This window comes from Acomys minous (genome assembly GCF_964271855.1).
Source record: "Acomys minous genome assembly, chromosome: 10".
Classification (NCBI taxonomy): Eukaryota; Metazoa; Chordata; class Mammalia; order Rodentia; family Muridae; genus Acomys; species Acomys minous.
In genome coordinates this window covers 86,938,810-87,082,988 of record NC_140491.1, presented here as the reverse complement: position 1 = coordinate 87,082,988, position 144,179 = coordinate 86,938,810, and the positions used below count along the sequence as shown (strand labels likewise).

At 40.8% G+C, this 144,179-nt stretch overlaps 1 long non-coding RNA gene across 1 annotated transcript; it reads right to left on the bottom strand.

The window, feature by feature from the left end:
• Window positions 1-55,938: 55,938 nt before the first annotated feature.
• LOC311607257 lies at window positions 55,939-101,027 on the bottom strand. The gene is made up of 5 exons (XR_014782576.1): window positions 100,922-101,027; window positions 98,200-98,378; window positions 70,794-71,011; window positions 67,427-67,569; window positions 55,939-55,965 (listed from the first exon to the last, which is right to left on the bottom strand). It is a non-coding gene; the product is annotated as an uncharacterized lncRNA (long non-coding RNA).
• Window positions 101,028-144,179: the final 43,152 nt, after the last annotated feature.

The following is a 144,179-nucleotide window of genomic DNA, read 5'->3' as shown; positions in this document are numbered from 1 at the left end:
TCCAATCAAACTTTCCTTTAACAATAAAACTGGGTCTTTTCCATGTGCTAGGAAGCAAGCCTGTCCTTTGGATGGACCTGGCTGATGTGGAGGCATCTATACGCAGAGGAAGGAATGCCACCCAGGATGCTATTCCATCCAAAGTCTAAGCAGAAGGGCCCTGTGGTGCTGGTTAGTATTTTAGGTGAGGCATTTTTGCTGGGTTTAGACACCGTCTATTGAGCTTCTAGAATATGCTGTGGATCATTAATGAGAAAAATAGAACTTAGTGATGACATTGAGATTGAATGTGTTTCCATCCTGAAAGAAATGGGAGAATAAAGTTGTGTTTTATATTATTAGAATAGAAAAGACAGGGAGAAATGTTTGAAGTGGGGGAAAAATAAGTGGGTTGTGTGGACATAATAACATTGTGATGAAAATTCAACTTCCAAGTGGAGATGTGTAACTATCCCAAGCGGATGGCTTACATGGGGCTCAGTGAGGGATCAAAAGTGAAGACATCGGCAGCTTATAAATAGAACTTCATAGCATCAGAATAGGACCCACAGGCATGTTTTCACCTATCACTTATTAAAGGCTTATTGTGTGCCAACAGCTCTTCTGAGTGTCTGTGTTCATTGCCTCATTTAGCTCCCACCACGGTCCAACCCAACCTGTGACATACTATCATTATTGTTGTTGGCAGGTGTGTAAGCTGTTAGCAAAAGACATCATTTAGTCTGCCCCAAGTCGTGCGGCTAGTACATTCCAAAGCAGATTTTGGACCCCGGAAGTCTGGCCCAGAGCCGTGTGCCCCACTATTGGCTGCTCCTTTGATGTATTGGTGTGTTCTTTCTCAAAAGATGTGCATGGAAAATATAACTGTAGCGGCCATGAAACACACTGAAGATTAGCTAAGTAGTAACGTGCTATGGCGTTGATTGCGTGACAAAGGGGTTTAGAATATGTATGAATTTCCAAGATAATAGGATGGTAATAGGACATAACAATAATTAGCTGCTCCTTCGTGATCAAATTACACACTGGAAAGCTGAAAGAATGTACCAGACTATGTAGATTTCCAGTCCACAGGCCTAGATTAGCTTAGTCATGGGCATTATCAAGTGCATAATGGCTAATCATCCAGATATTGTTCACACCTTGCCCTACTGCCTGGCACTTTCCTAAAATCCCACCATCATTTAGGTTTTTCTTAATCAACCTTCGTAAAGTGGCAGTAAAGAGGGCTACTGGGAAATTCATTTCATTAACTCCTTGTTTTCTAAGTAAATGGTTGCAATCTATGTTCAGCTAATTCTGCGTAATGAGCAAGAACTTCAAAACTTTGTGGCAACTGCAATTCACTCAACAGATATTTATTGAACACCAAACTGAGAATGGACTGGACTTTGCCCTGTGAACAACTTCAAGTCTTCGCCTTGATTTTGTAAGCTTTATGCCGAACATGCTAATCTGTTCCTCTTCTTTGAATAAAAAGCTTTGTTGTTTGACTTCCTGGAGTGCAAATACTGCTGCTTTTTCTAAGGCAGGATGATCTGCTATAAGGCGTTGCCTTTGTTGACTTTAGAACTGGAAATTTAAGCTGCAAGAAAAGTCTTCCAGAAAATTCTTATCCAGTTCAAGGAGTCATTTGAAACAATAAGCACCTGCAGCAGTACTGAGCAGCTGCGGTATCGAGCAGACCATAAACTGTGGACTTAAAATAAAACAAGTTTTCATTTTCCAAATGGATAAGAAAAATTTAAAAATTAATAGTGTCTCATGACGTTTGCAAACTGTATAACATTGATATTTCTGTATCTATGAATAGTTTCATTGGAACATATTTAGTCACAGATTATCCATGACTATTTTTTGCTTATTTAAAATTAGTTGAAAACTATGATACAGATTGTATGTCCTGAATTTATGAACCTTTGCAGAAAAATTCTAATCTAGGTTTTAAAAAAAAACAGACTTCACAACATATTTTGGAATATTGAATTAAATACTTATTCCATACTTCTGTCTTGAAAGTTATATTCCTTTACACTAGAGACCTTAATAAAATAAAGAGAAAATATAAGGTTATTGAAGCAAAACATCAAGAATCAGTGTAAAATATTATATTTAATAATGATGCACAGAGAGAGCCAAACTGTAGCTACCATTTGTCCATCTTTTTTTGTTTGTTTGTTTTGTTTTCTGTTTTTCAAGACAGAGTTGTTTTGTGTAGCCTTGGCTGTCCTGGACTCACTTTGTAGACTAGGCTGGCCTCGAACTCACAGAGATCCACCTGTCGCCCGCCTCTGCCTCCCGAGTGCTGGGATTAAAGGCGTGCGCCATCAAGGCCGGCTTGCCCATCTTTTTGAATGGCCAGCATTCGTCAGTATTTCCACTCTCAATAGCTGACTCTGCACACATGTATCAGTGTTATACAGTGTCTGTTGAGGGAGGTAGAGAAAGGTTTTTGTAATATTATTATTTCTAAGAAAATTTAGGCCTACAAAAGCAAGCTTTTATAACCATATATGGCTGACTACTAACAGATTTAAAACTCAGTTCTCTCTTGTCATTCCTGCAATAACCTGGCTAAGCTGGAAAAGTGGGAATGTTGGTTCTTGGGCTGGAGTGAGGAAGCGGAAGCCTGAGTACTGCTGATGTTTAGTGGAAAAGGCACTGTGCTCAGAGTCAAGATCCCAGCCTTCCTCCCCATCACCTCCCCAGAACCACATCAAGAAAGGGAAATACGAACCCTGCAGCAACTCACCTCCCAGAGATGTAAAGATCAGAGGCAAAGTCTAAAAATCATCCTCCTGAAAAAATGGGGGAAAGATTTAAGTGATTGACTTATATCATCAGCGTTTGAGTAACTGAAAGAGTTCAAATCCACAAGGGGATAAACTTCTGTATTTTTGACCAGATGTCAGTGGCTCTCGAAATGAAAGCCCTTTGCTATAGAAATCTGTGTCTTTGGCTATACAGTGCTTTAAGGCTAGTTTGAATTTCATACCAGAAGGCATGTGATGGGCAACGACATGGCTCTAATACGTTTTCTTTAGCAAGCTATGTGCCTGCTGCAGCAGAAGCCAACACTTTAAGATTATAGCACAGCTGTTAATACCATGAGTCCCAATAATACCGGTGCTCCAGATGTCACTCAATCTACGTGCTTTTAAAAAATAATTGCAAATTTACTCTACTGAATAATATAATTGATAAAAATCCGCATATCTTTGGGTTTCAATGAATTGTTTGTGTGATAGTGTTGTTCTTCATTACATGCCTGAATGCACTTATTAAGCACGGTGAAAACAATAAGCCTAGAAAAGCATAGAGACCGTGTTATTGAAGGAGCAGGAAATAACGTGTCCACCATATCAGGACCTGCAGCTTCGCCCTGAGAAGGGAGTGCTCCCAGTGGTGTGACTACATTCCAGAGGCAAGAAGTGGGCTGCATTTTTGCTCATCAGTAAGACCTGCACACCCTTGACTTCAAAGATAGTCCTACATAACAATTCTTGAATAGAAGACTTCTGTTTTTTTCACATTTTTGACACTGTTTGCCTGTGTTGTTTAAAAGCCTAAACTCATCTTCAAGCTCATTTCCCCTCAGGCTATGTATACCCTTGCCTTAACTAGCACCACATTCCTGGGGAACTTCTGGGCTTTTTCATCCTTTCCTTACGGTGACAGCAAAGATTGCACTTGCTCCGTCCAACAAAGTCTACACAAGCTGGATGCAGCTTCATCTCTGCTGGAGACTGCTTCTGAGCCCAGTGTGGCTGAGATAAAAAAAAATTTTTTTCAAACAGTAATTCCATTTTGGTTTTCAGAGTTCTCGTGATTTAAATAATGAACCGCCCATTAATACATCAGCCAAGTATGTACTGAGTGCTGGAATCATCTGGACTCTGGGGATAAAATGTGAACAGAATAGACACGGTTGCTATTCCCGCGGTGCCCACACCAACAGAACAGGGAAGGGAGAGACAAACAACAAGCAGAGCTTCTGGCATAATGAGCTTGTTACACTGCATTGTGGCCTAGGGATTCTATGATATTTGGAGAAGAAAATATAATGTAGTGAGAGAGGGGAGCAATGGTGTCATCAGAAATTATCATCATACATAGCACACTCTGGATTCCATCAGGAACAGTCTCTAATGGTGATTCTTTTCCTTCCACAAAGAAAGGTTATATTTCTTTATATTTTAAAAATATAAAAAAATATTAAAAAATGAGCATAACCATATGTTTTATGTGAGCCAAGGAGTTACAAAGAGAAGTAAGGCATCATTGGCAAGCTCTGGAAAGATGGGGAATTAGGAATCAGAGCACAGTTCTCATCGGGCTTTCTGGTGGCTTTGGAAAGATTTTTGAGTCTTGTGATTTCTGGTCCAGCAGAAATCTTGTCCATATAACAAGATAAATATTTTTAATAGAAAGAAACTTATTAGTATGAAAAATAATAACATCCTAGATTGCTCAAAGAATCACCACAGTGAAGTAAACAACTGCCTCCAAATTTGGAAAGATGGACAGGTATTACTGTTGGAGCAGAAATCAATGGGTAGAGGCCTAGACGTCTCTTCATGAGGCAAGATTGCTTTCTTCCAGAGCAGCAGCAGGCTGCCTGGCTGATGACACACCACTCTGACTTCTGGGAAATTCTTGGGCTCTCAAAATATCTCTTGTTTGGTTTTTACTTGGGCTCACTCCTCATAATTTGCTTTTTCATTACCTCAGGTCAAGGTTTAATCTGAGCACTTTAGCTACATCAGAAAAATCCATTTTGCCAAGCAATGTAAGAATCTCAAGAGTAAAAGACTACATTTATAAGTTCTGATCACATCAAGGGATTATTATAGATAACCAGACAGACAGTATGCAGACACAAAAGTGGAGGTGGTTTGTTGCAGTGATGTTTTTATGCACTGTGTGAAGTTTGTCTTTACCTATTCAAATGCTGATTTCTGTACCAGCAGAGGTCCTATTACACACTGCACTTTGATACTGCTCTGCATCGTATTTTGTAAACACTCCCTCCAACACCTTCTGATTGGTTTAGAAAAGAATGGCACCTGGCGAAGGCAAGAAAGCTAGGTGGGACTTCCAGGGAGAGATAAAAACTCTGGGAAAGAATCTAAGTCATGGAAGATTTACCATCTGTACACAAAGAAAAAAACAGTGCTGGGACTAAGATTGAGGGGTAATGGACTACCTGGGAGAACATAGATCAGTATATAGGGGATAATTCAAGTTATAAAAAGCTAGCTGGAAACAAGCCTAAGTTAAGGCCAAGCTTTCATAATAAATATAAAAGGTCTCCATGTCATTATTGGGAGGTAGCACTGCAAGAAAACTCTGTTATAATAGGCACCCAATGTTTATAGTTGTTTTAAATAACTAGACAGTGTATGTACATGAACGTGCAGACACCTTAGAAGCCTGCCTGCCTCAGGAAGTTACCTGGTGATCCAAAGCGTCAGTAGAATGCAGTAAAGCTTTGTTTTAACAGCATCATTATGACCGTGGGTTAAAGAAGTCTGTCAAGGGACACGTGCAGATGGATAGGGAACAGTGGAAAGCAACTGTATCTGTTAAGGGGAAAAAAGTAGTAACTTTAATTGGAAATGAGGAAAAAAGAAGTGGTAACTTGGTTTAAAGCAAAATATTTATGTGAGTTATAATCTTTAGTATATCTGTTGTTATGGTAATAAATGCTCTGATTTTAAAAGCCATGTTGACTAAGTAATTACATTCCTGTGTGTATTCTTATTTCAAAAAAAAAAGAAAGAAAGAAAGTTAAAAGTTAACCAGTTAGTACTACTTCAATGAGTTATACTCTGTATCATCAATTATCTAAAAGATACAGAAAGAGGGGCCAAAACGGAGGTCACATGACTTATGTGTCCTGCACATTTCAGCAAGTAACAAAGGTCCAACATATATAAATCAGGTCTCCATTTTCTTGACAGAAATCTATGAGCTATTTGCTAATATTTTAATAGAAATATTAGAATATTAGAAATATTAGAAATAATAGACCTAGAGGATAGATTTGGTTAAATGCTAAATTCAAAGAAGTTGTTTTCAAAAGGTATGACATAACCAGCTACTCAACAGAAAAAGTCCTTCCTTGGGTCTCCTTTTCCTAGGAAAAAGATCACGGAAGAGCAAAGTCCTGGGAGTCTGATGTTTTCATCTAAGAACCTATCTGTGTCTGAAGATGCTCTGAAAATTCTGGTTGTGTTAAAGTGAGAAGCTGTTAATGACTTCATTTTGTGTGCTTTATATCTTTATTTCTAAATTATATATAGTATGGCGTTCTTTTCTATTTTGCTGTGCTGTTGCACTGGTATTTTTTTATACTTTTTGCCATTTTTAAAAATATATTTATGCCATGTAGACATTGGCTCAAACTAAGAACAGTTGGATAGGATTCCTGGACTTGTTTTTGAACTGGGAATAGTTGTGACAGAGCTTGTCTTTCTAAGGCACAGAAAGTGGATCCCAATAAAGACAGGCACAAATCCATTTTCCAGCAAACCCTATCAGTAGAAACTTGCCTATTTTTTTTCTTTTGACAGCTAACTATTATGCTTTAAAAAGACCTTGGAGGAGAACCAACTACTGCCACTTTCCTAACAGGTCTAATCTCTAATTGCATTCCAAACACCTAACTTATACCCACAAGTAACTGTAGCTCTCAGCCTTCAGCACAGAAGCCTCTTTCAACAGCACCTGGAGACAACTACAAAAATCTTCAACTGGTCAAAACCAGAGGAAAATCAGACTGTGGTATACCCAACCCTAATTGATACATCTATGGTACAACTCCAACACTTGAAGGCCCAGGCTAAGAACCAGAGATCAGAACATCTGCTCTAAAAATAGTGCCTTTTTATATATAGCAGGGGAGCTACAGCCATGAAATCTCAAAAGAGGTCACTTAAACAAGACCTGTACAAGCACAGCAGTTGATGTGCCAATGTGGATATGGGAAATCTACAAGGCCCTACATACTAAGATAAAGAGCTACATGCAATTAGTGACTGCTGAGAAAGAGAGACAAGTCTTCTCCAGTGATGAGCCCTGACATGGGTTTAATAATAATGGCCCACGTAGACGCCTAGATTTGAATACTCAGTCATTAGGAAGTGGACCTACTTGACAAGGATTAGGAGGTGTGGCCTTGTTGGAGTAGGCGTGCTCTTGTTGAAGGAAGTGTGTCACTGAGGGTGGGTTTTGTGGTTTCAAGTTTTCAATCCAGTCCCTGTCTCTCTCTTTCTGTCTTCCTGCTGCCTGCTTGTTAGGAGCCGCAATCGCCATTACAAGATGGCGCCGGTTTCCTGCTTCCTGGTTCTTCACGGCTGTCTGGCCTTGAGTGCTCCTGCATGTGGCGCGAAACCATTCGCTAATGCGCTTGCGCAAAGCGTGTTTTACTACATGCTAATTAGGCACTTTGAGTGAGCCAATGAGGACTCGGCACGCCTCCCGAAACAGCATATAAGCAGCGGGTTTTGGGGGACTCGGCGTCCTTCGCATCTGCCATCAAAAAGAGCTGATCAATAAATGCTGTCAGAAGAATCTTGAGTGTGGCGTGCTCCTTATCGGCGAGGCTGTGCGCCGCACCTGCTGATCCATAGGTAGAACTCTCAGTTACCTCTCCAGCACCATGTCTGCCTGAACACTGTCAAACTTCCTGCCATGATGATAGTAGACTAAATCTCCGAATCCATAAGCCAACCCCAATTAAATATTTTCCTTTCTAAAAGTTGCTGTGGTCATGGTGTCTCCTCACAGCAATAGAACTTTGACTAAGATAAGCTCCCTGATATTTTATCCAGTCCCAATGGGTCTGACCTAAACACATAAATATGTGCACAACAAACTTGGATTTGTGTGTGTGTGTGTGTGTGTGTGTGTGTGTGTGTGTGTGTACTACAATAAAGAAGATTTGAGAATTTGAGAAGGAATGAAGGGGGCACGAGAAGAGTCACATGGGGAGAGAGAAGGTCAAAAATTATGTAAATTCAGTGCTCACATAAAGTCTCAAACAATGCCTCACCAAAATGGCTGCCTAAACATGAAATGAACATGGGGCCACCAACAGATATGCTACAATGGCGCATGGGGAAATCCCAGGAGCTGAGACAACTCTAGTCAAAGAACTGCAGATAACTAAGGAATTCTGAGAGCAAGAGAAATAGCATACACACACCCTGAAGAGTAATTGATTACCCAATACCACATGGCCAACCCTGAAAACATACATACAAGTAATATTTTACAGACTGAACAGATTGTATTTATATATTTAGAAACTTATGCATATGTGTGTATGTGCGTATATGCAAATATAAATTAATAAAAAGGGAAGTCACTAATTTGAAAAAGAAAGGAAGGGCATATGTATGGGTCTGAAGGAAGAGGAAAGGAGAAATGATATAATTGTGATACAGTCTCATTTTTAAATAATTCTCATAAAATGAATTTAAAATATCTGCTGAAGCTGGTACAGAATATCTGTTCTTTTGCAGCAAGATAATTGTTTTAGAAATGTTGAGAGTCATGATAATCACAATATGTATTTCATTATTAGTTCTGAAAAGTGTAGAAATCACAAGTTCCAAATAGTAATTGAAATTTTAAAAATTATTTTAAAAAAATAAAACTTTTTTAGGATGTTTTAGCTAGAGTTACTATTGCTGTGATAAACAACATGACTGATAAGTATATTTATTTATTTATGAATATACACTTAAAAAAATAAGCCATGAATTTGAAAGTGAACAAAAGGGGACTGGGTATAAGGGGGTTTGAAGGGGGAAAGGGAAGGGAGAAATCATGTAAGTATAATCTCATAAAAAATTAAATATTAAGAAAACAAACCACCATGATGGGAAGTAACTTGGAGGGGAAAGGATTTTGTTTTACCTTATAGCCAATCATCGACTACCGAAGGCAGTCAGGGCAGGAAATCAAGAAAGGAACCTAGAGGCAGGACCTGAAGCCAAGGCTTTGGAGGAACACGGATCTTCATCCCTCACTTAGCTTGCTCTCCTGTATGACCTAGGACCACCTGCAGCGCAGGGTGAGACACCGCCCTCAGTGAGAGAAGCCATGCCTCCAAAGTACCCGATTTCTTTAGCCTGTGATCAAAACTCCTTCCAGTTAGAAACGAATACAAGCTAATCAGTGCAGCACCTTTAATAAAAGGCAAAGCAGCCGGATCCTATACAACTGGCAAGTCAGACTCCGTGTCCCTCATTAAGATTAAACACCTGCAGATCGAGAGCCTTCAGGAAAAACATACACTATCTGTGTGGGAGAAAGTACAGGCATTTCTTCTCACCATTCCCTAAAAAAAACAAAACAAAACAAAAAAAACAAAAAAAAACAAAACAAACAAACAAACAAACAAAAACAGAATGACAACTATTTACAGAAACTCTACATTGCCATTCTGGAGGGATGGCCCTGCAGTCGAGCGTTTGTCCTTCCAGGGGACAGTAGTTCAGACCCCAGGAGTTAGGCAGCCCACAACCCCCTGTAACTCCAGTTCCGGGAGATCCAATGCTTCCTTCTTGCTGCCTTCATAACACACATGATACACAGAAAAATAAATAAATATTTTAAGAAGGATTTTATGTTGTATCAGTGGCTGCATGTCTAGAGTTAAAGGGTACAGGCATGAAGTATATAAAAGAATGTGGCAGGTCACTTGTAAGCACTATGCAGGCTGCTTGTGCACACAGAGATCTAGGGCCCCAGTCTTATCCCATAGCAAGGAATGACAAAGTTGTCTGGCAGACTCAGAGTTGGCCTCTGGCTCTTTACCTGTCACCTGGCTATGTACTCAAGGACCACTACTCTTCACTTATACAAAGTTTCTTCTTTTATAAGACTATTTAGGAGCTGTGTGATTTACCTAAAATCTCATAGCAGAGTGAGGATGGAGCAAGACTATAAAACTATCTCTCTTAGACTAATTTACAAATCCTTGCATATCAGATCAACAAAAGCAGGAATGACGTATATTCTTCGTAAGTTTAAAAAGGGAAACATGGTAAACGAACACAGTAGCCCTTCTAGGCATGTGAAAACATAACAAGGTATCTGCTATTTGATGAGGAATAGATAGATAGATAGATAGATAGATAGATAGATAGATGATAGATAGATAGATAGATAGATAGATCGTTCTTTTTTTATCCCCAAGGTTTTTCTTTAGCTTTACTAAGTTGGGCTTCCAGAATATTCTTCATTGGTTGCTCTATGACAGTTCATTAAGCAACACCATGCTTAACAGAGATAGAACCAATGATCAAATCACAAGTGCTGACAAGATGCTTGACCACCACTAAGCAAATTTGTGATTTATTTTTAAAATTTTCAGTCACAGTTCTCGGTTCAGTCTTCTGGATTCAGACACATCGCGCTGACAATTTCTCAAACCTTGTTCAAGGAGCAGATAGCCATAATGAACATCAAATATCTTGTTTTCTGCACTTGATGTTTTAGTTAAATGAAGTGTAGCATATTACCTGAGTGACAGAAAGTCTGTGAAATACCAGGTGTTTTTTTTTTTATCCCACAGTAAATGAAACAGCACCCATGTGTGTTTTATGTGCAACATTCGCCACTCGGAAGAGGAGACCTTGCTTGCTTACTCAATGCAATAAGGCTGTTTGCTTTAAAGATACCCTGGGTGATACACAGAGAACTGGACTTTGGTGCAGTGTCACAACGGGGTCTATACTAAAAGGTGACATTTAAAAATGACATCAACTATTTCCACTCACTTATGTTTACAACTTCAGTCATATAATGCAGAGTTCCTTGCCCATTCAGTGGGCTTCTTCCTTGGTGTGACTGATGCAATATGACTAGAGGCTTGAAATGGACTTGTATATCTCTGATGTCACCTTGTTCTCTGCTGTTGGCATAAGAAAAGCTTGTGCCATCACTCCTGTTGGCCCCCTTGATGTCAGAAGAAACAGACTTAAGTTCACAGATTCCTCAGTGAGCTGCTCACAACAGAGGCTTAGGTAGCTTTGGCAAACAGCCTGCTGACATCTCAGACATTTAGAGGAATGTAGTTATAGCCAGAAAAGATGCCTACTTTGTCCTTGCTGGCTCCAGAAACAAGTGTAATTGTGAACTTGTAGACATCCATGACACAGTGTGACTGCCACTAGTTGAATTATCCCTGCATAGAGGACTTTATCCTTTACAGTCTTGTATTACATATCCTGGACCACACTCAGAGATCTTCCAGTAAAAAGAGAGACATTTTTTCAGTAGCATTTATAACTCCGGCACCAGCTTTGCTAATAATGATATTTCCACACCCACAGAAGAGGTCATTTTGAGCAGCATATCCTGATCAGGGATTTATATCTGCTCTGTTGGAGAGCTTGCTCAAAGTGTTGGTGCTGTCCAGACTGTAGACTCTAAGAGTCGGACCTAGAAATGTCAGAATCCTAATACCGTCCTCCTGGCTAAGAGCCAGCAGTAAGGAATAAATCAATTAGAGGCTGCATTTATGCAGAGGCAAGGTGAGGATGTACAGGCAGGAGTTTTCGGGGAAGACTTTGAAAGAATTTGAATGTTAAGAATCATAGAATTCAGTGTGAAAGAGAGGTGAGACTCACACAGAACATAATACTGTATTAGCTGGCATAAAGATTAGAATTCATGTAGCAGAAGTAGAGCAGATTATGGATTTGTTCACTCATTAAGCAGAAATGCTTAATAGGCAATTCTTTAGCGTTTACTATGAGTTGAACTCCAGCCTGAGTTCCTTACAGACACAACAACCACAGCAACACTATGAAATACACATCGGTGCCATTACTTCAAAACACAAGCTAATTATACTTAACAAAGTGACATTGCTGGGAATATCAAGTATTTTATAGATGCTATCTCTTTTTGCTAAAGAGGTAGGGGTTTTTTTTCTGTAAATAGGTTCTGCAAATCATTTCTAATCTCCTGCATCCCACTCTAGAAATCCCTGTGCAAATTATACCATGTGAGGAAGCCTGCAAACACGGGCATTCTTCATCCACATTTCTTTGTCTTACAGACAAACTTCTATGTGCTCTAAATCCATCTTAGTACAAGAGAACCCTAGGTTTGGAAGTGAATACAACTTCTAAGCTTATCCTGTTGGAAAAATCAACTGAGAAAATCCATTGACCTTGGCTGATGCCTTAGTTTGAGCGGGACCCCTGTGCCCAAATCTGCCTATCATAATGTTCTACTTGTAGGCTTCTAGGACCCTCTGTATCCTTCTACTTTGCCATTCTCCCATGATTCTCTCATCTAGAGTCCCACTAGAATGTCCTCCCCTCTGTCTCAGTTTCCTGGTAAGTGAAGGCTTTCGTGGGACATGCCCCTTGGGCTAATATGCAGATATAAGTGAGTATATACCATTTGAGTCTTTCTGCTTCTGGGTTAACTCACTCATTAACCCCTACCCAGATCTAGCCAATGGACAGAACACTCTCCACAGTAGAGTGGAGAGTGGGATACTACTTTCTCACATACTCTGGTGCCTCACCTTTGACCATGTCCCCTGGAGGGGGAGACCTGGTGGCACTCAGAGGAAGGACAGCAGGTTACCAAGAAGAGACTTGATACCCTATGAGCATATACAGGGGGAGGTAATCCCCCTCAGGAACAGTCATAGGGGAGGGGAATAAGGGGAAAATGGGAGGGAGGGAAGAATGGGAGGATACAAGGGATGGGATAACCATTGAGATGTAACAAGAATAAATTAATAAAGGAGAAAAAAATGAAAAAAAAAGAAAATGAGCAGAGATTACAGACAAAAAAAAATCCATTGAATTTTAAGTATACTTTTACTTATATTAACTTAACCAAATATCTCTCTAATATTTTCAGAAAAGCAATTAATAGGATTTCTCCCAGTAATGCCTTGTTTGTGTTATTTATTTATTTGTTTGTTCGTTCATTGTATGTAGCTGCAGGTGTGCAGGGGTACCGTGCCATGGCTTGCGTATGGAGATAGAGGACAATTTGCAGCAGATAGTGTCTCCCTCCTATCTTGTAGGACCTTGGGATTGAACTCAGGTTGCCAGGCTTGGTGGTAAGTGGCTTTACTCAATGAGATTTCTTCATGGCCTCCTATTTATGGGTTTTATGCTCATGCAACAGATGATAAAGAGGAAATGGGTAAAAGTGCAAGTTTTATTTCACAATAATCTGAGGCAAACAGGTTGAAAGCAGAGCTAGAGAGATGGCTCAGTAGTGAAGAGCAATTGCTACTATTGCTGTAGAGTATTATGCACCTTATGAACACTGGTATGACACCATTTTCTGGCCTTTTAGGGTCATGGCACACATGTGGTGCACTTACAGACATGCAGGCAAAAAAGTCATGCATGTAAATTTTTTACATGAAAAACAACAAAAATGAACTTCTCAACTAACTATATTTGGAATCTATGGTCAGCACAATCTGGTGACATAAATTCCTATGAACTTACTATATATTTTATGGCGGAAAACTAGGAGACAGAAGGTTTCCCAATGAAAGAAATAATAAACATTTAAAATAGAAATTGTTAATCATGATTTGGTCATAACATATTGTATGCATGTATTGAATTGTCACATTGATATGCAAATGTGTAAAGTTATGTGCCAACTTAAACTAAATAAAACAGTGAGGCAACGAAATTCTTTCCGACTTAATATAAGCAAAGCTTATTAGAGAAGATTGAGCTTGTTCTATAGCTGTAGTCTGTTTGCTTCCTCTAGAGGATGCTGTGAATGGGAGTGAAAGGTCACATTGCTTACTCTCCACTCTACCCTTACCTTCATTGTCCTGTGTTCTTACAGATCCATTCCTTGCTCTTCCTCTGCTCTGCCACTGTCACAGGGAGCCTGACCCCTGCAAGGCTCTTTTCCTAGGCCTGTGTATGCTGGCTAAAGGCAAGATTTGGTCTAAAGGAGCAACTGGCAGCAGATATATATATATATATATATATATATATATATATATATATATATATATATATATATACAGGGAATGGGAGAAAGGAGGATATTTTTCTCTCTTCCTTTCTAAATTAGTATCTCTTAGAAGCAATTCTTAGAATTCATAGACGTTGTTGCAAACTCTACCAAACAAATATACCAGGTGGCCTGAGCATAGGGTTCTGGTAAATTGCCTCCTCCATTCCTTTTAATCTTTTGTATCTTGATTTCATAGCTGCTTCTTGCTGTTGCAGTTTCCTGCATTTGCCTTGTTCTTGACTTGGCTTGTGTTTGCTAACTCTTCTCATTGTTGTGACCAAACACCTGACAGAACGCAACCTGAGAGAGAGTATTGGTTTTGGTCCAAGATCCAGGCATCATAACCAGGAAGGTGGGATATCTGGACTGGTTTTTATCCATCTTTGTAGCTGGAGGCTGTTTGCTCACATTTCATTGATCGGAAAATAGAAAGAGAAACCCTAGGACTCAGCTGGCTTTCCTCTTCTCTTTTTATTAACTCCAAGACCCATTGCTTGATACCACCCACATTAAGAGCATGTCTCTCCCCTGAGGCAATCCTCTCTGGACATGCACCAATACACATGCACAAAAGTGCCTCACTGCCAACGTGAGCCGTACTTAGGCCAATTAAGTTAACACTCAGAGTTGACCATAGAGAGTTGCTATCACACTTTTAACACACTGGGCACAGACTGTGTTTTTTAAACATTACCATGAAAAAGAAAACTCAAGCCCACACTATATTACACACTTAATGGTCATGGCCACATGTGCTTTCCATGGTAAAAGCATCTGGAAATGAACTGAACAATAATTCCATCGATGTCTTACAAACTATCAGAACACTGGCGTTTTTGGAAACTTTACACAGATTAGATGACTAATACATTCCAGATTCACTGTTAAAAATATCTACAACGAATGGATGTAAAATAGCAGTTTACATCTCCATAAAAAAAAAGAACAAGTAAGATTAAAAAGAGCAGGCTGATATACTTTTGCATAATTATGAATATTCAATAACTTCTAGCTTCCTAAGGACCAGAACTAAAATACAACTACCGCACTCCTCCTGCTCGCTATAGGTGTACAATGAGTAAGTCACCGTCAGAGGCTCCGTCTTCCCTAAGCTAACATTATTGCAGGAACTAACATTGGCAGACTCCACTGTCCCAAACAACCCTGATGCTGAGTCAAGGGAGTCAGAAACACAGGGACAACATGAATCAACCAAAGCACGCAACAGCCCACAGGACGAGATCATGATTGCAGAAGCTGCTGAGAATGAACTCACCTTTCCCACATGAAATAGAAAGCACAGCATTCACAAAACTTTCTCTTAGTTATCTGAGTCTCCATTAGGTCCACGAAAGCAAAAACATTTCTATTTTACTCTCTTCATCTCCCAAATACCCTTGTTTGCTTCTCACAGGATGCTCAGTCAATATGCACTGGGCATGTAGATAGGTAAATAAATAATGCTGCCATCTCAATTTTAATGTCTCAGGTGTTTAATGGTAATATAAATTGTTGATTTATTAAGAATGTCACTTAAATTAGTCTAAATGAATGAAACTCCAATCCTATCTGAGAGGCTATTAAGAAGGCAGAATCATCACCATAAAGTCTCTTTTAAACTCAGCATGACTTCCTCTCATGGGCAAGTAGAGCTAACAGGGACATTGAGACCCTGTACCAGCCTACTATGTCATCTGCTGGATCTCAGGACACACACACACACACACACATACACACACACACCCACACATACACACACACACACACACACACACACACACACACACACACACACACTATACATATAGGTAGATAGATAGGTGGATAGATAGATAGATAGATAGATAGATAGATAGATAGATAGATAGATAGATGATAGATAAATATAATAGGGTTTAATCCTTATTTTCCTTGTATGAAAAGCTTGCAAATGACAACGTTATAAAAAACAATCTGATAGTCTCTTCCACAGACAGACATTTCCTTTGGCCTTTTATAGCAGAGTCGGGTAACCCTGTGGTGTGACTAAGCAAACTTGTCTGGAAAAGGTCGATAGGCAGAATGGGGAAGTGACCCACTCCTTGACAGTTTCAGTCTTGTCCAAGAACGAACTCAGACGTGAGCCTTAAGCAGGAGCTCCCAAGCAACATCCCCTAGCAATTAATCTAATTCCCTTCTCATAAAAAAAAAGGGGGGGGGGAAGAAACATCAGCCCCATAACCTTGACGCGACTGACACATTACCAGAACCAATAAAAACTTAATAGTTCTTGAAACAGGGCCAGATTCTAAACGTCTGCCCTTTTTCTCTTTCGTAATAACCACCCAGCTTCCACTCAGACATCTGGTAGAGGACTACCAAGCGCACTGTGCTGATGGGCCTTATTAGCTGTTTGATTAAACCCCAGTGGAGCAGAAGCAAAAACATATCTGCAAACAACACGCAAGCAGCAAAGCTAGGGGGCAGAATTTTGAAGCATTTGACAGTGTTTTGTCCGAGGGTTCGCATCCTGTCCATAGCTCATCTGCTACGCAGAGGAAGCCTCCAGTCAGAAGTGAGTGTAAGAGAACAAATCATCCAAGGATCTGCTAGTAGCGCAAACATGAAATATTCTTCTTGCTCCTCTTGCTCTTTGCCTGAAAGAGACAGGCAACCAGCAGGATGTACCAAGCTGTGCACCCTGGGAGGAAACCTCGTTCTATAATCAAACACAGAAGAAACAGACCCTGCTTCTAGAACATCAAACACCAAGAAGCTGCCTTTCTGCAGAAAATAAATAAGCAGATATCAAAGATTTATAGAAATTTTGATTAAGAAACTCTCTCAGTCTTCCCATGTGACACTACTGTCGTGTGCCGCAGCTAGAGATAAGCAATGGGATTTTATTTTTGCCTGTGTGTCTCCTGTTATTAATTTAGACACTGCAATCATAAATTGCCAAAATAATGATCATTTTATGAACCTGGTTTTTAAATCAAAAACCTCATTCATGTAAGAACATCAAAATATTTGTATTATTCAGCACTTCATTCAAAAGTGGAGTTTAAATGCCTTAGAGAAATTGAAAAATAAGTAGTTCCCAATCAAAAAGTGCTTGCTTCAGTGAAATATCAAGGGAAAAGTATTTCCTTGCTCAAGGTCATTATATCACATTTTATCAGAATAGAATGATTGCCCAGGAAAGGACAAATCGTAACAATAATTGTCCTTATTTCTTCACTTATTCATTTAGGCCTTAAGAGTTAAAGAATTAATGAATGGTAAATTAAAACCAAATCAAATATGGGCACACTTCCAATCAAATATCTAGCTAAAAACATACTAAAAACTCGAATCTGTAAAGAATAATTCCATGGAAGAGAAAAAAATCTGTTCAGCAAATGGCAGTCTCTGTAACTAGAGTCATGTGACAGGATTGGCTGTCGGCCCCCAGACCCCACCTTGATAGAATGTACCCATGTTGCCCAAAAGGTTTTCTTCTCCCTCTGCTTTCAGTTCCATCTTCACTCTAAGTCTGGGTTCCCCATGGCACAACTAGCAGATCGTCTGAAAACAAATTGGATTGTGTTTGTGGAAGATACAAGACCTCGCAGTGACATGCTTCAGACAGGATAATATCCAGTTTGAACACTTCAGGTCTGGTGACATAACATGCATGCACTAACACACACACACACACACACACACACACACACACACACACACACACACACACATACACACTTCTTCCATTTCCCTGATGTAAAGCACTGTATATTTTATTGATTTACTATCAACTAGAAGACAGGAACCCTAGCCCCCTGTCCTTGTTACCTACTGGGGTTAAATCAAAGTCCAAGGCATGAAATCTAAAATTCACAGCACACAGGACATTTTTTTTCAATTTGATATGTAGTAGAGACTAAAATTTTAAGCCACCCAATTCATAGACAATTCCTTTAAAAAATTAAGAATATCACCACTAAAGTAAATCAGGTCTACAATATTTTCAAAGACAAGTTTCAATTTATTCTTTTTACAGTTGGTGTGTTACTGAGTAGTTAGAAGTCCTCATACCAATTCTAGTTTTAAGCCAGGTGACAGTAGTGTACGCCTTTAATCCCAGCACTCAGGAGGCAGAGGCAAAGGGATCTCTGTGAGTTCAAGGACAGCTTGGTTTACATAGGGAATTCCAGAGGCTACACAGAGAAACTCTGCCTCAGAAAACAAATTCTAGTTATAATGCTATGAACTCAAATAACCTTGAAATAAATAACCTATGACCCACTCACCTAGGAAACGATATTTTTTGTTTGTAATGGAACACTCATAACAGGACCTATTTAGGGGGTTATTGTGAATGCTAACTAAGGTTATAGGTGTAAAAGCATGGCCAAACGCCCATGGATTAAAAGATCACAGGCCACGAAGAAGAACATACCACTGTTATTTTGGTAAAATGGAAATACTGTCAAACTGTCCTCTGAAATTGTATGCTTATACTGAAAGATTGCTGCTCCTCCTAGCCTTGGTGAATGCAGAAACTCATAACTGGCCAAAATACTGAGACTCTGTGAGTATTCTTCTTAAATGAGTCATCAATGCCATGCCTTCCAAGCTCAGAAAGCATCTTGAAGAAGGGACGGAAGGAATGTAAGATCTGGGTGATGACATGTCCTCTGGATGTGACATGGTGCTACACTCACAAACTAACAGCAGTTGTGGTTATCTGCACAAGAGACACACAAGGTTGGACTTGTTAACATTCCATCGTAGATGGGGAAGGGAGGTGGTTGTGAGACCCCCACCCCTAGCTAAGGTGTAGTGAGGTTTGATCATTGCTGGGTGGAGAGGACTTATTTTTCTTCACTGGTGTAGACACTTTTAAGTTACTTGTGCTCCAACAAATACCTGTGCAAAGAACTGTAACAGAATTCTGTGAGTCAAAAACAACAAAAACAAAAAAGATAAGGAAGCAAGAGAGAAACTTGTTGGGAATACAGACAGACTCAAAGCAAGGGAGAGAAATAGGGGACAGAAGAGAGCAATGAAAACATATTTTTTCAATACATTTTATATACATATAAGTCCCCCCACACCAAACACTGATATCACTGTCACTAATCACAGGTGCTGAGTAAAAGCCATCAAGTGTCTGTAACAAGTCACACTAGGCAAACTACAACCTCACTCAGCAATGTTTAGATGTCACTTTTTGATTGCATAGTTCCCAGTAGGGTCCATGACAAATGTTATTACATACTGTTGAATTTCTTAACTAACTAAAATCTAACTATGTACGCAGTAACAACTCACACACATAAAAATGCTGACTTAATAAAGAATTTCGTAAACCCTGCGTGGTTCCTTTCACATCATTGGATGCTTTTAAGTTTTGTGTTTAATTTAAATGAATGATTTCTATCTGTAGATTTCTAAAATACATTCAGAACAATGGTAGGTTCAGGAAGTAAAAATGTTTTGTTCACTGATTGTTTTGGTTGATTGTCAGTGTGATAAAAATACTCTGAAAATGAACTTAAAGGAATTGCTTATTTTTGGTTCAGTTTGATGTCACACAGTTTGATGTCACATCATATCAGGGAATTCACAGCGGCAGGAGCCTGGGGCTGCTGACCACATTGTATCCCCAGTCAAGAAGCAAAGACCAGATGGGCGTGGTGCTGCACACCTTTAATCCCAGCACTCGGGAGGCAGAGGCAGGTGGATGGCTGTGAGATCAAGGACAGCCTGATCTACAAAATGAGTCTAAGACAGCCAACACTACACAGAGAAACCCTGTCTCAAAAAACCAAAAAATAAAAGGAAGAAGAAGAAGAAGAAGAAGAAGAAGAAGAAGAAGAAGAAGAAGAAGAAGAAGAAGAAGAAAAGACGAACACATGCTAGAACTCGGCTAGCTTCTCCCCTTCTTATGCAGCCTAGGACCCTAGAGCAGAAAATGGTGCTGCTCTTAGAATCTTCCCACCTTGATTAACTGAACCAAGGTCATTCTCAGAGGCATACTGGGAAGCTAAATTGTCCCTCACAGTCATGCCTAGAGATGTTTCTCAGATGATTCCAGGACACTCTGACAATGAACACTAACCATCAGACTGATTCACAGAAAGTGGCCAACATTTATTCATCAAACAATCAGTATTTGAAGTCTGAAATTATGATTGACATTTTTAAAGCTACCTACTCTTGGTTTTATGAATAGTATTGAAATGGTTGCATGTTCACCTTAAAGTCAAGGACAAGGAAGCAATTTCTATTGTCTATGCACACAACTCAGAATCTGGGTCTTTTGGGATTAGTAATAGGACATGGTGTCATAGCTAACAAAAAAAAAAGAACATTCAGTAAAAATAAAGGGGCCACAGTAGGTGTCCAAAGCTTATTGACCAGGCTGTAACCGAAAACTTTCCAAAAAGCAGAAAATCAACCCTCAGGCAGTGTCCATAGTACATCAACAAAGCAGGAACATGCTAAAATCCTTACAAGATTGCCTGAGGAATAAGAATACACATACACACACACACACACACACACACACACACACACACACACACACACACACACATATATACATTCCAAGACTTTTTCTGAACCTCAAGTCTGGGCTTGTTTCCTAGAAATTAAGTCAGGCCTTGGGGGAAAACAGAAAGAAGACTCCTTTGAAGGAAGCTCTCCCCATTCTCCAAACTGTTATCAGAAGCTGAATTATCTGTTCTCCAGATAGTCTCTTGTTCCCAATGCTCACTAAGGGAAGTTTACTAATGAAAATTAATCTTTCATGTATCATCAGCCTAACAATCAGCTGTTCTATTGGAATTAGAACTTCAGGAGACAGGGAAAAACTGTGCCCTATGTTCCTGGTTAATAGAAAATGACCAATAGGTATTGAATAATCAGCATATGGAGACTGAATCTCAAGATCGGCAGTTCTCAGGACCTACAGTGTTAGAGCTAAATCAGCTACTGGATTGATTGCAACTCTCAGTCTCTGTTCTGATGTGGTAGTCTTGAAGGCCTTAGTTGGGGACCAGCTGATTACCTCTTGGGTATTTTCAGTGATGGTTAGTGGCCTGTAAAACCATTCAATACCTGGTGGAATTCCTTCTGTCTAGTGCTTCCTTGAACTTGTATCCACATGAACGTTTCAACCTCAGAAGAAGAAAAAAACCTCAAGAATGAAATCCATTCCTTTATCTACACAGAAGTACCAAAAATGGTAAGGTTACCAAAATATACTCTGAGATGTCTGCTGTTCTCTGGGCTTAACTCATTGGTGGCTCTAGCTGTTCCTCATATCATGATACAGTTTTGTTTCTTCTTACATTTGTTATTCCTTTATTCAGATTGTCCCAACTCACATCAGGTTCTCACGATACAATTCTAAACATGGCATGACCCAGGCAAAGTGAAAGTTTTGTCTTCCTTTGTTTATGCCCTGTAATTTTATCAAGACAGTGTAACTGCATCATGAGTAAAATATAAACCCCATAAAGCTGAGTTCTATTGGGTTTGGCACATGGTGAGAAAAAAGCTGTGATGTAGTCTTGAAATTTCTGAACAATGCTTTTTTTTCCCCTCACACTTCATCCTTGTGGCCTTGATACATGTCTGTGGCTGGTGAGTGTATGTGAAATGTCTTAAACAAAGTTTATGCCGTAACTAGCACACTAAGAGATATGTAAGTGCTTTTTGGTTGTTTTTCTCTTCCTTTCTTTCTGGTTACTTTCATTTTGCTTCAAGACAATATTAAACCAGGTCTACTACACTTACAGGACCATTACTCCTACAGTGTAAACTTTTCCTGGGGGGAGAAAAACAAACATCTATCCATCCCAGATGGGGCACCAATGACACACCAAAGAAACCATTCTGTTTGTGTCTAGCCTGGTGAACCAATGAGTTTAACACTTACAAAACAAGGGTGAGCTGTTGCCTACAGGACCATGAGCAGCCTTTAGGAAGCTATGTCACTGAAAAACTGTGTCCTCCATTCCTGAAACCATGAGTTTCTCATCTATCCTAAGGAAGGCAGTTCATGAGCTTCCACTCCTGCCTGTGCCATGATGGAGCATCACGGGACCCAAAGTTAGGCAGCTCTCCTATGGGTAATCACAGCAAATGATCCTGGGATAGCACTTCACAACTCCAATGGACAAAGTACTAAATAATCAGTTCTGCAGAAGTGGAGTTTTTGCTTTTGCAGTGACATAATATCTAGGCTTCTGAAAACCAAGTTTGTATTATTCTCTACATTTCTGCGGCCACTTTTTTGACAGAGATAACTCATAAGAAAACAGACTTACTTTGGAACATGGGATTAGAAGGGCATCAGGCTATCACAGCAGGGAAGGAAGAAAGAGTTCACAGGAGCAAGAAGGCGGGAGAGGCTTCTCAGATGTTCGTAGACAGGAAGTAGAAAGAGCTAGACTGGTCCCTGGAACAGGTATAATGATCAAGGCTCCACCTCTAGGGACCCACTGCAGTCAGGACCACCTCCTCAAGGTTTCACAGCCTTCAAAATAGTGCACACAAGCTGGACATTAAGCATTAAAAACAAACTCCTGTGACATTTCAGATTGACACCATAACAAAGTTCAGGAAAGATGCAGTACACAAAGCCGCTGGCTCCTGCCATATACCCATGTTGGGTCGTTGACTTTCAATCTCACTAGAAGTTCATCACAAAAGTCCCCTTTCCTCCTGAGTCCTTGGATCTCTGAGCACAAAGAGCAGCCTACCATACACATGGCACATGTCTCTGCAAGTTACACAGTGTGAATTGCCCCTGAAAGGTAGATCATCTTTTTCTAACCTGGAAAATGGCTGTGCTTTTGTACTCTGTGCTTTCTCTTACATAGCTCCTCTGGCTTAACTGATTTCTTTTGCTCCTGTTGGCAAATCATGAACACTATGTTGGAGAATTTTGATTAGCAACCTGATTAGATTAGTAAATGCCTAGGAGATCGGTGAATCACCTCTCTGGCTGTGTCGGAGAGAGTGCTGCCAGAGACAGAACATAAGCTCTCTGACCCAATGGCATGGTTCTGGCCTTGATAATTTCATATGATGGCTGTCTTTGTCATTGCTCTATCCACGTGAAGAGACATCATGTCCAAAAAGCAAGTTGGGAAGGGAAGTAATTTAATGTTAAATTACCATATCACTAGTCATCGTTGAAAGAAGTCAGGACAAGAAGTCAAACAGGGCAGGAACCCGGAGGCAGGAGCTGATGCAGAGGCTATTTTGGGTGCTCCGTGCTGGCTTGCTCCTTATGGCTTGCTCAGCCTACTTCTGTATAGAAGCCAGGATCACCAGCCCAGGGATGGTACCATCCACAATGGGCTGAGCCCTCCCCCATTAATCACCAATCAAGAAAGTGCCCAACATGCTTGCCTATAGCTCAGTCTTATAGAGGCATTTGATCAGCCGAGGATCCCTCCTCTCTGATGACTATAGCTTATGACGAGTTGACATGAAAATTGTCCGGTACAATGGCATTGTTAGTAGGGCTGAAGGGTAGGTGGAGCCTAGGTGGAAGAAGCTGTCAGTAGGTGCTTCTTTGTCTGGTCCCTTCCTGGATTGCCTACTTTTCTCTGCTCCCTAACCCCACCATGTGAGCTGTGCTGCTCAGTCACACACCTTCTGCCACAGGGGAAACCATCCACCAAAATAAATCTTTCCTCCTTTGGGGTCGTTAGGTCAGAGACATAAAAGCACAGCCCATCTGAATGAATAAAGTCTTACCTATTTATTTATCTCTAGATTATTTGTTTAGCTACTTCTAGTAAGTGAGTACATATATATATATATATATATGTATATATGTATATATATGCCTTTTTAAAAAATCAAATACCTTATTTAAAGGAGCCTTGGCCAGCAAAAGTCACTATTTTTATGTCTTATTTGTTTCGCTACTCCTCCCAGCACTTCATTACCAAGACACTGCAGCCCTGTGTCTCCCCTCCTGTGTGCTTTCTCGTGCTCTACTTACTAATGTAGGAAGAAGACTGGATTCTGTTGCCAGACCACTCTTTTTCTCTAACTTTTCTTTTTTTTTTTTTTTTATCTTTTTTTCTCTGGATGCCTCTGGAAATACTGCTTGTCATATATGTGCAGGCATCTGATTGCTTTTTCAGATTTCTGTTACCTCGACTATAGTTTGCCAAAGTGTTTGCTTGCTCGGGGCATGCCTCCTTGCTGGAGAGCCCTGTTGTTTCCAGTAGTGTCACATCTTACTAATGTTAGATTACAACTTGTTTTCAAGGTTTACTCCTTGTTTATCAGGAAATTTTCCTCTGAATTTCCCTTTTCTGTTTTTTTTTTTTTTTTTTTCCTTTTGGTCTGTCACATTGGAGGGTTCATATGGAGAGCTTTTTAACCAGGCAGGAATTTTTAAGAATGTTGTTAAAGTAGAACTAAAAATTCTGGGTTGCAAAGGCTTTGAACTGACAACCCTAGTGATGGATGAGTGATGGCAGGGTCTTGCTCTTTCACCTGAGCTACACTTAAGACTTTTTTTTTGGGGGGGGGGTAAGCTTTTTGTTTAGGACCAGGCTTTTGATTCAAGTATAAGAGCCATCTAGTCCCTGGCTAAATCAGTCTCCAACAGCATTCTAAGAGCCAAAAAGGGGATGAGGGTTGGCCAGAAGACCCCAGGACTGAACAGAGATTATCATTCAGATTCAATGTCACACCCTGTTCTTGGTTTGGTTTGGGATTGTTTTTTTGTTTTGTTTTGTTTTTGGTTTGGTTTTGTTTTGTTTTGTTTTGCAGAACTAGAGATTAAGCCCAGGGGACTCACCAGGACTATTCCATGTAAATGTTCTATTACTGAGCTATACAGTCAAAGCTCCTGATTTTAGATTTGTTAAGTGAGTTTCTCTTGAGTTTCTCCTGAGCTTGATGGGCCACAGAATTATTTCTAAGACAGGTTTTGAGTTAGTGGCCTTGGCACCTACCTACACTTTAAATGGAGCTTTGCCCTAGTCTCCTGATTTCAGCCCCACCTTCTAAGAATAATACACCAATTTCCTCAACTTTGAAGATTATCCAAGAAGGACTGACTGGACTTCTTCCTTCCTCCCTGCCTTCTTTCCTTTCTTCCTTTCTTCTTCCTTCCTTCCTTCCTTCCTTCCTTCCTTCCTTCCTTCCTTTCTTTTTTGTTTTTGAGACAGGGTCCCACTGTAGAGTCCTCCAGGATGGTCTGGAACTACTCATGTAGACCAGGCTAACTTGAAATTTACAAATTGCAGACTGTCTCTTCCTCCCAATGATTAGCCCTATTTTTATATCTCCTCAATGAAATGTGTACACTTGTAAGTAATTAATCAAATACCACTATTCTGGTATATTTTTACAACTGAAAAATTTTAAATAGTGTTATTTGTCACAAAGTTTCGGATGCATACTAAAAGATTAGTGCTATTTAGCAAATGTAATATCTTATATTTTATCCTGCTACCAAATGTATGGAGGGGGAGGCTAAGAGGATGTTAGCAACATTGATATTGTCATACCGTAGAAAATCAGGAGATGGTATATAAATTTGACAATAAAATTTAGTATTTTAAGTTTAAGACAAATATCACAGTTATTAGGCAAATATTTTAGGTATGTAAACAGGATTTAGGAAGCAATGGACTAATGTATTTACCTATTATGGTAAAAAAAAAAAACAAACAAACAAAAAAAACAAAAAAAACAAAAACAAAAAAACCACCAGCTTTCTACTAACAGAAACCTGAAAATAATGGCCAGAAACCTTAAAGGTGGAAATAATCAGATAGCAATTGTGTCCCAGTATCAGAAGCTGCTACAGTGGCCTGTGGAGATTGTGGGTTTTCATCATAAACCTGCTGTTATACCATTTCCTTTTTTAAAAAAAACGAGCCATTAACTTAGATTGGCATTTTTAAATATCTTAGGTGAGTAGTTTTAGTTCTAGTACAACTTTTATTTGCCTGAAAAACCAAAAATATCTTATCTACCCTGCCTACAGCTTTGGCTTACATCTTGCCTCGTGAGACTGCAGAGTCAGGGTAAGTTTTCAAGGAGAGGCGCCTATTAGACAGACTCAGCTTCTCTCTTCCTAATACGAAGAAACCTTTTCCAGAAAATGTTGAATATGAAATCAAAACTCCCAGCAGTTGATAATAATCTTACTTCTATGAAAGAGCAGCCAAGGAAAACACACTCAATTATCTATTTCCAAGGATTGCTGCAGTTACTGTCAGAGAGCTGAGCAATGCTCCCATTTTCAATAATGATTAAATAAGTAATTGTTTCATTAGTCTTAATCTTGGGGTTTACTATAATCTAGGTTTCATGAATAAGCATACTAATTTGTCTGATTAATTTCCTTCCTGCAGTAATTTCAGTTAATAAGAGTGATAAAGGCAATATACAGAAAATGTAACATTCCTGTAATTACCAGCTAAAGTTATGAATATAAAAATATGCAATTGTCAAAATGGAGAATGAAAAATAATAGAGTAGCACAGATTTAGTAATTTACATAATAATATTAAACAAACTTGATACATAATGTATGGTCAATGAATCTACGTCAAATAAAACTAGCTGACCACACACACACACACACACACACACACACACACACACACACACACACATACACACACACACAATGTTGTAGCCTTCCAGCCTGTTCAATACCATAGGCTTCTGATTGCATTTCTGTTATTAAAGAAAATAAAATTACCCAATATTCACTATACACCATTATCTTATAAATAATTGGTGTTTCCCAGAGGCAAACATCCAGATCTATGACAAAAGTCCTCTCTATAAAATATTGAAACCAATTTCCACAGCAAACACATGGAGTCAGCTCTCCTTACTTTCAAATCTCATGTTCAACGCCTGCTCTTCTGAGTTGTGTTTATCCAAGTCTCAAGGAAAGGATTGAGACGCTGAAGTCAGGATTTGCATGAATTATTTATGCTTAAAGGTTTATCCTATTAAGGATTCATAATATACCTTATTTTACAACAGAAAGAGAAATTATGGCTCAATTTGCTAAAATAATTATAATCATAATCACGTCGGCTCTTGAAGACTGTCAAACAACTCTGCAGTGCAGTGCTTCTATTTCCTTTACTAGAGTCCTTCTTTTATGAGTTAATTAAACAATTTCACAGCATTATTTGTACAACTATCCTGCGTGGCATACTGTCTGCGCAGAACACTCCCTTTAATAGCTCTATTCTTCAAACAGATGTTCATTTAAATTTTTCACAGATTTTACTTGAAGAACAATTAATGCACTTATTCTACTGTGCTGTCACCTTTCTTGGGACTGGAAGTATTTCTTTTCCTGCCATGGAGAAATCCTAACGTGGCTTTTCAGTTTTGAAAGAAGAAGAAAAAATATTTCACAGGGCAACTGTATCTGGTCGGTATGCAAACAAACCAGCAAAGAGGACACCTGCACAGAGTGCTTCTCAGTGTTACCTCGAACTATAAGAAGTCACCAGATCTGTTCTCAAAGGCAAGGAGAAATGAAACCAGGGGTGGGTGACACATTTCCTCATTTTACTTTGACTTTAAAATTTTTTCTTAAATCTCCACATATATTAGGCTTACTATATTTCCTCATTCTACTTTGACTTTAAAATTTTTTCTTAAATCTCCACATATATTAGGCTTACTATATGCTGGAGAAAATGACAGATTAAAGACAATGAAAACCGCTTTGTTAATCAAGGCAACCGAGTCAGCCATTCCTCACACTTCTTATATATTGTCATGAATCGTGTTCTTTTAGCATCTGCCATGTATATTAGGTAGGAAGGAGATACCATCCACCAAGTAGACTGAAAAGGAATATATTCTCTCTGCTTAACTCAAATCACATTGTGCAGCCTTTGAGTCCGCAGCCAGGCTCCTTCCTGAAGCTCTTAGATTTATATCCTCCCCACTTTCTCTGTCTTAAGAAGCTGTGATGAGGAGAAAAGAGAAAGCTGCACTCACCAGCAGAGAAGCTGCATCTCCTGTGCAGACAAATCACTGTCTTTCATTTTCTGAGCAATCTCACTGAAATAAATTTGTGCTTACACCTTTCTTCTGCATTTGTCCTTGGCACTGACTATAAGCTTTGACCCTCTGTCTAATGCTTTGAAAATCCAAGCTCGCTTACATGAAAGTATAGGGATGAGAAAAATTAGAGTTTCCGTCTCTTTTTCTTTCACTTTTCAACCTAGAATTTGGCATTGCTGGGATAAAAAAAAAAAAAAAAAAGAACAGGAGCCTATGATGAGGAATTTAAATAATGCTCTTAAAATGAAAATCTGAAAATGCTTAGATTAAAATTATGCAAGAGGTTAATTATTAGAACATTCCGGAACATTGTGCCATGGCCTTCCAATCTCCTGAGCTAACATGGAGAGATCAAGAAATGACTCTTAAAACATTGTTTTCTCTGGAACTTCTTACCTCTCAGAACAGCAAGTGTCTCTAAGAACCCTGTTTCAGAGCAAGCCCAGGAAAGGCCATTTTTGAGAAAGGTAAATCTCAGGAGCTTAAGGATCAGGGTTGCAATCAGAGGACCCCCCTAGCCATTGTGTGAACAGCATGTGACTGAAAGAGTGATGATGGAGAGGAATATTCATGAGATTGCTGGAAGCTGTTTTAGTCACTTCTCCATTGATGTGAAAGAATATCGTGACCAAGGTTACTTATATAAGGAAGGGTTTATTTGGGCTTACAGTTCCAGAGAGATGGGGCTTCATCCTGGAGGGGAAAACATGGCAGCAAGAAACAAGCTGGTGCAGGATGCTGAGGGAATCCATCTCCAAAATGTAAGCAGGAAGCAGAGAACAAACTGAAAAGTCTTTAAACCATCAAAGCACAGCCCCAAGGTCAGAACTCCCAGGACTTCCTAAACAGTACTGCCAACTAGAGACCAAGTATTCAAATGTCCAAGACTATGGAGGACATTTGTCGTTCAAGCCACCACAGAAGCCAAGCACCACAAAGACTTCATACTAGGGGAAGTCCATGCAACTACTATGTAAATGGTTTGAAAATGATCTAAGCTGTCTAGAGATGGGTGGTATTTTAAGTGGATTATGATATATCTATATAATAATTGCTTTGAAAAATTAAAGGTGATAATATGAATTTTATTTAATAGTATTGGGAAATGACTATAACATTATTTACTGTCCATTATTTACTGTCAGCTTTTCTTTTTCTTTAATCACTTTCTACTAGAAAATAATAATTAATTATATATTTTTACAATTTATGTTAGAAAAACTTTAGCTGATAAGCTTTAAGAATAACAAAGAGTATAGTATAAATACTGACGTCACTGCAGCACTATTCTTTGCTGGTCAAAAGAGTTGAGTCTGGCCTGAGTGGAGACCTAGCATTCCATGTGGGGAGGCCAGGTACCTGGGGCAAGGACCAACCCTTAGGAAAGTGGGTCTACCTTAAGCCATGCTAAAGAGATGGGGAAATAGCTGTGCCTTTACAGAGGGACATGTTTCTTCAGCAAAATTCTGACCTGGTGCAGTCACCCCAAAGTCAGCACAAAGCAACTGTTGGGTCAAGACTCAGAAAGGTTTAGCTTTTTCCTTTTAAGTCTTTTCTGTCTTTCTTTCTGATGCTGACTAGAGCCTAGGGGTGCTTTTTCTGTTACTTTGGGCTTCCTGACTCTTTCCCTGTGGCCGCTTTCCCTGCCACCACGCGGCTTGTCTGCCATGTGGCTTTATTATACCCTTGTCTGATTCAAATGGCACAGTTTTCCCTCTTCCCCTACTCCTGCTCTGGGAAGCTGCCAAGATCTGCAAACTTCATGCTTTGAAGTTCGTTTTGTTTTCCTTAAACTCTATTAAAATTGTTCCTTGTGAGTCTGTTCTTGAGTTCTTTTATTAATGAGACTGAAATGCCCTCAAAGAAACCCAACGTCCCTGGTAACATGTATGACTCTACCAGCACTCCCCAAACTTTCCAGCAACACAAAGTACCCTAAAGCTGTCATTCATTGATCTCTACTACCGACAAGAAGCCAAAGACAGTGGCAAATAGGAAACATTCTTGATGTTCATGAAGCTCATAATGGGGGCCATGTAAGAGTAACTATATACATACACAAACCCTGGAGGTGGTGCTAGGCATCCAGACACTTACTGAGCACCTACTGTTTGCCAGCACTTATCCACTAATTGTAGTATCAGTTGTGAAATTAAGAAGGACCAGGATAAACATCCAGATGGCCCCCCAAATAGATTTGCTACTCCACTATACTGAGAAACAGCCATTGTGCACTGCATCCACTGTGCTGAGACACGGCCATTGTGCACTGCATTTTACTAATGACACACAGTGATTCACACGAGTCATGGGAAAAAAATTTCATGAGCAACCAATGGATGGAGACTTCAAACAGCAAATTCTTCCCAAGTCATCAAGACAGTCACACAATTTCTATCCATCCTGTTATACTCTTCAATTCCAAGACATTGGTAAGCCACACACAAGAGCAGATACTTCCCAAGAAAACTGTAACCACTCCAAGGGCCTGCTGGTTGCAGCACTAGCATTCCAGGCTTCATTTGCATTCTCTAGCTGGAAGGATAAATTTACTGAAAGATATGGAAACACGATCTTATTTACTTCTGTGATTCTCTGAAAGATATACAAAGACAAATATATTTATTTTGGAAATTTATAGAATGGCCATAAGCAGGAAGGGTGGAAATACTCAAATGACTGATGTCAAGCTACTAGACAACACAAAAGCACACGGTACATGCCGTAGAAAACATAAGCATGGCGCCCCAGAAACCCACACTATACAAATGAGGATTTCTGTCCACCTCAAAATGGAAAACCTTGCTAGCCTGCATCCCATTTCCTTCCTTCTAACTGGTGCCTTGTTGCGGTCGCCTTTTCATCTACTCCCAGCCCTTCCCTGTGAAAATCGCCACAAATAAACAAAAGGCACTGTGTGGGCTCCCTTCACAAACAAACTCCTGGAAGGAATTTCTTTTCCCTGCTCTGTTTGTTTCCCTTTGCTTCCTTTGCTGTTCCAGGCAAACAGCAGATGAAACCGAACAAAGAAATACTAGAACCTGACCTGTTCACCAGAGCATCTGCAAACACTTCAGGGCTGGTGGTTTCCCAAACCTGTGACCTCTGTTTTTTTTCTCTTTCTCTCTTTAATTTTAATTTTATTAATTTATTCAGATTACAACTCATTTGTTATCCTGTCACTTGTATCCTCCCGTTCCTCCCTCCCTCCCACTTTCACCCTATTCCCCACCCAGGGTGACCTCCCCGTGTTTTAAAATTAACATGGGCCAGGGCCAAGAAGGACAGCAAGAGGGATGCCAGAAGGTGGGGAGAGTAACAGTGAATAAAGAGACTGGGATTCTGCAGACACCGGGATGCTCAGATACACCTGTGGGATGCTGAGCCCTGAGGTACCCTGAAGAACGGAAAGCACGGAGCGTGCATCCCTTTGGCATACACATACACATTTCTTTCAAAGTCCTCTCCAAAGCTAACTAACCTAAATGGCTAATGGGGTTAGGTTGTACGGTGAGGACTTTTTGAATTCTCCGTATGACAGAAGAATGGAGCCTAGTTAACACTCCTCTAATAACGTGCAAATAACAAAACTTGCTGTGGGGAAAATAAAAGACACATTTCACACTTCCTTATAAAACTGGGGTCCACAAATGTTCCTAATTAGCTAAAAATCAATTATCATGACAGCTAACGGAATGGATGTACACCACCAGTGAAAGGCTTACTCAAGCAGGTGGTGGGACATGAAGGAGCCACTAGAGTCAGAAGGTCACAACAGCAGCCTCTGTCACACACAACTGGAGACCAGAGTGGACTTGGGTGGTTCTAACATTGTGCATTAGGACCCAGGAGCTCAAATATGAGGCACCAGAATGCATGTGAAAGTCAGACCCCACTCTCCACTCAACTGTGGAGAATGTCCTGTCCATTGGCTAGATCTGGGTAGGGGTTTGAAGTTTACGGCCTGTATTGTCCTCGGATGGTACCATAGTCCCCTGAATGGGGAGACCTGGTGGCACTCAGAGGAAGGATAGCAGGCTACCAAGATACCCTATGAGCATATACAGGGGGAGGAGGTCCCCCCCAAGTCACAGTCGTAGGGGAGGGGAGTAAGGGGAAAATGGGAGGGAGGGAGGAATGGGAGGATACAAGGGAGGGGATAACCATTGAGATGTAATATGAATAAATTAATAAAATAAAATAAATTTAAAAAAGAACCCAGGAGCTCAGGATTCACGTAGGACATCAATGGTGTTCACTTGAAATCGCACGTACAAACGCACGAACATGGAGCCAGCTAGAGAGGTGTTTTGGGCTGCTTTTTAGAGAATCTCTTCTGAAGTTACTGGTTCTGGTTTTTTGAGGCCTTCGTAGACAGTGACTGTCTAATAATTCACTTCCTTTAGGGATGGGAGCAGCTTTGTGACTTAAGGTTTCAAAAAGACAGAAAAGTGCTCTGTTGTCGAGGATCCTGGATTGAGGGTCCAAATATTCTTGTTTCCTCTTTGTTCCTCCTGTGGTGTTTTATTCTAAAAGTGTTGGATGAATGAAGTGGCTTAAAAGTTAATAATCAAGTGGCCACCCCATCTCGTTGTAATTAGTTAGATGAAATATAAAATAACCCCCTTCCATTCTAGGCCAACTCTACGTTTTTAGTGGGCATCACAGGACCTTCTGCCATGACGTTAAGCATCTCCTCTTATTATAGCTGAAATCAGGGCTGTCATTAGTCCCTTCCCATGTCAGCAGATTCTCTGCCCTGCCTGAGCAGGCTGTCAGTACCTCTGTATGTTTGTTTACTTAAGGAAGTGTCTGGAGGCCTCTACTGGTGTTTAGGAAAATGTCAAGCAACACAGAACCAGTTCCTTAGCGGCATCTAAGCAGGCAAGCCTTGTTTTCCTGTGGGCACCATTCTATGTCTCAATCACACAGTTTTCACCGCTCTCTCAATGCTGCAAACACAGGCGAGAGATGGTCATTATCACTTCCAATGTCACCTCTCCTAAGCGTGCGGTGCTATTTCAGGTCACCTGTGTGTCCTCTGCTCCCGAAAATGCCATCCAGCCCAGTTCATCATTGCTGCACTCAGTTATCAGCCTGGAGATTATTTTTTTTTCACCCTCTGTCAGCTTATATCACATCTGAACTCACTGTTCTCTAGGGATTAAGGGAAACTTCTCCATCAAACCAGCTGTTGGCTTTTATTTTTTTTCCTCAGCAATGGCAAAAACAGCTTTGTTATAAATTAACAGTGTCTGCATCAGATGGAGTGGGGGTGAGGATCAGCTCCTGGTTTATGTCTGCTGTGTTCCCAGTCTAGGACAACCGACAAACACACGAAACACAGCTAGACACTGCCAGCAAGAGAAACGGGAAGCAGACAATAAAACCTGAGGCAGCCAGACACAAAGGTGACTACAAAATGACTTCCAAACCACACAAGAAGAACGGAGGTGGAAACATTAATTGTGGCCTCGCTATGTGCCATACTGTTAGTAATTTCCTCAAAAATGTCAATAATATGAGATGTCCGTGTCATACAAATTAGTTATAGCAACATTTACATTATCTAAAACTAGCATTCTTCCACTATCAGAAGACCACAAAGGAGAAAACAAAAACAGAGGAAAAAAAAAACTAGTAAATAAACACATAGGTACCTGTGTGTCTCCACATGGGTCCCAGGCACACTCTAAACCTCAGGCTTGGCCAGTTAAATCTGTGGTTAAATTGTAGAATGTCTTAATTCACCTCCCTAACAGCAGAGCGTGAGTCTAGAAGCCTTTTAGATTTTTAGAGACAGCTCCCAGAAGAGACCAACAGGAGAAAAGGAGGTAGAATGCAAGCAGAGAGGGGAAGTTCAAATTGGTTTTTTGGGACACCTGTCCATCATCTGGCCCTGTAGGATTACTGGAGGCTACATTCATTGAATGGAGTTAAGACACTGGTTGTTTCACACCCACCCACACTGGTTAGAAAGCCACCATGAATATCCTCAGCTCCTTTGCATGACGTAGCTCCATTCATCAAAGGCTTTACATTTGAGTCCTTGATTAACTACAAACCCACCGATCAGGAGAAAATGGTGGGGTTCTGAGAGAGACACTGACAAGCTCTGACAAAATACATAATTTTTGCTTTGTTCTTAAGATTCATTGAAAATCAGTCAGTGGTGTTCAAGTACCTATGAGGCAAATTTTTATGACTATGGGTAAACATAAAGACTATTGATGATCCAGAGGCCCTTCTATAGTCCAGCATGTTTTCCTTTGCAGCTGAGCTTTTATCATCTAGGCAATGTCACGAAGGATTTTCTAGAAGAGTCTTCATATTATCTTAAATGTACAATGACTTTTGTGGTTCCTCCCCCACACCTCAGCATCCTTCTGAAGGGTACCAGCCTGAACTGCACAAGAGCTCATCTGTGGATCCAAGTTCTCCTATGACTGAGTATGATCTGGGTTATGAGACTCCTCATGGTAAGCGGGAGCTTCATTCTCTATTTTAAAATAAATCATAGAAGCCGGGTGTGGTGGCTCATGCCTGTCATCCCAGAGAAGAAGATGAATCTGTAAGTTCAAGGCCAGCCAGGTCTACCAAGTGAGTCCAGGACAGCCAAGGCTACACAGATAAATACTGTCTCAAAAAAAAATCAATAAACAATAAATAAAGTAAGCAATAAAGCATGAATAATCTTACCTTCCTTGCAGAATTATTGTGAAGATTAAGGAAATATGATAAAACAGAAATTCATATATTCAAGTGTCATGAAAGGATAATTACCATATTTTCCAAAGATTCAAAAAAATTACTGAAAAACAAAACGAACCAAAAAAAAAAAAAACCCAAAGATTTAATGGGTAAATCCCACAGCTTTGTTAGTCTTTTAAAAAGGAAAGCTTCCTGATATAATTATCTTGAAAAGTCTAGTCCAGTACACACCGCTCTCATGATGGACCTGAGTTTAGTTACTGCTACCCATGTCTGGTAGCTGACATGGAGCCCAGCTCCAAGGGACCCACCACCTGCCTCTACATCCTACAAGTTCTTTCACTATTGTGGACAGACACATACACACAATACCTAACTCAAAATAAAAGGGTGAGTGTGGATTTCACTTCGGTAAGTACTCTCTTACCGAAGGTATTTAATAATATCATGTATATAAGCACTTTATATTTCATTATAGGACATATTCTAAAGGATAAAAAAGAAACGGGGGCAAACCGCCTCATAAAAGAACACTACTGTTATCACCATTATCAAAACTACTTGAAAAAAAATTTAACCCAGTAGGTAACCTAGTATTTTCAATACTGATTTTTTATTTATGTGTCTGTGTCCGTGTGTGTGTGTGTGTGTGTGTGTGTGTGTGTGTGTGTGTGTGTATGTGTGTGTTATGCCTGTGCAGGTGTCTGAGGAAGCCAGAAGCCAGTGGTGGAGTTCCTGGCGCAGGAGTTCAGGCAGTGCTGAGCTGCCTCATGTGGGTTCTGGAAACGGAATCCTCTGGAAGAGCAGCTGACACTCATAACTACTGAGCCATCTTTCCAGGCCCTAATTACAATCCTTAGACACTCCCTTACCTCCCTGCAGTCCAACCAGACAGTGATGCTCCAGGTTCCCCACCCACTGGGAAGTAGGGACAAGGACAGAGCTGTTCTTCCATCGTCTTCATGGTTGGAGCAGGCAAAACTCCATCCCCTGGGCAGAGGAGCGCAGTGAGGCAGAGAGCAGAGTCCAGCCTTTCTCTCTGGACTTGCAAATGAGGGAGCGCTGGCTGCCCTGCCCACCATGTATCAGCAGGCTCTAGAAGCTAGCTAAGCCTCGACTCCCACATCCAGCTGAAGACTTAGACAATGAAAATCAGGACTCACCACCACTGGTTGTATGCATCACCTCAATATTACTGGTATGCCTTAAGACTTGGAGGCTTAACTCCACCTAGCATCAAGAGGGAGAAATTAACATTTAAAAATACAAACAAATCCAACATCTAAAATGTCCTTTCCTCTTCCCTAGGTTTTCCATTTCCAGCATTGTCTTGGATTGTGTTTTCTTCATTGCTTCTATCTCCGTTTTTAGGTCTTGAATCCTTTTATTCATTTCTTTCTCCTGTTTGATTGTAGTTTCCTGTCTTTTGCTAATTTCTTTAAGTTATTTGTTCAGTTCTTTCATCTCCTTCTTTCTGTGTACCTGTTCCAGCTTGAGGGATTTGTTTTCCTCCTTTAAGGTCTCTATCATTTTCATAACCTCAGATTTGAAATCCTCGTCTTGTGCATTGGGTATGCTAGTGTCTCCAGGCCTTGTTGTTGTTCTGGTCGGGCTATTGGTTTCTGGTGGTATCAAATGGTCCTAGGAATTGTTGCTTATGCTCTTACACTGACCTCTTCCTATTGTGATGTCTCTGGTGTTAGCAGGTCTGGTGAGCTCTGAAGGCCAGAGGGTATGGAGGTAGGTAAAGACAGTGGGGCTTCAGTTCCACACCCTATTCACTTCTGCCGGGTTCACTGTCTCTGCTCCCTGTGTGACCCAGATAGGCCAGGCAGCTGGGGAGCAGGCAGAAAGATACGGAGCAGAGAGATGCTCCTGTGGGCCTGCTTGCCTCCTAGGGGTGGAAGAAAGTGAGTGATTCTAGTGTTTTTGCAGTCCGCGACTCTCTCTGAACCCCAGAGTCAGAAACTGCCCTCCAGCCAGGCATGTAGTACTAGTTTTTGGCGTGCACGCCCAGTTCCTGCTTGCACACTGGAACTTTCTGTGGATGGGCCATCTTACCAGAGATGAGATCCACTTATGTTCCAGACTGTGGGGTCTGATCTATGCTAGAAGCCACAGGCACTGTTATTTTTCCATGCCACAGCTCCCTCTGAGCTCCGGGATTTCAGAAGCTGCCCGCCAGCCTGGCTTGTGGTGCTAGTTTTCAGAGCATGCCGGCCCATGCCTGCAGGGACCTGGGAGTTTTCTGTGGATTAGTTGGGTGACCGGAGGCTGGACTCAACCATGCTCCACAGAGTTTGGATCCCTCTCACCTTTGGGTCACCAGTACTAGTGTTTTGTTTTTCTCAGATAAGTCATTAGATTGCTCTACAGTCACTGCTGTCCTGCTGATCAAACAAGGTATGTGTTCGGCGCCGCCATCTTGGATCCATCACCCCCAAATTAATTTTTAAACCACACTTTACTCACAGAGGACAACCAGTTTGAATAAAACCTATAGCCAAGTAAACAGTAGCTCCACATTTTTCAGGAACTGGAAGAAGAGAATTGTCAATCACAAGTTTTACATCTGAACAAAAATATCCGTCAAGTATAAGAAGGAAGTTCACTTACTCTTAGTCAAAGGAATACTAAAATAATGTATGCTAGAACATCAACCTTAAGGACTAGCTATGGGAAATCACCACAGTAGAAAGGGAACGCTGAAGGATGACTGCAGCTGACTCACAACAGCACTCAGGGTATATTCAATGTATAGGTACAGAAAATGCAAAGATAACTATAGTTTAGTAAGAAAGGAAAGTAGAGTAAATGGAATTAATACTTCTATGTTTCATTTGAAAGAATTAATTAACATTGCCATCAGTTGACCACCATAAATTAGGCATTGATTCTGAAATCTCTAGGCCAGTCACCACACATTAAATAAAGTAGTATGTGTAGACTTAAACATACTATAAATGATGATTGAACTCCGAAATATCCATCTATCTTCAAAGAAGGCAACAGAAGAAAAATCAAGAAACAAGAGACAAAAGGAAAAGGAAACAGTAAATGGCTTTAGTGTTAGTTGCACATGCATCCAAGTTTCTCAGGATGGATGGCTGTAGGTACATTTAAGATAACTAGAAGGTAATCACCAATTTCAAGAAAGTATTTGCAGGATCTTCATTTGTATATGTGTGTTTATTTGACCGACTCATACCAGCACATTCAAAATATGGAGAAGTTCTAACAATTCAATTATTAAGAAAAACAACAAAAACAGTCAAATAATTTGACAGATACTTAATAAAAAGCAAAGACCAAAACAAAAAGTTAAAGAATATTTTTAAAAAATGTGTTCAGCTTAGTTACTCATCAGGGAATAGAAAATGAAATTCTCACAGAGAGATTACCTAAGAGAGAAGATGCTGGCAGTGTCTGATAGCAATGAGCATGTCTAGCATTCAGACCTTGGTTTCAACGACTACTGTAAACTAAAAGGAATGAGGGTTCCTTAGACATATGGCTATTCTAAGACTAAAGCAGGAAATATACAAAATGATTGTAGAGTATTTAAAATGTCAGAGACTAAACAATGGTTTTACGTACTACTCCTCTCACTTATGGTGCAGAGATGGGACAGGGAGAGAGAAGGACAGACATAGAAAGAGACAGACAGACAGACAGACAGACAGAGATAAGGCAGAGATTGTAAGTCTGCCAAAGGTACACAGGTACCAACTTGATTAGAACTAAAAGAATGAATGTGCATATATGATTCCATACTGACATAAATAAATAATTGATAAATCAATTGGAAATGAGAAACAGCTTTTCATGCAGAACAATTATAGAAGGATTCTGTGGCATTCCATTCTCAAGGAAGTCAAATCTACTTCTCCACTCCCTAAGTATCTGGAGTGTACTGACTGCCTCCAAATAGTACCGCACCCAAAGTGGGTCAGTGGGTCATGAAAAGAGTAACTTTATGTCAGTAAAATCCGAACAACCATTTCAATCTGGTGATCACAGCAACATCAGTAGTTCCAAGTCATGCTCATAATGTGTGCCCTTGAAGCAGGATGAAGAAAATGGCTTTATGTTTCAGTAGACATCATCCTCCAAAACCATGGCCTCAGTCTAATCATGAAGAAAACAGGAAATTAGTTCTGAAGCCATGCATTAAGGATGGTTTCTCTTGGCAATCAGCAAGAGGACCCCAATTATGTATTATGTCAGAAATTGCACAGGGACAAAATAATCAGTGCTAAGAGCCGCCAGAGGAAATAATGGCACTGGTCCTTGAGACTTACAGGACCAGAGCAGACAAGGATCAAATGTTCATTGTCTGCCATTTGAAACTGCTTCCTGTCCCAGAGACTACCCATTAACCCTCTGGATAAACCACTCCTAAATCAACTGCCTGCCAAGATGGACCTTATACAAGAGTTCCTCCATATTATTTCTGTGCTAGCTTTTCTAATGATGTCATCCTCCTTTCAACCTTATTGACCTATTTTGTGTTGTGAACAATCTGGTACCTGTCACAATATGAGAACATTTGATGAAAGAGCTAAATATAAGAGCTTTATTCAAAACAGACAAGTTCACCCAAAGCTAGACAGGTCTGAGAACTTGCTACAACTAAGAGGAGACAAAGGAGGTGTCAATACCTGATGGAAATGCCAGATCCCAGAAAAACAAGGATATTAGATTACAGCCAAGGGAACCTAAGCAAAGAAAACTGTGCTTTATTCAGCCAAGTATGAATATTTGTTTCTTTATTGTAAGAAATGACAATTTAAGATGTTATAAGAGTCTGGGTGTTGAGTTTGTAAAAACCACTCTTTGTGATTTTTTTAAAAGAGGTCTACAGCCATTCTAAAATACACCTCATTTCTAAGACTAGCTTGACCATAAGAACTGTTAGTAAAAATGTCAAGGAATTCCAACTCAAACATTATTGATTTGGGTGGAAAATAATTGAGTGATTTAGAAGGCCACCCATCAGTATTGTTGAGTATCAGCTTATGGTATGCACCAGAGTGTCATCACTAGGAACAGTCCCCAAAGAAGTCTGACTATGTTCACCAAAGCCTTTTACCACAATATTTATAGCAGCTTAATTATTTTTTAAAACATATTTTAAAATTTATTCACTTTAGGTCCCAATTGTAACCCCCTCCTTCATCTCCTCCCAGTTCCCCCTCCTTCCCTCTTCCTCCTCCCTCTTCCCCCTCCCATTTCACCTACTCTTCAGGTAGGGAGAGCCCTCCTCCACTACTACCTGACCCCCAGCCTATCAAGTCCCATCAACACTGCCTACATTCTCTTCCTCTGTGGGCTGGCATGGCCACCATGCCAGGGGGAAGTGATCAATGAGGAGGCAATAGGGTCCATGTCAGAGAGATAACCCTACTCCCCATATTATGGGGCTCACATAGAGACTGCGCTGCCCATTGACCCCATCTGAGCAGGGGGTCTAGGTCCTCTCCATATATGGTCCTTGGTTGGTTCATCAATTTCTGTAGGTCCTCCTGGGTCCAGATTTGTTGGCTATGTTGTTCTTCTTGTGGAGCTCCTGTCCTCTTCAGGTCCTTTTATTCCCCCCAACTCTTCCGTAAGGTATCCTGTGCTCTGTCCCAAAGTTTGGCTGTGAGTCTCAGCATCTGCTTCGACTCCCTGCTGGGTGGAACAGATATTATCTGTGTAATGCAGGGTAACCACACTACAATACACAGACCTAAAGAAGCTAAATAGCAAGGAGGACCCTAGGGAGGATGCTTTAATGCTCATTCAGAAGGGAAACTAGAATAGACACCAGAAGTGGTTGACAAGAGGGAACAGGATGGAAGCCTATGATAGAGGTCCTCTGAAAGAATCCACCCAGCATCTTAATTATTAATAATAGAAGCTGCTGAAAAACTGAGTGTTAAGATGGTAGGCAACAGGTAGGCATGATCTGCTCGAGTCTCAAGTGAAGTCAGATACCAGCTATCAGAAGAGGATGTGGTTCTGAGCATCTCTAGTGTCAACAGCTAAGTAAAATAGAAAACTTTACAAAGCAAAACAGCAAAGTCTCGAGTCAGTCCCCAAGGGTTGGCACAGCCAAGGGGCTCTGTCCTCATGGTGGAAAGGAGTGCAGCAGGAGATGGGCAGAGTAGAGCCACTAAAACATAAAAATAAAAAATATTAAAGGGGAGGTGGAAAAATGACACAGGGCTTAATTGTACCTGCTGCTTTCATGGTAGACAGGAATAGCAGTGAGATGCCATTTTACCAAGGGCCCTTGCTGAATGAGTATCTTGCCCACACTGAGCATGCTGAACCACAGAGGCTGTGACTGCAAAGCCAGTGTCATGAACAACATCTCTAAATAGTAGAGAAGACATTTTTGAACAAAGCCATGCAGTATTTAGAAAAGTGGAAATCTGGTTGGCATCAGAGTCCACAGCGGAACACAGGCACAGGATGAAAGGTGCACTGCAGAATTGGGGAATACTTTCCAGGGGCAAGCCTAGCATTTGCAATCTGATTCCGGAAAGATCAGTCAGAAATCGAAGCAGCATTCTCAGCAGAACCAAGGAAAACGTGCCCAGGGGCAAGAATAAAATCAGGCCTATTAGGGACCACCCAGAAGTGTGACTGGCACCTGCAGACCTACGGGGAACTCAGAAAGATTCTGAATACAGCCAGCACTCAGTACAAAACTCCATCCAGACTCTACTCTCCTAGCTCACTCTAGATTCTGGAATATTCCTCCCATATTCACAACCCAGGGTCAGTTCAGCAGCCAGCTGTATTCTACTCTGTTTTCATTCTCTATTTTTTCTTTTCTTTTTCTCTATGATTTTCATTTTGGTAGGAGAAAGAGAGAAAGAAAAATAGATAGATGATAGATAGATGGATGGATGAAAGAAAGATTGATTGGGATTTTGAAAGTTAGCTGGTGTTTGGAGGTCTCTGCATCTGTTTCCAGAATAAAAACAAACTAAAGGAATCCATGGCCACTAAATCAGCACCACAAAGATACTTGAAAAAATCTGTGGAATAAAGAGAACAATAAAGCTAGCCTTAAGTCTACTAGAAAGAATAAACCATGCTAGAACAATAATTATGTAAGTGAATAATAGAAAGCCATCAAACACAAAAATAACAAGCACTAATCTTTAAATAATAATCGAATATGATTACTTCCAATTCTCCAGTCATAAGGTATAGGCTAGTACACTGCAATAGATAAGTAGGATCTAGGGTCAATGAGATGGGTCAGTGGGGACAGGTACTTACTGAGAAGCGTGATGACATGAGGACCTGGTGTTACAAGTTGTCCTCCATCTTTCCCATATGTGATGTGGGACATATGCATATGCACATATGCACATACTCTAAATAGATAAATGTTTTTAAAGCCAGGTTCCATCTATTTGTGCACTTCTTCATCAAAACCAGATACAACTTTAGAGTTAAAAAGGTATAGTCAAAGATATGAAGACATAAATTAACTTCAACATAATAAGAGCAAGTAGATTCGGTACCCCACTCTCACCAATAGGTGGGTCATCCCAACAAAAACCAAATAGAAACATCTGAGATAAATGACATTGTCTTAGTGAGGATTTCTATTGCTTGGATGAAACACCATGACAATAAAAGCAAGTTGGGGAGGAACTTTGGCCTACACTTTCACATCACTGTTCATCATTGAAGAAAAATAGGACAGGGACTCAAACAGGGCAGAAATCTGGAGCCAGGAGCTGAGTCAGAGGCCATGCAGGGGTGCTGAGCACTGGCTTAAATTTTTATGGCTCGCTTAGCCTGCTTTCTTATGGAACCCAGGACTATCAGTATAGGGATGGCATCACCCATACTAGGCTGGGTCTTCCCCCATCAATGACCAATTAACAAGATGCCCTACAGGCTTGTTCATAGCCCAATTTTTTTTCTTATGAAGGAATTTTTCATGAAGCTCCCTTCTCTCTAATGAGTCAAGTTGACATTAAACTTGCCAGTACAGACATCATAGATCAAATGGACCTAGAAGACATTTATAGACTATTCCATCTAAACACTGCAAAATATATATTCTTCTTAAAAGGCCATGAGACTTTCTCTAAAACAGAGTGTATAATGGGTAAAAAAGTATGTCTCAGAAAATATGAAAAAGTTGAAATGATTTCTTAGTCTATCTGAACACAATGGAATAAAGGTAGAATTCAACAGTAAGAAAAAACTAAAAAAAATATGTGTAATTCAAGGAGATTGAGCAATATGCTATTGAATGAATGAATGAATCATTAGAGAAATTAAGAAGCTATATAAAGTTTTGTAGAACTGAATGACAATGAAGACAAAGCATGCTGACTCCCACAGAACACAGTGAAAGCACTACTAAGAGGAAAGGTTATAGTTACAGTGCCTATATTTAAACAAGTTAGAAGGATCTCAAGTAAATAACTTAATATGTACCTTCAGGACTTGGAAAAACAAGCAAAACTAAAATTAATAAACAGAAAAGCTTCTTACTCTGCACCCCTTTCAACCTCTTCTTTGAGCCCATCCTCATTTCTTTGTGAACCCCATAGGCCTGAAGAATCATTCTCTACCAAGGACACACTTTCCCCCAGTTTGAGCATACTAGGCTCGAACTCAGAAGAAAACTTTTATTATCCTACCTGTCCTCCATTCCAATCTTTTCAGACTTACTCTTAGTTCTGTTACATCCCACCAGGAGTCTCTCCTTCCAGCCCACCTTCATCTCTTGAGTACGCCAGTATGTGGTCCAGACACAGAGTCTTCCTCTTTCTTTCCTGATTCTCCTTTAAGCCTTTCCTTTCAGCCCATCTCCATTCCTTTGTGATATCCATTGAACCATAGAAACACTCTAAGAGGGACCCCTTCACCAGTATCCTTGGCTGGAATCTAGAATAAGCAATAGCAACCAGACATCAAGGACAGAACATACAGCCAACAAAGACCAGGTATCTATACCAAGAAACACATCAAACATTGTAACTGTAGATGCCTAGACCCCAGCACAAAAACACAAACATGAACAGCAAAGATGGTATGCTTCCTTCAGAAGCAAGCAACCCTATACAATAGGCCTGAGAAAAAGCAATTTAGCTGAAGTACAAGACAGGGACTTCAAAATAGCAGTTATGAATATGTTCGAAGGCTTGAAAGATGCAATGAATAAATTCATTAATGAAATCTAAAAAGACACAAACCAACAGCTGAATGAAATAATAAAAACATTCAAGACATGAAAGTATAATTTAACAAAGAAATAGAATCACTAAAGAAAACACAAACTGAAATAAAAATAGAAATGAAAAACTTAGAATGTCAAACAAAACAATGAAAGGTAAGTCTCACCAACGTATTACAAGACATGGAAGAGAGAATCTGAGGTGTTGAAGACAAGGTAATAAATGAATACTTCAGTTAATTAAAATGCTACATCTTTAAAAAAAAGGCACAAAACATCCAGGAAGTCCAGGATATTATGAAAATACCAAATCTAAGAATAATAGGTATAGAGAAAGAAGGAGCTCAGGACAAAGACAAAGAAAATCTTTTTAATAAAGTCATAGAAGAAAATTTCCCCAAATCTAAACAAGGAGATACCTATCAAGGTACAAGAAGCCTAGAGAACATCAAGTAGTCAGGACCAGCAAATAAATTCACCATAACACATGATAATCAAAACACTTTGTACAGATCAAAAAATATTAAAAGCTGGAAGGAAAAAAGGCTAAGTAATTATACAGGCAAACTCATTAAAGTAACAACTGATTTTTCAATGAAGACTCTGAAAGCTAGGAGGGCCTGAACAGAGGTTTTACAAATTCTTAGAGACCACAGGTTATAGTCCAGACTACTATACCAAGCAATACTATCAATGACAATTGACATTTTAAAAAAGTATTGCATGATAAAACCACACTTAAATTTTATCTACCTATCCAGTTCTATAAAAACCTATACCCCAAAAGACACAAGGAATAATTAATCTCAAAATAGTAAATGAAAGAGGTGTGGGGTGGGGGACGGAAAGAGGCCACACCACAATAATAAAATAACAAGAATCTTCAAACCCTACTCATTGATAACTTTCAATATCAATAGTATCAATTCCTCCCAAAAAAGAAAGATTAACAGAATCGATTAGAACAAATTTCATCTTTCTGCTGCATCCAAAAATCAAGTCTTACTATTAAGGATAGACATTAAGGGAAAAGTATAGGAAAATGTGTTCCAAGTGGGAAAACTTGTTCAAAGTGGGAAAATGTGTTCCAAGTAAAAAGCTGCAATAAAAAAGCAGGGGTAGCCATTTTAATATTTGGCAAATTAGACTTCAAACCAAAACTAACCAAAAAAGATAGAGAAAGACACTATATACTATATACTTAGTAAAAGAAAAGTTTGCAAAGAGTATATTGCAACTATAAACATTTATGCACCAAACACAAAAGCATCCATGTTCATTAAAGAAAACTAAAATCATATATTGACTCACCCAGTGCTAGTGGATGACGTTAATACCCAACTCGCTCCAAAAGACAGGCATCCAGACAAAAACTAAACTGATAAATGTTGGAGCCAAATGAGGTCACAAATCAAATAGACCTAGCAGACATTTATAGACCATTTCAACCAAATACTAAAAAATATATTTTGTTCTCATTAATCTTTCATCAAAATTGAGCATATATTTGGATACAAATAAATACCATCAGATATAAGAATGTTAAGACAACACCCTGCATCCTATCTGACCACCAAGGATTAAAGCTGGATATCAACAATAGAAAGTACACAAACTCACAGAGACTCAGCAACTCACTATTGAATAAAGAGTAGGTCAATAAAGAAATCAAGGTGGACATTTAAAACATTTTATAATTGAATGAGAGTAAAATACATACCCAAACTTATGGGACAAAAATGAAGGCATTTCTAAAAGGCAAGTTCATAACACTAAGTGCCTACATAAAAAAAAACCAACTAGAGAGATATCAATAACTTAACATACCTGAGAAGCTCTAGAAAGGCAAGTAAAAATAATAACAAAAGGAGTAGATGGAAAGAAATAAAATACAGAGCTGAAATCAATTAAATAGAAACAACAAGAAAATAAAAAGAATCAATGAAATGAGAAGTTCGTTCTCTGAGAAATAAACAGGACTGATAAAAACTCTGAGCCACGTTAATCAAAAGACACAGAAAAGGATCCAAAGTAATAAAAATTAGAGATGAAAAAGAGAGCATTACAGTAGACATAGACACTAAGGACATTCAAAGAATTCTAAATACAGACTTTAAAAATCTGTATTCCTCCAAACTGGAAAATCTAAAAGAAATGGATGGATTTTTTTGATACATACAATCTACCAAGGTTAAATCGAGATGACATAAGCAATTTAAACAGACTCATAACCCCTAGTAAAATGGAAGCACTAATTCAAAGTCCGTCAAACAAACAAAATCCCAGGGCTACGTAGACTCAATAGAAAATTCCACCAGACCATCAAAGAACAGACATCAATACATATCAAGTTATTTCACAAAATAAAAACCAAACACTGCTCAGTTGTTTTTATGAGTCCGTAGTTACCCTGATACCTAAACTACATAGAGATCCAACAAAGAAAAAAAAATATAGGATAATATCCCTTATGAAAAAATATGCCAAAATTCCCAATGAAACACTTGCAAATGAATCCAAGAACACATCAAAAAAAGCATCCACCATGATCAAGTGAGCATCATCCCAGAGATGCAGGGAGGGTTCAACATATGTAAGTCAATTACTGTAATCCAGCACATTAACAGACTGAAAGGTAAAAGTGTCAGCATCATCTTATTAGATGCAAAACGGTATTTGACAAAATTCAACATCAATTCATGATAAAAATCCTGAAGATGCTAGGAAATGGACAAGCCTTGACATAATAAAGGCAATTTACACCAAGCACACTGATAATACACATTAGTAATATCTAAACAGATAGAAACTCAAAGGATTTCTACTAAATTCAGTAACAAGAAAGGATGCCCACTCTCTCCTTACCAGTCAACATAATACTTGCAGTGTTATCTAGAACAATAAGACAAATGAAGGAGATAAAGAGGATATGAATAGGACAAGAAGAAGTCAAAGTACATTTATTTTCAGATGATATAATTTTATGCATAAAAGATCCTACAGACTCTACCAAGAAACTTCTACAACTGATAAATACTTGCAGCAATTATCCAGATAAAAATTAACATACACACAATATCAATAGTTTTCTTATACACAAATGATATTTGATATGAGAAAAAAATCAGAGAACAATATCTTTTACAATACCTTAAAGAATATCTTAGAGTAATTCTAACCAAGCACGACTTATATAGTAAAAAGATTATGACATTAAAGAAGATATGAGAAGATAGAATGAATTCCCATGCTTATGGATCAGCAGAATTAATATTGTGAAAATGAGCACTCTATAAAAAGCAATCTGTGAAATTCCCTTCAAAATAATTCTTCATGGAAACTTAAAGAGCAACTTTTGGCTTCAGATATAAACAAAAAAACAAACCAAACCAAAATAAAACAAAAAACCCAGGATGGCTAAAACAATTCTGAATAATAAAAGAGATACTGGAGATAGCGCTCTTCCTGGTCTCAGATTGTACTACAGAGCTATAGGAATAAAAACAGCATGGAATTGGCATAAAAACAGACAAATTTGTCAATGGGACCAAATAAAGATCCAGGCATAATTTCATATACTTACAAAAATCTGATTTTTTATGAAGAAGCTAAACACACACACACACACACTGGAGAAAAGACAATATCTTCCACAAAGGGTGCTGATCAAAAAAGGATGGCTGCATGTAGAAGAATGAAAACAGATCCATATTTAACACCCTGTTTAAAACTAAACTCCAAAGGAATCAAAGACTTGACATAAAACCAGATTCCCCGAATCTGGTAAAAGAGAAATGGTGGGCTGGCAATTGGACTCATTTGCACAGGAAAGACTTTCTGAAAAGGACACCAATAACACAGGCACTAAGGCTAGGAATTAATAAACTGAAAACTTTCTGCATGTCAAAGGATACCATCACTTAGAAAAGCAACAACCTACAGAGCAGTTAAAGATCTTTACCCATTCTACGAGTAGAACATCGGGGCTACCCTCAAATCTCATCAGAGAAGCTGCTTCTTGTAATAGATGGGAATTAACACGGACCAGCAGCTCACTGGGTGGGAGACTGAGTGGGAGACTGCAGAACACTCAGTCTTAATAGGATGTCTTCATCAACTGCCTTCCCTCAAGCCGCAGGGATCTGTGCAAAAGAGGAGGTACAAAGACTGTAATTGCCAGACGTGATGGATGACTCCAAGGAAACAGTGTCTTATAGACACCATAGGAAAAGACCTGTAAAGGTTCAAGCCAAACAGGGTGTCAGGACTGGGAGGAGGAGGTAGACAAAGGGGTCCCATTTCTAACCAAGAAGCTACTTGCAACGGATCCCTACTGGAAAGGAAAATACAAGTGTTTCCCAATGAATATTACTAAGTTTATCAAACATACTCCTGAGCAGGACCCAATGCTAAGGAGTAGTTGGCCAACACAAAACTAACTTCATGATTTCCATCTGGGTTCTTTGGCTTTGTTATTGTGTTGCTTTGACATTTTTGTTTGTTTTATTGTTTTTTGTGTGTTTATTTTTGTTTTTGCTTTTGAGAATGTGTGTGTATTTTGTTTTCTATTTTAAAAGAGGGAGATAGAAAGAACATAATAGTTGTATGGATGGGAAGGAGAGGAGGATCTGGGAGAAGTTGGGGAGGGGAGGGGAAAAGCATGATCAAAATATGATAAAAAATTTAAATAACTAGTAAAAAGAGCAGAGCAGAAATAACTGAAATGCAAAAAAGGCAAACAAAAATACGAAGAATATGGAATTGACTCTTTGAAAAGATAATAAATATGGATAAACCTATAGCTACAGACAGGGGGTGGAGGGGAGAGAGAGAGAGAGAGAGAGAGAGAGAGAGAGAGAGAGAGAGAGAGAGAGAGAGAGAGAGAGAGAGAGAGGAGATCCAAATTAATAGCTTCAGCAATAAAATGGTAAATAGTTACAGCACATAGCAATGAAATTCAGAAAATCACTAGGCTATACCTTTAAAAATATCCATTTCTCTAAACTGGACAGTAAAATGAACAGATGAATTTCTGGATACATGTTACCTAGAAAAAGTAAACAAAGATGAGCTAAGGAAATTAAACAAATCTACAACAAGTAACAAAGTTACAGCATCATCTGTTTCATTTCCTGTTGTTGTAATGTTCTGACAAAAGCAACTGAAAGGAAAAGGGGTCGTTCGGCTCACAGTTCCAGTTTGCAGTCCTCCAGGACAGGGAGGTCACAGTTACAGGCCTGATGTGGGCAGTCACACTGCATCCCAACCAGGAACAGACAACAATGATGGTGTGCATGCCAGTGCACAGCTGTGAATAGTGTCAGCCACAGTGAGTGGGCCTCTCGCATCATTTAAGATCATCCTTCACAAATGTTACTAGACGCTTCTCACCAAAGTGATTCTAGATTGTGTCCATTTGAAAATTAACACTAACCATCCATCAGAAGCAATAGTTTAAAAAATTCTTCCAACTAAAATATGTCTAGGCCCACACAGATTCATTGATGAATTATATGCGATCTTAAAGAACTAACAGTAACGCTCTTGAACTAATCTCACAAAAGTGAAAGGAAAAGGATGCTATTAAACTCCTTTTATTTAGCTAGCATTACCACAGCACTAAACCTGGATAAAGATACAACAGAGAAAGAAAAGCTTAGGCCAATCTTCCTCATAACACAGATGCAAAATGTCTCAATAAAATGCTGACAACCAAAATTCAACAATACATTTCAAAAATTGTTCATGATGATAGAGTTGAACATTTTTTATACTAGTCATCAGTTAAACACAAACTAAATCGACTTTGAGATTCTGTCTCACCTCAGGTAGAATGGCAGTCATTAAGGGAACCATGAAAAGAAATGCTGGTTAGAATATGGACAAAAGAAAACTCTGGGCATTGCTGGTAAGAATGTGAACTAGTTTAGTCCCTGTAAAAACAATATGGTAGGCCCTCAAGAAACTAAAAGCAGATGCATCGTATGGCACAGCTAGATGTCTCCCTCATAAACTGCTGGGATTTAACCAGAAGATTCCAATCAGAGAGGGACTTGCACATCAGTGTTTATTGGAGGGCTACCTACAGTAACCAAGTTATAGAGCCATCCCAGGTGTCACTCAACAGCAGACTGGACAAAGATGATATGTTATATATACACAAAATATACATTCATTTGGGGAAGGAGAAAAACAAAACAAAGCAAACATTTTTTTCCTCTGCACTGTTTATTGCATTTCCATGAATTGTAAATACAAAGGACTCCATGTGAAAATACGGGATTAGGTAGGAATGGATAGCAATTTCCTCCATGACACCATCAACGCGACTTCATTCCCAGGCCAGTTGCAGTCAGCAAGGCTTTTTTCCATGTGTTTGAGTGATTCAAATTAATGCTGATATGTCTTGGGCTGTGGTGGAAGCTCTTTTCATACACAATCTCACGTGGTCCTAAGAACTCTTTCTTCACTTCCTAAATAAAGACTTTGAGTTATTGCCAATGAGGAAGACTTGAAGAACAAAGAAACTCTGGAAGTTGGTTGAAGAAAAGGTGACAGAAGATTTCAAGAACTGTAGGTATAGCATGTGCACAGAAATGAGAAGGTAAGAATGAGCAAAGACTCCAGTGGTGTTGGCGTCAGCCATGTGGCCAATTAGGAAAGAGAGCGCCAGGGAGAAGAAGCCAGAGTCACTCCTGAGGGCAAAGTTTCCCCTGTCTAGCCCCAGAATAGAGAATGGCAGAGCTGCTGAGTAAGAAGGAAAGTGGTCCAGGAGCAGGTTCCAGCCCCTGTCTTGGTGTGTTAAAAAATATTGATTCTGACATGGAGAGCTAGTATGATAAAACGTCATTAGCAGTTTGATCTTAGTTTTAAGTCGGTCGAATTAACTAACAAAGAAGTGGAGATTTTAACTTTTGTATGACTTTATGCATTAAAATTGGGGGAGTTCATTTTTGTTGCATTTACCAAATGTTTTGACCCATGATAAGTCAACTTCTATGCCCTCCAAATAAATTTGTTGATAGAGGCAGCATTCTTATGACAGGGATCTGGTTAAGACATAGAGTGGCATTAATAAGATATGGAGGAGGGCCAATATTCTTTCAATTCTTTTAATAAGCCTTCAAGCAAGCTGATGCTCCCTGTCCATGGGATAACATCTTGAAAACATCCTTCCCAGGCTGGACTGAGAACAGACTCCATGGAGGACCAATGCGCCATCTAGGAAGCACTAGGAGAAATGCAGGCAAGATGATGGTGGCTTGGCTTAGCAGGACTCCCCTCCTACGTGCTTCAGTGTCACATGGGAGACTGAGTAACAAGTGGAGCCACTGGGATTTCAAGATGGGTTGGTATGAGGTATGATGGGAGAAGCTTTTGGCATAAGCCTGTGAAAGCACATGCTAATGAGCTGACAGGCTGACTGTGACTTATAGAACTCTAAACCTGTTTGCACCCAGACACCTACGAGAAGGGGCTCAATTGAGGAGGAAATCCCCTTACATGGATTATACATTTTGCACATAGTAAATTGTGATAGTGCATGACTTTTGGGTCAACAAGAGTGACAATCAGAATGACCACAAAAAGACCTACCAACCACTAACTAAGCATCTATCGACAGACCAATACTACACTAATTAAGGTTCTCTGTGGCCTGCTAGGTCACCCATGGAGTCAGGAAATCAAGTGAGCTTAGTCCTGAGCTATCTAGCGATCTCTTGGGAGTTCTAATCACTAAGAATTTTCTCAGGAAGGGAATTAAGTAATGAGAGTTTACAATAAAAATATGAACGAGCCAATACTGTAATAGTGCCTTATGAATGAATAAGATCCTACTCCCTATCATGTGATACATGCTGTATTACTGTGTGGGGGGGGACAGAAAGGGGAAGCAAGAGAACATTTGTGTGTGTACACAACTAGTTTAGAAAACTAGTTTAGAAAAATAACATATGAAACACTGCACCCACATTGCTAAAACAGAAGACCTCTGAACTGGTAACCATGTTTAGCAGATAAAGGTGCTTGCTGCCAAGGCTTACAACCTGAGTTTGGCCCCTGGAATCCATTGATAGGAATAAAACAAAAACTGCAGAATGTCAAAGGAAGAGGGGGGGAAATGGGATGGAGGGCAATGCATCTTCTGAAATATGTTTCAAAGCATAGAATACATGTATTTCTACATAATTCATCTTTGTGTAATGAAAATGTGACTTGACCTTCTCAGTAAACTTATTAACATTTTCTACAATGTATAGCATACAAGTATGCATGAAAGAAATCTCTTTTAAAACAGTGTGCATTTGGAATATAAAACCCAGAGGACCCAAAATGGATGTGACTAGCTTTTATGGTACTGGAAGGTTTTATACAAGAGCCAAAGGAGGGAACCAACCAACAGTCCTACTGTTTTGTGACATCTATGAACCAGAATTACAACCAGCATTAACTGTAAGGGTGCAGCAGTGACACCCATACCTTAGCTGCAACCAACAGTTCTCTAACGGGGCTAAGATCCCCTCAATAGGGGGGAATCCTACTCAGTGCCAGAAACCCAGCCAATACCCAGGGGTAAAGAAGTCATGAATCTTAGCAAAGACACTATTACTTCCATTTTACTAAATTAGTATAATGCCCAACTTCACTCTAAATACCTTTATACACACAGGTCCTATAGCTCTCACCACTTATTAGAAAGCTTCTCTTTGCCACAGATTGACCATTACAGAAAAACTACAACTGGTCAAAAGCAAAGAAGACAGCTGATCTATCTACAATGCAACTTCTGTGCCCAAAGCTCATGGAACATTGAAAGATGGTAGAAGCTGGGGACAAGGGAATCTGATATGATGACGTTTCTTAGATATGACACGAAGCTTCACTCAAGATACCTTGCCTAAACACTACCTGGAAAAGTACAGCACCAGAAGATGTGCTAGCAGAAAGGAGAGATCTCATGGGGCAACCAAGGAATACTGAGAGTGGAAGAAATTGTCTTCCCCAGGGAAGAGCTCCCTAACTGGTTATCCAATATCAAGTGGTCAGCCCTGAAACCATATACACACAAGTAACACTAAGTAGACTCAGCACTTTATGTTTATATATTTAAGCATATAAATAAACTATTACATATATTTAATATAAAATAATAGATTACTATACATTGCATGTGATGTATTTGTTATATACTATATAGTATAACATATTAATCATATTATATATCATATACTATATATATGTAGTGTTATATGTTATATATAATAAAGACAATGCCACTAAAGACAATGCCATGATTTTAAGAAGGAGCAAGAGGGTAGATACAGGAGAGAAATTAGGGAGTGAGGAGAAAAGGGAAGTGGAAAAGTTACATAATTTTTAATTTTCAAATATTTTAAAAGGAATTTCTTTTTCAGTCCACCCTCCTCTACAGACTACACACCCAAAACCTCTGCAAAGACATCCAGCTTGTGCCTCTGACTTGTCTCTAGCAGATACAAGCTACACAAGCAATGCATATGCCAGGCAAATGGAACTTGAGAAGGTCAAAACATCACAGACATTTCTTCCTATGATAAAAATAGCACACACACTCAGTGAGCAAGCAGTATATTAGTGAGCAGTATAACTCCCCTATTTTAATATGTTTACTTCCATCAAACTACTCTTCCAACGTAAAAGAGCTCACATTACATCAACAGCAGTGTCTCCACAGATGGGGGGCTTTACAAGTTTGCAGACATCGCCTCTCTCCTCCAGCACACCTCCAATGATTACGGCTCATGATCTGCTCCGTGGATTCAGAGAGGGTCTTTCCTGTGCTCAGATCAAAGCATGACAAATTAAGTAGTTTGATCTCTGTGTGCATCTGATTGCAAACTGTGTATATAATGCCGTACTTTATAAATATAATGATCCTGTAATAGGCCTGCTGAGCCTAAGTGGGCAGCTGAATGCACACAGCCTTCGAATCTTCATGTTAATTACTTTTGCTCCCAAACTGTGTGTGGTGGGGAAAGAGCTAGATAGAGGTTAGACTCTTGCCTCAACAACTTACCAGGAGGACGTCAACAGTCACTTAACCTCGTACAGTGTCAGTTTGCTTATCTACAAAATGAGGATTAAATATTTACTTCACAGAGTTGCCTTTGTGGCTTAATGAGACATAAAGAACTTATGAAAACTACTTCCTCAGAGCTAAGCACATAATAAGGCCACAAATACGTGCTAATTAATTTCAAATTTGATCCTGAAAGGAAATGCATGTGAGGAATCAGATTACATTTCAGCGGCTGAGGGGACACCTGACACTGCCCTCCCTGAAGCTGCTCTGGTGGGAGCTGGCAGCCTTTGCTGTGAAGTAAATTGTGAGTAACGCTTTAGGCTGCCTCTAACTCTTCGAGAAATGTTCCCTTTAACTTGATCCAGTCAAGTGTCCCCTGGAAAAAGTAATCTATTGCAAGGTAACATGCAAACAGAGGGTTGGTTTTCCCTCATAACAAATTTATACCTATTTCCTATTGTTAGCTGAGTTAAAGACTATGACAGAAAAGAGAAAGTGCGGGAGAAAGTTCTGGATGCTGAAGAGGGGAGTGGACAGCAGCTCAACCCCGCAGAGAGGAAGAGAGGAAAGCATCTGCTTGCTTATCTGTCTTACTCAAGAATCATGTGAGCCCGTGTTGCATCTCTTGCAAGCATGCAACAGGGCCAGGGCCAGGCAGGCCTGTTTCAGGTATGATGCCCTTGGCAGTGCAGGCATGCCAGGAGAAGTACTGGCAGCTGTGCTGTGCCTAAGGCTGTCTGTCCCAAAGCAGCACAATCTCTGCCTGACATCACCAGTTGGCCAATCAGAGCTGCGTGCTCTTCATAACCTTGATTTAACAATGGTGATGAATGGGCCTTCGTCTGCCCTGGCAAGGGAGGAAAACGTAAAGAGAGTCAATACTCTTAGAGGACAGATTAATCATTTTCCAGAAGAGCAGGGGACAATGTAAATGGAATCTGTATAGCTGCACAATGGACTCCCATTGACCTGGGACACCACAACGTGTCCACTCAGATCCTCCATGACATCCTTTTCATATCATCATTTTTCTGACACCAAAGGTCTAAATACGCAAAGTATAAGTGAGTTCATTCAGCTTAAGTGGATGCCAAGATTGCCATTTGCAAAGCATTTCTTATTGACCAGGAGACTTGATAGGATGCTTGATGATCATGAAATAGGCACAGTGCAGCCCATCTGATGGGCTTCTTGTGTAATGTGAGCAGGCAGTGTATGCGAGTTCACGAGAGTTCTAGTGAGTCCAGTGGATGCCACTCCTACAGAGCTCTCAGTTACCCTACGATATGACTACTTTCTGGCTAAGGCATGGACCCGCGTAGTAGTGAAAACAAGTCATCTGTCTTACCCAGGAGTTTTGTGTTTTCCAAAGAGTAGCAGGTAAACGCTTAGGAAAAGTTGAGGAAAAGTAATGAGAATGTCTATTCTTTGTATAAAAATATACATCGAGGTCAACTTTATGAAGACTATTCTATACCTCCAAAGCATACTTGCCAATAGTTCACAAGTAGGTAATTCCAAGTTAGTACAGCCAGAGACACGTGTTAGACTCACTCCACTTGTGGAAAACAGAAAAATATGCAATAAAAATTAAAACATTTGTGATCTACATCTAGTCAAGATGAAAAGGCAGGAACCAGACTTGGGTGGCAGCTATAAGCAACCAAGAGTACATAAAAGAAACAGGAAAATATTGCATCTTAATGTATAAACACCCTCAAAGGAGTAGAAGCATGCAAGTAGAGCCCTTGATCTCCCTAACTTACCATGTGGTGTTTTCATGCTCCTGGAAAGGGATGGAATCCCCAAATGGTCATGCTGAGCTGATATAGAGATGAATGTGAAGAGAGACCAAAGCACTCTAATTTATAGTCCAAGATTCTGGAGTAGAAAAATCCTGCACAGAGAGAGACCTCCGGGTATCTGGAAAGACTTCTCCCCCTTGGATCGTAAACTAAATATTAATTGGCACAAACATGTAAGGAATTACCCACAGCCAGGGAAATAACCATTCAGAAGCAGTGGGGAGAAATACTCTGATGTTCACACAGGGACAGAAATGGTCTCCATACTCAGTTATACACAAATCAGTATTCTCATTACTCAGAGCGGAAGAAATCTCTGTGTGCACGGGTATGTGCATGTGAGTGAGTACATTGTGAGAGAGAAATGGAGGGGGTGCACATAGGGGTGCAGGTATGTGCATCCACATGCACATGGAGCCCAGACAAAGACATTGGATGCTCTGCTCTATAATTCTTTGCCTTCATCCCTTGAGACAGGGACTTTCACTGGGCCTGAAGTTAGACTGGTGGCCAGCAAGTCTCAACAATCCTCCTGGGTCTGTCCCCCAACAGTGCTATGATTACACATCAAAGCAGCCATGCACAGCTTTGCATGAGTGTCTGGGATTCTAACCTGTGCCTTCATGCTCACACACTGGTGCTCTTACCTACTGAGCCATCTTTCCAGTCTAGAAAGTTCTTACAATCCATGGAACTTACATAAGGCAGTCAGAAAAAATTAAACCAAAGGTTAGTTTTGCATTGCCTAACAACACTGAAAAGCAAGCTTCAAAAGGAGCAATCGTTTTTCTACTAATACATCCATGTTCCATAACAGAGTTTAAGATTTATAGAAATTAAGAGACAAAAGAAAAAACATACAATATCTGACATACAATTAAAAAATTCCAGAGCAAGCAAAGCAATTTGAAAATAACAACAGCATGAGGACCACACCCTCCCCCCATAGAAACTGACCAAGACATGACACAGATGTTAAAAGGTAAAAGAATGTCAATGAATTGTGTATAACTGCCTGCTGATGCAGTCAGTGGACATGCAGCCATCATGACTGAAACTTCGGTTCTCTTTGCTTCTCCCTCCCTCCCTAGACACTACTGAAAGGAATCCCACTGTAACAATGAGCGACTTCAGGTTTTTCCAATATCAGCCTCAAATCCCCCAGGGGTTGCCTATGCAAAACAAGAAACAACTCCTAACTAAAATCAATAAGTGAAATAAATTTTACTGGAGAGTAGATTATAAAAAAAAAAAAAAAAAAAAAGGCCACCAAACCAACATTCTGGCATAAAGAGACCAAGACTATGGCCTGGCTGGACTCACTTTTCCCCCGTGACTGGCTGCCTGAATGGTCAGTCCAGCACCTTTGCCCCACTGCATCCTGTGAGAACCTTGAGTTCTCAGTGCCTTGCGTGTGTTCTGGCAGCTTTCTGCCAGCTTGAAGTCTTTAGGAACGCACTCTCCTCCCTCAGATCAAAGCCCCCACAGTTAAGATTACATCGGAATTTACAGCAGAGCATTCTTCCTCTCATGTGGTGGGGAAAGGAAGGAGTGCCACCATCCCCTTTTAAAAGACGATTTAATCCTTCAAGACTTTGTGCTTTTTTAAGTGGACATTTGATGGGCATTTTTGAAGAGCTTCAATGAATTCCATTAAAATGAAACTTAAATTGAATGGAATCCCTTCCTCCTAAAGTGGTTCCATAATATTTATTTAACTCTCACATCAATTAGGGTCTGAGTCACTCTTTTTAGGACACACTTTGGTATGTCTTCTGTATCTTCTGTGGCCTTCATGTACTATCCTAACAATGGGCTGACGGACTCAATAATTGTGGCACTTCCTTAACAGTCAGAATCTTCCTCACCAAGTGGAGCTGGAGCTCTGGATGCTGCTATATGTATTTATCCTTGGTACTTTGCGTTTGTATTATTGAAAGTCTGCTCTGGATACTGTCCAACAACACATTGTTATTTGGGTTTAGCTAACTGAATATGAAAGTATTTCAGAACTATCACCATGGTAGGGCTTAAGTGAAAGAATTTAATTGATAGGTACACACACACAGAGGTGTATGCATGCACACACACACACACACACACACACACACACACACACACACAGGCACACAGACACAGGCACACACACATGCGCACCAGCACAGGCACACACTACAATAAAGAGAAAGCCCTAGTTTCAGAAAAGGTTGAAATTTCATCATAATCTAGAGAGCCTCCTCTGTTATGAGGACAATAGTCTGAGACCACAGGTTCAAAGGTCAAGGTAGAAGCTGGGAAGGTTTGGAACATGCATCTCAGCCCGGTGGCAGCTGCTCCTTGGCTCTCCTCCCAATAGCTTCAGCACTAAGACTGATGGCTAAGAAAACACCAGGGGGTCAGTAAGTAAGAGCTCGCAAAGGGACTACATCTGAATACCGACCAAAAGAAGGAAAGAAATCTTCCCCTGGAAGACATTAAATCAGATCTTCAAAGAAATCCTGTATGCACTCTGCATTTCTATCCACTTTTGGTCATTACTAGTCATCTCACAGGCAGAAAAGGAGAAGCTAAAAACAGCCACCTGAAATATTTCAACGCCCGCAATGTCCTGGGTAACCAGTAACACAGTGACCAAACAAATGACGCAGGGCCAAATTCCAGACACTGAAAACATAATGCATCTTAGGAAAGCAGCAGAGCTCGTACAGCCACGGCAGGGGGTGTTAATAGCACCGTGCTCATTGCCGCTGCTCATAGCTTACTTTGCAGAAATGTGCCCAGCGCAGGGTTTGGAGATAAATGATTCCAGCATCTTTGCTCGCAGTAGCATCAACCAATGCTCCTGATCTTCAACAGGTGGACAGCTAGACAAATTGGTAAAAAAAAAAAAAAAAAAAAAAAAAAAAAAAAAAAAAAAAAAACCAATACTACAGGATGAATGAGAAAAGAAGAAAAAAAATCCTTGTATATACAATGGCATGGCAAATGGTAAAACTGGCATGCTTTTGTAAACCCACCCAGACACAGAGAGTGCAAATGACATACTATTTACATGAAAGTCCATGAAGGAAAATGGAACCTACATGGAGAGAAAGCAAATCGATGGGGTGAGTAGCCGAGGAGAGGATGTAGCTATCAGCTTCAAAAGATGCACGCACACTTTGGAATGGCGGAGATCTGCTGCATATTGATTGGTGGTGGTTATAAAAAATGCACACACTTTCCAAACTCACTTAACTTCACATTTCAAATGGGTATTTTGCTTTGTTGTACGAAATTCCGATTCAATAAAATAGATTTTTTTTTAATGGAATGTGTTTACTTGACTAGGGGAGAAGACTAATATTTAAATATTTCTTTGACAGTCCATTCACAAATCATTTGGAATGGATTAATAATATGAAAAAAATATTTGGCTATATAGAGTCACTTGTGCTCTTTAATGTAAAACGTGTCTATTTCCTCCGAAAGTTGATGGAACATTCTCCTTGCAAGGCCTAAGGTGGTCCAGTGTTAGGTTTTTGTAAAAGAGGGTGAAAGAGGCAGAACTTGCAGAGTTGGTGACTAGGCAGAGTCTGGCCTGTTTTTGATGCAAGACATTATTAATCAACAATCACATGTTGCACAGTGAGTCAGCTTCTCCATTTCTGCTTAGGAGGACTCTTTGATCAAACCATGGGAAATGCTGGGTAGCAGTGAAAACAACTCAGCATCCCATCTCCAACGGATGCATGAAAACAAGTGCATCCATAGCAGCTCTGTGGACACTGCACCCAGCCCTCCCACAGGTCATCTTCCTCTGTATAGGAAAACATCCAAACAATGGACAGTGAGAGACAAGCTCCTCCTAGCTCCAAAGAAGAAGCAGTGGAGCAGAACCCACAAACAGTACCTTCTCATAGAAAACATGAAGACAATGGAAATTTTCATCCCTTCACTCTTCCCTTGGATAACACTGGAATTGATTATATGGCAGGCACAGATAAGCAGCCTAAACATTCCTGGATCATAAGATTTTTGTTATGATCAGAGTTAACTAGTAACCAATATTAGCTGAATGCCCTGCACTCTACTGCATATTTTACATCTATTGAGTTTTTGGTGTGCTTGGCAACCATAAGAGGTGTATTTGATACTTTAAATATATTGGGGCTTGACTATAGAGAGTGAGGTGAAACAACTGTCCCAGAGTTGTATAGCTAACAGTTGGTGAAAAAATTCAAACTCAGCTCCCCACTCTGGGCATTTATTTTGATTTTTATAGTGTTGTTTGTTTGTTTGCTTGCTTGCTTGTTTGAAGACAGTGTCTCTCTACTTAACCCAGGATGCACTTGACATGACTATAATGGCCAGGTTTGCCTCAAACTGCATTAGATGCTCTTGCAGTAGTTTGCTACAGACCTCTGGGAGGACGACAGGTAACTGGAGTTGAGTCTGCTGTCTAAAGCTTTTGTTTTAACTTCAAAGAAAATTCTGGGACATCATTATGAGCTAACTTATCTGACTGAATCCTAAATGATTTTTATGTAAGAAATACTGAAACTAGGAACCCTATTATTCCAGAACCTTACTGCCCAAAATCCAGTCAAAATACCTAAAACCATGCAACTGAGCATCTCTCACCAAGAGGGCTCTTCTGAAAATGGTGTGAAAAAGCTGTATCTTTCCACCTTATTAGTGGTCCATTATCACCCGCATGATAATCAGGCTCTGTTGTCAATGGTAAGTAAAGTAATAACTTCATTTGACTTCACAAGCGAAGTAAAGAGCAACTTTATTCACAGGCTGTCTTATTTCCCTCACTTACGATATATCAAGAAACATTACACACGACATAGGCCTCCTATGTCCCGCAGTCACAAGCATGTGCCCCAACAAGCCCCGCCAAATAATCTCCCCTCTGCTGCCCTCTTACTCTGCTTACCTGCTTCAAATTAGAAACAGGCCTTTGTTTTCTAGTGTGCTAGTGACTGAGTCCACCTGGGCAACCCACAATTCTCTTCCTGTTTTAAGCCCCATGACGTTGATAATATGTACATAGTTCCTTCATAGAAGAACTCAAATTAACATTGACTGAATTTTCACAGTGCAAGGATCTTGGGGTAACTGTGTTAGAAATCTATCACAATTGTATAACAGGTAATCAGTAGGGCAGGCTGAAAAAAACCTTTATGTATCTTTCAAAAAATTTCTTGTGAATATATACTTATCTTTTTTGGAGGGTTGGTTTTTTGAGACAGGGTTTCTCTGTGTAGCCTTGACTGTCATGAACTTACTGTGTAGACCAAGCTGGCTTGGATCTTGCAGAGATCCGCCTGCCTCTGTCTCCCAAGTGCTGGGATTACAGGCATGTGCCACCATGCTCAGCCACTTATCTCAGAGTAAAAAGAATTTGAATGCATAAAAGAAAAAAACAGACACCCAAGGCTACACAGAGAGACCCTGTCTCGAAAAAGAAAAAAACAATATAAGTGCATTTTTATCAAAATATTTTCCACTAGGATAAGGCTGAGTCTAAGGAAGATCTTCGGGTGAAAGATAAATTGCTGCAGTTGGAGGCATGAAATTTTCAGGAATAAAGAATACTTGAATGGGTAAATATAGGAGGCAAATCAAAGTTGACTTTGACTTTATAACATCATAAAGATGTTTTCAGACTTAAAATACCTACAGAGTAAAATGCACATCAAGAGCGAAATAAAAAGAAGAAAGAGACTGAGTAGAGCTGGGTATATTAATAGCCTCACTGTCAGGAAGTTTTAAAGTCCTAAATTATAGCCAAGGGTGGGAATTATAATTTTGAGCACAATTATTAAATAAATAGTGAAAGTGTATGTGATTAGCAATCAATAAAGTGACAGAAATAGAAAATAATCAAAGAAAACATGAGATGAAAGAATAAACCTAGGATCATTATCAAGGTGCGGCACAACCAAAGCTGAAATATTTCAAATACGTTTAGTGTGAGCATGCCAAGTATTCTCATCAAAAGAGAAAGTCTGTAAGAGTGAACGAGACAAAGTATATGCTGGTTAGAAGGTTGAATGACTTTCTCACCACCTCTTCCCCAGAGAGAGAGAGAGAGAGAGAGAGAGAGAGAGGGAGAAAGAGAAGGAGAGAGGGGGGAGAGAGAGAGAGAGAGGGGAGGGAGGGAGGGAGGGACAGAGAGAGACAGAGATAGAGACAGAGACAGAGACAGAGACAGAGACAGAGACAGAGACAGAGACAGAGACAGAGACAGAGACAGAGACAGAGACAGACAGACAGAGAGAGAACAAGCAATATGGTTGTGTTAAAATGATTAAAGTAGAAGGAGAGCAGTATCGGGGTCTGGACAGTCCCCTCAGTACTTTCGAACACTTACTACTCTCCCACAGGCCCTGAGTCTGTTCCAAGCACTTGCATCAGGAGGCTCACACTGCCTGTAACCCAACTTCTGTAGAACTCAAAGGCCTCTTCTGTCCTCACACAAAAGTGGCATACACTCACACAGACATATGCACACATACTTTTCAAAAAGAGAATGGTAATCACAAGATGCCTGCTATGGTGATTAAAATAATCACTTTTCCTGAAACTGTGGCCACTCTTTTATGCTTTGCTTTTGTTTGGTATGGTTTGATAGGTTTTGGAACATGGCCTTATTCTGTAACCTGAGCTCAGCTGGATGCTGCCTTGGTCTCCCATGTATAGGACAGAAGCATTTTAATATGGACTGTGCTGTGACTTTCCCAGGGAAGTCTATTTCTATTTGGCCCATAAAGGAAAGGCTACAACAGATCTAAACAGTCCATCCAAGTCCAGCTTAGTAAATCATTTCGTGGACTGGGGCCACTTACAGGAGCATGGATAGATCTAACTATAGCAATTACTTATTAGCTAACTGACTAATTCAGATAATGAGTTTGATGTAACTGACATATGAATGTACACATAGAAAGCATATATATATATTTGTAGATGAAGCATTTACAAAGACTGTTAAGTTTAACAAACTGGGCATGCAGGGATTTCTGTAAGCTACAACTGGGAGGCTAAAGCAAGAGAATTTACAAGTTTTAAGGCCAATCAAGGATGAATAAAGAGGGAGTTGGAAGCCACACTCCACTGAGACACTGTCTCAGTTAGAAAGGAATGCCAGCCTTTGTGTATGAACACCACTGCCAGAGTTCAGAAATTGCAAAGGATTGGCACCCAGCAGAGAGGAGCTCTCTTATCACACATGAACTCAAGGTGAAATCGATTTCAAAAGATAACTAGGAAATCGGCAAAGTGTTTGAAAAGCAAATATTCCATGTTGAAAGAATACAAGGGTCAAAGAAAATATTCTAGTAGAAATTAGGAAGTATTTTTTTAGGTGAAAATAACTAAATTACAGCACACCAGACTCCACAGGGCACAGAACAAAGTTGAGGTTGTAGCAAATCTTAGCTTTATGTGGTTCATCCGGAAAGAGACTCAGTCTGCGATCCAGTGGGAAAGCTGAGGAAGTTATAAACAAGGGTGGCATTGCCCTGCCCTCTCCAGTTGCCAGTATTTTAAATCTTTGGGTTTTTAAAAAGAATACCTTTCCAAAGCCAGGTATCTGTTAAAGAGCTGATGTTGCTGGATTTAAAATGATGCAATTCACCGTATTCAATCTGAGGGTTTAATCCAAACTTCTGATGGTTTTGAGATTCACGATGCTGCCCTGTGAACTCACAATACATTTTTGTCTTAAGGGCCTTCATATGTAAATATTTTGTACCTCAGTAAGCTATTTGTAAGTATTAATGCATGTTTTTAAAGCTCTTAAAACTGCTGGTTGATAAGAGCGTTATAAATGTAAAGTGTGTGGGGTTTTTTTTTCCAAAACGTTGACAATGTTCAAAATAAAGGAGAAATGAGAGAAACTGAAAAGTGAACTGAACCACACAATTGGAGTGTTTGCTTCCTGACTTCAGTCTTAAAGCAACCTAGACTTCCTGGAATAAAGATAAGGGTGGATGTAAAACTGATGTCCCAATATATTCTGAAACCAAGGTAAATGGCTGAAGAGACAAAGGAAGTTCTTAAATAAAACAAGCAACCATGTTTTGAAAAATTCATAATAATGATATAGTGGATATCAACCTGGCAATTTTTATTCTTCCTTCACAATTAGTTCATTTTGCTATCAACTAATACCATGGTATAATAGCCACTGTGTCTCACGGTGCGTCTACCTAAACTCTAGTCTAAAGAAGCCAAGGAATGCTTTGTGAGCATCTAATTTAGGGGATAACATTAGGGAGATTGGGTCCCTTCTTTAGAAAAACCTTTCTGATCACAAACATCATCCAGCTCCACAAACTGAAATAAGTGGGAGGGAAAGCTTTCTGGTCCAAGTAAAGGCCTTGTATAGATCTGGAGATAAGGCAAGGCGAAAGACCCAAGGGAAGAAGGGTCCCTGGGAAGGATGCTTGAATAAATGCATCAGTGAAGAGGCTAAGGTGAAGCAGTAGGAAATTACCCAACACACAACCTTCAGAGGCCATGTCAAAGTGTGGTTCTCTTCCCACTGAGAAAAGGAAGCTAGGAAAAAGTTGAACAGGGAGATGACATGGCAAACCAGCATTTCAGAGCCCGCACTCTACCTCTCATGGCCTGGGAAGTCTAGACTCTAGTATATGAGTTATGAGCTAGTGCATCACTGGAGGTGAGTCCATGGCAGCCTGCTATGACGTTCGACAAATCCCATTCCTCCTAAGCCAGTTTTTTCCCTCAGTATAACCCCTAAATTTTTTTTCTAGCTTCTCTTGTTCATGGAGCAGCCTCCTTGATGAATGCATCTTCTTTCTCCTGGGTCACCACTGCTTTCTACAGAGGGGTTCACGTTCCATCTCCCTGCGTCCTTAAGACTTTACCATATCCTTGTTTCTCAACAGTACACACATGCTAGTCTGTCTCTGTCTCTCTCCTCTGTCTCTGTCTCGCTCCTCTGTCTCTGTCTCTGTCTCTGTCTCTGTCTCTGTCTCTCTCGGTCTCTGTCTCTCTGTCTCTCTCTGTCTCTGTCTCTCTCTGTTTCTCTGTCTCTGTCTCTGTCTCTCTCTGTTTCTGCCTCTCTGTTTCTCTCTGTGTCTCTGTCTCTCTCTGGCTCTCTGGCTGTCTCTGGCTCTGGCTCTGGCTTTCTTTCTGTCTCTGTCTCTGTCTGTCTCTGTCTCTCTGTCTCTCTCTCTCTCTCTCTGTCTCTCTCTGTCTCTCTCTGTCTCTCTCTGTCTCTCTCTCTCTCTCTCTTTCTCTCTCTCTCTCTCTTTCTCTCTCTCTCTCTGCCACAGTTGCCGAAGCAAGAAAAAGTGGCTTGCATTTATCTGTATTATCTCTAGAAAAAGCATAGGCAAGATTGTGTACAAAGTTTTTCCCTAAGTGAGTTCTGCTGAAAAAAAAAAAAAAGAATCCACAGCTTATGGGTGGTTATTTGGAGAAATCCCACTTCTCAAGTTCTACTTAAGGCCCAAAGACACTGTGTTGATATAAAGAGTATTTTAGAATGGCATTTAATGATAAAAATCCAAGTCATTCCCATTTGGCTTCCACAGTTCCTGAGTGTAGACAGAGGTTTCAGTAGTGAAGCATGCCTTGTTTGACTTCTGCACATGCTTGTGCAGACCAAATACTGCCCAGTGCCCACAAACTCAGCTTGCCTGGTCCTATTAGAACAGTTTTCAAGGCATCAGCAAAGCATGCCTTGGCTCATGTGTAACAGCGTTCCTGGTGTGGTTACCCTACTGAACTGTTGACCAGTGGTCTTATGAAGCAAAGGGGTTTCAGAAATCTGTCTTCTGAAGACATGGCTTGCTGAACACGATCATCTGTGTTCATTGTGTGTCCATGAAATTCTGTGTCATCTGGAAACTGGATGAGTTAACTGGAAACGCACTTTCAGCTGTTGGGGTATATATATTTATACATAATGAGGTATCTTATGTAGGGACCCTAGTCTAAACAGGAAACTTAGTTCTATGTATCATATATGCCTTATACACATAACCTGAAGGAAATTTTGTATAATAGTTTGGTTCATTCCTTTGTGTGTATGGGTGGGGTGGGAAGGTATACATGTGTGTGATATACATGCCAATGGATACTTGAGCCTGGCGAGGGCACAGGAAGATATCTGATGCTTTTCTCTGTAACTTTTTTCCTTGAGACAGGGTCTCTCATTATACCTGAAGCTAACCCACCTGTCTTCACTTCCCTGAGTGGTAGAGTTACAGAGTTGGACAGCCACCTTCAGCTTTTTTTTAATGTGAGTGCTGGAATCCAGAATTAGTTCCCTGTGCAAGTGCTCTACCCTCAGGGCTAACCCTCCAGCTCCTCCCTGCACTCAGCCTTGCTGCATTACAGGTCAGGACTCAAAGAACTTCACACTTGAAGCACTTTGCACATCAGATTTTGAGGCCAGGGTGACTCAGTCTGTTAATATCAGTAACCAATAAATCAATGGCATACTTTGTAAACTTGAGCTTTGGAGCCAGTGAAGAGGCTAAATTTTATGATATTTAAGGTGAAAATTAAACCAAATGTGGTAACAGCGATCTACAACCCCAGGGCTAAAGCCTAGAGCCTGTGTGTATAGGTGCAGATCTAGGCTTTAATGACAGCAGCTAACATATTTTGAATACATTAGGGAAAGCACAAAGCCCTCTAAAGTTATACATTTTGCTCATTTTTACAGCTGTCCTATACATTCCTTGTATTGTTATATAATAACCATGAAGTTAAAAAGATGGTAGGTCACTCTATATCTCAGACAAGGACACGGCATCAATGATGGGGTTAGGAATCCAACCATGGTGTGTCTGGTTACCTAAGACCTTAGTATCCAGTTTTAAGCAGGACTAAGCACACCCTCTCCTAAGGTGGCCTGACAAAGCAGTCCAGCAAGGGATAAGGAATCCAGTGGCAGGCAACAGAGTCAGAGACTGCTCCTACTCCCATTGTTAGGGGACCGACATGTTAACCACATTGCACATCTGTGTAGCAAGCAGTGTAATCCATAATCTTCTAGTCTCATACACACGTTATATACACCCAGACATGTGTATCTGAGCATACATGTACATACATACATATGTGTAGTGTGTCTAGGTCCAACCCACGCATGCTCTTTTGTTTGTCATTTAGCCTCTTTGAGCCCCCATGGGCCCAGGTTAGTAGGTCTTTTTGTGGTGTCCTTGACCCCTCCGGCTCCCTCAGTCCTTCCTCCCACTCTTCCACAAAACTCCCCAAGCTAGGCCTATTGTATGATGGTAATAACATTCAATACTGGAGATAGGCAAACCTAAAATTTGTTCATTGCTTTATGTGTATGTATGTGTACATGGGCGTGCATGTTCATGTGTGTGCAGGTCAAAGGTTGACCCTGAGTATAGTTCCTCAGATGCCAACTGCTTTGATTGGTTTGTGTTTGTGCATCTGTGTGTGCAGGTGCATGACCCCATACTTGTGCGACCATGTGTACATACCTATGTGTTCATGTGTGGAGGCCAGAGGTCACTGTCAGGTGTCTTCCTCTGTCATACTATATCTTACTTTTTTGATGCAGCGGCCAAGGTGAGCTCCTCTGAATCATCCAGAGCACGGATTGATTGCAGCATCACAATTTTCTTCTTCTCATTCACCAATCCACAGAAGCATCCCTGTGTTCTGGCTCGGCAGTTTCAGGACCACTCCCCCTGCAAGGAAGAACTCTTCACTTGGTGTACGTAATACCTCAAAAACCACTGGAGACACAGCAAAGTACTGCACCTCAAAGTCCTTCCTGCACCTCAGAGAAACAGACTTGAATCCTCATCTAGTAGATGTGTGGCCATCAATAACTTAGTTCCTCCCCCACCCCCCACCCCCGCCCACAAGCCTTTGGTTTCCAATAGTACCTAGGTTGTAAGATGTTTTTCTGATAAGAAGAATTAAAATTGTAGTGCTTTATGCAATTTCTGGCATAGAGCGAAAGGACACAACCTTTCTTCACACCTGCTATTTGTCCTATGCACCTAGTGTTGATTACTTTTCTGTTGCTGTTATAAAACATCATGATCAAGTGCATTGTGACAAAAACACTTTACTTTGGCTTATGGTTCCAGAGGGAGCCATGGTAGAAAGAAAGAGAGAGATAACATCTTGGTCATACAGGAAGCCAACAGTGACTGGGAACTACTATAAGGCATAAACTCTCAAAGCCTAATCCCTAGGATGCACTTCCCCTCCAGCAAGGCTTCACATCCTAAAAGGTCCATAAGCTTCACAAAGAGCAGCAGTAACTGGGGATTAGGTCCATGCACTTACGGGGACATTTCTCATTCAAATCACAACATTCCACTTCCTGGCCCCAGTAGGTTCATGGCCATATCATAATAGAAATGTATTTCGCCCAACTTTAAAAGCCCCATAGTCTTAAGCAGTTTCAGTACTGTTTCTTTCTTCTTTCTTTCTTTCTTTCTTTCTTTCTTTTTTTCTTTCTTTTTTTTTTGAAGATGGAGTTTCTCTATGTAGCCTTGCCTGTCTAGGACTCACTTTGTAGACCACGCCAGCCTCAAACCCATAACTATCCACCTGCCTCTGCCTCCTCCAGTGCTGGTTACAGGAAATGGCCAGCTCAGGCTCCATATCCCCCGACTGCTAGGAGTCTTAGGGTCACCCTCATAGATTTCTGGGAGTTTCCACTGCCCTATGTTTCTAGCTCCTCTCACAGAGATGCCTCCCGATTCCAGTTGTCACTCCAAGTATTCTTTCCTTCCACCCTCCACTTACGCTCCTCAGGTGTGCTCCTCCTCAACAGGCGCCATACTGCATTTTTAAATTGATTGCTAGGTTTGTTAATGTCTAGTTTCTTGATCTCTTTGTGTATCTATGGTGTGTGTGTGTCCCTCCTGTTCCCAGCCCACCCCACTCCTATCGATTTCCCTCTCCTAATCCACTCACAATGTCTATTCTATTTCCCCTTCTCAGTGAGATCCACACCCTCCCCCCACTTCTTTGGGTCTGTGGATTATAGCATGGTTATCCTTTACTTTACAGCTAATATCCACTTATAAGTGAGTAAATGCTTTGCTTTCTCTCTGGGTCTGGGTTACCTTGCTCTTTTCTAGTTGCATCCATTTGCCAAAAATGTTCATGATGCTATTTTTTTAATGGCTGAGTAATAGTCCTTGTGTAAATGTACCACGTTTTCTTTATCCATTCTTCAGTTGAGGTTCATCTAGGTCATTTCTGGTTTCTGTCAATTACGAATAAAGCTGCTATAAACATACTTGAGCATGTGTTCTTGTGGGATGTGCCCAGCAGTGGTATAGCTGGGTCTTGAGGTAGATTAATTCCAATTTTCTGAGAAAAGGCCACATTGATTTGCAAAGTGGCTATACAAATTTGCACTTCCACCAGCAATGGAGGAGTGTTCCTCCTTTCTCCATATCCTCTCCAGCATGAGCTGTCATTAGTGTCTTTGATCTTAGCCATTCTGACAGGCGTAAGATTGGATCTCAGAGTTGTTTTGATTTGCATTTCCCAGAAGACTAAAGATGTTGAACCGTTTCTTTAAGTGCTTCTCAGCCACTTGAGATTCCTGTGTTGAGAATTTTCTGTTTAGAACTGTCTTGCTTTGTTTGTTTGTTTGGTTGGTTGGTTGGTTGGTTTGATTTGGGTTTTGTTTTGTTTTTTGTTTTTTTGTTTTTTGTTTTTGTTTGTTTTTTGAGACATGGTTTCTCTATGTAGCCTTGGCTATGCTAGACTAGCATTGTAGATCAGGCTTACAGAGATCTGCCTGCCTCTGCCTCCCGAGTGCTGATTACAGGTGTGCTCCTCCTCAACAGGCTCCATACTGCATTTTAAAATTGATTGCTAGATTTGTTGATGTCTAGTTTCTTGATTTCTTTGTGTATGTATGTGGTGTGTGTGTGTGTGTGTGTGTGTGTGTGTGTGTGTGTGTGTGTGTCTGCATTTTTGAGAAAAGTTTTCTCTGTATAGCCTTAGCTGTCCTGGAATTCACTCTGTAGATCAGGCTGGCCTCAAACTCAGAGATATTCTTGCCTCTGCCTCCCAAAGGCTGTGATTAAAGGCATGTGCCACCACACCCCATCTTGTTTCTTGAGTTCTTTATATAGATTAGATATCAGCCCTCCATCAGATGTGGGGTTGGTGAAGATCTTTTCCCATTTCTGTAGTCTGCTGACTTGTCCAATGCATTCATGACTCTTCCCCAATTTCTCTTTTATTAGATTCAGTGTTTTTGGTTTTATGTTGAAGTTTCTTTGATCCACTTGGACTCAAGTTTTGTGCAGGGTGATAGATATGGATCTATTTGCACTCTGCAAGGCAACATCCAGTTAGACTAGCACCATTTGTTGAAGTTGCTTTCTTTTTTTCACCGACTGTATATTTCTGGCTTTTCTTTCAAAAATTGGGTGTCCATAGGTATGAGGATTTACCTCTGGGTCTTTCTTAATCAATCTGTCTGTTTCTATGCAAACACCATGCAGTTTTTATTACTATTGCTCTATGGTACATTTTGAAATTAGGTCTACTGGTAGCTCTGGAAGTTCTTTTATTGTACAGGGTTGTTTTAGTTATCTTGGGGTTTTTGTTTTACCATATGAAGTCGAGTATTGTTCTTTCAAGGTCTGTAAGAATTGTGTTGGAATTTTGATGAGAAATATGTTGATTCTGTAGATTGCTCAGCACTGTTCCTAAGTCCAAAGTATCTGCTGAGATTCAAAGCAATTGCTTTGCCTTGACCTCCTTACAATCAAGAAGGAAATTACATTATTTCTAACATACAATGGCACAGCAGACACCTCTGTATTCCAAAAGAGAAAACTTGGGGAATAGTGAGGAAATATTAAAATAAAACAAAATCAGAATTCAGCAGAGCAAACAACAAATCCCAATTCTTTATGTACAGCACCTGGGACATTAGATTTAATGGACTTAGAGCATTCCACTCCTCCAGCGCTGCTGCCTGCAGCTCACAGATCTCTCATTGGCTGATTCCACACTCTGCATAAAACTCTCATTAGCAGATGTCTCACAGCTCTGGCACCTCCAACATTTGTCATCAATTCTTCATTTTCGTGCAAGAGTCGCTCACAGCACAGGTTGCCTGGCTCCAGTGTCTCCCTGAAACTGCAGAGGAAGAATCTATGACCTTCTCAATCTCCAATGGTTTCATTCCCACAAAGCTAGTACTGTGTAAAAGCCCCCACTAAGTCTAGCTGCCAACTAGAGATGGGTAACCACACACTCCCGAATCACATTTGCAATAGCTTTTGTATGTTCAAGTAATTTCTTTCTAAAAACAAGCAACCCTTTAAGCTTTCTTCATTCACAAGTTGGAAGCTTATTTAGGTGGGATTTTTCCCTAATCCCGTTGTTCTTGGGGAAAGCAGGTGGCCTCACCTTAATGGTCCTGATCTCATTAATGATTACAACTGCTTTTCCAGCAGATGAATGCTCTGTAACACTAAGCTTCCTAGTGTTCTTTTTCTCTCTAAACCACACATTTTGTTTCTCTTTTCACCCCATTTTCTCTTTCTTTTATTATACAGCTGAATAAATGCAACCAGTAACAACTATCGCACACGTTCAACACTGTTGTCTTGAAATTCCCTCTGGCAAGGAAATTTGTTCACTATTTTCATATTGTAACCTCAGCAAGTTCTCAGAACACAGGCAGAAAAAAAAAAGATAGCTACTTCTCCAAATAGCACATGAACAGACTCTAGCTCAGTTGCTGGTGAATTTTTTGCTCCCCCTTATTCCTCAGGATCTAGGCCTCTCTCTCCATACTGCTGGGACTCCTGCTAGGATGTCCCATTCAGTTGTGCTTAGAGCATTCAATCACATTTCAACGTCTTCCACATCCTCCAGAAAACATCATGGTCAGGCTCTTCCCAGTGATAACCCATTCTCTGGTACCAATGCCTGTATTAGTTGCTTTGCGTTGCTGTAATAAAATATCATGTCCAAAAGCAACTATTCAAGAAATAGTTTATCTTTGTTTATGGTTCCAAGGAGAGTCCACTCATTAATGGTGGAAAGTCATGGCAGCAAGCAGCCAAAACAGGAACTCTGAGAGATCACATCTTCATCACACAGAGAGCCCAGAGACAGTGAACTAGAAGTAGTGTGTGGCTATGAATCATGCCCCTAGTGACATGCTTCCCCTAGCAAGAATACACGCACTGAATGTTTCGTGACATCCTCTAGCAGTGTCACCAACTGGAGACCAAGTGTTCAGGTGCATGTACCCTGGTGAACATTTCTCCTGTAAGTCATTACATCCCCTCTCATCTTTAAGTACGCTGCCCAGTTGATTAAGTAAGCAGCCTTGTGATTGCTCATTGTTTTAGTTTGAACATCAGCACAAGCATGTTATTTAAGATCTGATGTCAGGAAATGCACATCAATAGATACGAAAGGCTAGAACAGGCAGAAATCCAGCATAGCATTTGTCAATAAGCACCAATCAGTCTTGATACCTGAAGCCCAATCTTACTGGGTAGCTCTAAATGTTGAAGCCATCCTACAGAGGACCAAAGTCCACATTTGTGCCTTCAGGGTTGCACTCAGGGGTATCATCTCCCTTGTCCCTACAACCCTGTCCTGCATGTTTGCAGAGCATGTCCCATTAGCCAAAGAGAATAGTCAGGCAGAAGAGCCGAATGTGTAGAAACTAGCCATGCACTAAAAAGTCGTGTGTTACGAGATGTGAGAGGACCTTCGAATTTCCAACCTTCTTGCTTATGCTACCATAACTGCGACTCTGGTTTTTAATCTTTTCAGAAACCCGTTTGGGCGTTTCCCCTCGTCCAGTGTTCTACTTGTGATATTTTCAAGGTTGGAATTTGTCTGGCTCTTTTGGCATTATACACGACAATCTGCCTTGGTTTCTGCCATTTATAATGTAAGCTTGAACTTTTGAGTACAAGATTAACTATTTATCATTTTCCTATTACAGAACTTTGCCCATAGTTAGTGCTCAATTAATATTGGTTGGATTAAATTGTTCTTTAAATAGAAAGTGATTGGGCACAAAATGCACTTATCTTCTCCACAGTGCAGTTTTTATATACCTCCTGTCTCTTGGAAACTATTTGACAAATCATCTCTTTGCCTTCTTTAATGTGTTTTGGTTTTATACAACCTTTAAGTGCTTTAGAGTTCCAAAAGACAAATATATCTTCATGTAATTTAAATGGCAATCAGTGTCTCTTTCTTCCATATGAATATACAGAAAGCTGATGGTCACAGCAGGTAACTGATGAGGCTAATCTTTCAATGTCCTGATAATTCTCTGCCTGATTGTGTCTAGTGTGGGAGGATGCGTGATCACAGAAACAGCTGGCAACTTGATCAGAACCAGAATAGATTATTGATTGTCCTCAAGCGAACTGCATGTTTGTAGATGATGGTCTGATATCTCAAGAGAACCCATCAGAAAGAAATCAATACAGAGATTTCAGAATCTTGTAAATGAGAGCTGAAGGAAGGTTCTATAAAACGCAAACCTAGGATTACTTAGTGCAGGGATGATATTATACTTCATAGTCTGCTACTCTGACCAAAAGTATGCAGAAAGGCCAACAGATCCCAATCTGTGACTCTGAGTTTGATTAATTTGCCTTTCATGTTTCAATAAAGATTTCTAAACAGCAAGACTTATTTTTTTTAATAATGTTAACAAAAATATTCAATTAGGTGTTGTTTCCATTAAGTACAGAAAAATAAGCAGATGGCATGAACTTTATAGTGATTAAGGGCTATTAATTTTCCTACCAATGATTAGTGATAAATGAAAAATGTACATGCGTTGTAATTTTATCTTTATATTATAGTTTGGATCGTGGACAATTGCACAATGAGGTCATTCTAGTCTGTGTGCTCAGTAGACATGCCCTCCTTAGTCTTGGCCTCTCCCATCTGTTATGTTCTCCCTTCATTTAATTTGAGTATGTTCATAAGAAAGGCCTCTACTCTTTCCTATATATCTTGCTAACTGGTTTGTAATACCTACTAGTGGAATTGGTAATGAGATGTTCAATTTTGATTGGAGCCCTGTGATGACACATCGGAGTTCAGGAACACGGTGTGTGTTTACAACTCAGCCTTTCTCTACTGCAGTTCACCTGCAGGACCCAGTTACTAAGGATGTTGCACAACTATTCAGACTGAAAAGCAAATAGATTTATGTACTGGTGCCAGGGACTAAAAATCCAGAAATATCATCAGGTTCTCTCTGTCAGAACCAATACACTTCCAGATATTTCCATCAGTGGGAACCTCTTTCCCAGGATGGTCATGGAGAACTCATACAATCTACACATTGCCACAAAGTCAGTGTTTTTCTAAATGTGAACTACATTTCGAACATCTCTATTGCCACAATCAGTCTCTTACTTTACACTTTTTCCACACCTAAAGCAAACCCCAGCACACCATCTCTCCAAATATATAAAGCTCTTGCAATCACATTTTTGTCCAAGAGCTTAAGATCACCCTTGACTTGCTCACTACACCTTGTCTTTCAAATGGTAGGCTTCTTGTCTCTCTATAGGCTCCTAATCTCAGTTACCCTATACCTTTAGAAAGCACTAATGTGCTCACACTCACTATTGATCTCACTGCTTGTCATTTCTCACTCTCATTCTTTACTCTGGCTCCATTATCCACCCATGTTTAGAGACCCTTTCTCTACTTATCTTGGAGATAACACAGTTTCTGAAGTCTAATTGTTCATCGCATTGATGTTTTTCTTCAAATGAAGCTTGTCCTCACGTACAGTTGCACTTTGGCTTTTCTTTACCTCTTGGCATCTTACTCCAGTTTAGGTGATGGGTGATGGACATTGTGGACCTGATCATCTCCTCTTGCAGGAGAAGGAAAAGGATTGATGAGTTCACCAAAAGCTCTCCCTCCACTATGAAAACCTTCCCAAGTGTGCACTTGGTGGCGGTCTCTCCAGGTGTGCACTTGGTGCAGGTGAAGGGTTGTTTCTTGATTGTTTGATTGTTTTCACACTGTTTGGTTTACTCTCTCTATGGTTTAGTCTGTCTTTTAGAACACAGCTTCTCAGGTGTCCTTTTAAAATCCCATTAAAAACAAGAAATGCATTTGTCAAGAAAGAACATTTTTCTCTGCTCTCTTAATTTCACTGTAAAAATACAAATTGACTTAATAATAGACAAACTAACATAAAACACACCCATTTTATTAATATCATCTTGACAGTAAAGAAGTGAAATTCCAAGAGTCATTAGATTCATCACCTTATGTTCCTTTTAACATAGGAAAGCGAGCTGGGCTTCAAAAACTGATCAATTAAACACTGTGGTGAAGTGACTAGCAAATATGTGGGCAATCCTTGAAAAACAAAGATTCTTGTTTGTTTATACACAATTATCTTGATTTTGACTCCTTTTTTTCCATCATGGTAGAGAGACATTCTTTTCTCTTTTAATAGAAGATCAGGAAAAGCTCTTTCTCCAAAGAAAATTCATACCTAATTGTTTAGAAGGAAAAGTGAAAGCCAAAGAACTCTTCCTGCATCCGCTGGTTTTCAATTGCCTTCAGCTCAAAATAATTCTTAGTTCAAAGTGCCCTTCACTTTCAGTGTATATCTTGTTTGGGGCTATTGCAGAAGCTATTTAAATATAGTGAATATAACTGCCTCCTAAGGAAGTCCTGGAATGTCTGGGACTTAGAATAATGGAACCACAGTATGATTTTACAACCTTGATCTTTATAGTTGAATGTATTCAGAGACAAGTAGGAAAATATAATTCAATAAATGTCCAATAAAATATCAAGTTAACATACCAGTTAATGTTATCTTTGGACATTACTAAAATGCATGCATATAAATTTCCCTATCATGTTTGATGATGAAAAATATTCTACTAAAGAAAATACTCTGGCCAAGCAAGGCACACCACTGGGGAATATCCTTTTGAGTGACTGAAGTTTTCTATGTAGTTAGACAGAGAACAGGTCTCATAGAGCCCTGAGCAGCGGTGCACAGGGCTGTGTTTTATTTCACCTGAGATGGAAGGCACTGGATGCTTTCCAGCAGGAGAGACTCATATCTGATCTAGACTTTTAAAAGTTCCCTCTCGGCTGTTAGATGGAGAAGGGATGACAGAAGGAAAAGAATGGTAGCTATTAAGAGTCTAGTCTAGACCAAAAAAAAAAAAAAAAAAAAAAAAGGTGAATTTTCCAACAGAGCTGGTGCCACTTAGGAACTGAGAGCAAAGCCCTGTGGATCCACAGCCACGTGTGGCAGACGGACATGAAGGGCACCTATCACCTATCCTGGAATGGATCTGAAATCAGGCTTTACTTATTAATTTTCTCTAACTGTCTACAGTTTTGCCTCCACAAGGCATGCTCTCACTCATCTCTCCCTACACCAATTCCACAACACACACACCTAATGGGAGTCATCTTCTCTCTCTTCAGCAATACCAATCCCTACAACTCAGGGGGTGGGAGTGTCCTATTGAAACAACAGCCACAAAAGCTTTTCATGCCAATATAGGTGCCCTTATATGTCATTTTTATGTGATAAGGACTAGGGGTATCTTCTATTTTAAAATCAGATCTCTAAACCCAGTTGCAAAGAAACAACTAGTATTACACAGATGATTTTTTGTTCACCTTGTTTTTTCTCTGGAGGCAGAAAACAAATACTAAAAACAGGCAGGTTTTATTTGCCATTCCAGGAGCATGTGCAAATTTCTTCCTGTTGAGGACCAGCATAGTTCTTGATTCTAGAACAGTTGAGCCTCTAGATGTCCAGTGGTCTCAATACTTAGAACAAAGCACCAGATTGGAAGGTTAATTTCCTAGGCGAGTGAGGAAGCAATCCCTTAGCCTATGAGAAGTAGAGCATCCAGATGGAAACAAATTTCAGAGTCAAAAACCCACCACTGGCTTACATATGATTTGAGACTTTGTAAAAAATAAAGTACCTTCCCCCAAATGTAGACCTGCTTGTGGTACAGAGTGGATGCTTTTGAGATGATTTGCCTGGGCCTCCTACACTCCAAAAAGAGCTGTTTATCACATATAGTCTAATTTAAAATTTTAAGTTCATTTTTAAAGTCACACACAATCGAGCTTTTAAATTATCTTCCAAATTTGACAGAAATGTGTAGACTTCAACAGATGAGCAACTGCAAAAACAACTGCACCCTTTTGTAAATGACCCTTTGCTGATGGAATACTGGTCCAAGGGCCCTAAGGACCCAGACATTTCCAGGTTCCTTTGCATCTTAACAGCATCCTAACAGTGGTCAGAACAATGACATGATTGCAGTGCCCAACACCAAACTGGTACTACTCCCTTGGTTACAAATCAGCTTGCATCGTCTTGCTTCATTGTCTATGGATATTGCCTTTTAAATCGCCTATTGTAAAAGGTATATTAAGAGAAGTTTTCCAAAGGCAGATGCTGAGAAGACCCAAGTCTGGTGAATTATCTTACCTTTGTTTACTTCTGTAGGGTGGAATAGTCCCCCTGACTCTGAGGAGGGTAGATGGGCATTCTATGGGTCATCTTCCTCCACAAGCAGAAAGGAAATGGGGGAAAGTAAAGAGTTTTGTTTTAGTTTGGTTTGGTTTGGTTTGGTTTCGGATTTGTTGGCAGAGGAGCCTGGTTCACAGCCCTTTAGGGCAAGAACCTTAATGAAACTCTCTGCATAACCACAATTACGACCCCACCAGTGAAGCTGATGTTTAACAATACCCTATGATGCCAAACACGGTCCAAGGTGTGAGACTATCTTTTATTTCCCCGATGTCATTGTTGTCTCAGAAGCTTACTGCCAAATAAGCTCACCCTTTCCAGCTCTTTCTGAACTCTGCCTGGATGGTTCAGCTCAGCTGTTTTGGCTTAAACTCCCCTCTAACCTGATTGATTCAACCTGGTTTCTCTCAGCTTCTGACTGAATTGCTCTGCTTGGAAAAACTAACTCTAGCAATTTGTTCTAATCTTCTGGCTCCTTCTCATTCTCTGGCTCCTTCTGTCTCTACCTGTGTGTCTAGCTTGTTCTCTGTCTTCAACCTGTCTCTGAAAAACTGTCCTGGTAAAACTGCCTCCTCTCTCTCTTCCTCTGTGCTGCTCTCTCTTTCTTAAGTCCCCTCTTTTCTCCTGAGACTAGGGCATATTTTACTCTGTCAAATCTTTCTCTGATTTGTCACTTTGTCTGTCTCTCAGTTAGACATCACTTTCAAACATGGCTGCTTCCTTCTACCAACTAGCCTTAAATAAATTGTTTGGGATTACAGGTGTGTACTAATGGTGTGTCTTGTTCTAGCCAGAAGGATTAAAGGTGTGTTATTCCAGCTGGATCTCACAGACCAAGTAGGCCTTTGGATGCGATCCCTTGCTGGAGCAGCCATGTCGCTGGATTAAAATTCCTCTACACCAAGCCATCTTTCTTATCTCTTGATGGAGCCTGTGTTTCTGAAGCTGGAGCATCTCTATTGGAGTGACCACTTGCCACACTGTGCTCTGATTGTCTTCATAAGCATGGTTTATGTTACCTAGGTGTTTGCTAGTTTATATTTCTTTGTTTCCTTTTAGAGCTGGGAGCGAACTGGACAGCATGACTTTAAACCAGCTTCACAGAGGCTCACCCATACATACTAAGTATCCCAATGCCACCTAGCTCAAATGACTCAAGTCCCAGCAATGGGCCATTATTTATTTTTTGCCTCTCTGGTTTATTCTGCTTTCTTTTTCAGCCCCTGTGTGCCAGACTCACATCTAAGATGGGTATATTTAACCTTGGGGCTAAGACAGAAGACACTGGAAGAGAAGCAGACTTCACTAGCCTCTTTCCCATTTCTTTCAGCTTCTATTAAAAGAAATTAAAAAATTTCTTGCCAGAACTAGGTACTGTGATTTTTAGGATCCAGCTGAGGTAAATTACTTGAATTGTTCATCAATTTTGATATTGTGACATGAAAATAAAAGCATTTTGTGAAAGTGTGCATTGGTCTGATGAATAAATAAATAAGAATGAGAAGTTTACATTTCTTATGCCCAGCAATTCTTTTAGCTATTATATTTAGATTCACATTTTAAATAAACATATTTATTTAAATGATACCCTATAATTTCAAGATACTGGGAATATTAATGGGGTACAAGGAACATTTCTGAAAGAGAGAAATGTGCAGGAATTATGTCACCTAAAACAGGAATAAGCAGAGAGGGAGGGGGGTCAAGCTAGAGGAGATGACAATGTCTGAATAAAAAGGGATGGCTTAAAGGCAACACCAGTAACAACCTGCTCCATTGTAATAGCTTACTGTGTTTTCCAGCCTCATTTTTATCATCTTTATGTTTATATTGTTATAATAAGTATACATCCCTTCCTTAAGTATACTTTTTATGCTTCTTAGAGACTATTCAAGGTTTCTTTAGGGTTTTGCTTTCCATATATATTTTTTACCAGTTATATAATATATATGATATATATATGGGAGCAATGTGTCTGTTATTTAACAATCATTGTTACTTAGTCACACAGTGAGGAACAGAAATGCTGTCACTGCTGTAGCAAGTCTGTCCTTGGAGGAATCTGTTTTCTTCTTCTTTGTCCCTCCCAGTTATTTAGAATGAAACAGTTTTGATACCAGGATGAAATGTAAACCACAAACTTCTTTCAGCTCTGTAACAATTACAGAGAGCCCCTTCTCTGAGCTGCATGTCTATATGCTTGCATCCATCTTAATTAGTGTGGTGTGTAATCTGCCTAGATGAGAATATTTTCTAACATTCTAATAGGTGAATTACACAAGCATATTTATCATCTGTTGGCCCTCTCATAGAGTTATTTCATCTATCCTTTTCTAAAACATTGTAAAAGTAGGTATCATTGTTCTCAAGAATAGAAAATTTGAAGTTTGGGAAAGTGAGGTAAATAGCCCAAAATATTAATAAAATTAAGTTCTCACTGGAAGTTTAGTTTCAAATAAGATTATCCTTTGCATGCATTGTTTTACTTAGGGTTTCTATTGTGGCAATCAAAGACCATGCCCAAAAGCATCTTGGGGAGAAAAGGACTTATTTCCTTTACTATCCAATTAACAATGTATCACTAAGGGAATTCAGGGCAGGAACGCAGAGGCAGAACCCACAGTAAAGGCCATGGAGGAAGTTGCTTACTGGCTTCCTCCTCATGGGTCGCTAAAGATGTTCTTTTACAGAACCAAGGACCAGCCCATCATGATGGTGGCACTGTCTATCATGGGCTGGTCCGTCTCACATCAATCAAGAAAGTGCAGCACAGGCATGCCCACAGGCCAGTCTGCTAGAAGCGTTTTCCTAATCTAGGTTCCCTCTTTCAAAATGACTCTAGCTTGTGTCAAGTTGACATAAAAGTAGCCAGCAAAATTGACTTATTAACTTGATACACAAACACATCACTATTCAATTAGAACCTGACCTTTCTCATTTGTCCCCAATATAACATGTTCATATTAATACCACAATATAACATAGCATACATATAAATTTAAAAGTCCCACAGTCTTTAAAAATTCAGTCTCTTTAAAACATCCGAACTTTTTTTTAACATTCGAAGCCTCCCTAGAATACCCAGAGTATTGCTAAGATATCCAGAGTCTCTCTAAAACCCCACCATCTCTTAACTATGGGCTCCTGTAAAATGGAAACTAATTTATATACTTTCTTATTCCAAGAGGGAATAATCAAGACATAGTCACAATCAAGGCAAAGCAAAGCAAAACCAGGGTCCGGCAGTGAAAAGAGCTCAGGGCTTCACGTCTCTGACCCACTCACAATCCTCTGGACCCCAAAGGGCTTCGGTAGTGGCGCTTCTCTGATTCTTCCATTTGAGGCACACACGGATCATCTGCTGGGATCAGATCAGATCCATTCCATGCATGCTGCTGCGCCTGGCGGTACCTGTGACCCTGGCATCGGCGATACCAGCATCTCCCACATGCTCGTGTCTCCACTGCAACTGAGATACGCCTTCATCTATGGGTGAGTCCCCTCCCTGGGGCTTCTCATCCTATCACATGGTGCCAAGCCTCCCCTTTTCTCTATGGTACCTTCAATCCTGAAGCCTTTACGTAGCTGAGGCTGCCCGTTCACTAACAGCTTTTCCTAGTACTGAACCTCAGTCACTCTCCATGACCCCCTCACGCCTTCCAAGCCAGGAACACCTTCCACATCCCCAAGTTTGGCTGCCTGCTGGCTCATGGTGCAGTCTTGGCTCTCTCTTACTCACAGCCTCTGTGTGCGGACCTTGAGGAGATGCACCCACATTTGCAGTACTCAGTTGTGTGGGTCTCTTATAAAACATAGCGGATTCTTCGGCCCCAGATGACCAGCATCAACAGTCTCAGCAAAACAACGTTTGTATTTAAGTTGTTCATAAATTCAAAAGATAAAGTCTTTGAGAGACCCTCCGACACCCCTCTGAAACTTCACAAGCAAGGCCTCCTTCATCTGTGTTGCTCGCTCAATATTAGCTTTCTAAATTCCCACAATAGCTAATTAAGCTCCAAATACCCAATGGCTCTTCCAACCCAAAGTTTCAAATCCTTCTACCATCCTCCTCAAAATACATTGTCATCTCTGTCACATCCTGGTACCAATTTCTATATTAGTAAGGATTTCTATTGCTGTAGTGAAAATGCCATGACCAAAACCAACTGGGAGAGAAAGGGTTTATTTCCCCTATATTTCCAGGTAACAGTGACTTCCATTATTGAGGGAACTCAGGACTGTACCTAGAGGCAAAACCCAAAGCAGAGGCCATGGAAGAGCACTGCTTACTGGCTTGCTCCTTGTGGCTTGCTTAGCTTTCTTTCTTATATAACCCTGGACCATCAGCCCAGGGGTTATACTGGCCACAGGGAGCTGGGCCCTCTTACATCAATCATCAAAGAAAGTGCAACAGAGACTTGCCACATAGGCCAATCTGGTAGGAACATGACTTCAATGGAGGTTCCTTCTTTCAAAATGACTCTAGCTAGTGTCATGTTGGCATAGAAACTAGGCAGCACACCTATCTGTCCATACGATTGAAACTATTCCATCATTCTTGGTTCCATGTTTGGGATGCAAGAAGCTGGAAAGGCTAGCGGACTGCATCACACAGGAGTGACATCACAGATGTGTATATCACACACTGTTTAAGGGTTTGTAACAAAATTGTGCTCAGCGTGATTTGGGATTCATACGGCAAAACATATCTAATTCTGGCGTGCCTTAATTAGAATGGAGTTTTCCCGTAGGATGGCAACGGATGTTCTGCCAATTTGAGGAACCCTTAAGAAGCCCGACACAGGGAATGCTCTAGATCACACGAGTTTCTCCATCCTCCCAAACCGACCACACCAAGTGGCAAAACCACTTATTTGTGTACCTCTTTCTCTTTCATCTTTTATTAATAGATTCAAGAAGTGGAACAACTTGACAGAGAGAGGTGCAACTGGACACTCAAGGGTAGAGAGGAGTAGCCTACTGTGAGTGGCCAGCCCCACCACCTGGGGCCGTGGTGTGGTCCCAGCCTGAGCTGCCACTGAGGGCCATGTTGGGGTCTGTGACTACACTGCGGCAGTGGCCAGTGACAATGTCTGTGGTTAATATTACTACCAGAGAATGTGAGGGTGTCCCTGGTCTGCCCAGCGTTTGGGGACCACGTGGATGTCCAAGGGCTGTGCAGAACTGGCCCTGCCCCTTACTGGTGCACTGCTCTGGAGGGTCGGTCCCACCTATGACAGAACTTGGGAGAATGGGACCCTGCACCTCACCCATAAAACACAGTGGGGCTGGCTCTGGTGGCAAGGATGTGGATGAACCAGCCCTGAGGTCATGAGTATAGGAGAGCTTACTCTGTCGTTCATCTTCCGTGTGGTGTCATGGCACAGAGGTGATGCCCTCTACCCACCTCCCTTGACTCCCATCACCTGTGGAAGTCAGTAAATCTAGCCCTGGGGTCATGAGAGCAGGCGATTTAGCCCTGCCCCTTGCCAAGTGCAATACTTGAGGGGGGGAGGGCGCTTATTGCCTTGACGAGGCAGCACAATGGAGCCGGCTCTAGAGGCATAGGTGGGGATAAGCCAGCTCTGAGAGCATGACCCTGCCTCCTGCTGATGGTGACATTTGGGTGGCTTAGCTGGAACAGTGCTAGAGAGCTAGCTCTGGTGGTGGGCCTGACCAGCTCAGCTACCAGACAGGGCCAAATCCAGGGCTCTGAATTTGCCTAGCCCAAAATCTATATCATCTACAAATGGTTGGGATGCCTGAAAGCACCAGCCCTGCTGATTCAAAGGTGAAGGATCTCCATGACACAGGGCAACAACAGGATGACCAGGAGGAGGTCTGGTGAGGATCCAATATTGATAGTGTCAGAGAAAAAAAAAATCTCTAGGCAGACCAATGACTCATGGCAGTAAACATTTGCAAATGAAGACATATAGATAGAGGGATATGCTGTGGGACACCCTGTGACATACGATGAGATGTTTTCTATGCTCTGTTTTGGTGTGTGTGTGTATGTGTGTGTGTGTGTGTGTGTTTATTTGGGGGGAGGTTACAAGGTGAAGGGCAGATATGAGGGGACGAAGAGATGAGCAGGATTGGGGGTGCATGATGTGAAACTCACGAAGAATCAATAAAAAGACAGAAACATTGAAGAAGCTGAGCCAGCTTCCTGTCCCTATACACAGGGACAGATGTCTTTGGTCATCATGACTGATGAGCACTCCTGAGACATAGAACACTAGATACCAATGTCCTGTAGTATGGCTAACACTCTGCATAAGCACAACTGTGCTTAGCATCACTAGGCCCAGTGGGAGAGCTATGGGCTGTGTGGACTTTGCTCCTTTCTTTCTTTACCCATCTTCTCTTCTCAACAGCACTCCACACAACACCACCACTGCCACCAGTTCATTCTAGCTGCAGCCTTGAACAGGAAAAGAGCAAATGAGGTAACAAATCACACCAAAAACACAGCCTGCTGTGCTCAGTCCCACGTCCTCCTTGTATAGGTTGTCAGGGTTTCTTGGCACATGAAGAAGGCTGTTTTCCATCCAACCTGTAGTGTCTGGCAGATACCCAGAAAGCCACTGCTCGAAAATGTCAGCCTTTGGGCTTGACTTTTGCTGCCAAAACCCAGCAGTTGTTGAAGTCTGATACATATTGTTGGTCGATCACAAAGGTTCTTCCTTTTTACACAATATGGAAAACATTTGTTCTGCTAAAGCCATACCTATACGCAGCATGGGAGTTGACAGGATTCCATTTGCTTCTCACAGGTGGAGTGTTAGCCTCTGTAAATGACATTCTTAAGTAATGGCTTTACCATGGGAGATCCGGCATTGCTCCAGATCTCTCTCTCTCTCTCTCTCTCTCTCTCTCTCTCTCTCTCTCTCTCTCTCTCTCTCCCTCTCTCTCATGAAACAACACCAGGGAGTCAATGCTAGCTAGTCTTGCTACATTTGAGATGGAGACAATTAAATTGAAGTGACACGATGGCAATTGGGTATATGCAGTTTAGATTCCAGAGATGGAGGCAAATATTTAAAGAGAAAGTTAGTTCTAAGTCTAGCAACTGGTAAAGATAACTAGAAAGAACATACAGATAAGAAAGAAGGCATCTTAGGATGGGGTAACTCTAATACTTAGAGCTTCTGAGTATGAAACAATTAGGTTCTGAGTCCAGTAAATATTAGGAATAGGTAGTCTACCTGGGTATGTTATCAAAGTACATAGCTGGAATGCTAAGTTTACTAACCTCATTTTTTCTGAAAACACAACAAATGTGAGTGTTCAAGTAATAAGATATTATATAAATTTGTTTGTCCCTTTCTCTTTGTTTATATTCTTTACACTAAACAGGTAACAATTTTATGGTAAGAAGAACACAATAAGTAGTTGACACAGTGTACTCTGTACACAATACATCTAATTCAGTATCTTTACATGATAAACACACACACACACAATCCATCACCTTAGGATGTGAAATTACTATGGGAAAGTATTTCTTTTATTAACCAAAGAATGACGCCTACAAGCTAATTTTAATTTTTAAGAATACCTAGTGTTATAATATATGGTAGATATGCCATGCAGCAACATATTTGCTTTAAGTAAGTTTATTTAGGGGAAGGGGAGAAGAATTAGGGGCTGGAGAAGGGGTAGAAGATGATTGAACTTGTGGACAGGCAGGCAGGCAGGCAGGCAGACAGACAGGGACAGAGCCATGAGGGCAGAGAAGCAGACAGAGATAGAAAGAAACTGAGAGGCACTGAGAGAGAGAAAGCGGGAGATGGCAAGTGGGTCCCTATATCCCCTGCACCTGGTGCAGATGATGACATAGGACACTGTCAGGACCCTGGAGGTCCCTAAGGCTAGGCCTGCATGCCAACACATAGAATATTGGTGCATGGGTATAAGTGGGAAGATCAAGATGTAGCCGTGGTACTTTGGACATTGAATATAATAAAGCATACTTACCGAATAAACAAAAGTCCACAGCTAAATGTCACCAGACTCAAGTCTACTAGTTATCTTGAGCGGAACTTTATAAGCTTGCCTTATGTTTTTGTATAATTTTCAAGCCTCAAATGCAGAGGGATAACAAAAATGCAATCGGGAAAATAATTCTTGGCCACAACTCACATTCCAGAAGAAAGAATAACAACAGCAAAATACCCATGCAAAGCCATCAAACCACATCCTGGTAGAAGCCTTTAATGTGCTACTAGGGCATCATCTGGTCTCCATCATTACCAGCTGCGACTTGCACACCCGGGAAAGGCCAGGCTTAGCAATAGGAACTAAAATCAAAGGGCCATGACAAGTCTTTGAAGTTAAATGTGTTTAGCAGCATTTTTAATGAAGGTGGTGACTAGAGAATTAAAAGAAAGGACAAGCAGGGCCAGTCAATGACCAAGTTGCTAGGTTAGATCATTTCAACTCAAACACGTTGCCTACTTTAAGGTGACTCACAATAATCTCTCAGTGTCTTACTCAGGCCCTGCCAATCACAGCCCGACTCTGAGCAAGGTCCATGAGGGTACACAGAGAGAGGAATACAAAAGCGGAAGTACTTTATATAAGATCAGGGAGAAGTCACTATAAGAAAAACTTGGTCCTAATCACCAGATTCCCACAGCTGCAGCACATGGCTCCTGGGGCGCATTCCACAGAACAATTCCTAGGATCTAAGTCATGACCAAACAAGTTCATCAAGATTAGCTTCTTAGAAGAGAGCTTCATCATGCTGTGAGTATCCTGGGGGGGGGGGGTGGTAGCAAGTGCAGAGGTCCCCTAAATTCTTTATTTGTGAAATTCTTCCACCTAGAACATCTCAGAAGCACTGTGTTCTTCAAAAAAAAAAACTACATTTGCAATATCCTTATAGGAGAGACTATAGCTATGCAGAATTAAACAGGAAAGAGCTTTGGGGAAAGTCGGGCAGACTTAAGGCAACAGAGCAGTGAATGAAGCTAAGTTAGGCTAATAGACCCTACAGTGGCTGAGAGGGTGAACTTACCAAGGACAGGTATAATCTGTGCTTGGGAACTCATTCCGCACAAGGCTGGGGTGAGTACGCTGTCTCTAAGCACAATGAGTACTAACTGTAGAAGTCAGTCCTTCCTTTGAGTTATAATTCATATTAGGCCACTGGGAAGAGAAAGGGTAAAAGCATAAAGGACCCACTAATGCTATAGGAAGCCCAGATGAGGAAAGCTTTAAGTTATTGTTTTGAATAATGCAAGAGATGCCGCAAAGTTTCAATGGCCTGAATATTTTAAAGCTAGGATATTTCAAATTCAACTTTATTAATTTGTTTCTATCTGTTGTACGTGTCTCCTGTAAGGCTGCGTGCTTTATAAGCTAAATCAACAGTGCTAGTTAACACCTTTGTTTCTTCTGGAATCTGAGGTTATCACCCATAAGGCGGAAGCCCTGCCAATTATAATCCAGCTCTCACAAGAATCATCAAAATGCTGACTCATCCTGACTACAGAAGAGGAATATTAATTACTCATCTCAGTGTCAATGTGTTCATTATATCTGACTCTTGCCAAGGGACATAGAAATAAGGGGGTGGGAGGACAGGGGGAGAAGGGACCTGAGGCTATGGGTGCCTCTAGGATGAAACTGTTGGCGAGCACATCTGACTGAGACCCAGACATACTGTTGGTGTGTTGGCAGGGCACTGAAAGTCCTTTGCTAGTAGTGGGGAAAACCAGCATATTGGGGAAATTTGAGCTATATGAATATGACCCCATGTGTTGTTGTAGGAGATGAGTCCCAGGAGAACTGTGAGACCTGTGGAATCCTCGCCCCCGTTCCCCCCCCCCCTTGGCCATTTGTGAGTATAAGAACAAATACCAACAACCAAATACCTCGTCTCGAGTTGCCCAAGATCACACAGTTTATGTATCAGAACTAAGATTTGCCTTAAGGGCTACTTCACTCCAAAATCCATACCTGTACTGTAGCCATTAGCAAGACAAATCTCTGGGGTACATAAGCAGGACATTCACGTTTCTGATCATGTCTATTCTTGACCTATTGTGTTTGTTCATTTTCTGTCAACTTAACACAAGCTGGAATCACCTGATAAGAGAGAACTGTGGTGAAGAAAATATTCTCATCAGATTGACCTGATGATAAGCCCGTGATGTGAAAGGACCCAAGTGTCACTATAGGTAGTGCCATCTTTGGGAAGATGGTGCTGGCTTGTACAAGAAGGCAAACAAAGTAATCTAAGAGAGACAGGAGTGAGATAGGAAGCAGTGCTCGTCCACAGTCTTTGCTTTAGTTACAGCCTCCTACTTCCTGCCTTGAGTTCTTACCTTGATTTCCCTCAATGATGAACTATTACTTGAAAGGGTAAGATGGAATAAACCCTTTCCTCCCCAAACTAGTTTTTGGTTATGGTGTTTATTGCACCAAATAAAAGCAAACTAATCAAGTAAAGATAAAGACCTACCACAGGTCTCAGGATATCCTGAAGGAAGAGGGATGACGGAAGGGTGGTAATAGTCTTTACTCAATTGTTAGCTTTCAGTGTGTTATAGTGTACTATATAACGGGCCCCACTAAATCACTCAGATTACCAGTTTAAAAAAAAAAAGGTTTATTCATTTATTATGTATACAGTGTTTCACCTGAACACCAGGAGAGGGCACCAGATCTCAGTATAGATGTTTGTGAGCCACCATGTGGTTGTTGGGAATTAAACTCAGGGCTTTTGGAAGAGCAGACAGTGCTCTTAACCTCTGAGCCATCTCTCCAGCCCATATTAATGGTTTTTAACCAACACACTTCAGAGAACTAACTAACTTAAGCCATTGTTTTAATGAGAACATGACTGTCATATACTCATTATGTCCACAGGGCATGAGCTCTTTATCATCAAAAAAGCGCACAGGAATAGAGATGGCGTCCAAAGAGAATGGCCTTAAAGAGATTCCTCTCCAGAAAGTTACTCAGAGGACAACGTCAGATTTAGGAGGGCCTCCTATCTTTGACCAAAGAAAGACAAAATGTGGAGGGAGGAGGCTGGATGCACTCACTCTGTCAGACTAACTGAATTGGAGGCCTTTGGATGGTCACAATATCACCCAGTCGCCTGCAAACATTTTCTTAGTTACAATGGTCCTGAAGCTTAGCCTCTGTAAATGTTTGAAAGTATTGAGAAGCATCACTTAAAAAAAATTTTTTTTAATCTATTTCAAGACAGTGAAAGGCATAACATCATGACGTGATTTGGAATCAGGACAGCTTAGATGTGAGTTCTATTCTGTTTCCTAAGATGCTTATGACATCATTCAAGGCTTTAATTTTTCTGAGCCTCGCTTTCATTAGCATCAAATAGAATCATGACACTTAACCCCAAGCAGTGAATGGTCTCTATGGTTCTGAAGAGAACTTCCATATGACACTGACTTATTTTCTTATTGTAGCTGACGCTTTAAACTGCTTTGAATTTGGCACAACTTTAATATATTCATTTGCAATAGATTAAAAGATGCTGCAATGCTCACCTTTGGTGCCCTGTTTATTTTCCACATACTTTGTTGCCGAATCCTCAAGACAATAATACCATCTGTTTTTATGAGAACTCAAGACAAGTAAACTGGTAAACTTTCTGGACTAAAGCCCAGCAGATGAATTATTTTACAAGGGTTTATGCTGAGTAACTTTGCTCTCATCTCATTTATATAATATATGAATAAAAAGAAGTAAGGCACAAATGAATTAAAAGTTAAGGGAATAACTGAAAAATATAGGACTACTAGCAAATGCTGGGGGGCTGGGGGAAAAGGAAAACAGATTTCTTAAGAGCCTTTCCAAAAGGACCCCCAAGACAGGGAGTGCTTCAAACCTCTGCCAGTCCAGTTTGCAGGTGCCCATCATAAAGCCCTGTGGTGGTAAGAGCACAATTTTGTTTTTCTCTCTCAACTTTACCCATCTCCAAACACTCCAGGACCAGCAAGGAGGAGAATTAGGTTTGCCTAGGAAGATGGGTGATAAGGCCACACACCCTCTCCCTTCACTTTTTACCTGCAATAGCGCAGAGCAATGAAAGAGGCCAAGCTGAGGATCTCCACAAGGATATGAGACGTGAGAACACAAACCTGGCAGAGTTTCTGTTCTCCCATTGGTAGAAGTCTAAGGTCTAAATTTTTACCAGTAGCTGGGACTGCCTCAGAAGAAAAGATGTAGGAATAGTAGGTAGCAGAACTAAAACTGATGGGCGTGGCAGCTTCTGCTACTTCCCAGAGGTCTCTGCTTTGCTTCCCTCTTGGCCATGTTGTTAGACATCTCTACTAAGATAGTAGCTTTGATAGTCAACACGGAGCACAAAAGTGGGAAACAACCATGGTCTGCTGTGTATCAGCTCTTCACAATTAAACTAGTTCACTTTTAATATAAAGCTGGAAGTGAATGTGTCACAGGAAAAATTCTGGGACGTGGAATTAGGACAGGGATAGCAGAAGGGACAAAGACAAAGGATGTTCCCACTAGTTTTGGGGGACTGCTACCCAGTGTCCTCACATTCACACGCTTTCCAACACCACTCAGCACACAGCCCGATCACTGCTCTGCCACTGCCGAACAGAGAGTTCTCATAATCAGCAGTTAGATTAGAGATAAAAAGAACCTTCCCCTTGGTTCTGGCCTGAGACCTTCTTAGGCAAGCAGGAGAGAGCATTACCAAGTTCCCATGGTCTAAGATAAGGGTCAGGCAAATATAGACATGAAGTTCAACTCTCTCAGCCAGGGACCCTAAGCAGTGATTTAAAGGCAGAATTCCTAGGGTTGGGGGAGGTAGTAGGCTTAGCCTCGTAGACATAAGGAGACAAGGCTTTTTAATCTACTGAACAAATGCTAAGTCAAATTACAGAAAACACAGCACTGTGGAGATAAAAGCACATTCCCCGGGGCCAGGAAATTGTAGAGCATTAACAGGAGAGAATTCCCCCAACCCACTTCCCTATATTTATCTTTCTCTTTCTCATTTCTTTTATCTTCATTTCTCATTTCCTGTGTCTTACTGACATTTTAGAATGAGCATTCCATATGGAATTACTCAGCAATTTATATATAAGTGAACTAGCTTAAATATCAAAAGCTGCATTTTTCTCTAAACAATGATAAGGGATTAAAACTTTTCATCTGGAAAAGTCTGTGATTCCTAAGGACAACTGAAGTACAGAGGATGGTTTGATAAAAAGTGTACTATGTGGCTAAGATAATGTATTTTATTTTAACCTTTGGTTTGAAAATCCTTGCACGTTTGCAAACTTCTCTTCAAAATGGAAAACATTTCTGTTCTAGTCCTCATGAACTTTATTAGGGTCTATGAAATTGCCACTCAGGTTACTTTCCATTTTAAAATTTAATGTGCATCAGTCTACAACAACGTCCTTAGATTACCACCCAATATTCAGTTTGCAAATTTTCAAACTGCAGCACAGTTATAAGTAATACTTACTTAATAACTTAGAGTCCTAAAGGATCAGAATATGTTTTATTATTGCAATCCCTTAGCTTAGGCTGAATAGCAATTTTTAAATATTTTTTATCTTATCATTTGTTGCTTTAAGAAATTCACTCTAAAAACTTAGTCTAGTTTGACTTATTTCATAGATTATGCTTTGTATGAACGTGAATAATCTCTTCAGCATTTATATTTGACTCTCTCCTTCCACTAAGTTAGTGGGTCCCAGGGATCGAACTTGGGTTGTAAAGATTGGCAGCTAGTGCCTTTGCCTGCTGAGCCATCCAGCCCATCCAGAGTTTAGTATATTCAGCAAAAACCGTGTTAAGTGCTTTATGGAAAATAGCGTGTGAAACACATGTAACCTTACAAAATTGATACTCCTGTATATTCCCAGGTGGAACTATCTTCAAAAGAAACCCCAGCAATCCCCTGCATGTGCTGCCTCACACCATCCAGTGAAACAGACTAACATTGGGAGTGGCAAAGGGCTCTAAGGTAGAGCCCAAGACACAGCTGCCCCATCAGCGATGCTCACTCATGCAGGGACACCAATGTCTCCTCTGAGGACATCGCCCATCCTCCCAGATATCAAGGTAGCTGTGTGTCCTTACCGAGGACAGTTTAAGAGGAGTTTCTTCCCTTTAGAGTTAGTGTCTCAGCTTTTAAAATGGCATTTGTAATGACCAGTCATCCCTCAAATGTGCACACGGAGAAAAACCTTCCAGAACCTCAACACTGTTAATGTCAGAATGACCGCATGATCTTGTTAACAGTTGTGAACTTAGTTGTGCTCCAAGTTAAAAAAAAAAAAAAAGATACATTAAAATGTTAACTTTCTGATGTCACATAATGTATGTGTGTGTGTGTGTGTGTGTGTGTGTGTGTGTGTGTATATATATATATATATATATATATATATATATATATATATATATATATATATACTTTTGAACAGAGTCAAATACATACAGAAAGAACACTGCCTAAAAACAAGAGGTCAAGAGGTCCCTGGTCATGAAGCTGGAAAAGGGTAAGGAGGACCCCTACCCTGACCCTGCCAGCTTCAGAGGAGCTCAGCCCTAGGGATATCCAGACATGGGGCCTCTGGCTTCCAGAATGGGGATTCTATTGATTTACACACCTGATCAGAGCTGGGGTTTCTTACTGTTTATTTTGTTTTTGCTCGTTTTGTTTGTTTGTTTGTTTGTTTGTTTGTTTGTGTTTGTTTGCTTGTTTTGAGACAGGGTTTCTCTGTGTAGCAAGCCTAGCTGTCCTGGAACTCGCTCTGTAGACCAGGCTGGCCTCAAACTAAGATCCACCTGTCTCTGCTTCCCACGGGCTGGTATTAAAGGTGTGCACCTCCACCGCAGCCGCCAGCCCCATCCAGCATTGGTGCTGTTTTCTTAAGCATCAGCTGAGCCTTCCTTGGCTTCTTGCTTTCTCCCCACCACTTCCTGAGTTTGTCTGGTTGTACTGGAGTCACTGTTGTGACTTCTTCTTTTGTAACACAGCTTCCTCGGGTTTCTATGGCGGATTAATCCCAGCCCATCATTGCTGCACATGAAGCTTCTATAGAGCAGAATGAAACCCAACTGCAGAGACAGCTACATGCAGTGATAGGTAAAGCCATCTCCAGGCTCAGCACCACAAGTCTCTCCTATGAAAAGCAGCTTCCTTTTTTTCCACCCTCCAAGTTTATGGGAGGAGAGGCTGGTTGGTAGTCAGCCTGTACCAGTACCAAAATGTTGTTATCTGCAGATCTGCTTGTCAATGACCAAGTTCACAGGAGAGCTGTAATATTAGCAATGGAGCCAACAGCAGAAACCGCCCCTCCTCCATGTAATCCATAGGTGTACAGGCACTTCCGTGTCCCAACTACACACAATCTAAAAGAATTAAAACTGCAAAATCCTGTTTCTCTCATTTCTGGGACTGCTGGTAAAAAAAAAAAAATGTAACCTTCCGTGGGACACAAGAGGAAAGCTATCTTAAATTAAACTCTAATTATAGTAAGTTTAAATTTTTTGATTATTTTTCTATTTATTTTCTATGTAAAAAACACTTTTTTGTGCCTGATCTCATCGAACACTGTCAAGCTTCTCATGTCTGCTTTCAACAAGATATTAATACCTAATAAATGGGTATTGCCTATTAAATGGTACTTAAAAATACCATTTTACAGCTTACTGTGTTCCAAGCACTGTGAAAGCTCCTTCGTGTTGTCATTTTGACCCCTGATAATAAGCATTTAAAGTGAAGTAAACAGCAGGTTACCAAGAAGAGACTTGATACCCTATGAGCATATACAGGGGGAGGAAGTCCCCCTCAGGAACAGTCATAGGGGAGGGGAATAAGGGGAAAATGGGAGGGAGGGAAGAATGGGAGGATACAAGGGATGGGATAACCATTGAGATGTAACAAGAACAAATTAATAAAATAATATATATCTTGGAAAAAAATAAAGTGCAATAAACATGAACAATGGTGGTATTCCATTGCCTTACAGGCAAGATGAGCAAAGGATGTTCTCTCACCCAGGTCTCCTGATCACTTTTCAGTCAGTGTGTGAAAACAAGCCCTCTAACTCCTGACTCCAGGCTCTTAGCCCCTCAGCACGTCTGTCCTCACCAGGTGTGGGCACTGTGCTGAGAGCAGGGAAACTCAAGCTGCCCTCTGGCCATCCGCCTGGTGCTCACGCACATTGTGGGTTTGGAATGGAGGGTGGCAAATAAGTGTCTTAAATCCTAGCCTCACGCGCTCAGAGATACAGTCTTCCACTCTGCCACAGTCCCTGTCCACAGTCTTTAAAACATGATCCCAGGACTCTCCATCCAGAGAAATAGCTTAATGGCCTTCAGAGAATGTAATCTCTTAATGGTAGGAGATGGGAATGTTAAACTACATATGTATACTGATTTGGCATTCAGACTAAAACCCTGTGCAAGGTCTACATATTTGCCATGTACAGGGAGAAGATGTCTGGCAGGAATGGCCCTCCCTTTGTTCTAGTGGCCAAAAGCTTCTGGAACGGGGCTTGCCTTTCCCAGGATGTATTGGGGGAGTGTCCTTGCTACAGTTGTATGTGGCAGCATTCGCTGCAGCTTAGAGCATCCTATGTCTCCGACATTCAAATATGAGCTCCCTGAGCCTGATGGTTTCTGATGAGTACCGTGTATATTAGCCCTGTACTATTATTAGCCATGTATAATCTTACGTCATTACAGCTGACACCCACCTTCACAGTTGTTTCCTGGAATCTGCTCATTATTCTGTCACACCTCAACATTTATACAATAATTTACCCCCTACATTTTATACTGATGTGCTTGCCACTTCAGTGGTATGTTTAAGGATCTTTGCTCTGTGCAGTCATCTGTGTTGATCCTGGAATAAGGATCAACATTCCAAGATTCCCAGTGAGCCGTGGGTGGTACTGAACTTTCAATATACTCTCATGTTTTTCCTGTACGTACATGCCCATGATAAAGTTTATAAATTAGGCGCAGTAAGAAATTAAGACCAATAACAAATAATAAATGCATAGCAATATCCTGTAATAAAAGCTACATGAATAAAGTCTCTCTCAAAATATTTTATTGTACAGTAAACTTCGGCCACCTTGACTTTCAGATTTTTTTTTTCTTCTTTTATTGAGAACTTGCACATTTTACTTAAAGGCATCTTTTATAGCTTTCCTGTTATGTACACGTTTCTGGTGTTGTTATTCTTGCACTTTGAAGCCATTATTAAGATGTTTGAGATATTTGAGCACGAGCGCTGTGGAAGGACAGTGCATGTAAGATGCCTACTAAGTGAAGAACAGGAAGACTGTCATGCTGCATGGACACAATGGGGAAAAGTGAATGCTGAAAGGTTTTAGCATACAACTGTGAGTGACACACAGTTTAAAAGCTTTAAGTCAGTTATTTCTGGAATTGTCCAATTATATATTCAAAGTGAACTGATTGAGGGTAACTAAAACTGCTGAAAATAAAGCCATTGTTAGCTAAGATAAAACTGTATTTTCCCCTTCCATGGGATTCTAAGAGCCTTAAGGAGAGAGAGTATATGAGTGCACATCTATTTTGTTCTCACTTCTCTGTTGCACTGCACTGGTATAGTGAATGCTCATAAAGGGGAGAATGCGTGTATATTTATTTTTACTTTGAAATATTGATTACTCAGAACAGAAATCCATTAATAATTAAATAAGAAATAAACTGGAAAGAACTAAAAAAAAAATCTATAAGGGTTCTCTTCTCTGCTCTTTTGTGCATATTCACTTTTCCATGTCTAGGTCTCTTTTTTCCCCCTCCTTCCTTCATATTAGCACATGAGCTAAAGGCACAGGCACAGAAGAATACTATTTCTTGATGCTGATTCAAAATTCCTTAAAAAGAAGATGCTGCTAGACACAGATTGAGTTTTTAATATTCACCCCCTCCCCAAAAGGCTATGGTCAGAGAAATAGGGCTAGGTAAAAATATTGGTTATTACAATTTAAACGACAGTTGGTGTTATAAATTTTCCAAGAAGAGAAAATCAGACCTAGACAAAACTGAAAAGCCTCAAGGGGGTCTAGCACAGTATCTGGAGCCACACCCTCAGGTACTCGATTATTTCAGCTCTGATACAGGGAGTCAAACCTCAGTAACTTATCTCCTGAACGTAAGTGTACTCAGATCTTAGCTATGACGAGTGTATGAGAAGCAACTACAAGCAACGTGTGCCGGTCAGGGAACCCTTAACAAACAAGTGTGTTTCCGTCTGAATTGATATCTCAACACTTCACGTGGAGGAAGAGGCCTCTCCATCCTGCATCTAATTCGACTTGCTTTTCTTGTCCTGTTGAAACTAGTTGATTGGCTCTGTCAATTAATTCTCCGTGGAGAATTTCAAAAGGAGGTCATGGCCTCAGAGCTAGGGATGTAGCTTTCTAGATGGGGCACCCTACGGGGACAGTCACCGCCATACTTGCCTGGCCACCACATGAGTAAGCACTTTACACAAGTCCCATTAAAATATTTCAACAACTTAATGACAGATCCCTGGTAAATTCAAGGACATTTCCTTTTACCGTATCCCACGTTTATTAGCGTAATAAACTCCACAAATCACAAATGATAAAAGTATATAAGAATCAAATGGAAACTTTGAGAATGCAAAAAGGCCAACCCAAACCCTCCCTACACACACACACACACACACACACACACACACACACGGGAAACAGGTAAGTGAGGCTGAAGAAGGGTTCTGTAGCGAGACACTCACTGAGCAGCCCAGCTTAAGCCTCAGGCTTCCAAAGCTTCCTTCCCTTCAGAGACTTGCGTCTATGCACTCACAGTCGATGGCTGACTGGAGGACACTCATACCATGCATACTACAAAGAAATATACTTCCTTAGGACCTCTAGATGGTCCTACAAGGCCAGGCAGGGCATCCATCACAACATTAAAATCCACACCGTCACTGAACAAAATAGCATGTAACCATTTGATGTGGAGCCCGCAAGTCCAGGTCTCATTGTACAGGCTGTCAGGACTGAGAAATGGCATCAGAAGAATGATAGAAATGGATGTTTCTGTAAAATCCCAACTGCATCCATTAGGTTTACCTGGTAGAACTGTGTCTCTTTGAACCCTGCCCACTGCTCACAGAACTCAAATGGAAACTGGATGCCCCTGCACGCTACGTTGATCATAAAAGTAAACCCCATGCTTTGTGTTTCCTAGCTGCTCTTTTCCCAATCCTGGAACAGAATTGGTTTATTACAGCAGAGAGAGGGCAGGGATACTCTCATGAAGGAGATGAAATTTTAATGCACAAGATTTGTAAGAGAAGATGAAGCGCATTCAGAACAGAGTATAACCAAATTATAAAGCAGCCTCTGGCAAATTATCAAGTGAGTTAAGGCATCTGCCTCTTCATCTTCAATAAGACAGACCGACCACAACACGCAACATTAGCTTAATCTTCTATGAGGAAAGAGGAAGCACAGTCATTTATAATTATAATATTATTATAACATACATCCTGATTGCAGACATGTGAAATATGAAAAAAGTGTACATTTTAGAATTAGTGATAATTGGCAAAATTGAACAGTCGGCTTAGCGAAACAGATACTTGTTACGGTGATTGTCTCTAGCTCTGCTCCCTTTTCTCGAGATATGTCTATTTTAGTTGTTTGCGTCCTATAGTTAAAAAAGTTATTATCATATGAGGTGTGTCCACATGTGTATGTATGCATGAGTGTGCATACACCATGGTGTATGTGTGTAGCAGTGAGATGACAACTTGTAAGAGTTGGTTCTTTCCTTCCACCCTGTGGATTCTGGTAACTGAACATAGGTCATCAGGCTTGGAGGCATGGGCCGTTAGCCCTTTCCGTATATGTGCTTAAGCCACTGAAAACACCTACAGAAAAGAGAGGAGCTGCGGTTTCTGGGGCAATGTAATTCTGTGTAGTGCTGCGTCGTTACTCTGTGCTAGTCAGTATCTGAAAGCTGCATTATTTGCTTCTTCTACACAGAACCCAAAGCTATGTGTGTGAAAGGCCAGCATCACTCCATGTTCTGAAACCAGCTCTCTCCAAGCGTTTGTCTTCTCTGGGCCAGCATCTCCTCTTTTTCTTACTCACTGTCTCCTTTTTCAACCTCCTTATCCCATCTCTTCTCTATGTTCTCTCTCCCTCTCTCTCTCTCTCTCTCTCTCTCTCTCTCTCTCTCTCACACACACACACACACACACACACACACACACACACACACACACACACACACATATGGGTTTTTTGAGACAGGGTTTCACTGTGTAGCCTTGGCTGTCCTTGACTAGCTTTGTAGCCCAGGCTGGACTTGAACTCACAGAGATCCACCTGCCTCTGCCTCCCTGAGTTCTGGGATTAAAGGCATTTGCTACCACACCCGGCTTCCATCAATATTTATTAGGCACCTGTTCAGGGCCAAGTTCCATACTATGTGCTGAGGAGGTCATGAAAACACAGGCTCAGTATTAGCCTCACTCAAGAGCAGAAGAGCATCCTGGGGGAAAGCCAGTGCAGTGTGTGTGGTAGAAGCAATGTGCAAAGCAGACTTGAAAATCAGAAAAGAATTTCCGCTCTGAGATGACTCCAAAATTAACAGCTGGGTCATAAAGAGGAAGGTGCCAACTTCCATAAATTCTTCACACCAGAAAACTGAATGCTACAGTAAACTGAATTTTTTTGGTTTACTAAAAAAATCCCAAAGCATTTTACCCACTGATTTCCTGCTTTCTCCCATACCTCACCTTATTTGGCACTTCTCTCTCTATCAGCCTTGCAGTGGATACTCTGCCTCAGTTCCATCCATGGGCATCGCTCTGCACTCTGGGCTTCTGCTCGGCTCTTCCCGTGGTCTTCTCTCACAACCCTTTCCATCTCATTACACGGTTTTGCACAGCATCTGCTACACATCTCAATACAGTTGCTTAAACAGCCGAGAGGCAGAAAGAGATAGCTAGCAACAATTCAAAGACAGCAGAGCCAGCAAGCAGACAAACGAAATCAAATTCTTCTTGATACCCCTACACTGTCATTGATGTTGAGGCCATACCTGAGACCTCCCTTTCTCATGACGCTTCTGATAGTTTATGAAACTATCAGAAGCCCATAAGCATCTCTCCTTAGCCTTTAGTCTTCCTGTTGCAGACTGTGATATTTGACAAGTGTGTGTGTGTGTGTGTGTGTGTGTGTGTGTGTGTGTGTGTGTGTTTCTTTAACTGCATTCTACTAGGACTTGAGATTACTAACACATGGCACACACATGGCTTCTTTGAGGGAATGCTTTAATGCTTTATCTGGCTTCCAGGTAAGAGGCATTTTTAGTTGAACTATAACATTTATGTTGAACTACAAATGCCCCAGAGACACCAACCAGAACATTCTTACCTTTTAACTGGGCTTTCACTCCAAACAATGCCATGAATGTGGGATCTCTGACAATAATAAAAATAAATACCCTAAGGACTTAAAAAAAAACCTTTCTGGGCTCTGCATTCCACCCCTGAGCAGCCATACCAGAAGAGTGTTCCTCTCCGAATAACAATCGAATGCCATTGTGTGTGTGTGAAGTTAGAGCCCTCCATCAAAATTTCTCAGGACATGAATTCGCAAGTGGATCAGTGCTGACATGTATTATTGGGTTTTATTCTTTGCAGAGCCTAAACCACTCCAAGCACGTTCACAAGGCACTTAGGGAAGTGCACCCCACCCCACTAGGCTGCCAATTGATCATTTAGTCCATTACCACGTAACGTATTACCAGAGAGTGGTGAAAAGCACCGAGCAGAATTTGGTCCCTTATCATTATTTACATGGCACAGATAGCACTTTCCACTAAAGAGCTTCAGCCTCTGTGCAGGGAATGTTTAATGAGCTGCAGTCACTTCTAGGCATCTAGAACGGAGCATCCTCAAACAGAGGAGACAGAGGGCAAACACAAAGAGGCAGAGAAACAGAAGAGCTCACACAAGCAAGCAAAACAAGTAAACGTGAAATGGAGGCTCAAGGAGAGTAAGAGTGCCCTTGATGACGGAGCCCAGCACACTGCATGACAAAACATCCAATGAGTTCCGCCTGCCCCGTGTGCTGCATATTAGGGAGCAGTTTGCTTAGCTGGGTAAAGGACTCTACAGTCAGCTCCCTGTTCTATAATCCAACCAACTGTTGGTTAAAAGTATTTAGAACAGTTGCATTTTACTTGAGCATGGACGATTTTCTCCTGACTTTGTACCCTAAACCATGTAGTATATAGTGCTAGCATGGCGTTAGACACTACAGAGACCTGAAGATGCCTTACTGTAGAGACATAGTAGTCCACAAAGGACGGCGAGTATAAAGGATGATGTGCGAAGGTCATATGCAAGTTTCATACAAGATTTTAAAAGGGACTTGAGTGGACTTTGACATCTATAGAGCATTCTGGAAACACCCACCTTAGGAATCCACAGGAGATGATCATTTGGTCTAGGCAACAATAGAACTGTTTCTACATGGTCATGGGTGTGCTAAAAAGTGAAGGGAAGGTAAATAGAAGAAAATATCTGTGTGAATCTGAAAGTGTATCGGTTATCTAGTTAAATGTAACCGTCCAGAGGAGAGGCCATGAGCCCTGAATTTTCCCATTCTTGTTCTAAGAAATAATCAGAGTGGTGCCTATATCCTTAGCCTCCCGTTTTACTTTGTAGATACAGCCTTGTCAATGTTCACCACACTAATCTTTGCTCTAGACCGTTTCCTATTTGCAGGAATTAAATTTTCTGTTTCATAAACAAGCACCACCCCATGCCAACCTTGCACACCACCCGGGAGTCTACTGAGTAAGGAACAAAGGATCATGAAGTTGTTAAAGGTTATAATTTCCAGGTAACTAATGTGGTCACACAGGCCTCACTTTCACAGCTCTACATTGAATGTGTTGAGAATGAAAAAATAAATTTCTGGTTTGGTTTTTGAGGCAGAGTCTTGCTGTGTAACCCAGGGTAGCCTATAACTGATTATGTAGACCGGATGACAGCTTTCCATTCAAATTCACAGGTGAGCCTCCTGTTTCTCGCTTTCTCTCCCAGGTGCCAGTATTACAAGTGTGCCATCGTGCCCAGCTAACAGATTTTGAATTAGAAGATCACCATGTAGCCCAGGCTAGCCTTAAACACTCAATCTTCCTACCATAGCCTTTTGACTCAAGTACTGGAATTATAGGCATGTGCCACCACACGCAATTGAGACACTAGTATTCATCACACCTCCATTCTGGGAGTGTCTTAAAGACTTTGTCAACTCCCAGTATCTTCTCAAACCGCTAATTGCAGCCACATACGGCTATATCAGCTCATCAAGGTCTCTTTAATCACACACAAGTCTCATTACCAGGATGCACTCTTTCCAAGAAAATGCCAAGAGAAAAGACACAACTTGAAGGGATTTGGCAAGGCTTCTCTGGTCATTTGCACAAGATAAACGGTTCCTTACCTCATTAATTCACATCTTTTGGCATCGAGACCATGCATTATCCTTGCAGTTTATCACCACCAGCCTCAGAAAACCTTGGAAACTCTTGCAGAAGCTTAACGGCTCAGACTAAAAATGGCAAGCAAAATTCCCCCAGCTGGCATCTGCAATGTGGTAGAGCCATTCATGGGATGGATATTGCTTCCCAGATGAAAATTAAGCTGGAAGATAAAATGGGAGATGCTTCAGAAAGTGCCGTGTAATCTCTGGATATATTTGCGGGGTGGCTTAATTTCCATTTGTCTAGGCTCTCAGCTGATTACCATAGAAAGTTCACCAGGGAATGGGAAACCAAGCTTGCATAAAATATTACAGACATTTGTCTCAAAGGACGTTGTGCACAATGACCACATTTTTAAACATTCAGGTTCCACCTTCCTGAGCCACCTCGCCAACCTATGTTCTTGTTAAGGAATTGCAGAGGTCTGGAATTCAGTAGTAATGAGTCATATGATGATTAATATTGTGAACCTGACAGGCTGTACAGTCGCCTGGGAGACAAAGCTCTGTGCACATCTGTGAGGTGATTTTAAGTCTGGGTTAATAAAGTCAGGAAGACCCTTCTAAAAGGTAGGCATCGTCATTCCTGGGATCTTGGACTGAACAAAAAAAAAAAAAAGAAAAAGCAAACAGCAGGGCCATTCATCTGCTTCTACTTCCTGGTTGTAACGCCTGAATTGACCTCTGCCTCACACTCCTGCTGTCATGATTTACTGGACACTGTGTGCTAGAGTAAAAATCTCCATCCTTAAGTTGACTTTGTCAAGTGTTTTGTCCCAGCCACAAGAAAAGCGACCAATATAAGAGGAAAAGGATGAATTTAGATTGGAGTCGTGCTAAGTTTGAATGTGAGTCAATATAGTTCATCTCTCTCCAATTAACATATTCAAATACCTGAAAATGCAAGCCCAGTCGAAGGCATTACTAAAATGTAAAGTTCAGATGCAATTTTAGAGAAGTGATATGTGGATTTGTGTTGAGTAGTTGCGACCACTGAGAAAGACAGCAGCAATAGCCAGAAACAAGGAATACTACCAACCCCCCAGCTTTCCTTCTTTCATGTTAATGTTTTGTCTGTAGGCTCATCTGTAAATTATGGGCACACTTGGTGCCTGTAGAGCTCAGTGGGCATCCGATCCCCAGGAACTGGAGTTCCTGATGGTTGTGAAGCACCATGTGGGTGCTGAGAACCAAACCTAGGTCCTTTGCATGAGCAATGAATGCTCCCAAGCTCTGAGCCATATCACTGGCCCCTTGTTGGGTCCCCTGCAGCTAGAGTTGAGGCAGTTGTGAGCCTCTGAACTCACATGCTCCCAACTACTGTGCTATCACTATAGCCCCAAAGAGCATGTTTTGAGAGGAATCATAAGAGTCAGAGGGTGATAAGGATCATGTTCCTCCCAAGTGTGTGTCTGAAGCCTTGAGAAGCAACAGCTACCCATGTCTCCTTCCATGTGGAGAGAATGGAAGAGAGGACAAGGAGAAGTCACTGGAGTAACAAGCAGGAGATCAGGAAAGATGTGACCCTGTGATGCCAGGACCCAAGCAACAGAAGCAGGAGTGCTGTGAATTCCAGGCCAGCCTTGTGCTATCACAAGAGCCTGTCACACACACACACAAACACACACACACACAAACACACACACACACACACACACACACACACACACACACACACACACACAAATACCCCCCTCAAAAAAAAAAAACAAGAGGAAAGAAAAAGAAAGAAGAATGTGAGCAAAGGTATGTAGTTGGAAGCCAAAAATTCCAAGATGGGTCTCCAAGCTACAGAGGTGATAGTGCCTGATGCAGAGCATGAGGAAAGAGGAACACCAGGGACAAGGGTTCAGAGACAACTTTCCCTTGGCTTTCCCTTCTAAAACACGTGTGTATGTGTGTGTGTGTGTGTGTGTGTGTGTGTGTGTGTGTGTGTGTGTGTGTGTGTGTGCGTGCGTGCCTCTGAGGGCACACAGGGCCAGCCTTCGTAGGAACAGAGAGCCCTCCGGCTTCCTGCTAGCACAGCTCACCAGGAAATACCTGCCTGGCTGCAGAAGCTTCCTCACTCCTCATTGGTTTTTACCTCTCCTTGGTACTCAGCCCCAAATGTTGTACTGAGAGGCAAGGCTGCTCTGGAGCAGCATGGAGATGTACAATGGAAAGGATGCTTGATTCAGCCAACTCTCTGTATCCCCGTATTGTGTGACTTGCCATCATCTCTACAGTATCCTTTGGATGTAGGGTCACTATGCTCACTCAATAAGATGAATCTTCTGTCAATAAAGAGACAACTTGTTTCATCAGTCTGGGGTTATTTTTCAGCTGGACAAACAGTAAATGCAAGAGCTCTTTGGGTATGTGGTGCTCATGAAAGAGGCTTTCTAGAACAGTAAGTCAAAGCTCTTTACTGTAATACTTTACAGCATCTGAGCTATATCAACCTACTTCTGGGTGCACCTGCTCCTGGGGGACATAGCAGAGCCATTCCTCACATACAGACCTCACTGGTCTCATGCAGTTAGACACTACAGATCACAGTCACAATGCTGCACTCATCCTTGTGACTGCTAAAGCCTTTGGATAAACCCAGTCACCACAGATAACTGAAGAAATGTGCTTTTTAGGGCAAATATGCTTTCTATTCATAGAAAGTTATTGCACATAGAAAATGCTGTATGAAAGATGAAATTCCTCTCTCTTTCTCTCCTCCCTCTCCTCTACCATATGGAGTAGGCTGTTGGCATGGCTCTCTTTGGAGGGAGGGCAGGGGAGAGGGGGGTTACGTGGATGGCTGTCTTCCAAAGGCAGCCCTCAAGGCATGGCATGGATCAGAGGAGAATAGCAGAAGCGGAGCACACAACACAGGCTCCACTGGGGTTCCTTCCTCTGCCCTGCAGGCACAAGCGATGACTGATCCCATGGCTAGAACCTGCTGGTGGCAGTTCTCTGATTATAAGAATTTGGGGGGGAAATTGCTTGGAAACACTTCAAAGGACAAGCTGAACGTCTCTCACTGTGCCTGAAGGGGCCCGGCTACCGCACAGAGCTCTGATGATAAAGACTTCCACAGTCTAGCTGGCCAACGATGGTGGCCAGGAAGCACTGTTCAGCCCAGTTCCTCGTCTTTGCCTCATGCTGTTCTATCCATCAAAAGAGGGCTCCTTCTGTCACTCAGTCTCCCACCTACCTACTTCCAATACTCACTGCAGAGCTCGGCCTTTCTGAAGTACCTCCCTAGATGACTCCAGCTCTCAGCTGCCTTCTCTTTCCAAACCTCCATGTCACTTCTTATCTGCTGTTTCTGTGTCCCAATTTTATTCCACAAACCATAGTGATGTGAGTATTATAAGCAGAGCTGGTCTGCTTTATTACGCTGTGGCTGTTTTGTAGTATAGAATTTGATCCCGTTTGTGTAGATGCCAAGTTCTACCTATAGTCAGAATACAGAGTTCCCTTCGAACTAAAGAACACATTTAGTTATATAGATGCCCTCGGAGGAGTATGTATCCTCATTGGTAGAAGCCAACCTCATGTCCACTGTGGTATAATGAGGGAGAAGCGAGGGGCAGTAAGGAAGGTACCCAACCTCTGCTCTTCCCAACGTGTTTAGATTCAACCCCCACAGAAACAAATCAGCTCTGAATGTGGCAGCATTGTGAAAGGCAAGTGTTTGCTGAAAGCTTCTATGGTGGCAGAAACAGGGGCCTGAGGACATGCCTTCATATTTGTCACAGGTTCGTGGTCTCAGTTTCACCATCATGGTGCTGTCATGCCTTAAGGAAGCACAGAGGGTTAACCTGCCCATACCCCTGATCCCTGCACTTGGTAACAGAAGATGTGGCTGGCCCAAGGACTCCATAAGAAACCAACTAAATAAGTCTGACTGGCAAACTTCCTCACGAGACGGAGGTTATCTCATCAGTGTGACACCAACTGCAGCTGACCTTGGATTCTTTGATACTGACCCTTACCCCTGAGAGCATCTCTGTGACTAAGGAGATTCTCCATCAGTTGGGTCCTTACACACACACGCTTTGCACTGAACTGGTTCCACTATGAATAAAAACACAAGTGACTTTAACCAAGTCCTATCACCAGCCACAACCTCTGAAACTACAGATGCCTTTCTTGTCCAATTCAAATATGTCTCCCTAGAGCATGGGCCTAGGCCCTGACTCTGCCCTCTGCTTAGTCTTCAGCCCCGATCCTAAACATCTGATGCTTGTATTTCCAGTCACTCACTGCTGCCCACAGACTAGAATAACTCAAGACAGCGCGGTAGACAGGAAAAATCTTATTCTAAGACCACATGTGGTTCACCTGGGACTCTCCTCAGTGCTGTCTGAGCCTGCATTTGGACAGTCCTCAGAGATGCCTAGCCTGACGCAACCAGCAGTTTACTGAAAGCTGAGTGGGCATCATCCTTTACTCTGGTTTTCCTTTTCATCTATTATTTTTAATAAAATGTTTGGAACCCAAACACAGTTCCAAAGTCTCAGACACTAGAACAGCAATAGCCGTATTAAAAGGCAAGCCTTTTCCTGCTTTCATAACTTAAAAACTTAGACCTTACATGGCTTGGCCAGCTCTTCAAAGTTACTAAAATAAATCTTTTTAAAGAGTATTTTATGTTTTGTTTTTGATTCTTTGTCAGCTTGGAAACAGTGATGAATTTTTGTGCCTCTCATATATCCTGAAGACTAGCTCTCCAGGGCAAAGGGTTTTTCATAAGCCATAACAAAAAAGGGCAAAACCGCTTTCCAGTTTCACAAGCTTCATGACCCAACCTGTTTCCTGCACAGTAGCATTTTCTAAGGCTCATCTGCCTCAAGCACTGCCTTGTTATCAGGCCATGCTACCTTTGGTCTGTACTCTCTCAGGCTCTGTTCTGGCCCTCCTCAGAGTAAAGGAGGCATGAGGCCATTTATCTAGAGTACTCTCCAGGCTCTTGGGACTCTACTGGGAATATACCAATAGCCTAGTCTCTTTCTTTGGCAGCATGCTGCAGCCCTGACGCGAGAATTATCCACTGGACAAACTCAACTAAAAGAATAATTTAAGCGTCCTCACAATTTTAGGAGATAGTAATTTATGTAAAAGTTATTTCTGATCATTGTCTTTTGAATGACATCTAAGAGGTAGAAAGGATATTGAGAACCATCAACTTTAACTTTTGAGTCTGGCACCAAGGACAAGAATGGGCCCCAGCTTTGTTTACAGCCTCTGTTCTAAGTATTGCAAGGGTGCAAACACTAATAGGAAGATGTGGTTTGAAGTGAACTGAGCAGCATCCCAAACTGAAATTCATACATCGCATCGCTTACACCAGGACTTCAGAATGCTCTGCTATTAGGAGATAGGACTTTCAAAAGTTAAAAATAAAGGTAGTAGGTAAGCTCTAATACAATGTGACTACCATCCTTATAAGAAAAGAATATTAGGACACCATCAAGCCAAAGACAAAACAATATAAAAATCAGGGCCAGGACAGACAGGGCAGCACACACCTTTCCTCCCAAGCAATTTAGAAGCAGAGGTAGGTAAATCTCAGTGATTCTGAAGGCAGCTTCCTCTAGCGAATTTTAGACCAACTAGATCTGCATAATGAGACACTTTTCAAAAGCAAAACAAGTCAGAACCCAGAAAGAAGGTGGCCATCTACAAGCCAATGCAACAGGCCTCAGAAGTCAATTCTGATGACATTCGACCTTAGATCTCTGACCTCCAAGTTTGTGGGGGCAAAGGACCCATTGATTTTGGCTTCCCATTCAACCCCAGAAAGTGAATATATCCAATATTTTTGTGCTAACTTGGGTCACCTTCTACTTTCAAATGGTTTAGGGAGAAAAAGTTTTCCTGTTTTCAGAAGTGATCCAAATGCACATCAGCACTACCTGCAGGCCTGTGGCTGAGTTATATAATCCCGTCATGAGCTTATAGTCACAAACTAGGTCTCTGAAGAGCAGAGATATCGAATCCCTTTCATCCTGTAGCTGTTCCTTCACAGCCTGGCTGTCCACTGTGCTATTAAAAGGCTTCAGAAGAATACAGCGCAAGCCAAGGAAACAATTCCTCTTATATAAGCTCCCTCCGCAAGGAGGTCAGGAACTGGCTACTCATGAGCCTTCTCAGCTCTGGATGCTTTGGAGTCTTGGAATTCTGCAGCCTTCCTGCACCTTCCATTGTAGCACCATTTTAGGTAATGGACATTCTCCTTTCTGTTGTGCTCACTTTTTGGTTTGATTTCTATAGTGAACTAAAGAAAGGAGGCTCACCTTGGAGCTTCTGTCTGGTGCTAAAAGCCATGTGTGTGCGCTCGCACGTGTGTGTGTGTGTGTGTGTGTATGTGTGTGTGTCTGTGTGTGTGTGTGTGTGTGTGTGTGTGTGCGCGCGCGTGCATGAAGTATTTGTAAATAGCTTTACTTAACAACCAGTTGTCATCTTCCCGCTTCTGCAAATCATCAATCAGGGCAGCCAGTCAGCTGCCAAATTTGACAATTTGTAGCTTAGTGATGACAAAGTTAGTGTTATTTCCTTGTTTACTAATGTAAAAACAGCTCATTCACCAAGCAATGCAGGGGAGCAGTGGTTCTTTCTTTGGCATCTATTGGCTCTGTTCTTAACTTCTAAACTGACCCATCAGCTGTAAAACCTCAAGAGGTATCTGTCACCAAGCTGAGGGGAAGCCTTCCTTTCAAAACTCAACTTGTTCCCCATGCCACACTCACATAACAGATGGTGATAGAAGGCAAAATTCATCCTTCTCTGGGCCTCTCTTCAGATCAGTTTTGCATTCAACAGAATGAAGGTTAAGAAGTCTGAGTGTTCTCGCTGTCATTAATCCTGTTGTAAAACAGAATCCTAGGAGATATTCAGGTAAAGGACTTTGTCCAACATGACATCATCAGTGGAAGAATTGGAACCTGTGCCCTAGCATCTAGGAGAGAGTACAACGTACTATCATAGCCAGTTCCTTTGTACTCATCCTGCTGTGCCTTTTCCACAGGCAAATATAGAGAGCTACACATGCAATCCAATGATGAATACTCCTTTCTGCACACACATGCAAATCTTTCAAATGTCCTATTTTGTTCTTAAAGTAAATTGTCTCAATAATATGGTTATTGGAATGAGCATTGGACCAAAAAATTAAAATACCAAAGATCTGATTTCATAGTCTTCTGACCTAAAATAAAAAAGTATTTGTATACACTGACAAAGTTAAACAAACATATAGTCATAAAAAAGCTGAGACATAATTGTCATGTAGAGGAGTGGTCAGAGGGACTCAAACTCTTCTGAATGTCTACCATACCTCAGAATGCCATCACAGCACACAGTTTCCATGTGAGGGGTGAAATACTGCCTTCAAGTACCATATTCCTGAAACTAGTAGACAGGGCTTTTTTGGGTTGTGTGTGTGGGGGGGGGGGTTCTTACAGATTGTAGTGGTTTGAATGAGACTGTCCCATATAGTCTCAGATGATTAAATAATCAGTCCCAGTTGGTGGCACTATTGAAGGATAAGAAGTGTAACCGTTTTTGGAAGTGTGTCATTGGCGTGGGCTGGCTCCATGTCCTATTCTTCCTCTGTTTCTTGCTTTCAGTTCAATATGTGAGCTCTCAGGTCCCTCCTTCTGCCACAATGCTTGTCTACTGCTATGCCCCCTCCCCCAACCACGTTGCACTTTTATCTCTCTCAAACCATAATGCAAAATAAACCACCTCCCATAAGTTTTGGTCATGCTATTTTCCCACAGAGACAGAAAACTAACTAATACACAGATGTTTCAAAGTATCTTAAGATTATAAAATAAGTCTAAACTGTCCAGGTGGGCTGCTATCCAAAGGCAAATATCCTTAGGAGACACAGAGCCAGTTTCCTGCATGTGACGTAGTATGCAAGGAGAGATGGAATAACACAAACTTTACTCCAAAGAGACGGAGATTGAAAGAGCATTGGAAGTCACAAAGTGGGTGATGAGACATATAAAACACAGAGAAGCACTAGGGTGATGAAGAAAGGATGAAAAGAAGCTTCACCCAAGTTTCCATTGACATTTTAAAGAGAGACTAGCAGCCCCGACCATGGGACAATCCTTCTGTCCCGCTCAGTTTGGAATCCAGTTGAGGGGTCAAGCAAGCAGTGACTTCTCTTACCCAATGGGTAATTGGGAGGTCAATTTTGTCACTCTGGATTTCTTAAAGGGCTGTGGCTGGGTGCCATATTCAAAGGAAACTTACTATTGAGTGCCGAGCTTGCCTTATAAGGTCCCATAACAAGAAACAGTCACAAGTCAAACAACCTGGAGACAGATGACATGAAACCAGGGTAGACAGGCAGAAGAAGCCATCCTGACCAGGGGGAGGGTCAGGTACTGACATGTCAAGAGTTCAGGTGTCCAGAGGCTGAGATTAAGCAGTTAGTGTACAATCAGCAGAGAAGATCTTGAGGGCTGGGAGCTGAGTCCTTCGCTTGAGGGTAAGGCAGTCAGTCTTACCTTGAGTTCCTTTCAGCAGTATATTGAATGCTGAGGTGTTAAAAGTTTGAAGTCTGATACTCCTGAATAAATATCAATGGTGTGGTCTTCTGGGAGACCATGGCTGGGCTAAAGTAGAAAGTATGGGTCCGAAAGAACATGCACAGCCCACAGGTTGCAAAGCTAAGTGTTAGTAGGTTCCTGGTTCACAAAGAAGAAGAGCATAGTTCCCTTGAACTAGTTACCTTATTAGCCACTTAAGTATGAATATCCATGCTTTTCAAAAAGCACTAAGGAAGTTACCCCTCTTGTTTCACACACACACATACACACACACACACACACACACACACACACACACGCACACACACACACACACGTGCGCACACACACACACACACAAAGAAAAATGAGCATAGAATGGCATCCTTTGTGTGTGTACATGTGTGTGTGTGTGTGTGTGTGTGTGTGTGTGTGTGTGTGTGTGGTGTGCTCATGTACATGTGTACACATATGTGTACAGGACAAAGGATAACCTCTAGTGCCATGACTTGGGTGACATTTATTTTTGAAAAAAAAAAAAACCTTTCACTAGCCTGGGACTTTCCCAGTAGCCATCAAATACCAGGTATTTGCCTCCTAAGGCTGGGAGTACAAGCAAGCAACACTATATCTGGCTTTAAAACAAAACAAAACCAAAAACAAACAAACAGAAAGCTTTCTGGATATTCAACTCAGGTCTTCATGTTTTCAAGGCAAACACTTTAGGCACTGAGCTGTCTCCCCAGACTTCTGTTCTTTTTCTTTTCTTTTGTCTGATTTTGAGGTTGTGATTTAAACACAATATTTGTCCCTTCACTTTCCTCCCCCAGACCCCTCCTGTATACCTGACCATGCGCTCTCTCTCAGGTCCATAGGCTATTTTTTCATACCTTGTTTCTCATTTGTTTTCCCTTGAACTAGTTACCTTATTAGCCACTTTAGTATGAATATCCATGCTTTTCAAAAAGCACTAAGGAAGTTACCCCTCTTGTTTCACACACACACACACACACACACACACACACACACACACACAAAGAAGAGTGAGGATCATAGCTTTGAGGTACTTTGGAAGACACTATTCAGCCAGAGCCAAGCCAGCCAGCTCTCTGGAAATTTCCATTGCCTATAGTACATTACCAGTAGAACTTTGAATGATCTTTACCTAGATGTAGACCTTTAATCAGTTAACTCTGCCCTGTTTTCTCTTCATGAGGATTCCTTGAAATACACATCGAAGTTTTCCTCTCCTTAAGGTGCTCATTTTCTATGAAATGCCGAAAAGCAAATGTGTAGGTGAGCAAAGCAGAAACTCTTGGTTGGCCTTTCACCAATGCTTTAGGAAAAAAAATCCTGAAAAAAATGAGGGAGGAAGTGCTGAACAAAATGACTAAACAATCCCCCATGTGGAAGAAAAGAGGCAAGAGAATATGGTGATTCTATAGAGAAACCAATAGAAACAACGGTTTGGAAAAACGCAAATGGAAGCCTCTGCCCAGAAGCCCATGCAATAGCATGCAGCAGGCATAGGGAGCCAGCATAGTGATGGGAGGAGAAGAACAGCCCCGCCCTGGTGCTGATCAGGCATGCTCCAGTAAGATAAATTGCCATCTTCCACAGGAACAAAATGGAGGTTACATCCACAGATTCAGAAATATGAAGTTCCTGTCTCAGTGGCGAAAGAAGGCTACACCCCAGTCAAGGCAAGCACTCTTGAGATGATGAAAGGGCATGTTGTGTTATGTGTCCACCACATGAGCTGCGCTAATCCACAGTTAAATGAATGTCAGTGCTCAGACTGTGCATTCTGAACTGCTTAGGTCTGAAGTGTCAGTGTCTGCACCTTATAGCAAATCCTATATTTTAAAAAAAACACAAATGCATAGGGCTGGAAAGATGGGTCATTGGTTAAGAGCACTGGCTGCTCCTACAGAGGACCAGGGTTCAGTCTCCAGCACCTACATGGCAGCTCACACCTGCCTGTTCCAGAGGATCTGACACCATCACACAGACATATATGCAGGCAAAACACCAGTGCACATAAAATAAAAATAAACACTGAAAAAAATTTAAAACATACAAAAGATCTTTGAGGAAGCATGAAAACACAAAATTGCAGCAGCTGGTGAATCTAGATAATGACACAATGCAAATATTGCAATTTACATATTTCAAAATAAATGTGAAAAAAATAGAAAACACTAAGCTGAAGCTGCCAGGTCAAGTCCTCAATACAGTTCCAGCTTATAAATCATTTTTTATCATATAATGGTGTTGGTTTAGTTAATTTTATACTAAAAACGTAGGAGCTTTCAAATAAAACTACAATCTCAAGGTTATTTTGAAATATACGATGTCACATCTCCTTTCTCCATGGTAACCACTGGCTAAAGGCAGATCCCATCATCCCTGTGCACAGGGCACGAACTCAGTGGTCAAGTTGCCACTGTACCTGACTCACTCACTTCCAGTACCTTACTGAACCCTCATAATTCGATGTGCAGCTTCTCAGTAAACATAAGCTTGAAGGAAAAGAAATGATGAAGACCACCAGTGAGAGAAAAATGAACGTTACATCCAGGAACACCGAAAAGTCCAAACAGGAAGTAAAGACTTTTGCTGGCTCCCTCTGGTTAAACTGGAGACGGACCAAGCACAACAGTGCCATCACATGTTAGTGCTTGTAATGTGTTTCTCTGGGATTCTTTGAAGGTAGCCTTGTTTGTATTTCTACTTGTTTCAGAAGGCATGAATTTCTAAAACATCCTACAAATGTATTTTATTAAGTAAATGGAAGAATGAGGTGAATACTATACAGCACTGTAAAAGGGTACCTAAGAACATAGTTAAGAAGGACAGTAAGCAAGGGTGATGAAAAGGGAACTATGGTGCCTTAGTTATGCTTCTGTTGCTATAATAAAATGTAAGGACCAGGAGTAACTTATAAAAGAAAGAATTAAATTGGGCTTAGGGCTCCAGAAGATTAAAAGTCTATGTTGGCAGAGTGAAGGGTTGGCAGCAAACACCTGAGGGCTCACATCTTTAACCACAAGCACAAGGCAGAGAACACACTGGAACTAGCACAGACCTTTTGAAACCTCAAGCCTGCCCCCAGTCTCACACCTCCTCCAAAAAGGCCATGCCTTTTAATCCTTCCCAAACAGTTCTGCCAACTGGACCAAGTGTTCCAACATGAGTCTTCTGGGATCATTCTCAGTCAAACCACCACAAATACTAATACATGTGCAATATAACAACTGTTATTTATTATATTTATTATAGCTGGATACCTAGTACTAAGTCAGAATGTATTATTAAGCATTACTCCAAGCACTTTGTCTATTGCATTTCATCTTCCTGTGGGTCGAGGAGATGGGCACCACTAATATCATCTTTTCATAAAAGGGAAAATGGATGCAAAGACACAAGTTTTCACCTTCACAGAATTCAGAGTTTGCCTTCACAGCATCCCATAAATGGTCAGAGCCGACAGCTTCTCTGCAGTTCAGCAGGCCAGCCTTCCATTCTAAGCACCCTACATGCATTCTCCCACTTAGGCCTCAAGGCAAACACAAGTGGAGTAACATCAAGCAAACACAGGATTGTTTATTGTTCGGCACTAAGGACCTCAAGCTTCACACCAGAAGCAAATGGGGAAGGCGGTCTCTAAAGATTTTTTCCTTAATCTCCTCTGACGTCAATACATCGATTATTTCAACTTGGTCTTCAATATTCACATATGTTTCAATACACTAATGAGCAGCAATTGCTAGGCATTTTTTTTCTTATCTGGCTACAGGCCAAGATATATGTTTTTTATGTGCTATTAACACATATGATACATTCACAGCATTGCTTTCATGAATGCTGAACTCTCATTTCCAGAGTTGTTTTAATCTTGTTTCCACAGAAGACAGGAATAAACAACCCTATAAAACAAGATGGCTTAGTACATCATACAGTTAAAAGAGCTTCAGGGTATTTATAGTAATTAGGCCATAAAGGGGGAAACAGACATATTTGTTATGTCCATAAAATGTAACACATGGGAATAAATCCTGACAGTGATGGTGGGAATATTTGTGTGTCATATGTTAGCATGTGACATGGAGTTCATGGTCGGGGTTTGTCAAGATGCTTTCGTTTTGGACCAAGAGGGTCAAATAACCACAGTTAATGTTAGCCTTGGCTAACTATTAGTGACATCTCACAGACACACTGCAGTTTTCCTCCCCTCCCCTCAGCCCTCTTATTTAGTTCCTTCATGATAGTTCACCAATAACTCATAGAGTCCCATCTCCCTCAGCCTTGTCTCTGCAGTCTGAAATGCCTGGAGAAGCTTTTAGATCTTAGGGTCTCCTAGATCACCAGAAGCCAATTCCTTCCTGGAGATTAACGTCCCAGGAACCGTGTCAGTGGCAGACACATGGCTTAGTTGCAATAGTTTTAGCTACTGCCTCCCCTAGCTCAGTCCTGTGTCTCTGCACAGTGCAGGAAGGCTTTACTTCCCACCCTAACATCACCTCAAGCACTAGTGACAAAGTCACACACGATGTGATCCATCCTCTCCAGGTTTTAAAATGCAAACAAGCGGTGGCTTACGCATGCGTAAAATAATTATAGGATGACCCCCAAGTTATGTTAATTATGATTTCTCACTGAATCTGGAGAAGAGCTGAGGATGGTAAAATACTTATTTCATAACAGTGGCCTTTGGTAAGGATTAAGTAGAAGGAGGACACATTCATGGGAGCTCAGTGGTGCTCTCTGAGAAAGAGGTGGCAGGGAAAGCAACACAATGGCACAGAATATGCAACCAGAGCCGACAAGGCTCCCAGCATCTGAGAGAAGCACTAAGAGAAGCTGATGAAGGTACCAAGCAAACAGATGGGAGAAAAGACTCAAAGAAGTCAGCTGAGTGTGTAATGTAATGGTCTCCTCTTCCCATGTAACTGTTAGGACTTTCCTCATCCCCAGACATGCTCAGTTGAGTGGATTTCCTTTGAATGGATGGCAAAGATTTGCTTGAGTCACATGGCTCCAGTATCCAGTCTACAGTGAAACTATCTTAATGTAGTAAGTTAGGCAGTGTTGGAAGCCCTTCCTCTCAGCAAGGCCTCCTCACAGCCAGTCCAGGACGATATCCTTTAGAAGAAGTTACCCTGCCTCTGAGCCCCTGCTCTGCTGAACTGGTTCTTTTTGCCACACTCAATTCTACCTGGGCGTAATTTACAAACTATACACGCCTTAAAAACGTGATCTGTCTGGGATATTTTTGTGACTTCTTGAGCAATGTAGGACTTGAAGGCACTAAATATCAGCTAAATGGATGAAAACTGAAATGATAGATTCCATATGTCCCACATACCGGCTGAAGGAACTTGGAATATGAACATGAACAGCCTGGAGTGGAAATGGCCAGGTAAAACACTTAGGCACGTGTAACTTCTGAGCTCACTCAGAAGAATAACAACAGCCCTGGGTCAGGGTGGTGCACTTACGAATCACTTCACATTTTTCTCCCTTTGGAGTAATGTTGGCTATGGGTTTGTCATATAAAACTTTTATTATGTTGAAATATTTCCCTTTTAGCCTTCTGAAATAGAAGAGTGATATATTTCAATTTTCTAGCATTTTTCTCAATGTCTTTTATTAGGAATTTAGACGTTTCATTGTAGATTTCTCTCACCTACTTGGTTAGGTTTATTCTGAGATATTTTAATTGTCTTTGATGCTGTATTACATGGTAGCATGTCCATGGTCTCTTTCTCATTGTGATGGTTGTTAGTGTATAGAAAGGCTACCAGTTTTGTAAACCGATTTTGCATGCTTCCACTTCCCTGAAATACTTGATGGTTTCTAGAAATGTAAACAACCTGAATGGTCTTAAGTTGATGCACAGATAATGAAAATGTGTGAGGCGAACGTGATAACCACTACACTACGGAAACACAGCAGAGTGGAGAGTGGGATATTACTTTCTCACATACTCTGGTGCCTCACCTTTGACCATTCCCCTGGGCGGGGAGACCTGGTGGCAATCAGAGGAAGGACAGCAGGTTACCAAGAAGAGACTTGATACCCTATGATCATATAGAGGGGGAGGTAATCCCCCTCAGGAACAGTCATAGGGGAGGGGAATAAGGGGAAAATGGGAGGGAGGGAAGAATGGGAGGATACAAGGGATGGGATAACCATTGAGATGTAACAAGAATAAATTAATAAAGGAGGAAAAAAAAGGTTGGAAAAAAAAATGTGGGACATGTACACAGTGGAATATTCTTCTGCTGAACTTTGGGCATCTCTTATGTATGATATATCACTGGCAACTGGGAATAACTTGTTCTCTTCTTTTCCTATTTGTAGCACTTCTATTTCTTGCCTGATAGTTCTGGCTAGAGCCTCCAGCGCTATACTGAAAAAGAGTGAGGATGGTGGGCCATCCTGTCTCCTTCCTGATTTTAAGGGAATTACTTAATGTTTTTCTCCATTTGGAATAATGTTGGCTATGGGTTTGTCACATAAAGCCTTCATTATGTTGAGTATTTTCCCTTCAGTTCTACTTTTCTCTCTCTGGGACTTTTATTTTTGAAATTATAATGTAATTACATTATTTTCCCTTACATTTTCTCTCTCCTATCACCCCTACATACCCCTCCTGCTCTCTTACAAATTCATGACCTCTTTTTTCACTACTTATTATTGTATGCATTTTATATGTATGTGTATGCATATGATATATATATATATATATATATATATATATATATATATATATATATATATGTTTTTCCAGATGACCTATATGTTAGAGAAACTGTGGTGTTGAAATCTCCCACTATTGTTGGGTTTGTGTTCATTTGTGACCTTAATTATATTAGTATTAGTATGCTTTCTATGAAATTGGGAGCATGAGAGTTTGGTGCATATATTCTTAGTATTGTGATATTTTACTGATTAATTGATCCCTTGGTTAGACTGAATGTCCTTCTTTATCTTTCCTGATTATTTTTAATTTGAAGTCTATTTTGTCAGATATTAGAATGGCCATGCCTGCTTGCTTGCTGATGCCACTTGTTCAGAATACATTTTTCCATTCTTTCTCTTTGCAGGTGATGCCTAGACTTTCTTATAAACAAGATGGATTTTTGATTCTTAATTTATTCGGGTAGACTGTATCTTTTGATTGGAGAGTTGAGGCCATGACTACTTAGAATTGTCATTAAAAGGTCTGCGTAGTTCACGTAACTGTAGCTTCATTTGTTTTCTGACTCCATTGGTTGCTATTATATCTCTCTCAGTTTAAAGTATTGCTGCCAGCATTCTATTTAGGGTTTTGTTGTTGTTGGACATAAAGTTTTTTAGTCTGTTTGTATCATGAAAAGTTTTTCTTTCTCCTTCAAAGAGCTTTGCTGGACACAGTACTTCAGTCTGGCCATTGTGGTTTGGAGTGCACAGCTTCAGGCCCTTCAGGGTTTCAAATTCCCATTGAGACATCACGTCTTACTCTACTGAGTCTGTCTTTATATGCAGTTGTGCTTTCAGTCTTGCAGATATCGTTTTTCCGTAGACTTGATGCTTTCATTATGATATGCCATGAGTTGTTTATTTTCTAATCTTGAATAGGGGGTGCTCTGTGTGACTCTTGTATCTTTCCTTAGCTTGGGGAAGTTTTCTTCTGTAATCTTATTAAAGATGTGGTCTATGGCATTGATCTTGTATTTTTTTCCCCTTTATGCTTATAATTCAAAGCTTTGTTCTCTTAATGGTGTCCCACATTCTTTTTCTGTGCTTTTTCATTTTTCATATTCTCTGCTTATTTACTCTAGATCCTCTATTTTCTCTTTGATTCCTGATACTCTATCTTCTGTGTCTGATTGATTCATTTTCCTTGTAAGACTTTCCCTTGAGTTTGCAAACTGAGCCATGGAGGTTGTTGTGCTGGTGCTTGCTACTAACTCCCTCATCATTTCAGCTTGGATTCTCTTCCATGCTTCTAGCTCTTTATTGAGTTAAGTCTTCAAATCAATTGTCTTTATTATTTCACTTGGTTGAGTATTTATATTTCTTGAGCATCACTCCAGTATTTATTGTCATCCTCTTGGAGTTCAATGAAGTAGTTGTGTCTTCTTCAATTTGTGGATAAGGTCTATGATTATTATTATTTTAAATTGTGAGGTTTATCTAGGTAATTCTACAAGACTAGTAGGTTTGATGAAAGACATGCTGTCCTGGAAGGATTGTAGGCTGAGGGTCTCAAATTGATGATATTATTTTAAGGCCATAACCACCCACTTCCTGTGTTTTCCCACTCTGTTTGAGTGTGGCACAACCTACTAAGGGCCACAGCAGCACAAGTGTGAGCAAGTAATTATTGAATCTTGATGAAATAAGACACCATGAGGAGCAATTTGAGAAACTGCCTAAAGCATAAGACAAGACCCTTGTTTTCACAGAAGTTAGTGTATTCAGAAGATCGGGATTGTGTGCGCCTGCAACAAAACATCCATATACCTCCTGTTATCTGTGAGTACCTTAGAACTTCAGAGTCGGGTCCAAAAGCTATACAGCCTCAGAGGCTCATGAGCGATATAGCATTTGATTTAGGATGTTAAGAAAACTATGGGTTTTAAACAGACACAAAGGAGCAACAGAGAAACATTTTATAAAACACACACTGGTATTTTGGGTTTTTTTCCAGAAGCAATAATGAATTACAAATTCTAGATTCACTGGGTGGAAGGTGAGAAGAGAGAACTAAAATTAAACCAAATAAACAAAGGAAGCAAGAAATCAAAGGCTACGCATGCGTTGCATAGGGGATTTGTGAGCTTGTCCTACAGTCCATTTAGTGCACAACACTTTTCCAACAGCACAGTCAGAAGAGAGATTTTCCCATGACTAGAATTTACCTGCGTTATTGGAAACAGCTGCTTGGTTTCTCTTGGGTAACTTTCCAATTTATTACCTTCAAGTATGGATTGTTTTCCGTTTAAAACATTTCTAACCACACAGCATTATATATCATAATACAATCCTGCAGACTCTGATAAGATCTTTTTGATATTTAAAAGCAAGGGCATTCCATTTAATGGAGCCAAGTTCATTTACTCTGTAACTGTTCAGCACAGTCTTGTAGCATTTGCACCAGCAAAACCAGAACCTCTGAAGTCCATGAGTGAAGGGTAGGGTGTCAGTCACAATTTACATTGCCTGCTGATGGCCACATAAGGACGCCCCTCAGGATTATTAAAACGCATTCTGTGCAGAGCATTTATTACTTGGCATTTCTTATTTATGATTCATTGAAAGATGAATCTAAGGGAAATAAAACCAAGCTAAGCTTTCTCCAGAGTAACGAGGTCCTATTTGCTCTAAGCCAAATGCACTTTTATGAGGGCTTAACTATTGTGTTGGTTTCATTCTGGTGAGCAATGATTTTCACTTTATCTGTTTGAGAGCCCTTTCTTAAGAGTACTCATTTAACACCGAGAAAAATGCTATTTGTAGGTCTCGGCTCTACACTGCATTATTTAAAACATCTGATGGGTACATTTTTACTTGACGTGAGACCACAAAGAGCAAAGTACTGCAAGCTTTCTGGTAGAGTTATTAATGACAGCACTGAGGCCAGCCGACGGGCAGACCTTCTGAAGGACTAGGGACTGCCCTCCTCCGATCGCTAGGATGACATCCCAGAGAAAAGTAGGATGACATGAGCACAGGCATTCACCCATCTTCTGCTCACACAGGAGAGCAGAATCTCAATTACCTAGCTCCATCTTTCTAGTCTTCTAAAGTTTTTTTAATTTTTTTTTTTTTTGGCATTTGAAGCAATTTTTAAACTTAAATTTATTTTGATCATACTCTTCCCCTCCCTAAAGTGTTTCCAGATTCACTCCGACTCCCTATCCACTCAACTTTAAGTTCTTTCTCAAAAACCAAACAAAACCCCAATATGACAACAAAACAAAGGAACCACAATAAAACCACTCCACTCCCTCAGAAAGAAAAACAAACAAAAACCAAAAAAACAAAAAGCCAAAAGCACATCACCACAACAACAAGAATGAACACTGTGGAGTCTATTATATGGTGTCCACCTACTCCTGAATTTGAGTCCTGCCCTGGAGCAGTTGATCTACCCAGTGTCACTCCATTGGAGAAAACTGAGTTTCCCTCTGCCAGGAGGTATAAATGACACTTTAGTTGCTAGCCTTTATGCTAGTGGCTAGGTTTTAATTCATTCATTCATTCATTCATATTTTTTAAACCATAACAAAATAAAATATAAGATAAAACAAAACTATTACTTCAGAGTTGGATAAGGTAAATCAGTAGAAGGAAAAGAACCAACAAAACTGTTACTTCAGAGTTGGATAAGGTAAATCAGTAGAAGGAAAAGAACCAAAGAGAAGGCATCAGAGACCTATTTGTTCACTCATTCAGGAATCCCATAAAACACTAACAGGAAGCCATAATATATATTCAGAGGACCTAGTGCAGACCCCACGGGCCTTGTGCATGCTGCCTCAGTCTATGTGAGTTCATATGAGCTTTGTTTGTGCTGATTTAGAGGGTCTTATTTTTATGGTGCCTTCCTTTCCTTCTGGCTCTAATGCTCTTTCTCTTCTTATTCTGAGGGGTTCCCTGAGTTCTGAGATGGAGGAATTGATAGAGACATCCCATTTGGAACTGAATATTCCAATACCTCTCACTCTGCAGAATGTCTGGCTGTGAGTCTCTACATTTCTTCCCATCTGCTGCAGGATGAAACTTCTCTAATGGTAGCTGAACAAGGCACTAATCTGTAAGTATAGCAGAATAGCATTAGAAGCCATTTTATTATCACATTCTTTTTTTTAAGACCAGTGTTATTTGGTTTTCCCCTAGGTCCCTGGGTTATCTAGTCTCAGGTTCTTGGTCACCCAACCACTTTGGGGTATTGGTTTCATTTCATGGAATGGACCTTAAATCAATTCAGTTATTGATTGATTATTCTCATAAGGTTTGTCCCACCATTACCCTAGCATATAATGGTGTCCATTATAGATAAAGGGTTTGCAGATTGCTTAGTTTTTATGTTACTCTTTTGATAATGTGGATACTACTTTCCTTATCAAAGACACTGGAACAGGGGTGAAGGTTCTTTGTAGGTATCAGCTTTACATCTCCATGTTCATTAAAGGTGTTGTCTTCAGCAATGGGGCCTTGTTGTCAGTTTGTGGAGAGCAACCTATAGTCTTGGCAGTGACCTAGTCAGTTTGGATGTTCCCATAGGACCACTTAGGTCAACAACTCAATTAGATGTAATGCAACCTGGTATTGGAAGCTTCGTTGGATGACAAGTGATGGTCATTTGGGATTCTGTCTTCTCCATTATGTGACAATTTTATTTCAAAGCTAAAAACATCCTAGATGTGCTCCCAAATAGGAATGGGGAAATAAAACATGGTACACTTACACAACCGACTATTCCTCAGCCACAAAAAAAAAAAAATGACAACAGTGAAAAAATTTGAACTAGAAAAAAAATCAGCCTGAATGAGGTATCCCAGACCCAGAAAGACAGATATGGTATGCACTCATTTATATGTAGATTTTAACTGTTAAGTCAATGATAACCAAGCTTCATAGTCCCACAGAGGGTAGGTATAGAGTAAGGGACTAGAGGGAACAGAAAAACAGGGTTAGAAAAGGGAAATAAAATACATAGATATGGATGGAAGAAGGGGCTGGAATGGAGGAATCAAATGGAGATAGGGAAGGAAGTGGGGGTTGTTGGAAGAAATATGAGAGGTAGCTAAAATTAGAGGCTATAATGGGGGTAGTATGGAAACCTAATACGGTAGAACTGCCTAACATACATATATACATAAGCAACTGAAACAAAATCATATAAACTTCTTCTTCTTCTTCTTCAAAGCAAGACTCAGAGCCCAGGCCTCCTTTATAACACTCTACACACTGGTGACATGTTCTCTTGGGAGAAACAAAATTTCAAGTTTAGACATGTAACCCTCTGTGAACCAATCCTTCCCTAGAGTGTTTCCTTGAGCAGAGGAACCAGTAAATAATTTTATTTTGATCCTAAAGCTATTATTCTTACTGATAAGACCTCAGAGGGTAGAAATCCACTCCCATACTCATGGTTTGTGTAACTAAGGAGCCATAGTCACAGCACAGGGCTGGAGCAAGCCAGGGGCCTCCCTGCTGAGTCACATCCCATTCCATCAATAGCAATGTTCACCATGAACACAGGATTAAACTGTACCTCATGTGAGAAACAGCTAGAGGTGCAATGCATGTGTCAAATGACTAACATACAAAGGATGATAATTTGTATGGAGACCTGGGAATATGAATAATTAATATCATTGGTTTTTATAGCCCCATTTCCCATTTGGGCATTAGCTATGAAGGTATGTCAGGTAGAAATCTTGTTATTTTACCCAAGGATTCTACTAAAAAATGCCACTTTTACTATTGGCTACTAAGTATGAACCCAATTCACAATGCCTTATATGCTCCATTATCCCTTCCTCAGTAGAACAAGAAATCACAGTGTTTGCTAAGGGAACCTTGGCACATTCCTGTGTAGTTTTGTTGCTTGCTTATGGAGCACTAGATGGAAGTCATAACTAACTTAGAAAAGACTTCTAAACAATGAAATGTTGGCTCAAGGCTGGAATGCCCAGAGGTCTAGTAGTCTGTGTGGCTCAAGCTGACCCTGTGGCAGATGAGAACCACCACGCCACTTAACGGCAAGAATCTTGAGCAAGTTCAATGCACCTTGACTCATTTCTTCCATCTTCAAACTATGGATACCAATCATCTAAGGTTGTCAGGGCTACAAAAGAGGCTAATCTATGTAAGCACTTGCAATAATACACAGAAAGAATATTCAGAACCTAATATACAGTGTTAGTTCTAGTTAACTGTTATCTTCATAAAATGCCATCATGCATAAACTTAGAAATCCTGGCTAGATTCAATTCCCAGCAACTATAGCTTCAAACTATAATTTTAAATGATAAAAAGATACTATGTATTGTAAATAGAAACTAGATAAGATATTTGGTTAGGCTGTTCAATATACATTAGTTATCTTTTTAATGTAGGCATTATTTTTATTCCTGTTTATAGATGAAGCAACTAATATCAGAATAATTTATAATTATCAAAAACTTCCCAGGCTGGCAAGATGGCTCAGTGGGCAAATGTCCTTACTGCAAGCCTGATGACCTGAGTTCTGACCCCAGGACCCAAATGGTCCAAGAAAAAAACTGACTCCTGAAAGCTCTCTCTCTCTCTCTCTCTCTCTCTCTCTCTCTCTCTCTCTCTCTCTCTCTCTCTCTCTCTCTGTCTGTCTCTCTGTCTCTCTCTCTGTCTCTCTCTCTCTGTCTGTCTCTCTGTCTCTCTGTCTCTCTCTCTCTCTGTCTCCTCCTTCTCTCTCTCTCTCTCTCTCTCTCTCTCTCTCTCTCTCTCTCTCTCACACACACACACACACACACACACACACACACACACACACACACTAAATGTGATTTTAAAATATTAGACTTCTTTCCTGAAGACCTTTTCCACTCAGCCACGTTGCCTTTTCATGTGCCATGCTGCCTGTGTTTTAAGGGTAGGAAAACTAGCCTAAATGATCAAAAAGGGTACATATTTTAAGTAAGCTGCAAGCTACAATTCACTCTAGGAGAAGCCAGAGCATTTCCTGGAAGCAGTGAATGTGAGGAGCACGGGAAATAAAAATGTTACAGCCTACTACAGGAGTGAAGAAGAAACATTCCTACCTGATTCTGGTGTTTATAGAATCTCACTGGGCAAGCCTAAAGTGGCACATACTCTATGTGCTCGTTAAAAGATCTAAACAATAGTTAAGCACACACCACTAACAGTTAAGTGCATCCAAGAGCCCTATAAACACTATCCTTACACTCGCGTTGTTTGCTGACACCACTCTGAAGGAAATGGAATATAGACTTCGATTTGCTCTGTGAAACAGGTCTCCCTGGGACACACCCTGAAGTACATATTTGTCTTGCCCTGTTTTCAACACTGCTCAAAGGCTTTAGTTGTCCTAAGACAGAGGGAAGCAGGTTCAGGAGACAGCGTGGCAATGGGAAGAAAGTCCTGAAGGACTCAGAAGAAACCCGTTCTCGGTGAAGTGTGCTCTGCCCTGAGACTTCTGCTTGGAGGATTGGTAAATAGAATTGCTCCAGCCCTCCTTCACAAGAGGAATGCTCTATAGCCTGAGGGAACAGGCATGAGAAACAAGTTTGTTTTTGTTGTGCTGCGAGGATGTGGTTAATATATAAATGAGACTTCGGGAACATTATAAACATTGAAAAATGGAAAGAAAAAGAAACACTAACTGGAAACCCAGAAGAAGAAGGGGGAGGGGAAGAGAAGAGTAGGAGAGGAAGAGAGGGAAGGGACAGGGTGTGTGTGTGTGTGTGTGTGTGTGTGTGTGTGTGTGTGTGTGTGTGTACGCATGTGTGCGTGCGTGGGGGGCAGACAGGTAAAAGAACTGAGTTTTATAAGAAGCTTTTAAACTTTGCATAGGATTTCAGTCTTCACATTTCACTATTAAAGTAACATTTTGAAAAAAAGTCAAGGCATGGCATGATGTCTATCTCCAGCTTCCATTAAGTTCAGGGGCTGCCCAAGGAAGCAAGGGGTCCTGAGAACGTCCTGGATGTATATTTTCATAAAAGAAAGTACAAGAGTAACTTCCAGATATTCCTAGAACTGTGAAGGAGCCCGTATGGCTAGCACCATCTTCTGATAACTACCTTGTTCCAGGTTAGGAGTATGAAAAAATCAAGTTTGATACCAAATTTAGCAATATAGATTTAGTTTGACTTATGCTGCTATTTTATCCCAATAAACCCATCAAAGTCTGAAAGCACCAGAAGTAGATGTAGGTAATATGCTTACCCTAGCAAACACTATTGCCTAGCAAGAAAACCCACAACAGAGTCAGCTGTTTACCCTCACGACACATGTCTGATAGGAGCTGCAGTTCACCACCACTGCTCCGCATTGACGGCATATCACTATAGCTTCATGGCAAAATCAAAACAAAAGAAAAATCCTAAGAGGAACAGTAGTCAGCTGAAGATAAGCTGAGTTTCCCAACCACTATGTATTAGTCAACTCTACACCACTATGACAAAAGAGCCTGCCATAGTTTACAAGGGGAAGCAGTTTGTCTGGGCTCCAGTTCTCAGAGGTTTCAACCCACTGTTGGCTGACACCATCACTTTGGCAAAACAGGGCATTCATGGTAAGGAATGTGGAGTATAGTTATGCTATTCAACTCAGGAATGCTGGGAAAGAATTGAGAGAAGAAAGAGAAAAGGTTTTAGTAGTCTATGCAAGGCAGCCCAGTGACATCACTTCCTCCCACTAGGCCCCACCCCCTAATAGTCCCACCTCCCAGTGGTGCTACAGGCTGTCAGGCAACCTTTTAGTGGGCCACAAATATATGTCTACATACATATAATGTGTGTGTGTGTGCATGCGTATGTATGTATGTAGTGTGTGTGTGTGTGTGTGTGTGTGTATATATAGAGAGAGAGGGGGGGGGGAACCATTATAAAAGCTTATTTTTAGAAGTTTAGCACTGTGCTTCAGACTTTCTGGAGCAGACTCAGCAGGGAATTCCTAGTTGATAAAGCAACACCATGGAAACAGGATTCAACTGAACTTCTCTTTTTGAGCCAAGTAATCCAGGTTTGGATTTAGATAAGGATTATTTATTTATTACTTTGACTCTTTGGTTTTGTTTTGATACATACATATATATCCTGGTTGCAGCCTCCTCTCCTCGTCTCCTTCTTCTCAGAGAATGGGGAAGTCCTCCATGGGTACCAACCCACCCTGGTACTTTAAGTTGCTGAGAGACTAGGCCCATCCTCTCCCACTCAGGCCAGACAAGGCAGGCCAATTAAGGGAACGGGATCCAAAGGAAGACATCAGAGTCAGAGAAGAAGGATCCACATGAAGACCCAGATGCACATCTGCTGCATATGTGCAAGGAGCCTAGAGACAGTACATGCATCCTCTTTGGCTGATGGTTCAGTCTCTTTGAGCCCCATGAGCCCAGGTTAGTTGACTATGAAGGTCTTCATGTGGAATCATTGATCCCTCTGGCTCCATTAATTGTTGCCCCAGCTCTTCCACAGGACACCCTGAGCATGGTCTAATGTTTGGCTGTAGATCTCTATATCTGTTTCTATCAGCTGCTGGGTGAAGCCTCTCAGAGGAGTTATGCTAGGCTCCTGTCTACAAGCATAGCAGAGTAACACTGATACAGGCAGGGACTGGTTCTCTCCCATGAGATGTGCCTCAAGTAGGGCCAGTCTTTGGTTGGCCATTCCCTCAATCTTTGCTCCATCTTTGTCCCTGCACCTCTTGTAGGCAGGACAAAGTTTGGACCAAAATTTTGTGTAGGGGTTGGTGTCCTTATCCTTTCACTAGTAGAATTTTTGCCTGGGTATAGGAGGTGACAACTTCAAGCTCCATATCCCCCGCTGCTAGAAGTCTCAGCTAGGAAAAAGTCTATTTACACTCACCGGTACATACATACATACACACACATATATCAGTGTGTGTGTGTGTTGTTCACATCAGAGCATCTCTACTGAAATATTTTAGAGGAAAACCAGAGCCACTTCAACAACCAATTGCATATTGCTTTGTAACAGTTAGGTAGCCCTGCCGGGATAAGAGGGCGGGGTTGGACACCAGCAGCAATTGCTAGCACTTAAAGGAGTTCACAGATCATTGAAAGAAACAGACACGAATATAGATATGCTAGTTTTATTCGCTGTTGCTATGATAAACACCATGACCGAAAGCAAGTTGGGGAGGAAAGGGTTTATTTGGCTTATGAATCCTAACCACAATCCATCACTGGAGTCAAGGCAGAAGCCTGAGGCAGAAACCACCGAGAAACACTGCTTACTAGCACCATCCATGGCTCGCTCAGCTTGATTTCTTCTACAGTTCATGACCAGCTGCACAGTGATGCTACCACCCACAGGGCCTGAGCCCTCATGCATCATTCATTAATCAGGAACATGTTCCATGGGCATGCGCACAGGCCTATCTAATGGAGGGACTTCCTCAAGAGAGACTCATGCTTCCCAGATGACTCAGCCTCTGTCAAGTTTTCAGAAACTGTGTGCATAGGAAAGTAAGCCTTAAGTTTGCAAACACTAAATTTGGCATTTGTTTTTACTTGTTTTAGTGAATTAACCCAAAAACTGTTGGGTTTTTTTTCAAGTAATTCCCTAAAGAAAACTGCATATGACTGGTGATATGTATGAAAACATAGCATGTACTTTATTATTTTAATCTTTTTTATATTCTATTGTTTTTTTTTTATTAGAAACCTTAATTTTTCCAACAGTCTCTTGTTGGAATGTGTGTACATGCCACTTGAGGAATGTGGATATCAGGGGGAAATTACAGAAATCCATTTTCCCTTTCCCCAAAGTAGGTGCCAGGAGTCAAATTGAGGTCCCCAGGCAGTCTGGCCAAGCTATCACTCAGCGTTCTGAACTGGCTTTCCACATGACACTTAGCAGCACTTGCTGTTCCGTGATGGGAAGTCATCCAGTCCGCTCTTCCCCTGCACAACCCTTCCTTACAACCCAGCATCAAATGGGACAGCCATTCTTCAAGCAGACCTTCCCTGAGCCATATTCCATCTTAGTTTCCATTCTCCTTTCTCTTAAAAACAAGTATTTTCCCAGCTCAGCTTTCCCCCCGACTGTCACGGTTAGAGTCACTAACATAAGTCTATAAAGTCAGATTTCCCGCTCGATGATTGGTTTCAGATAGCAAGTAACCTCCACAACCTGGTCCCTGCCCACAATGCCTAGAATGCAGAGGAGATGCCGTCCGCCTCTGCCGAGGAGGAATCGAAGGACAAGCAAGGAGGGTTGGGTGATTATGCATCTTTAAAACAGAAAGCATCTTGGGAGAAATATATCATAAGTATTTTTAATATTATGGATTTTTCTAATGACTTCTGATAAAATGTGTGCAATTAAAAAAGAAAGGCCAAGCATGTTGGCACACACACCTTTAATCCCAGCACTGGGGAGGCAGGGGCAGGCAGATCTTTGTGAGTTCAAAGCCACTCTGGTCTACAAAGAGAGTCCAGGGTTCGGGACAGCCAAGGCTGATACACAGAGAAACCCTGTCTTGAAAACAAAAACAAACAAACAAAAATGTATTGTTGTGTAATAAATTATCATTATTCATAATGATAATTGGTTCATGAAACAAAAGACTGTTGGAAAAATTAAGTTTTTAATATCCTGGAAAACTACAGGCGAGTCTGGGCCCTGGGGCCCTCCGCAAACTGTGGCAACAGCCAAGGAAAAAATAGGCAGTAAAAACCTTGAACCCCTACCCGGACTAGCCGATGGACATTCTCCACTGTTGAGTGGAGAAGGAGATCTAACTTTCACACAAACTCTGGTGCCCCATATTTGAACATGTCCCTAGGACGGAGATGCCTGGTGGCACTCAGAGGAAAGATAATAGGTCACCAAGGAGAGACTTGATACCGTATGAGCATATTCAGGGGGAGGAGGTCCCCCTCAGACACAGACTTAGGGGAGGGGAGGGGAGTAGGGGGGAAGTGGGAGGAAGGGAGGAATGGGAGGATACATGGGATGGACTAACAACTGAGATGTAATATGTATAAATTAATAAAAATGTATTTAAAAAAAAACAATAAAAATGTTGGTGTAATTTTCCAAACTATAGTTTGAACTCTAAAGTCAAGTCCATCCACTGTCCCTTTTAAAAGCCTGATAGAAATAGGCAATTGTAAAAATTAAAACAACAAATCACACACACAAACACACACACACCACAGACTATTCACACAGCATACACATAACACATATACCACACTCATAGCATACACATAACACACAAAACACAGACACAACACACAAAACACACACACACATACATACCACACCACACACACATACACACATACCACACTCACAGCATACATATAACACTCAAAGCACATACACACACACACACACACTACACTCACACATCCCACAACACACATACAACACACACCATATTCATAGCACACACACAACACACACACCATAGATAAAACACACACACACAGCCTACAGCACACACAAATACCATATACACACACACGCACACACAACACATATAAAACACTCCACACTCACAGCACATACACACAAAGCTGCACACGATTTAATCCTAGCACATTAAGAAGTGGAAGAAGCAGCAGAGGGAAGAGAAGTTTAAGGTGTCATTCTCTGCTACTCAGTGAACTTCATGCCAGCCTGGGAATCCAAACAGGAGTCAGTTATGTAACAGGAAAAGTTGAGAAGACACAAGCATGCTTTCCTCTTCTGTGGCCAACCAAGGATGCTGTTGATGGATGATGGTGATCCACAGTCTTCATAAAAGTGCGACTTGAGGGTCCCAGATAGACTGAGCCAACACAGGTTTTTAATAGACTGAGTTTTAGTAAGAATAGAAACTAGTCCAAATCAAATTTAGTCTCTTCAGTCTCAGAAAGATTTTATTTTGAATTTTACTTTAAATTTTCAGAGTAAGCTATTCTTCATAAGTGGAAAATGGAAAACCCCTTGTGGCAACAAAAAAATGTTTCCAGTGGAAAAGTTCTATCGTTAATTTCTGACAGAAGTAGTTGCAAGTTTCCAGTGATCGCTTTAGTCTGGTATGAGACAATTTATCCTAGGATTGACTCCCCCAACACCTGAGAACTGCGTAAGAATTTAAATTCTTCATTGCCTTTCTCACCATGATGGGCTGGAACTCCTTAACTCATGAACCAAAATAAATCACCTTCAAATGACTTCTCGGTATTTCCTCAAACCAATTAGAAAAATGATGGAGCCAATGTTTTATATTGTTTTTCACATCCTACCTGTTTTATGTCTTTATATTTGTTTGAAAATTGTGGCCTACTGGAGTGGAGCATTATCTCTTCCTGGGCTCACGATAAAGTTATATATTTCACATTTGTTTGGCCTTAGACAATCCCACACAACAGAATGAAGTAGAGGTGGTGTGTCACTTCTAGCTCAGAGCATGAGGAGAGGAAATGCCTGCTTTATGCCCCCTCCCTTCCTCTACGTGCTGATAAGTGCAGAGGCAAACAAGGCTTCTCCAAGATGATGGACCACGTGAGAGAATAAGCCTGGTCCTCAACTGCCCTATATTTACTGGTATGCTTACATTACAACCCACTTTAAATATCAAGGCCGTTTGTCAAGGCCACTGGCCTGTGTTAAGTAATATGCTGAAATTAAGAAGAAAAAAAAAGTTTATTAAGCTGTTACACTTCTCAGATGTTTAAAAATGCTAATGTAAGCAAAATATTAAGTAGGAACGCAGAGAATATCAGTATTCTTGAAGATGATGAAACTCAACTTTACAACCTTTATAGATGGGGTGAAAACACATTCTGAGGAAGCAGATGCCGGGGCTAGATGGTGGTCCCTGTCTCCCTCGCGGCCAGCTAAACCACCAGAGTCTCCTCCAAGAGAACGTAGGATTCCTCTGCCTGAGAGTATCATTTGGCCCATATCAAGTATTTATTCATTCCAGGATGGTCAAACTGGTTTCTTGAAATTGTGCATGAACATCCCATTTCTTTAGAACTGGACACAGCATATAACATCTGCCTGGACTGGGCATGTCAGGAAATGGAAATTATGAATTTACAGGGTTCCTGAGACAAGATGAATATTATTCTAATGTCACACAAATTATTATGGACCTCTTTTCTATCATTTTGAGTTGATGATACCGGGGTGGGGGTGCGAGGGCAGGGGAGCACCAAAAACAATCCCAGATTTTTCAAATCACTCAGCATCAAAAGCTTCAACTTGGATCAGGCATTTACACGCTCAATATTCCTTTAGCACATCAGACAGCTCTCCTGAGATAATCACTCTCACCCTCTTCCTCCATAGAAAACAAGAAACACGGTTTAAAAGTTCTAATAGTAAAAACAGACAAACAAACAAAACAGAACAAATTCTCATAGTCAATAGTCTAGGTATGATAAACTGTCTTATACACAATAGCCTGAAAAAAATGAAAAATAAAGGACCATTATTTTGATTGGGACCTACATCTTTAATAACTATAATTTTATACTTTGCATATTCTGTTCATGTGACAATATAACATATTTTATTTTATTCTGTATTTTATTACAGAAGTTTATAACACTTCAAAATAAGCAATAATAAGCCTATTTTATCATTAATATAACCTTATTTTAAAATTAATATAATCATCTAAAATACATTTTAGGTAAATATAAAAGATAAGTATCTGAAAAACAAGCTTAAAATTCATCATAGATCAAAACAGCAGCATATCTTAGGTATTCTGTAGGGGCAAACTCCTACCAGTTTGGGGGGCGGTGCACCTAATAGTCTAAGAAAACAACGTAACTATTTCTTCCTAAATAAACTTTCCTATTTCAATCTCCACACAGTGCACTGGAATTGGAGTTGTGACCTTAAAAGGAAGCACAGCTGCTTGGTTTTGCATCGTTGCTCCGTTTCACAGGGAAATCACTCCAAGAATGGGACAGATATGTAGACAATTTCTGGCCTGTGAATTCCATATAAACATTTTAAACATCGGAAAGCTAAACCTGGAAGGTATGCAATAGAGCTCCCTGAAAATGGTGCGATGTCTACAGTTTTCTAAAGTTTATCATTTGGACATCTTGGGAATTATGGTTAGTAGAAGCTACACGGGTTTTCCCACAGTGAGCATAAACCAGTGCCTGCACGTGCACACACACACACACACACACACACACACACACACACACACACACACACACACACGCATGTTTTTGAGGCACTCACAGAGATAAATTTCTTGACCTTTTAGGCCACATTTTAGTTTCTGCAGATCAAGAACCTGGTACATTCCCACTACAGGGAGCTAGCTTTATGGGAAGCAGCAAAAAGTTACAAGGAATCTGAGATTCAAACCTGACCTGATTTGCTTGTCTTTGAATTGCCTAAGACCTCAGCAGGGACATAGGGACATACCTATACCAGATTGTATTTACAGTATCTTATGTGATGCTGTGAGTGAGGGAGAAACATTTCCTCCCGGAATCAACTCAGTCCATGCCAGTGCCTAGGGTTGGCAGGAATGAAGCTGGACAGACCCGATCCAGGGTCCTGCCTGCTGACAGCACCGCTGTTGGTCCACAGCCCATAACCAGGAACTATACAGCTTCTCACACCCCTTCCAGACCTGTGGACCGGCAGCTGAAGCTACAAGTCCCACACTCCTCTCACTACACAACATCACCCCCATTTAATACAACTGACACAACACCTCTATTGTATGGTGTCACAAGATAATTTGTATAAGGTCCCATATTTATACAGAGATGTGCTCATTTGTTAGGGCTGCTCTGACAAAGTGCTGACAACCAGGTGGTTTGAACAGCAGGAATTTGTTGTCTGGTAACTCTGGAGGCTAGATGTCCCAGATCAAGGTTTTGAGATGGTTGGCTCCTTCTAAAGACTGCGAAAGTCTGTTCCATGCTACCTACTCAGCTGCGAGTTGGTTTGGCATTCTGTGACATTCTTTTGTTTACAGTAACACCTTTGCCATATTCACCCTATAAGCATGTCCTTATGTCCCAATGTACCCTTTTATAAGGACAAGAGGCACACAGGTTTGGGGCTCATCCCAGAGATGACTTCTTCCCTCATTTTACCTGCTACTGACACAGTAAGTGCCCACACAAGAGCACATTCTAACCTATCCAGGGTTAGGATGGCCACAAACACTTTTTTTTTAAGGGACAAACTTACAGACATTTCATTTATACTTAACTTTTAGCAAAATAGAAACTTTGGTCATAGTTCTATACAAAAATGTAAGGAGCTCTTTCTGGTTAAACTTATTCATTAACAAGTGATACATCGGGGCTGGAGAGGTGGCTCAGAGGTTAAGAGCACTATCTGTTCTTCCAAAGGTCCTGAGTTCAATTCCCAGCAACCACATAGTGGCTCACAACCATCTATAATGGGATCTGGTGCCATCTTCTGGCCTGCAGGTGCACACGCAGACAGAATACTGTACAAATAATAAATAAATAAATCTTAAAAAAACAAGTGATACATAAGAACAAGAAAGTAGCCAGGTGTGCTGGCACACTTGGGAGGCAGATGCAGGTGGCTCTCCGTGAGTTCGAGGCCAGCCTAGTCTACAAAGTTAGTCTAGAACAGCTAAGGCTACATAGAGAAACCAAAATTAAAAAATAAATAAAAATAATTAATAATAATAACAATAATAATAAAGAACAAGCAAGTAAACAGCCTCATGTCTAATGTAACAGCATAAGTTCATTTACAAGAATCTTAAAATACAAGTCTGCAATGCTTAAAAAAAGTAAATCTCTTAAGGAAAGCGGGCCCAGTATCAACATATAAGGCAATTCCTTGCTGTCAAGGATTTGTGTTAGGTAGTAGTGTTCTTCCTCAACAGCATACAATGGCATCTAATGGCCAAGAAGTTTAAGCAAAGATGACATCAGGTGACCAGGATCACTGGAATCCACAGTAAGTCATCTGTGACAACATCTGGTCTAGATTCCCAGTCCATCCACAAACATGTAAGTATAAAGCAAAACACAGGATAGTCAGTCACACCTCCAGTTTGGAGTGTACTTAAAAATGAAGGCTTGTTTCCTAGACACTGAGCTGTATGTAAACTAGCCAGAGCAATCATTTGGAAATTACAGTAGGGAAGGGTGGTAATACAACAAGCTCTTGGTCAAAAGTTTTGAAGCCACGGCAGCCGGCTTCAGTGTCCTTCCTTCCTCATGGAGAGACACCGTACAATGATAATAAGTGAGCTCACCAGGACACTCACCCCTATGGTCCACACTTTGCAGTTCTTCAGTTCTCTTCAACTTGGCCATGATTGTTTCCAACTGAGAAGTCCCAGAGTTCATGTCAGAGTCAGTCTCTGCTCTCCACATAACTGTGGAGAATGCCCTATCTATTGGCTAGGGGTTCAATGTTTACTGCTTGTATTGTCCTTGGTCAGTGGAATAGTTTGAGCAGACCCCCTGGGTCCCTATCTACCCATCACAATGTTGTTCTTGTAGGTTTCTAGGACCCTCTGGATCCTTCTATTGCCCCATCTCCTATATTTCTCTTACCTAGAGTCCCAGTAGGATGTCCTCACATCTATCCCAATCTCCAGGTAAGTGAAGACTATCATGGGACATCCCTTTTGGGCTAGTGCCCAATTATAAGTGAATATATACCATGTGAGTCTTTCTGCTTCTTGGTTAACTCACTCAAGATGATCATTTCTAGTTCCATCCATTTGTCCACAAATTTTGGGAATTCCTTGATTTCAATAGCTGAGTAGTATTCCATAGTGTAAATGTACCACAGTTTCTTTATCCATTCTTCAACCGAGGGACATTTAGGCTGTTTCCAGGTTCTGGCTATTATGAATAAAGCTGCTATGAACATGGTTAAGGCCTTGGTGGGGAGGCCTGATGGCAGTCAAAGAAAGAATAAGCAGGCTACCAAGATGAGACTTGATAGGCTATGACCATATAGTGGGGGAGGAGATCCTCTTGGTCTTAGACCTAGGGGAGGGGAATAGGGTGAAAGCAAGAGGGAGGAACGGGAGAATACAAGGGAAGGGATAACAATTGAGTTGTAATCAGAATTAAATTAATTAAATAAAAAATTAAAATTAAAAAATATAAAAACAAAAAACTGAGAAGCGCCTGCCTGCTGTGCATCCACGTGGTCATCTGACTCTGAGAGCATCTGGCCTCTAACACTGTATCCACACTGATTCTCGTGTGTCAACTGCCTCATCTACTTGACATATCTGCTGAAGTCTTCCATCTGCCTGTGGCAGCCTGTGAACCCACAGGCACATCTGCAGACATTTCAGCAGTGGCAGCGGCAAACAAAGGTCAGTGATGTATCGCATCAAGCACTCGAGCTGTGGAGAGCCACATATTTTGAAGGCAGTCATGTCAGCCTATTAAAGAAGATGATAAGGAAGTTTCTTATATTCTTGTGCTGTAATGTTGCCCATGCAAGAAGGAATGGAAGGGCAGACAGCAAACAAAACAAAACAAAACAAAAACTCCACTGCCCGTAACTGGATGTGGAGTTAGTGGTTGAGAAGTTTATTTGATTATACATTTGATACATATTAATTATTACAATGATTAGGTGCCAACTTTCTCATTAGAAACCTAACCAAAAATAAGGGAAAGTTTAAAGTAAATAAATAGATATTTCTGGAAGGCAGAAAATTTCTGGAATTATTATGTTTCTGCTTTTTCTTCAGATAAATGTTTCTAGATAGCCTAAAACTAATGCTCACTTTAAAAACCTGTACTACAGAAGTCATACACTAATGAGAACAGAGAAAATCTGATGGCGGCATTAACACACACACACACACACACACAGATACAAAATGAAGTAAAATGAAGGACAATTCTGTTTGCAACATGTGGGGAGGTAAAGCGAGCCTTGACTTATAAATAAGTAAAAGAGCCAGTATTCAAAACCTAACCTCTGAGATTACAATAAAGACCTTCGAGGATGAAATGGAGACACTTACCCTTGCTGCCTGGCTAACTCACACACCTAGGAGACATAGTGGAAGAGTGGAAGACATTGTACAGAGTGGAAGAAAAAAAAAGCTAAGAAAGCTTAAGAGACTTAGAAGTGACCGAAGATACAGCTGTTTAAAAGTATGACTCAAGGCCCTTCCCAGGTACTAATTAGGACTAATTAGCAGTAAATATTCCTGTACTTCACAATGTCTCTTGGGAATTAAATTCACATGTGTATGTTAATTCATTCCAATTTTTAACTACCAATGAACTAATCCAAAAGGGCAAAAAAAAAAAAAAAAAAAAAAAAAAAAAAAAAGGAAAGGGAAAAAAAAGAAATGCATTATAAAACATTATAAAGTTCTAAAATGGTGAGAGAACAGGTGCCCCTGAGGTGCTGCTGCAGTTTCCTCTGATGGGGGAGGGGATTTCAAGCAACCCTAGCTCATGGACCATCAAGCATGGCCTCTGCCCTTGCCCAATGTAGGCCCCATAGAGATACCATTGACCCACAGTATATTCTACTCTAACTACATGAGCTCAACGTTAGCCCGTTTTAACAAATACATATTTCATCAACGTAGAAACAATCAAAGCTCGTCCAGCATCCCTAGCTGTAGTAAAAGTTCAATAACTGTTTATTGAGTGACCTTATGATTGAGTGATCGCTAAACCAGTGTCAAAGAGATGGACTAGTTCTAAGAAAGCAGAGCTGTGACTAGATATGTAGGTTTTTATTTGCTTCTTAGAATAGGCTAAGTACTTGTCCCTCAGTGTATTGATTGAATATGTACAAAAGATGAGGGAAACCCAGATTAAAAAGTCATCTCAAAAATCAGGAAATGCATTATCCAACTAACAAGATGCTACAAGGTGCTTGTGCCTCTTTGGTGACATCCTCAGGCTCTCAACTTCTCTTTATTTATCCACTCTGCCATCTTTATCAGGACACCCCAACACCTTATCTAGTTCTTCTCATAATCACAAGTTAGATCCAGAATTCTGGCATCATCTTTACCAGTTGAACCACAGAAAGACAAGCAGGATCAAAAATCTTTCTTGCAAGTGAATTTAACAGATCTATCCTTACTGGTCAGGATTTTATAACAGTTCCCATTCCAAAACCAGATGCTGTCAAGGGGTAGGCTTTGTCATAATAGTATCAGAGTTACAAAGATCCACTCCCTGGGCGGCAAAGGAAATGGGTCAGCCTTCCTGCCTGGACACAAGAAACTGACTACTCAAGTAAATGAACTCGGTGTGAAAGCAAGGGGTAAATAGAGCACCAGGATGATTAAGTACTGTGAAGACTTTCTGTTAAAGAGCTTCCTGCATGGGTCAGGTAGGTCCTGCAACCCCAACCCCAGCCCACCACCCCACCACCATTGTTGAAGCTCAGCTGCCGTGTGTTCAGCAGACGTGTTCTTTCTCTGCCTCTTTTGTCATCAGTAGAACTAGGAAGCCATGGTTTCCCTCCCCTATAGACCACAGCCCTCCGTGAGTCAATAGTCCCAGCCATATAAGATCCATGACACATTACGTGCTTTGATAAATGAAAATCAAACACGATTTATTTCAAAGGGACTCCAATGCATGCGGAAATGTGCCCCTCTGGAAATGCATTGTATTCTTAGCTACCTTTGGGGGATTTAGACAAAAATCACTCTTGCAGCCTGCCTCCCATTCCAAAATAAACAGTATATTCATAGTAGACTGCCCTCCATGCCCCCTTTCCTCGTTTTTTGCAATGTCTCCAGGTAACTTGAAAGCTTGAAGAGCCTGATTAAGTTGGAAGCCTGGCCTTCTCCTTCCATAGCAGGCCTAAGAGGAAGAGCCTGTGAGCTCACAAATTGTGAAGGACCTCAAGATAACTACACAACTCCCATCTCTTTGCTTCTCATGGAGTCTAGATTTCCGTGGTTCCTTTTTTTTTTTTTTTTCATGATGAGCTGTAACATCAAAGAAACCAATAAGAGGATTGCTGTGCCACCCAACTAGACACCAGCCTAGACTCAGAATGGTTTCAGAAACCTGTGGCAAAAATAGAAAAAAGCCCTGAGAAGGGAAGTTTAACCATTTCAGCCAGGAACGTGCTAAATGTGTGTGCTCATGCTCTCCCGAGAGAGGTATTAAACATGGCTTTCTGTTGCAAAGAAGACTGTGGTGTAGCCAGACACTCTGTCAATCCTAATGATCTCTCTGGGCCTGTGTTTGTTCCTCCAGGCCCTTTGCTGTCTGGCATGCTCGCCCTGCATTAGCCAAGATCCTAGCCAGCTGAAGAAGACGGAGAGGCCTTCCCTGCACTGGAGCCTGTGAACTGTCATTCTGTGTCTCTTCAGACTTGCGGCAAGGCATGCCTTTCCAGTGAGCTGTCAGCTTGATCCCCAGCTTGTCAAAATAGCTCTGTGCACAGAGGCCTTTAAAATGTCCTTCAGGGCAAACCTGATCTTCTTAGCCATGAAATCATAGCAAAGAAGGCATTGTCCAAAAAGAGAAAGGAAAAAATACAGAAACAATGAACTGACTAATTAATTGACTTTGCAATCAATAGCTATGATCCAAAAAGTGAGGGAAAAAAAAAAGCAGTCATCATCCAGACTCAAAAATTAACACTCTAAATAATCCATACAGAAGCAAGCAGAAATTTCACTCTACTGGCTGAGTCAATGTGTTGAAAATACAGGTTGACTTGGTGGCTTCCTTTACCTTCCATCACATTTCACTCTGCTATCAGGAAAATAACCCCCCCACACACACATATATATATACCATATATATACATATACACACACATGTATGGTATATATACATATATATGATGCCAACTCACCATGGGAGCTGTAAAGCCAGGAATGTTTTATAGTCCATGATATTTTCCCTGGGTTTAGTATCCAGCTTCCTTCAACTAGAGAAACATTTACAAGGTCAGCCAAAGGCTTAGCACAGGAGCACAGTTTTCATTACTGTTCTAATGTCAAAGGTGGAAAACAAAAAGCTGCTTTTGTTGCACCTATAACTCCTCCCTTTGGTCACCATGGAGATAAGGGTGTGGCCATAAACTCAGGGTCCTTGACATCGCCATTGCTTTGTCCTAGTTCGCACGTAAGGAGGACTCTCTATCACACAACTTGTGTTGTGTGTCTGTGTGTGTGTGTTATGTCTGAGACGTTCTCTCCAAATTTTCAGGAAAGAGTAAGAGTGAAGACTGTGCAGCCTTGTGGTCCTCAAGGGACGTCGTCTCCACCCATAGTGTCACCACAGTGCTCTCTAGAATATAGAAGCTGCTCTGAAAGGCTGGCGCCTTGTTTGGCATCTTGTAACAGGACCATCATTACCATCTGAACTCTAGCTGTGTGACTTCAACCTCTTTGTGTACTACGTAACCTCCTTTTGGCAGAGCTGCCATATAGATTAGCTATGGATAAGTAATAATACCGTAAAGAGTTGTATGAAGGATAAATGAGGTGCCATTTGCACACCACTTATTAAAGAGCCTCGTACCTAGTAAACAGTGCAGGGCCATTGGCCTTTGTTTGTAATCTAATGATATATATTAGCTTGATCCTCCATTTCCATCCATGTTTACTACTTATTACAAATAAATTTGCATCATTTTATTTAGCTGAAACTTTCCTCATTTCTCTTTGATGTTTGTTGTCATTTCCTTTTTCCAGCTAAATTGGTTTTTTTTACTATATGTCAATTATACAAATTGAGGAGTTTATTATAACATTTCCATATATGCATATAATATACTTTGCTCACATTTACCCATTTATTACACTCTTTATATTTTCTAGCATTATATAACAGAATTACATCCATTCCTGAGTGCATTAGCTTCAAACAATAAACATGGACCTGACACAAAATTTCAGGAACTAACCGTAGCATAGTTTCAGATTCTACAGTCTGTTGTTAGGCAGTCTTGGGTTAGCACTCCTTACTTAGAAACCAGTGTCACACAGTCCCACACTAAGCAGAATACACAGTGACATCTCAGGTCATTCAGGAAAATACTTTACCTCCAAGCAGGAATACAATAGCCTCCTAACGAGCTGCGTACTCTGTGTTATGAATTGTTATCCTTTTAAAGAGAAGACATTTCTTTGGGAAAGGCTAGGGATGGGTGTGGGGGAAACTTTATAATCTGTTTGTATTGGGTTACTATGGCAGCGAACAAATTCCCTGAAACTTTTGATCCTTAAAAGACTAAAATTCATTACTTCTCATGTTTGTGTAGATTGAAAGGGCTCCAGCCTGCTCATTTATGGAGTCTCCTATGTCACCATATGATGGAGTTGGGGCCAGGCCAGCTAAAAGCTGAGCTGGGTTTCCTATGGTGGCTCTCTTCTTCACAGCTTGGTACCTCCCAGCTTTCTGGGCTTTCTCCCTTTACATTGCAGTGGCTATTTTCATAACAGGGTAATCTCAGAGCGGCTTCATTTCTTATGCAGTGGCTAACTTCCAAGAGGCAATAAAATGGGTGAAATGCCAGGCCACGCCTACACTTACCACTGGACTAGTAACTCTTCCACCACAGTCCGCTTACCAAGCAGCCCTTGAAACCACGCAGATTCAAGGCATCAAAATAATAAACTCCGTCTCTTGATGGGAAAGATCACACTGAAGAAAAAAAGGACAGTCCAAAGCTAGTGTTCTTTCTCCTTCTCAAAATATATACATCTCAAATATATATCTCATCTCAAGACTGAACATCTCAAAATAATAAAATGGACAATGTGGCAAGATGGGTAGGACAGGAAGAAAAGCAGAAAGATTCTGGTAGTAGGAATAAATATTAAAAGTAGTTACAGACACAGTCCATGGTGATCTTTAAAGGGAGTACCATAACAGCAATTGGCCAATAAAAAACAAAAACTCAGACAAACTGAAACTGTGCTCAAAAATCAGAACCATCACCAACTCAATAATAAAATTTAAAATGTACTAGCTAACAAGCACGTAGCAGATACAAATCATAGTTTCCACTCCTATCTTTGTCCAAAAAGTTTTGCCCCAATAGTTCCATGGGTGAGTTATACTAAAACTTCAAGGAACAGATGTTTTAAAGATATTTTTAAAATATTTTAATGAAAAATATAATTATACCTTTCCCATTCCATTTCCTCCTCTAAAGGCTGTTTGTACCTTTCCTCCTGGAAACTTCCCCCCAAAATCTTGGTCTCTATTTCTTTAATTAATTGTTAATATATCTGTCCTTAAAGATATAAATACAGCCTTCTCAGTCCACATAGTGTTACTTGCATGTATATGCTTTCAGAGCTGATTGCTTGGTGTTGGATAACCAACTGGGTGGCTCGTCCCTGGGGAAGACTGTCTCCCCATTCTCAGCATTCTCTCGTTTTCTGTAGTTCTCTGCCTAGAGTTGGAGCCCCAGAGGATTTCTTCCTTACATGTTACTATGTCTATTGGTGTCATTCTTGTCCCTGTCTCATTTAGGCAACCATGATGGGAGACTTCCTGGGTATCCCTTCTGTGACGTTGCTAGGAGAGACTGACTCACAGGAAACTCACTGTTTCTCCAGCTCTTACAACCTTTCCAACCACTGTGACCCCTGACCTTAGGCACAGAATTTGTGTTGCAGATGTATCAGTTGGATCTGGACATGTACAATGACCTGTTCTCCAAATTTTGATCAGTTGTGGCTTTCTGTAATGGTCTCTGTTTCTAGAAGATGTTTATCTAATGAGGGGTGAGACATCCATGGGTATCAGAATAAATATTTAGAATGTAATCAGGAATTATACTGGTTTAGGAACGTAACAACAGTAGGTCCTCCAAAAGCCATAACTACACTAATCCCTAGTAATTGGCTAAGTTTTCATTCAGTACCAGGCTGAGTGGGCCTTAAATCCAATTAGGGAATTACTGGTCACTGCCAAAATATGCATGCCACTATTGCACTCTTGGGGTTATCGGGCCGTGCTGGTCTTTGTTGTAGTTTATAAGCATCATAACTAGGTAGTACTATTGGTTGCTTCTCTCCTTTTGGTACTATGAACGCTATTGTGTGGGGAGGAGGCTTTCAGCTCAGACCCATCTCTGAACCTTTGTGCATATGGACTTAATTTCAATTTCAGGGCAGCCAAGAGCAATCTCAACAGCAGGAGCCTATAATGTTTCAGGAGTCTCCAGAACAACTTTGACCAACATCTCAAAAGGGAGTTTCTCATTCCTGGTGCAGGAGTGTTTGCTGTGGGGAAGGCATTGTCAAACCAGGTAAGAAAATTTATCTTCTTTTAAGCTATATAAACATATGCGCACACACATACACATATATTATGTAATTTTAGATAGCTAGCTAATAATATGATCGCTTACGAGTTTTTCAGACATCCTTACTATTATTTATCCCTCCCTCCTATATTTATCTCCTTCCTACACACTAACTAAAGATTCTCCCTAATGTCCCACTCCCCTTCAACTCACTTGTACCCTCACTCTTGCTCTTCCCCTGCTCCAGTTCCCCTTTTATTTTCTTAGTTTCTGTAGCTCGTCCAGGATATGTACTCAAATCTGAAGATTTGGAGCTAGGAGCCTCAAACGAGAGAGAACAAGCAATGTTAGAGCAGACACTTTTAATATTATTCAAAACCCCTCAATTAGAAATGAAAAAGAAACTCCCAACTCATTTCCTAAAGCTGTTAGCCTCAATACCAAAAGGGCAGAGGATAATACAGCAGGGGAAAAGCTTAGACAAATCTATGTTGAATGTAGACATAAAACCTCTGAATGGAATGTTAGAGAATAATTTCAGCAATGTGATCAAAGATGGTGCATGCATCATGATTGAATACGTGTTGTTGCAGGGATTATTAAACCTTAGAAGTTCTACTAACGTGATTTTCCTCAGAAGCAGATTATAAAAGAAAGACTGCATAATCCTCTCAAACGCACAGAAAAGCATCCAATAAAGTTTAATACATCTCTTCATGAACTTGGAAAAGGGAAAACTTTCTAATCTGATAGTGAGTGATCCATGCATGGCTGCTACAGCCATGTTAATTAATGTTCACCTTAAAAAGAACTCTCTCTCTAATCAGGAGATAGAGCTGTCATTATCTTCCCTATAACCACCCATCTCCAGACTGATCTGCAATGGAATAAGAGAAGAAAAGGAATTAAATGAAATTTGCAAAGACAGCCACAGAAGGGGGAAAACTGTTACTATACACTTCCTAAGCCATAACATAAAATATGATTACCAGCCTAGAGGAATACCAGATACTTCAAATAATTAAGTTTGCATAGAATTAATTCCCCTATGATAATGATGATAAAGATGCTGATATTAATATACTTTTAAATATGGAAATAACCTTGTTATTTATAGATAACAGAAAAATTACCAAATAAAACTCCATAATAATAGTTCATCATGGAGGGTGGGAATGTAGTATATAATATATGTGTGTATGTATATATGTATATATATATTCATATATATTCATATATATGGATAAAATTGGCAGCACACTTTGCAAAATATAGAGCAGTCTAGCTGTGGTGGCAGATGCATGAGGCAGCGCATTGTCTCTACAGTCAAGAAGTAAGACTAATCAATGTTGATACTCAACTCACTTTTTTTAAAGGTCTCAACCCTGTTGAAGTTATTTTTATATAATTGTGTTTGTCTCTCTTAGTTTCTCTCTTAACCTGGATATCATACAAATAACTGAGACTCTTATATTTGTTTAAAAATAAGCTTCACAACACAATCCTGAGCAGTTTAAATCTGTTCTTAACCCTCTATGTTATCCTCACTCCATTTTTGCCACAATCCTGAAGTTACTTGCTTTTTAGTTCTTTTGTCACTACAGCGGAATCTTTTTCATCTCTCCTGCACCTAACCTCTACCTGTATCTGAATCCCCAGGTTGAATTCCCTACTTCCTCTTCTAGCTCCTCTTCCCCTACCTGGCAGGAAGTCCAGTCCCATTCTCTTCCCTGCTCAGCGATTGGCTATAAGCTACTTTACTGGCATACAAGGGAACAATTGGGGAGATGAGTTTATACAACATTGAGACAGGAGATTCTCAGAACAAGGCTTGTGGCCAGATATGAGATATGGGGCAAGGGTGTACAGAAATCAGTATTTGAATTACACAGTAACCTTATGACTATACAGCTCACATTAAGGGTAAGTCTTTTAACCTCAGCTACATCAGCCTGGAAATATCCTCAGAGACAGACAGAAGCAGAGGTGTATTGTCTCTGTGATTCTAAGTCCAGTCAGGTAGACAACAAAGACTCACCGCTCACTGTCACAGTGAGAAAGGACATGCATAGGTTATATGCAAATATTATTGCACTCTACACAATGGACTAGAGCATCCATTACTGTGGTACCCAGAGGATCCCTAGAGCATCCATTACTGTAGTACCCAGAGGCGGCTCTGGAACGAGCATAATCTAGATATTCTGAGGATGACTATAATTCTGTCTACTTGAAGGAATTTTATGAAAAAGGAAAAGCTAGAAGAAAGTTTCTCAAGATGTTGATAGAAATACATGCAGCCTGCTGAACACTGAGTATATTTGGTTTTCTTGAATAAATTTGTCTCAATTTTACAAATTTTCTATAATACAAATGTATTTATTTCATAAATTTATTTTAAGCTAAATATGGTGGCACAGTGCTATAAGCTCAGATTTTGGGAGGTGGAGGCAGGTGGATTAGGGTTTAAGGCAAGCCTTAACTATATAGAGATAATTTGAGACTACATGAGAAAGAATAAAAACTTTTTAAAATAAAGATAAAATACTTTTAATATTGACTCATCAGAGGTCTAGTCTATCTAAAGTAATCTTCCTTTAGATGCCCTCTAATCCAAACCAAACCAGATATCCATATATAAATATTTTATTGCATCAGAATTTATATTTACAAACTGTGCCCCCTTTTTTGTCTTTCTTCCTTAGAACTATAATTCATTGACAATTTATGGATGTTTGTCAC